This window comes from Lepus europaeus, chromosome 22 (assembly GCF_033115175.1).
Source record: "Lepus europaeus isolate LE1 chromosome 22, mLepTim1.pri, whole genome shotgun sequence".
Classification (NCBI taxonomy): domain Eukaryota; kingdom Metazoa; phylum Chordata; class Mammalia; order Lagomorpha; family Leporidae; genus Lepus; species Lepus europaeus.
Window position 1 is genome coordinate 244,047 of NC_084848.1, and position 141,492 is coordinate 385,538.

Consider the following 141,492-nt stretch of genomic DNA (forward strand, 5'->3'; position numbering starts at 1 on the left):
GAGGTGGCCCAAGCTATGGTTTTTCAGAAGAGGAGGAGGCAAAGATTTTGTGAAGGGCCGACCCACTGTGTAGCTACGATGACTATGGTGATTACCACAGTGGTGCACCCAGCACCAAAACCCTCAGGGACCTGCAGCCCACAGGCTCCTGGCTGACAGCAATGAAGGCCTGGGAGCAGCCAGTGTCCCCCTCAGCTGAGCTCAGCCCCTCACCCTGAGGCCGTCCCTTCACTGCCCCACGACCCCAGGGTCCCTGGCTAGGACAGGCCATAGGGTCAGGGCCTCGATCACTGTGCCTATGGGGTCCTGGTTCCCATGGTAATGTATTTCACACTCAAAACCAGTTGCCCCAACAGGGGCTGAGCCTGCCCCCTCCCACCAGACCTTCAGCAGCTCGAGGGGTTAGAGCAACCCCAATGGCTCAGGCTGAAGAGCCTACCCCACCAGTGTTTACCCTCCCGTCCTGCACCCCTCACACAGCCAGCAGCCCTGCCCCCCACAAACTTGGTGCCCACACCAGAGGGGCAGCCCTGCTCTGGGGTAGAATCTGAGCACCAACTCCAGAGGACGTGGAGGACGAAAAAGGCCTGTGTTGAGCCCCTGCTCATGGGTTCTGGCTCATGCCAGAGCCCTCGGCTTGCACAGGGAGAATGGCTCACCTCTAAGAACCAAGTCTCACCCTCGATGCTCTTCCCTCGTCAGCCCTCCATGGGGAAGCCCTGGAACCTAGGAGGGGGTGAGCACGGGGCAGGGCTGCTGGCGGATATGGTAGGAGCCTCCAACTGTCAGTGCTGACGTGTTACGGGTCCCACAGAGGAGGGCAGTTGCTGGAGCGAGTCTTGTGGGATCTTTCCCTAGCTAAGTATAGAAATAACAAGCCAGGAAATAATTTGCAAAGAGGCAGACACTTTCATTTGACTGGCAAGCGACAGAGAAATCATCTGATCCGAGGGGAGTCCAGCCACAGTGCCCGAGAGGACAGTAGCTCTGAGGGAGTGTCCTGTGTTTAGGGCATTTCTGTCTGTTCACTGGGTCATTTTTTGGGGTGCCCATTTCATGGGAGGTTTCTCTTTTTTTAATGTTTATTCATTTATTTGAAAGACAGAGTTACACAGAGAGAGGAGGGGCAGAAAGAGAGAGAGAGGCCTTCCATCCACTGGATCGTTCCCCAATCGGCTGCAATGGCCAGAGGTGGGCAGATCCAAAGCCAGGAGCCAGGAGCCTCCTTGGGTCTTCCCACACAGGTGCAGGGGCCATCTTCTGTTGCTTTCCCAGGCCTCAGAGAGAGTTGGATCAGGAGTGGAGCAGCCAGGACCCGAACTGGCACCCACATGGGATGCTGGATGGCAGATGGCAACTTCACCCACTGTGCCACAGCGCCGGCCCCAAGCATGGAGGTGTTTTACAAATGAACGTTGATTGACTTGGGGCTTGTGGAGATGGCAAGGGTCTCCTGGAGACTGTCTGTCTCCTAAGGAGCTCAGCCCCTTCCCTACCAGCTCTGGGTGGAAGACTGCACCCACCCTGAAGGTGTGATTTAAGCCTCAAGGTCACACACGCAGCACGAGAAGCTCTTAGTGGGGGAGATGACAGTTGGTCTGGAGACGGGCTTTCCAGCCACAGCCGGCAGCCTGCTGGTGAAGGACATTCTACCTATGACTGAGGGGCCCAAGACCCCAGCCCAACAGGCAGGCCTCATGTACGGTGCAGGACACACTTCATCGGCTGCCCCCGCGGCTGCCTGCTGAGCAAACACCCACGGAGGGGGCACCGCGCATGACCCACTGCCCCGCCTACCCAGCCTGGCCTGGCCGCTGGCCAAGCACACCCACCATCTGGCCTCTCTCATGTGCCCTGGAGCCACAGGGCAGGTGCAGAGAGACACAGGTGTGGAGAGCAGCCAGGGCAGCTGTGCACCCTGGAAAGGGGAGGGGGAGCTCAGCTCAGGATGCTCCCCGGGCCCCCCATCTTCATCTGGAACACACAGACCCTCCCTCAATGCTTGGGGAGGGAAATTCGGCAGGGACCCTCTCACTGTGGAAGACCCCCCACATCAACCCAGGCCAGCCTCCAAAGGCTCTTGGTGGGGCCTCTCTGTGGCCAGCTGCTGCCCCAGAGCCTGGGTAGAGGTCAACACTCTCCAAAGGATGAAGACTAGAGATTCAGTACTGCACCGGGCTGCAGGGGAATTTGTGCTGGTCTGTAGCACAGTGGTTATGCTGGTTATAGTACTGGTACCCACAGTGCCTCAGGCCGCACATAAAACTCAGCCACAGCCTACCAGTTCGAACCCATGAGCAGACCCCGCCCCTAGGCCCATCCTTTGAGGAGGCCCCGCCCCTGTAGCCCATCCTTGGAGGAGGCCCATCCTCTGACCAGATTCTCAGCAGTGCAGGATCACGGTGGGTACAACTGGAACTCCCACTGTGGGCAATACTGTGTCCAAAGCTGCCCCCACAGCCACTAGGCCCAGCCCAGCCCCACACCCTGCCCTGTCCCTGCGCATTTCCCACAGCCCGGACCCTCTGAGGGTTTGCATTTCCTGGTGAGGATGAGGTGGGTGCAGGAGCCTTGGGTCCCACAGTTGAGAGGGCCACCCCTACCCATTCCAGCCAGAGCTGACCCCTCAGGAGGGTGTCCCTCAGGGAGACAGCAGTGGCCAGGGGGATGCAGGCGTGACCACAGCCTTCCACCCCCTGACCCAAGCGCGTGCCCACCTGTGTCTGCAGCCTGCACATGGGGGTCACTCACCTCCCTTCCTGGGTGAAGAGGCCTTGAACCTCTGTCCCAGGGCCAGCGCCAGTCACAGTGGGGGCAGTGGGCCCAAGTCAGCCCTGACCTCCGCCCTAGACACCCAGGCCCCAGCTGCCCGCTGTCCTGGAGACCAGGACTCCGCATGTCCAGAGCTTCAGGGCAGGGCCCAGCCTCCAGGGCCACCCCCTCCGCCTCCCCTCCTCTCAGGCCAAGGTCAGGAAGAGCTAGGGAACAGCTCCGACACGAAACAGGCTTCCTGCCAGGGGCTTTGGCTCTCCCAGCCTGCAGTTTCTCCTTCCTTCCTTCGGGGTAACGGCCAGAGCGCCCCTCACGCACCCCTCCTCCACCCAGCTGCAGCCTCACGTGCCTGGCTCGGGCCCAGCGTTGTGCAGAGAGGAAGGGCAGGACGGACACGGCACAGGCAGCCGGGGCCCAGAACGAGCGCTCAGCAGCCTTCTAGGGGTCTCTCTGGATGCCCACAATTGCTCTGGGCACGGAATCTAATGTCTGCTGCAGGTCCTTGTCTCACCCAGAGATAAAATTCTAAGTGGACACATAGTAGCAAGTCCAGATAAGAGCAGCATTCATTTATTCCAAGTGAGGAAGAAAATATGGGAGAGAGGTCTGGACCCAGGAGATGAGTGTGGTCTGCCCAACTTAATGGGAAGAACTAAAAAAAAACTTCAGGAAGAGCAGTAGGAAAAAAAACAGAAGGAAAATTAAAAGTAAGACATCACAAAAGTCCAGTGGGGGGGTCGGCGCTGTGGCATATCTGATAGAGCTGCCGCCTGCAGTGCCAGCATCCCATACAGGCTCCAGTCCAAGATCCAACTGCTCCACTTCCGGTCCAGCTATCTGCTATGGCCTGGGAAAGCAGAAGATGGCCCAAGTCCTTGAGCCCCTGCCCCCACCTGGGGGACCTGAAGGAAGCTCCTGGCTCCTTCAAGGACCCCAAATCTGGGAATCCAACGCTCTTGGGTGGTCGCCCAAAAACCCAACCTCCAGACCAGAAGATGCAAGAGCAAGAGGATTTTTTATTAGGTTTGAGCAAATGGGCTCCCCAGCACCACAGGCAGTGGAGAGAGAGCAAGAGAGCCCTGAGCAGGGGTTACAGGCAGTTTTTAAAGACAATAGTCACCTGATTAACATATGTATGTAAGGCGTTTGGTGATTAGCTATTTGAAGGGCAAACTCTTGTTGCGATTTTAGCGAGGGCAGGGGTAAGTTTATACAATGGTCACAGAACCTTATTGCAACTCTTTTCTGGACTCCTGCAAGTGTTATCTCGTGAGACAGTTACACAGAGCAGTTTCCCAAGGTTATTCTGCAGGCAGATGGAGAAACAGTTATTTTAAGGGATGTCAACTGTCAGCAGCTAAACTTTTTAACCCTTTACTATAATAGTATTTTAATATTTACTTTTAGCAGGGGTCTTACATCCTGACTTAAGATCGGAGCAACTCCAGTCCTTGCAGCCAACTGGGGAGTGAACCAGAGGATGGAAGACCTCTCTCTCTCTCTCTCTCTCTAACTCTGACTTTCAAATAAATAAATAAATCTTTTTTTAAAAAAAAAAAGTGCAGGGGAGAGAGGAAGAATGTGATGGAATTGAAGAGATGAAACAGATACTGCCGGCCAGGAAGAGAGAAGCAACAAAGTGTGGCTCCGTCCTGGGCACTGGCAACCCATATACAGGTGCCGGTTGCAGTCCTGGCTGCTCCACTTCTGATCCAGTCCCTGGTGATGGCCTGGGAAAGCAGTGGAGGACGTCCCAACTGCTTGGGCCTCTGCATCCACATGGGAGACCCACAAGAATTTCCTGACCTCTGACTTCAGACCAGACTAGCTCTGGCCCGAAAGACCATTTGGGGAGTGAACCAGTAAATGGAAGATTTCCCTCTCTCTCTGTCTCTACCTCTCTCTGTCTGTAACCCTGTCACTCTAACAAATAAATCAAACATTTATAAAATTTAAAAAAATTTTTTTCCAAAAAAAAATATTGGGTTTCAAAAATTAGCAAAAGCTTGGGAGCCAAGAACCTCATGGACAGAGAAGCTGGAGCTGCCTATGTGGGGAACCCCAAACTGGAAGCAAACCAGACGTCTGCCCAAGGCAGAGCAGGTGCTACTAAGACTCACGGTGGCAGAGCAAACGTGATGGCAGCACAGGACAGTGTCACACGGAGTGGCATGGTGGCTGCACTTTCAGAGTTGGCTCAAAGAAGTAAAAAACAAGTCCAAACACAGACATTCACGTCGACTCCGTCCAGATCCAACTCGCTGAGGATCGCGTTCCCGGTTGGAGAGCTGCACGGAGGGCGCGGGAACAGTGAGCTGAGCTCGGGGGCTGTGGTCTTGGCAGAGGAGGAGGAGGCAGGGATTTGGTGAAGGGCCGACCCACTGTGTAGCTACGATGACTATGGTGATTACCACAGTGGTGCACCCAGCACCAAAACCCTCAGGGACCTGCAGCCCACAGGCTCCTGGCTGACAGCAATGAAGGCCTGGGAGCAGCCAGTGTCCCCCTCAGCTGAGCTCAGCCATGCACCCTGAGGCCGTCCCTTCACTGCCCCACACCCCCAAGGTCCCCGGCCAGGACAGCCCATAGTATCAAGACCTCTATCACTGTGCCTATGGGGTCCTGGTTCCCACGGCAATGCGGTCCACACTCAAAACCAGCTGCCTGAACAGCGGCTGAGCCCACCCCTCCCACCAGACCCTCAGCAGCTCGAGGGGCCAGCGCAGACTCCAATCACTCAGGCTTAGAGCCCACCCCGCCAGTGTCCACCTCTCCTGTCCTTCACCCCTCACACAGCCAGCAGCCCAGCCCCCACAAACATGATGCCCACACCAGAGGGGCAGCCCTGCCCTGGGGTGGCCTCTGAGCCCCCAACTCCAGAGGACATGGAGGATGAAGAAGGCCTATATTGAGCCCCTGCTCATGGGTTCCAGCTCATGCCTGGGCCCGTGGCTTGCACAGGGAGGATGGCTTACCTGGGTTGCCAGGGCCCAGTTCTCACTCTCCCTGCTCTTCCCTCATCAGCCCTCCATGGGGAAGCACCAGGAACCATCGGAGAGGGTGAGCACGGTGCAGGACTGCTGGGGATGTGGCAGGAGCCTCCAGCTGTCAGTGCTGACATGTAGGGTGCAAAACACACCTCATCGGCTGCCCCTGCGGCTGCCTGATGAGAAAACACCAGTGGAGAGGGCACCATGCTTGACCCACTGCCCCGCCTACCCAGCCTGGCCTGGCCACTGGTCAGACACACCCACCATCTGACCTCTCTCATGTCCGCGGGAGCGATAGTGCAGGTGCAGAGGGACACAGGTGTGGAGAGCAGCCAGGGCAGCTGTGCACCCTGGAAAGGGGAGGGGGAGCTCAGCTGTGGATGCCCCCAATTCCCCCATCCGCTACTGCAATCCACAGACCCCCACCCCAATGCTTGGGGAGGGACAGGAAGGAGGGAAATTCTACATGGACCCTCATTCCATTGAAGACCCCCCACAGCAGCCCAGGTCAGGCCCCAGTCGTCCTCGGTGAGGACTGTCTCTGGCCAGCTGCAGCCCCAGAGCCCTGGCAGAGGGCAACCCCCTCCAAAGCATGAAGACCAGAGACTCACAGCACTGCTCCGGGCTGCAGGGGAATTTGTGCTGGTCTGAGGCACCGTGGTTATGCTGGTAGTAGTTATTATACCCACAGTGCCTCAGGCCGCACATAAAACTCCTCCAGCTTGTGGCCGGGAGTTCAGAACAAAGGCTGCTGTGAAGCACATCGGAGCTGGGGCACCGGGTTTCCACAACCGCTCACGATGCAGCTGCAGGAAGCCCCTGGCCTCCCCGAGAGGCTTGGAGAAGCTGGGCCAAGACCCAGCAGCAAACATGAAGTGTGCTCCATGGTAACACAGATGACAGGCAACTGTTCACCTGCACAGAAAAGAAGCGCTGTGGCCCTAACAAAGCCGGCATTCGGCCACACTCAGCAGCCACAGGTGAGGACACGGGGTGGACAGCTGTTGTGTGTGTGGCTCCCTCCTGCAGCCCCAAGTTGAAGGTCACCAGGAAAGCCAAAGCAAGCCTCTGAATACAGCACCAGTAAACGCCAAATCTCTAGTGCCCGGCCACCGCCATGCTCCGGGGAGGCAGAGGGGGCACGGAGAGGAGGGAAGACAGCCAGTGTCACCCCTGCATGTAGTAAAAAGCAGCAGTGCGCTGTGTAAGGGGGTACAGCACGACGAAGTCTTTAGATCTCGAATTATAAAGGCAACCACTGCCCACGCAAACAGGGAAAAAAGAGCTAAAGACTTCACCAAAAGAGAAGTTTTCCTGGGACAGAGCCCTTGTGTGTGTGTGTGTGTGTGTTTATTTTGACAGGCAGAGCGGACAGTGAGAGAGAGAGACAGAGAGAAAGGTCTTCCTTTTTGTTGGTTCACCCTCCAATGGCCGCCGCGGCCGGTGCACCACGTTGATCCGAAGGCAGGAGCCAGGTGCTTCTCCTGGTCTCCCATGGGGTGCAGGGCCCAAGCACTTGGGCCATCCTCCACTGCACTCCCGGGCCACAGCGGAGAGCTGGTCTGGAAGAGGGGAAACCAGGACAGAATCCGGCGCCCCAACTGGGACTAGAACCCTGTGTGCCGGCGCCGCAAGGCAGAGGATTAGCCTATTGAGCCACGGCGCCGGCCAAGCCCCTGTGGTTTTTTTTTTTTTAACTTTTATTTAATGAATATAAATTTCCAGTGTACAGCTTATGGATTACAATGGCTTCCCCCTCCCATAACTTCCCTCCCACCCGCAACCCTCCCCTCTCCTGCTCCCTCTTCCCTTCCATTTGCATCAAGATTCATTTTTAATTCTCTTTATATACAGAAGATCAATTTAGTATAAAGATTTCAACAGTTTGCACCCACATAGAAACACAAAGTGAAACATACTGTTTGAGTACTAGTTATAGCATTAAATCAAAATGTACAGCACATTAAGGACAGAGATCCCACATGAGGAGCAAGTGCACAGTGGCTCCTGTTGTTGACCCAACAAATTGACACTCTAGTTTATGGCGCCAGTAACCACCCTAGGCTGTCGTCATGAGTTGCCAAGGCTATGGAAGCCTTCCAAGTTTGCCGACTCTGATCATATTTAGACAAGGTCATAAAAGACAGAGTGAGGATAGTAACCAAAGATCCTAAGAGTGGCATTTACCAGGTTTGAACAATTATACAGCATTAAGTGGGGAAGAGGACCATCAGTACACACAGGTTGGGAGTAGAGCCATTGGTGGTAGAGTAGAGGTTATGATTACAAAGGAATGAGGCCCAAGTGCACTAGACAGGGTCTAGAACAAAGGACAGAGTCATTATTAGAGGAGCTAAGAAAGGTGCTGTCTAAGCTACAATTAAGTTTTCTGATTGAGAGGCAAATAGAACCTGATAGAAGGGGCTTGATAATAATCTGGTGGGCTTTAGGCCTTGTAAGTTAAGAGGCCCAGACCTATCTATCTCTTCACATGGGGTATATCCTAAGGGAGGTGTGAACCTCCTAGGGGAAGGCACTCTGTTGACTTTCATTACTTGGCTGGCCTGGGAAGAGAGCTGGCCAGGTAAAGGCAGGTGGTATCTCTAACAAGAAATTTATAGTTCTGCCTGCAATGTTGCTGACCCTACTTGACCATACCCTCAGCTGCAGTGGTCACTTTGGAAGTTGGGCTGAGTGAAGGGCTTTTCAGCTTAGAGCCAATAAGATCTGTGGCTCTGACCTGGGCATCCTTCGACTCCAGGGCAGGTCCATTTCCAGTGATCCAACTCTTGGCAGAGCTGCCAGGGCTCTTCACAAGCTGACTTCTGCTGAAGCCCAGGCTTACCACATTGAAAGCCACTGCAGTGGACTGGCCTGTTGGGTCTCCTTGAGGGCAGATCACTGTACAGATCAGCCATTAATAGGCCTGCCACCCATTGCTTCTGATGCCTAGCTTTCTTTTCCTCCTGGTTTGTGTTAAAGCAGACCAGAGGATGCAAGTCATGGGAGTGCCCAAGTCCCATCTCTAATCTTCGGTGGCCTGAACTACAAGTCTATAGTCACAGGCATGTTCTGTAGTAGTTTTTCTAAGGTAGACAATGCCCATGAGGAAAATTATATTCTCACTTTAAAACTTTCTTTCCCTTTGGTCTGAAAGGGAGGTTTTTTTCTACTTACTGTATACTTGGCTGATGGTGAAGAGAATCTAGCTATGAGATTATTATTTAAGTTCTTATTTTGGCTATGCTATTACAGAAAAATGTTAGCCATCTCTTTTATAAGGTCGAAAGATTAAATTGTGCATCCTACAGATTCCTTTATAATAGAATTAGTTTCCTACCTTGAAGAGAATAGAGAAATGAAAGAACAAGTTGGGCTTAGAATAGAGAAATGAGGGAGCAAGTCCTAGATCGCTTGCTGACAGTAGCAATATTACATGAATACTTAGCAAACCGTTTCAACCATTAGATAACAACTTAAGAAAACATTTACCAGAAGGTCCAATGCCTTCTATAAATTTTAAGAATCATGTATTTGAAAACACCTCTTAAATATCTAACATGGTGTAGTTTGTTTAACCAGTAAACTTAAGCACAACCATATAAAATGTTTTTAGTTTCTTTCTACCAACAAGTTTAAAACATATGATACACAGATTCAGGTCACACAAATTAAAATGTATCTTTGATTGATTTTAGCAGCTTAAATTTATGGACAATCTTATCTATAAGCCATTTAAAATAAAACTCTTAATAAAATTTCCCCATGTGGACATACAATATGTACACACATATAACATAGCATAGTAGACCAATATAGCAATTTTAATAATAGCTTTTAAAATCTTTAACTCTTTTTGTAGATTGCCAATTGATTTGAATTGCTTTTTGTTTTTAGTAACCTCAGTTAACCATACTTTCTCTCAGTTGGTACTGTTAATACATTATTGGCTTCATCTGTTTACAGAGCCATCCCAAAGTACTGAATACAATAGAAGTGGCTGGAAAAAGTCCATAGGAACCTATAGGAGTACAGCTAAACACAGAACCAACAACGCTTTAGTTTTATGAGCAGCAAATCATATATAACTGTGGATGACAAAAGACTTTAAGTCGCCATGTTTAAAATTATAAACTCATCAACCAACAAGAGGCACTTGCTTACTTCACAGTATTTTTGAAAGCACCTGTAGGATTTTACAAGTATTTAACCCTTTAGGCCTCTGGGGCTTTCTCATTAAGATAACTATCATGTCTAGTAACACAAGATCATTAGACTTTTTAATTCTCAAACATTTGTATTAATAGCATTTTCCATTATAGAAACTTAAAGTTTGGTACCACATCACATCTTGACAGTACTTCTAATATAATCCAAATAGCCTGATTAGTTGGTGTCTCTATAAGATGAGAGACATAGGTCCTTCGATTTTTTCAGTTGGGCCCAAACTGGAAAAACCAAAGTCCAGGATTTACTGGAAATTTTAGAGACCAGATTGTTTGAAACTTTGATTTTTTGAATGCCTGTCAAGAATGCCAAGAAGGCTCAAAATCCAAAATATCTGGTTGAAATAAGATTCCTTAAAATCATGACATAACATAGACCAAATTTGATCATTGTTACAAGGCGATTATTCAAATCTTTGAAAATAAGCACATATTTAAATAACCCATAGCTCTTAATAAAAATTCAGCTGTTTTTGAACAATTAGAATTTAACAGACATCAAGAGAACATAATAGATTACTTTAACACATTGCTTTAACAGAGCATCAGAGTTTAATTCTATGTCAAAGAAAAATTGAGCTCCCTGTGATCTTTTGCTATGAGGTTTCCTTCCTTTACCTTCTTTCATATTGGTGACCATGTTTCTGTGTTCTGTGTGTAACACATCTTTAAGCATCTTTTGCAGGGCAGGATGAGTGGCAACAAATTCTTTCAGTTTCTGTTTGCTATGAAAAGTCTTAATTTCACCTTCATTCACAAATGAGAGCTTTGCAGGATATAGTATTCTGGGCTGGCAGTTTTTCTCTCTTAGTACCTGGGCTATGTCTCGCCATTCCCTTCTAGCTTGTAGGGTTTCTGATGAGAAGTCTGCTGTGAGTCTAATTGGAGATCCTCTAAGAGTAATCTGCCGTTTCTCTCTTGCACATTTTAGGATCTTTTCTTTATGTTTCACTGTGGTGAGTTTGATTACAACATGTCGTGGTGAGGATCTCGTTTGGTCATGTTTATTAGGGGTTCTATAAGCTTCCTGTACTAAGATGCCTCTGTCCTTCTCCAAACCTGGGAAATTTTCTGCTAGTATCTCACTGAAAATGCCTTCTAATCCTTTCTCCCTCTCCATGCCTTCAGGAACTCCTAGAACCCGAATGTTGGGTTTTTTAATAGTATCCTGTAGATTCCCGACAATATTTTTTAGATTTCTAATTTCTTCTTCTTTTCTTTGGTTTGCCTGTTTCCTTTCCTGTTCTCTGTCTTCTAAGTCTGATATTCTCTCTTCTGCTTTGCCCATTCTGTTTTTAAGGCTCTCTAATATGTTTGTCATTTGATCTATTGAGTTCTTCATTTCATTATGATTTCTCGTCACTATCACAGTTTCTTGTTCTACTAGTTGTTTCATTTCATTTTGATTCCTCCTTAATATTTCATTTTCACGAGAGAGATTTTCTATCTTGTCCAGTAAGGATTTCTGTAGTTCAAGAATTTGTTTTTGAGAACTTCTTAATGTTCTTATCAACTTTTTGAGATCCGCTTCTTGCATTGCTTCTATCTCATCATCTTCATAATCTTGAATTGGGGTGTCTTTTTCGTTTGGGGGCGTCACAGTGTCTTCCTTGTTCTTGTTACCTCGGTTTTTGCGTTTGTCGTTTGGCATGTTGGAGATATTTGGTTTCTTCAATGTGGTGTTTTTTCTTGTTACATTATGGCTCTATATTAAGTGTACTGTCTGCTTTCGGTGGAGCCTTAGAGGCTTGAGATGAGTGTGGACTGAGAGCTGTGTTTGTTTCCTCAGGGTTGAGGGTGTGTCAAAGATGACACTCCCAGGTTAGGTGTGGTAAATCTCTCTTTCTTTCTTTCTTTTTTTGATTCAAAAGGGAAGTAATTCCGCACAGCTGAACGTAATTGGAGGTAGTTAGGCAAATGATATAGCCACAGGAGCCAGAGATTGGAAGCTCTCTCCCAAGGACCACACAGGGAATCTCTGCTGCCCTCAGTGTGGGCTCCAATTCTCCTGCAGTCTCCCACTGGGTTGCCAAGTTAGATGCTAATCTCCTGTTATTTCACCCCTCCCCCCAGAGTCAGGTTTTTCTGCTAGGCTCAGGGCCAGTGCAGACCTGAGGTCGCCCTGCTTACGACGTATGTCCAAAATGGCGCCTGCTCTTTGTCTTGCTAGCCTTTGAGGGGTAAGCGGAGAGAGAGAAACTCGTGTCCGTATCGGTCACTTTTTTTTTTCCTCTCTCTCTTCTATTTAGCCTGGTGAACTTTTCCCCATGGAGTTTCAAGCCTCGTTTCCTCTAGTCTCCTCTTTCCACTTGCCCGCTGGTGTCTCGGGCTATTGAGGTTTGGCTCACCTTGCGTTCCAGCGCTAGTGTGTTGAGTCTGCTGCTGGTGTCCCGAACTTGGGCTCCCACGCTCTCCACGCAGGTCCACTGTGAATCACTAGTTCCGGAAGAGTTTCCTCTGCTGTTTCTTCCCCTACTCTTCCTTGACCCTGCAGTATCTCCACTTTTATTAACCTGTCTCTTCCCCCGGACTAATAGTGTACTCCCTTCCTATTCCGCCATCTTGCCGCTCTGCCCCTGTGTTTTAATTAGCCTTGTCTCTAATTGACATGACGAAAGATGTGGCAGAAACCTTCCCAAGTTCAGACAATGAAAACGGGAGGCCTGTGTTCCTGGAGCGAAAGTAGGTGCACCCGCCCGCCTGCGATGCTTCATGGCACTCACCGTCTGCCCAGACGTAGCCCTGTCAGGTTCTGCTCGCTGGTACAGAGCAGACAGCAGACGGCTCAGAGTGTGTGTGAGGTAGATAGATATATGCACACACACATACATAAAATGTCCAGTTAACTGTGTTCTGTGGACAGTGCTCTATCAACCCTGTGGCTGCCATGCAACATTAGCGTATCCAATCACATGTATGCAGGTAACCATATAAAGGAGATAAGGAGGCTAAAATCATACAGAAGGCAAAAGCCTACTTTGTTCCGGACTCAGGATTTCAGATAAGAAATTCCACCTGGGCCTTGTGCTGGCGTAATAAAAGACTACCTCCTGTTAAGAGGCCTTGGTGTCTTGTCTCAGTACAGGAATCCTGCCACATACCAAGGGGCCAGCACCATGGAACAGCAGGTAAAGCCATTGCCTGTGGTGCTGGCATCCCATGTGGGCACAGGTTCTAATACTGGCTGCTCCACTTCTGATCCAGCTCTCTGCTAATGGCCTGGGGAGGCAGTGGAGGATGGCCCAAGGGGGAGACCAGACCAAATGGCCTGGCCCCTGACTTCCAATCAGTCCAGCTGCTGCTGTTGCAGCCATCTGGGGAGTGAACCAACAGATGGAAAACCTTTCTCTCTCTCTGTCTCTGCATCTCTCTCTAACTCTACCTTTCAAATAAATAAGTAAATCTTAAAAAAAAAGTTTAACCTGAAAAAAGCAAAAAGACCTTAGTTTATTGGGAATATAGACAACGGCTATAAACAACAGTTTAATGGGAAAATGACCATTTCACCCATATACAGTGAATGTAAAAGCAATCACAGATCATTAAAACTATAGAAGTATAGCATTCCCAACCATTGGTTTGACAAAGGTATAAAACAAAGTTGACAAAAGTACTAAGCCCTGGGGTCAGCACTGTGGCAGGTAAAGCTGCCACTTCCAGTGCCAGCATCCCATAGGGGCTCTGGTTCGAGACATAGCTGCCTCTCTTCCGATCCAGCCCTCTGCCACAGCTTGGAAAAGCAGTGGAAGATGGCCCAAGTGCTTGGGCCCCTTCACCTGAGTGGGAGACCTGGAAGAAGCTCCTGGCTCCTGGCTTCAGATCTGCAGAGCTCCAGCCATTACAGCCATTTGGGTAGCAAACCAGCAGATGGAAGACCTCTTTCTCTCCTTCCCCCACTGCCTCCCGCCTCTGCCTCTCTGTAACTCTGTCTTTAGAATAAATAAATAAATCTTTTAAAAGTTACTTGCTAAACAAGTATTAGACAGAGATTACTTTCAGGAATTGGAACATATGATGTGGAATGGATATTTGGGGAGAAAACCTAGAAATCTCCTTTTGGGTTTGGCAGTGTGGAGGAACTTTGGAAACTGTTACATGCTCACATGTTGGCCATGTCTTGGAAAGCTACACCTTACCCATTTCCAGGAGGCACAGAGCAAATTATCAATAAAAGTAACAGACGACTTGCAGAAGTATGGATGGCTGAATTCAAGAACATTTTCTATACAATCTCTCCAGGAGTTACAAAGGTAGATTGTGGAGATATATCATCGAGACTTGGTCTAAGACACAAGCCATAGTGCAAACCTTTCTGTTGGTACCTAGAGAATATTGATCCTGATTCGCAAATTCCATGTCACTGTTTCCCATTGGGAGAGATCTGAAATGTGGAAACAAATCAGTGATGATAACATGGCTACAAAAGAGAATGAGAAGCCGGAATTTTTAATGGTCACAGTATGAGAGGTATTCAGGCTTTCTCGTACACTGCCAACAAAGAAATTAGAAGAGATGACCTTTGCTTGGATGTTTCCAAACTCCATGGCCCAGTCACAATGCTCAAATGCCACCACCTAGACGACAACCAACTCTGGGAGTATGACTCGCTGAAACCAACCTTACGGCGCCGGGACAGTAATCAGAGCCTGGACAAGCCGTCAAGGGGATAGCCAGGTGCCCTCCAGCCCAGGGGACTGCAGCGGAAGCAGCCACAGCAGGGGCTTCTTGGAAACGTCACACTTCCAGTCCTTGGGCCCCTGGACCCGCGTAGGAGCCCTGGAAGGAGCTCCTGGCTCCTGGCTTCGGATTGGTGCAGCTCCGGCCATTGTAGCCAACTGAGGAGTGAACCAGCGAATGGAAGACCTCTCTCTGTGTCTTTGTCTCTGTCTCTGTTTCTCTGTCTCTCTCTCACTCTCTCTCTCTCTCTCTCTGCCTCGCCTTCTCTCTGTGTGTAACTCTGACTTTCAAATAAATCTTTAAAAAAAAAAGAGTCATGGTAAAGAATATTCAGACAGTGAAACAGGCAACAAAATGGTTTCTGTCAAGTGCATATTTAGATCAGATTCTTCAGCTGTAATGTTGATCTGCTTTTTTTAAATAAATTTTTCCTGAAAATGTCCAGTTGGCATTTTTAGTGGGTTAGCAGAAGTGCAGCTGTTATTCCACATTATGGTCCTGCACTTCTTCCCTAAATTTCATGTGGGTTAAATTGATTTTTCTGATTTTAATACCACAAATCACCTGAGTAGCAATTAAAAGTTAATTTTTAATCTCACAGAAAACCTCTTTGTGACTTTTCTCCTGATATATAAAGCAATCCGTTGGCAACACTGCGTGTGATTTTTTCCCATTGCAGGCCTCTACTTCATGGCCTCTGTGTCTTTGATTATCAGAGTTTCCACTGCAGGCGGTGCTACTTCCTGTGTCTGAGGACGCTCCTGAAGTCCCGTCCCAGGGGGGTTTCAGGCCGAGTGCACAAGTTCTCTCCTCTCCTGTTCGAGCTACTCAACATCAAGCACACGCGGATGCTTCAGGGCAGAGCTCTGGGCCAGATGTGTAAACCGCGTCCCAGGAACTTGGAAGAGAAGTGGGTGCTGGGTGGAATCCTTTCCTCTTCCATGAGCTGTGTTGACTCCGTCTTCAGTGGGCCTGATGCCTGAGCAAACCAGATGTCTGATCAATCGTCTTCGTGCTCAGAATGGCAGGTCTTACTCCTTACTGTGAGAAAGCTCAAGAGCAACGTGGTTCAGGCCTGGTTTTGTTTTTTAAGTGGGGAATGTGAGTGAATTAATTAATGGGTACTTTTAGTGTCTGATAATCCAATTGCCTTTATTTTTCTAATTAAAGAACTCCTAAACACTTTGAAAAGATAAAATATTCCTAAATTTTAAAAAGTATTAAGCCCTTTTATTTAATGTAAATTTAAATGTTATCTCAAAAAAGAGAGGGAGAAGGAAGGAAAGTATGGAGGGGAGGGGGAGGGGTGGGGAGGAGGAGGGAAGGGGAATGAGGGGGAGGGAGGGAGAGGGAATATTATTATGTTCCTAGAATTTTATCCATATACCACATTGAAACTGTTAAAAACTAATTTAAAGTGCCTGGTAAAAATAATAGAATTAAAAAGGAAGGAAAGTCCAATATGGGAAGCAGTCCACACAGCAGACTCCTAGAACAACATTCGCCGTAAATAACACTCTGACCTCAGAATCAACCCTTAAGGGTTCCTGGTTGGGCTGAAAGGCCCGTGAGAGCATTTCAGGCATGGAAATCCAGGACTCTGGCAAAAAAACATCCTACACGGAGGATCTCTGTGAGCCTCAGAGGAAAGAAGGGGCCCTCAAGGGAGGACGTGCTCTTCTCTGAAGGGAGGAGAGAACTTCCACTTCGCTTATGGCCGTGTCCAAATACCGATGGAGTCTATGGTCACAAAAGGCATCCATAGCCTTGCCAGCCCATGGCAAGAGCCTCAGATGATCACTGACGTCATAAATAAGACTGTTAATTGTTAAAGGAACAACAGAAGTCACTGTGCACTTGCTCCCCATGTAGGACCTCCTAATGAATTGTACTATGAGAATAAACTGCAAATTTTGTTCCCAAATTGTGCTCTACATGTTGTGTGTGTGCGTGGGTGCAAACTGTTGAAATCTGTGCTAGCGAGAGAAGCAGGGTTTATTCCAGTGTACCGGGCCGTGCTGCTTATGGCAGCGCTGCAGAGGGGCACTGAGCTGTGGTACGAAGTGTAACAGAACAGACTTTACCACCTGAAACTGCTGCTTCAAGTCCAGATCAGGCAAAGAACAAACCTCGAAACAGCCAACAAGACCAAAGAAGACTACACTTAAGTTGAAGACACAACACTTGATCCGGAACAAGAAGTTTGTGTCTACTCAACAGCTTTGAACGAGCACTCCCCAACGCTGCTAGTAGTCTGTGAGACTGCCCGGGGCAGCAGCGGTCGTATTCTTTACCACCTGGGTAGATCATCTTCTCTCGCTCTTTAATACTAGCAGCTTTCATCCTTTGAAAGGTGTGCTGAAACGTAGAGTCAGCAAATGCTGCTGAAAGTGCCGTGTTGGATCACCACGGCGCGATGAGCTTCTGCACAATGGACACAACGGGTTCCCCCATGGCACTCAGCAGCACTGCGTGAGACCGTGAGACCGGGGCTACTGAAAAACTGTTAACCTCCTCTGGATTGATTCAGTGCTCAGAACGTCAAGCTAGACTCTTCTTCCACTGTTCACAGTATAATGGCAACCTGCAGGACTTAAAAGGAGGAGACAATGTTGAGTTTGAAGTATCATCTGACCAGCGGACTGGGAAACCCATTGCTGTTAAACTGGTGGAGATAAAATCAGAAATCCTCCCTGGGGCCGGTGCCGCGGCTCAGTAGGCTAATCCTCCGCCTAGCGGCGCCGGCACACCAGGTTCTAGTTCCGGTCTGGGCTCCGGATTCTGTCCCGGTTGCCCCTCTTCCAGGCCAGCTCTCTGCTGTGGCCCGGGAGGGCAGTGGAGGATAGCCCAAGTGCTTGGGCCCTGCACCCCATGGGAGACCAGGAGAAGCGCCTGGCTCCTGGCTTCGGATCGGCGCTGTGCACTGGCCACAGTGCGCCGGCCGTAGCGGCCATTGGAGGGTGAACCAACGGAAAAGGAAGACCTTTCTCTCTGTCTCTCTCTCTCATTGTCCACTCTGCCTGTAAAAAAAAAAAGAAGAAGAAGAAGAAAGAAATCCTCCCTGAAGAACCAATGAATGGACAAGAAGTGTTTTATCTGACTTACACCTTAAAGTAGCTAGAAACCAGAGATAAAATTAACTTTGTAATTGATGATAAACATACTGGTGCTGTACGTGCTCCCAACATTATGCTGTTTAAAAAGAAGCAAGCCCGCTGTCAGGAGTAGTGTGTGCCATGAAGGAGGTGTTGGTAGGAGGTGATACTGTAGAAGAAATATTCTTTCACTGTAGTGAATTCAAAGGCGACATAGAAGCCTTACAGCCTGGAGACGACGTGGATTCACAATCAAGGGTAGAAATGGTAAAGGAGTTGCAACAGACCTCAGAGTGTTGCCTCAAGGATCAGCCATTTTTGAAGATATCAGCACTGAACGTTTTGAAGGAACGTGGGAAGCACTTGGGCAATCTCGACTGTGTCCTCTGTGAGAGCCTTTCAGGCTGTGTGCCAGGGACAGCCAAGCCCACTCAGCTCTTTCCCCACGTCCTTCTGCAGGGAAGGGGAGGGGGGTGGAGGGCAGAAACGCAGCAAAGCAGGGCTCAGAGCTGCAGCAAGGTTGCTGCAGGAAAACAGGCGGGGCTGAGCTATGGCTCCGCAGACTCCAACGGCCCCATGCGTGACTCCAGGGCAGCAGAACGGGTCTGCAGGGGTGTCACCTGCCGACCAGCTGCTCAGCAAGTCTTGGGAGTGGGCTTCTTCCAGATCCAGGAGCCGAGGGAGCCCCAGGGTGGGTGGGGGCTCACCCACAGAATGCTGACCTCCCCTGACACGGCATGGTGTCCAGCCACGCACAGGGGCCTCTGGGATGGTCCAGGAACCCCAAGGGCGCTGCCTCAGGCAAGAAATCAAGGCCACCCTCAAAGGAAAGGCCGGAAGTCACCGCAGGGGCGTGGAGACTCCACCAACCGCGGTGGGAGAGTGGGGCCTGGGCCGCCTGTGCTGGACCTTTCTCGCCCAGGCTCCCTCCAGCCCAGGCCCTCCCCTGCTTGACCTAATCTACTCCAGCCTTCAGGCAAAGAAGCAGTGAGGTGAAAGACGTTGCTGGGGAATCTGAACTTACACTGAGAACTGCACAGGTCCCTTTTGTGGTCCTTGGGACAGAGTGGACCAATGTTATACCCACTGGGGCTAGCGCTCTGGCACTGGTGTCCATTGAGGAGAGGAGCTCAGCTGAGCAAAATAAACCTCCCTTCTGATTAAGAGGGAGAGAGAGAGAGAGAGAGAGAGAGAGAGAGAGAGATCATGCCAAACCTGGTGTGTCGCCTTAGGCATGCCCTAAACCCTGAAGAACTGAAGAGAGCTCTCTGGTTAAACCCACTACAAACCTCTAGAGATTCACTGAAAGCAGACATTCCGCTTATCTACAAAGTCATAGAACAATGATAAAAGCAGCCACAGGAAAAAAAAAAACACAAAGAAAAAAGGAAGAAAGAAAAAGAAGAAAAAAAGAAAAAGAAACCAACGAGTATCTCCACAAATGCCCAACAACAAACTCATCAATCCAAGAAACAAGAATAAGGAAGACAATATGACACCCCCCAAAGAGCATGACACTTGGATACTAGATTGTGAAGATGGGGAGATAGAAGAAATGCAAGAAATGGAACTCAAAAAATTGATCATAAGATTACATAGAAGTAATCAAAAGCAACAGCATGAACTACTGAAATCCATGCAGGACGTGAAAGAAAATTTCTCCCATGAAATTGAGATCCCAAAGAGAAATCAAAATGTAATGAAGAATTCAACAGAACAAATAAAAATGCAGTGGAAGGCCGGCGTTGCAGCTCACTAGGCTAATCCTCCGCCTTGCAATGCCAGCACCCCAGGTTCTAGTCCCTGTTGGGGTGCCAAATTCTGTCCCGGTTTCCCCTCTTCCAGGCCAGCTCTCTGCTATGGCCTGGGAGGGCAGTGGAGGATGGCCCAAGTCCATGGGCCCTGCACCCGCATGGGAGACCAGGAGAAGCACCTGGCTCCCCACTTTAGATCAGCGCGATGCACTGGCTGCAGCGTGCCAACCACGGCGGCCATTAGAGGGTGAACCAACGGAAAAGGAAGACTTCTCTCTCTCTCTCTCACTGTCCACTCTGCCTGTCAAAAAAAATTACAGTGGAGAGCTTTAAGAACAGAATCAGTGAGGCAGAAGAGATAATATTAGACTTAGAAGACAGAGCAGGAGTACACAGTCAAACCAAAGACAAGAAGATGAAATTAGAAAACTAAATACACTTTTGGGAATCTACAGGATACTATACAAAAACCCCAATAAACTGGTTCTAGGAGTTCCTGAAGATATGGGGAGAGAGAAGGGATTAGAATGCCTTTTTAGTGAGATAATAGCAGAAAACTTCCTAGATTTGGAGAAAGAGACCTCCAAGTGCAGGAAGCACACAGAACTCCCAGTAGACATGACCAGAAAAGATCCTCACCACAACACATCGTAATCAGACTCATCACAGTGAAGCAAAAAGAGTCTAAAATGTGCACCAGAGAAACGCCAGATTACTTTCAGGGGATCTCCAATTAGACTCTCAGCAGACTTCTCATCAGAAACCCTGCAGGCTAGGAGAGAATGGCAAGATATAGCCCAAGTCCTAAGAGGAAAAAAACTGTCATCCCAGAATATTATATCCTGCAAGCTCTCATTTGTGAATAAAGGTGAAGTAAAGACCATTTACAACAAACAGAAATTGAAAGAATTTGTCACCACCCACTCAGAGGCTTACGGATGTGTTGCACACAGGACCACGGTCATCACAAAGAAAGCAGGTAAAGGCAGACAGTCTCTCAGTAAAAGATGACAGGAAGTTCAAAGAATAAGTTAGGAATATCTTTGGGAAAATGGCAGAGCAAAGTCATTTCTTATCAACAGTCACCTTGAACGTAAATGTCCTCAACTCCCCAGGTAAAAGACACAGACTGGCTGAGTGGATTAAAAAACAAAACCCATCTATTTGCTGTCTACACGAAACACATCTCACCAACAAAGATGCATGCAGACTGAAAGTGAAAGGATGGAAAAAGATATTCCATGCCAACAGAAACCAAAAAAGAGCTGGTGTAGCCACCTGAATATCAGACAAAATGTACTTTAGCACAAAAACTGTTAAAAGAGACAAAGAAGCACACTATATAATGATTAAGGGTTCAATTCAACAGGAAGATGCAACTATTATAAATGTATATGCACCTAATTACAGGGCACCGGTTTATTTAAAATAAATGTTAAGGGATTTAAAGGAAGACATAGACTCAAGTACAACATTATTGGGGGACTTTAATACTCCACTTTCAGCAATAGACAGATCAACCAAACAGAAAATCAGCAAAGAAACAGCAGAATTAATTGACACTATAAACCAAATGGACCTAACAGAACTTTTCATCCTACAGTTGCAGAATACACATTCTTCTCAGCAGTGCATGGAACTTTCTCTAGGATTAACCACATACTAAGCTGTAAAGCAAGTTTCAGCAAATTCAAAAAAATCAAAATCATACCATGCATCTTCTCGGACTACAATGGAATGAAGCTGGAAATTAGAAACTCAGGAATCTCTAGAACATATGGAAACACATAGAGACTGAATAACATGCTCGTGAATGAACAGTGGGTCATAGAAAAAATCAAAAGAGAAATAAAAAACTTTCTCAAAGCAAATGAAGATAAAACATAAAATATCAAGACTTATAGGATACAACAAAAGCAGTGTGAAGAGGAAAGATTATAGAAATAGGTGCTTACATCAAGAAATTGGAAAAGCACCAAATAAATGAGCTATCAATGCATTTCAAGGATCTAGAAAAACTACAGCAAACCAAACCCAAAATTAGGAAGAGAAAAGAAATATTAAAATTAGAGAAGAAATCAACAAAATTGAATCAAAAAAAATTACAAAAGATCAGTGAAATTAACAGTTAGTTTTTTGAAAAAATAAACAAAATTGACACACTATTGGCCCAAACAAACAAACAAAAAGGAGAGAGAAGACCCAAATCAATAAAATTAGAAATGAAAAAGGAAATATAACAAGACACCACAGAAATAAAAAGAATCATCAGGAATTACTACATAAGCTGTATGCCAACAAACTGGGAAACCTAGAAGAACGGATAGATTTCTGGACACATACAACTTACCTAAATTGAGCGATGAAGACAAAAACCTAAACAGATCCATAAACAAGTCAGAAACTGAATCAGTATTAAAGGCCCTTCCCACAAAGAAAAGCCCAGGACCACATGGATTCACTACTGAATTCTACCAGACATTTAAAGAAGAAGTAACTCCAATTCTTCTCAAGCTATTCAGAGCAATTGAAAGAGAAGGGAATTCTCCCAAATTCTTTCTACGAAGCCAGAATCAGCTTAATTCCTAATCCTGAAAAAGATGCAACAGAGAAAGAGAATTACAGACCAATTTCCCTAATGAATATTGATGCAAAAATCCTCAAAAAATTCTAGCCAATCAAATCCAACAACATATCAGAAAGATCATCCACCCAGACCAAGTAGGATTTATCCCAGATATGCAGGGATGATTCAACATTCACAAATCATTCAATGTGATACATCACATTAACAAACTGCAGAAGAAAAACCATATGATTATTTCAATAGATGTATAAAAAGCATCTGATAAAATACAACACCCTTTCATGATGAAAACTCTAAGCAAATTGGGTATAGAAGGAACATTCCTCAACACAATCAAAGCAACTTGTGTAAAACCCATGGCCAGCATCATATTGAATGGAGAAAAGCTCGAAGCATTCCCAATGAAATCCGGTACCAAACAGGGATGCCCACTCTCATCATTGCTATTCAATATAGTACTGGAAGTTTTAGCCAGAGCCATTGGGCAAGAAAAAGAAATCAAAGGGATACAAATTGGGAAGGAGGAAGCCAAACTATCCCTATTTTCAGACAACATGATTCTTTATTTAGAAGATCCAAAGAACTCTACTAAGAGACTATTAGAACTCATAGAAGAGTTTGGTAAAGTAGAAGGATAAAAAGTCAATACAAACAAATCAGCAGCCTTTGTATACAGATACAATGCCACGGCTCAGAAAGAGCTTCTAAGATCAATGCCATTCACAATAGCTACTAAAAGAAATCAAATACCTTGGGATAAACTTAACCAAGGACGTCAAAGATCACTATGATGAGAATTACAAAACATTAAAGAAAGAAATAGAAGAAGATACAAAAAAATGGAAAGTCCTCCATGTTCATGGATTGGAAGAATCAATATCATCAAAATGTCCATTCTTACAAAAGCAATTTGCAAATTCAATGTGATACCAATCAAAATACCAAAGATGTTCTCCTCAGATATAGAAAAAAATTATGCTAAAGTTCATATGGAAGCACAGGAGACTTTTAATAGCTAAAGCAATCTTATATATCCAAAACGGAACCAGAGGCATCACAACACCAGGTTTCAGGACATGCAACAGGGCAATTATAATCAAAACAGCTGGGTACTGGTACAGAAACAGATGGATAGACCAATGGAACAGAAAAGAAATGCAGAAATCAATCCAAACATCTACAACCAACTTATATTTGATCAAGGAGCTAAAACCAATCCCTGGAGCAAGAACAGTCTATTCAACAAATGGTGCTCAGAAAACTGGATCTCCACATGCAGAACTATGAAGCAAGACCCCTACCTTACACCTTACACAAAAATCCACCCTACATGGATTAAAGATCTAAATCTATGACCTGATACCATCAAATTATTAGAGAATTATTATTAGATTATTATTAGAGAACAATTTATTAGAGAACATCAGAGAAACTCTGCAATATATAGGCACAGGCAAAGACTTCTTGGAAAAGACCCCAGAGGCACAGGCAGTCAAAGCCAAAATTAACAACTGGGATTGCATCAAATTGAGAAGTTTCTGGATGGCAAAGAAACAGGAAAGTGAAGAGGCAACCAAGAAAATGAGAGAAATTATTTGCAAACTATGCAACTGATAAAGGATTAATAACCAGAATCTACAAAGAGATCAAGAAATTCCACAACAACAAAACAAACAACCCACTTAAGAGATGAGCCAAGGACTTAAACAGACATTTTCAAAAGATGAAATCCAAATGGCCAACAGACACATGAGAAAATGCTCAGGATCTCTAGCCATCAGGGAAACGCAAATCAAAACCACAATGAGGTTTCACCTCACCAAAGTCAGAATGGCTCTCATACAGAAAACAACAAATAACAAATGCTGGTGAGGATCTCGGGAAAAAGGTGCCCTAATCCACTGTTGGTGGGAATGTAAACTGGTGAGCCACTTTGGAAGACGGTTTGGAGATACCTCAGAAATCTGAATATAGTTGTACCAGATGACCCAGCCATTCCACTCCTGGGAATTTACCCAAGGGAAGTGAAATCAGTAAATAAAAGAGCTAGCTGCACCTCCATGTTTATTATAGCTCAATTCACAATAGCTAAGACATAGAATCAACCTAAATGCCCATCAATATCAGATTGGATAAAGAAATTATGGAATATGTACTCTATGAAATATTACAAAGCGGTAAAAAAATGAAATCCAGTTATTGGCAACAAAATGGAGGACCAAAGGGACAAATATCATATATTCTCCCTGATCTGTGACAACTGAGCACCTAAAAGGAAACCTGTAGTAGTGAAATTAATACCACGAGAAGCAATGACTTGATCAGCCCTCGTCTTGTTAGGAAACAGTTTATTATTATTTTTTTTACTATTTTATTTTTCTACTTAATACCATTGGTTGAACTCTTAACACATAATTACTCACAAGTGTTTAGATCCAACTGAAAATTGTTCCCAGGAAAAAATAAGAGTGGGAATAAGAGAGGGAGGAGATGCACAGGTCAACACATGCTCCATCAGACTAACCCCTAAGGGTGAAGCTGAGAACTTGCCATGGGACTCCAAATCCCACTAAGTTGGATGGTACTAAAGCCATCTTACTAGTTAAAGTGACCACTTTAAATGTAACTGATCATATAGATAGAAATAAGTTCAAAGGGATCACATAACTAAAACCAAGTGTCTGCTAATAACAATAGATAGAATTAAAAAGGAGAGAATGAATCAACATGGGAAGGAGGTCACACAGCAGATGCATAGAATGGCAGATGCCCTAAACAGCATTCTGGCCTCAGAATCAGCCCTTAAGGCATTTGGCTCTGGCTAAAAAGCCCATGAGAGTTTCTCAGGTATGGAAAGCCAAGACACTGTGGAAAAAAATGACCTAAATGAAAGATCTCTGTGAATGATATCTCAGTGGAAAGGAAGAGCCGTCAAAGGAGGTACTTTTCTCTGAAGGGAGGAGAGAACTTCCACTTTGATTATACCCTGTCTAAATACTGACGGATTTTGTGGAATCAAAGGCTTCCATAGAATTGGCAGCTCATGACAAGAGCCTTGGGTGGTCACTGACATCATAAATAAGAATGTCAATTGTTAAATCAACAACAGGAGTCACTGTGCACTTGCTCTCCATGTAGGACCTCTGTCCTTAATATGTTGTACTATGAGAATTAATGGTCAAACTTGTCTTCAAACAGTACTTTATACTTTATGTGTCTGTGTGGGTGCAAATTGTTGAAATATTTACTTAGTATAGAGTTGGTCTTCTGTATATAAAGATAATTTAAAATGAATCTTACTAAAGTGATGACTTTAAATGTAACTGATCATATAGATAGAAATATGTTCGAAGGGATCACATAACTAAGACCATATGTCTGCTAATAACAATAGATAGAATTAAAAAGGAGAGAACTAGTAAAATAAAGAATGGTATGGGAGAGGGAGTAGGAGGTGGGACGGGAGTGGGGGTGGAAGGGCAGGTGTGGGAGGAAGAATCGCTATATCCCTAAAGCTGTCCCTATGAAATTCATATTCATTAAATAAATGCTTTCTAAAAAATGAATAAATCTGCTATAAATAAAAAAAAGCAGTGAGGGGTTTTCCGAGGTCGCAGGGAACTCAGGTAGAGAGCTTGTCACTCTGCCACCCTCTGCCAAGCCCACGGCACAGCCCATCCTCCGAAAAGCTCAGGGTTAGTGCAGTCATGGGCTTGTGGCCATGTTCTGGGCGAGGGGACGTGGGGCACAGCCAGACACTCATAGTGGAGTGCGTCTGCCCCTGCCCTTTCGCTCCGGGTGCTGCTGAGAGGCCACCAGCAGCTTCCGGCTGTACCCCTCCCCACCCACAGGAAAGGTCCAGGGCATTTGCACAGACGGCGCCCCTCTGCTGGAGCCAGGCCTCCAGGGCACTGCAGACTCAAAAGACATCTCGGGATTGGCAAACTCCTCGTTTCTTCTTTGGGCCACGGTGTGAGGACCAAGATCTGTCAGAGCCACATCTTTGACCATCGCGGCTTGGAAATAAGTTTGTGCCGCCTCTTGTCTCCTCTTTAGTCTTTCCTGCTCATGGCATTGGTAGTCGCACAGAGGAAGTCTGCCTCGTCATTCACTTTCCACTCCCTTTGGAACTTCCTCCCTTATGTGTTCCTTCCGATCTGAGCAGCGAGCAGCCTACTTCCTCCTCTCCTGTTCAAGACCAAGAGGCGCTGAGTGCCCCGGCGGCAGAGGCAGCGCCAGAGAGACAGCGCCCACCGCCCGGCACAGCCTCAGAATTTAGCCTCAGTTGCAGCACAAAGCAGAAGCATTTTGCTCCTCGCCAAGTGGCCCCCGCAGTGGAGCCTGCTGCACTCACAAGGCACGGAGGCGCCATTGCCCTTGGAGGCGGTGGAAACAGGAGCCCACCAGCAACGCCCTGTCCTTCCTTGGGAGCTAACACTGTGTCTGGTCACCAAGCAGACTCCTGCGTGAACTCTGATTGCTCTGCCTCTGGATGTCATGGTCCCAAAGCTGAGCAAATGTGGATCCCACCTCCCTCAAGCCTCTCTCTCCCAGCCAGGGAGCCCAGCCCAAGAGAGAACTGGGTGGCTGGAGCAGACCCTCCACTGGGGATCCAGCCCTCAGCTCAGCCGCAGGCCTCTCAGGGCAGCCAAGCCAAGAACCTTCCCCCACCACACAAGGTACTCGCTGGAGCCTGTGCCTGCCACAGCGATGTCCCCTCCCTGCAGTGTGGCTGTGTGTTCCCAAACTGGGCCCCTAGGTGTTGGAATAAAGCTGGCCCCACATGGAGGACCCTAGGCCAAGACATCCCACACAGTGTTGCTGGGACCCACGCTAGGAGGCTCAGAGGGCTATGCAAAGCCCCAGGGACCCAATAGGACCTGCTGGGCTCCGAGAGGGGAGCAGGACTCTGCACAGGCAGTGAGTGCAGAGGCAAGGCCAGGGCTGGGCAGGACGCGGAGGCACCTTCCCTCCCCACCCCCCACCCCCCGCGGGAGCCACAGCTCCAGCACAGGAGCAGGTGCTTCCTGAAGGGCCAGGGTGGCCCCTCCCCCTTGTTCCCCAGTGCGTAGACCACGGAGGAAGAGCCTTCTGGAAAGGATCCAGGAGCTCAGTGAGTCGCAAAGAGCAGCTGGACCCCAGCAGGGGAGATGGGAGTGTCTCCAGGTTGGAGGCAAGAGGCCCATGCCACCTGCTCTGTCCCCAGCCCCACTGTGTCCCCCAGGTCTCAGACCATCAAGCCACCTCCCTCCTCCTTCGTCCTCTCCCCACACCCATGCCTCTGCTCACCTTGAAGGGTCAGTCTGCCCTCAAGCAAGCCTGCAGCCTTCCCTCAGTGCCGGGGCCAGGACACGGCTCATACGCTCAGGCTGTCCAGCACTGTCCAGCCACATCCCAAGGGACCCCACTGTCCTAGCACTGCTCATTGTCTCTCTGTCCTTCCTGAACCCCATGGGCACTGTCACCCTACCTCCACATCAGGATTCCCTCCCAGATACCCCAGCCCCGCCCAGCCCTCACCATGCTGGAGGAAACCTTCCAGAGTGAAAGCGAACAAACCCACACTTCCTGCAGCCCCTCGCACGAGCACTCAGGCCACCGTGAACTCCCCACCTCCACTCCCTCTCCACTGCTCAGGAGCCGGCCTCGGAAGCTTCGCCACGGCTGTGTCTGCCTGCAGTTAGCCCCCGCTCCCTACCTCAGACGTCTCGGCCTGTGCCTGGGTCCCCTTGGCAGGACTAGAGAGCATTTTCCTGGCCCCAGCAGCCTCACATGTGGGCTCGCACCTTGCTAGGGGCCCACAGCTGAGCTTCAGCACAGGGACTGACAGGTGGTGAACGTCAGTGCCCATGGGCCACCTGGAGCCCTGTCCTGAAGACAGCCTTGCCCACCCCCAGGACCCAGCTCTGCAGTCAAGACAGCACTGAGACCCCTGGCCCGGGACCAGAAGCTCCAGGGCACCACAGTGAGAGCCCCAGCATTGCTGTGAGGACACTGAGAGGGAGGACAGGGAACGGGGAGAGGTGGGGGGCTGCAGGCCACCCCACAGAGGGGCCAGGGAGACGAGCAGTGGGCCAGCCACGTGGCTGACAGAGCTCTCAGGGGCCCAACCAGAGAGCTGCCCACCTCGTCGACTGGTGATGACCCAAGGTGTCCTCAGGCTGCCCCCACCTCAGTCCCCTCCACAGCAGAGGGAACAATTTCAGCCCCAGAGACAACGACGGTGCAGCACACACACCTCCTTCTCCAGCCCAGACAACGACGGTGCAGCACACACACCTCCTTCTCCAGCCCAGACAACGACAGTGCAGCACACACACCTCCTTCTCCAGCCCAGACAACGACAGTGCAGCACACACCTCCTTCTCCAGCCCAGACGACGGTGCAGCACACACACCTCCTTCTCCAGCCCAGACAACGACAGTGCAGCACACACACCTCCTTCTCCAGCCCAGACAACGACGGTGCAGCACACACACCTCCTTCTCCAGCCCAGACAACGACGGTGCAGCACACACCTCCTCCTTCTCCAGCCCAGACAACGACGGTGCAGCACACACCTCCTCCTTCTCCAGCCCAGACAACGACGGTGCAGCACACACACCTCCTTCTCCAGCCCCAGAGACAACGATGGTGCAGCACACACACCTCCTCCTCCTTCTCCAGCCCAGACAACGACGGTGCAGCACACACACCTCCTTCTCCAGCCCAGACAACGACGGTGCAGCACACACACCTCCTCCTTCTCCAGCCCAGACAACGACGGTGCAGCACACACACCTCCTTCTCCAGCCCAGACAACAACAGTGCAGCACACACACCTCCTTCTCCAGCCCAGACAACGACGGTGCAGCACACACACCTCCTTCTCCAGCCCAGAGAACGACGGTGCAGCACACACCTCCTCCTTCTCCAGCCCAGACAACGACGGTGCAGCACACACACCCCCTCCTTCTCCACCCCAGAGAGAACGACGGTGCAGCACACACCTCCTCCTTCTCCAGCCCAGACAACGACGGTGCAGCACACACACCTCCTCCTTCTCCACCCCAGAGAGAACAACGGTGCAGCACACACACCTCCTCCTTCTCCAGCCCAGACAACGACGGTGCAGCACACACACCTCCTCCTTCTCCACCCCAGAGACAACGACGGTGCAGCACACACCTCCTTCTCCAGCCCAGACAACGACGGTGCAGCACACACCTCCTCCTTCTCCACCCCAGAGAGAACGACGGTGCAGCACACACACCTCCTCCTTCTCCAGCCCAGAGAGAACGACGGTGCAGCACACACACCTCCTCCTTCTCCAGCCCCAGAGAGAAGAAGGTGCACTGGGCACCTACAGACTCAACGGCCACTGGCACAGGAAATCATGGCCACAGCCAGGACTGACAGCCGAGGTTATGGGTCCTAACGAGCTGTGTGGGGGTCTCTACTGGCCAGACCCCACACACACCCAGCCCCAGGGGTTTTAGCTGAGCTGGGAGCCTCTGTGCTAACTGGGACCACAGTGACTCAACACTGTGAAAACCCAGCCTCCCATCAGCAGCCCAGCCCAGGGCAGCAGTGTGGGCTCAGCTTCAGGGACCGAAGGAGGCTGGAAGGGAAGTGGCCTTTGGGCCCTGTGGAAAGCGAGGAGAACTTATAGGTGGGCAGGAGGTGAGTCCTGGGGCAGAAGTGGGTGCAGGGGTGTGGGCAGGGGTGGGGGAAGAGGTTGGAGGAGACAGGTGTGGGGCAGCGAGGAGGGGCAGAAGCAGGGTAGAAAAGTGGAGTAGAAGTGGCGGAGACAGGGGAGAGCAGAGGTGGGGGCAGAGGTGGAAGGGATAGAGGTTGGGGAAGCAGAGGTGGGGGAGCCGGAGGTAGGGAGCTAGAAGGGGGGGCAGAGATGAAGGCTGGACAGAGGTGGGGTGGGCAGAAGTGGGGAACGGGTGCTGTTGGACTGGGTGGAGGTGCAGCCCTGGCCAGTACCCAAGGGCTCAGCAGACACCTCCACTGAGCAGGGAGGCCCCACCCCGGGGGACCAATGAGAGGCCAACCTAGGAATCCCAGGCCCCAGACTGGCCAAGATGTCTAGGCCGTGGGTGCAGGCTCTCACGGAGCCTGCCTTTCCTGTGAGTCCTGGGTCAGGGCGCCTTGTCTGCGCTGCAGATGCAGGGACTGGGGCTGGGACCAGGGCTGGGGCCAGGGCTGGGGCCGGGGCTGGGGCTGGGGCCAGGGCCGGGGCTGGGGCAGGGGCAGGGGCAGGGGCCAGGGCAGGGGCCGGGGCCAGGCCAGGGTGGGAGCCAAGGCCAGGCCCAGGGCCGGGGCTGGGGCTGTGTTATAAAGGGAGACTGAGGGAGGCAGAGGCTGTGCTACTGGTACCTGGATCCCTGGGGCACAGGCACCCTGGTCACCATCTCTTCAGGTGAAGCCTCTCCAGGCCCCCTTAGTCTGCTTAGCCTGGGTCCAGGGTCTGCAGCTGGCTCGTGTCCAGCCCCAGAGGGTGCCCAGGCCTCTACCACCAGAGTTTGTACCCTTGGACACCTGCCAGGGCCCTGGGCCTGTGTGCTGTGCAGCCACAGGTGTGGTTTGTGTATGGGCAGCAGCAGGGGATGCGCCCCTGTGTGATGCTTTCGATCCCTGGGGCCAAGGCACCCTGGTCACCGTCTCCTCAGGTGAGTCCTTGCCAACTCTCTCTCCCACTCAGCTCTGAGGGTTTTTGCTGCATTTTGGGACAAATTGAGCGGGACGAGTCTCAGGCCAAGGACAAGTCAGGGCAGCCTGGGGGGCTCAGGATGGGGTCCTTGGGGGCCACGGCCCCTCTCCTCCTGTCTCTGTGACCGGGGCTCTCTCTGGAGTCCTCTGGTCTCCTCCAGGCCAGCCCTCATGCGGCTGACTCTGAGAGGGTCCCAGGCCTGGCCAGGCACCGGTTTTTGCCGGGGGTCCTGGCACGGTCGTCACAGTGTGACAATCGGTTGGATCCCTGGGGCCAGGGCACCCTGGTCACCGTCTCCTCAGGTGAGTCCTCCCTCTTTCTGCTCCGAGACTGGGCTGACCGTCTTGCTCTGGGCTTGGGGATGTGATGGTCAGCGACACAGGCTTTCTGGGGTGGCCGGCTGGACACAGTGGCTGGCAGGTGAGGTTTTTGCACGCCCCCTAAGGGTGTCTACAGCAATGTGACTACTTTAACATCTGGGGCCAAGGCACCCTGGTCACCGTCTCCTCAGGTGAGTCCTCGCCAACTCTCTCTCCTACTCAACTCTGAGGGATTTTTCTGCATTTTGGGGCAAACTGAGCGGGACGAGTCTCAGGCCAAGAATGACTCGGGGCAGCCTGGGGGGCTCAGGATGGGGTCCTCGGGGGCCACGGCCCCTCTCCTCCTGCCTCTGTGACCGGAGGTCTCTCTGGAGTCCTCTGGTCTCCACTATGCCAGCCCTCATGCGGCTCAGTCTGAGAGGGGACCCAGGCCTGGCCAGGCACCGGTTCTTGCCGGAGTCCTGGCATGGTCGTCACAATGTGATGACCGGTTGGATCTCTGGGGCCAGGGCACCCGGTCACGGTCTCCTCAGGTGAGTCCGCCCCATCTGACTTCTCTTAAGGGGGACTTCGGGTGTCAGCATCTCAGTGTCGGAGTGGCTGTAGAGTTTTGGGAGGTCAAGAAAGGGATCGGGGACAGGTTCCCCCACCAACAGGGGCTGGGGCTCCTGCTCCCCTGTTCCCTGAATTCAGCCACAGGAGTCAGGGCCAGGAGTCTTCTCTGGCTGTTCTGGGATATCGGCTATTTGCTCAACTTGAGGGTTTGTGGGGCCACTATGACTGCCGGCCCTGCCGCACCCACCTTCTGGGGTTGGTGCCCAAGCAAGGACTACTAGAGTCCCAAGGGGACTTGGGGGCCCCAGGCTGGCAGTGGTCTGGCTTCTGAGGGCCAGGCTGGACTGTGACGACCGGCAAGGGAGAGTTCAGAATCGTGACTTGGTTGGCGGCAAGTTGAGACCTGGACAGAGCAGACCTCTGGGCAGCCGGCAGCAATGCCGGGCCAGGAGACTGGGGTTTGTGTGGGGTGAAGATGGAGGCTCCACCATTGTGATTACTACGGCATGGACCTCTGGGGCCCAGGGACCCTCGTCACCGTCTCTTCAGGTAGGAACGGCCTCTCCGGGGCCTTCATTCTCTCCTCTTTTCTGTGGCCTTTTCTGACCATCACAGGTTGGTCTTCAGGATGTGTCCCGGAGGGGACCTGGGAGGGAGGCCAGGTAGAGACAAGGGCCAGGGGGGTTTCTGGTGCCTTTGGAAAAATGAAATAGCAGCGGCGCGTTTGTGGACTAGCTGAGCCACTGGAAGAGGGCCTGGATCTTGCTGGCTAAGACTGGGCAAGACACCAAAAAGACCAGGACCCCATGGCTTGGGTGGCGGTCGCGGAGCTCCCGTTGTGGGACTGCCGGTGTTGGCTGAGGAGCGTGCCCGGCCATGTTTCAGAACCACAGGAGTGCAGACTATAGCACACAGCGGGGCCTTTTCTTTAGAACTGTGAGGTGTTCTCTGTGCTGACTTGGAGTTAGAATTCTTTACTGGTTAGAAAGAGAATGGTTCTGAGCAAATCAAGGAAGGAGGGCCATGGAGCCCCGAAGGGCGGCTGCCCCTCTAACAGGGACCTAGCAAGGCCTAGGGAGCCCAACCGTGCCGGGACGGCGCCCACTAGGTGTTCAGAGACATGGTGTCCGAAGTGGCTTCTGAGAAAAGTGGCTGAGAAAATTGGGAGTTAAGACTTTTTGTTCATGTATATTCAGCTTTTTGTTTTTTTAATGTAAAGGAATTTTAAATTCTTACTGTTCAGTATCTGTCTGGGACTGGCAGTGCTACAAGACAGCAGAGAAATGGTGGAGTGGCACCGGCAGGCCCCAGTGCAGGACTGAGCTTTGACACAAATTATTTAAGTTTAATTTTTAATTAATTGAGCAATGCCAGACTAGTGCGTGAGCGACAGCCAAGATGGCCGCGCATCCGGCCGGACACCTGCAGCAGGTGGCAGGAAGCATGTCGCACTGAGAGTCTATTTTAGGAAGCCAAAAAGCACCCTGGGTGAATTTATAGCTCCTGTTTGTGAAGTGGTGGTTTTCAAGTGGTTTTCCCGGATCTGAAAGTGTTGCAGAGCAAAACAACACCTGGGTAGTTTGCATATCTAAAATAGGACAGGGGACTGCCAGGGTTCCTCTTGTCACTATTTGAATTTATTTTTTCAATCTGAACTTAGCAACTTCTAGTTTGCTCAAGCTTAGCTTATCAATTTCTAAATTGTATTCATTTTTAAAGTAAGATATTTAAGAAATTAAACTTACAGGTGGTTTATTAATGCGCCCATGAAACTTTTTAAAATTACTTTGTTATTTCTTCATACGGTAATTAACCTCAAACCTTCAGATACCTCAAAGCATTATTTTTACAACACCTGCTTCCGTCATTTTTAAGAGTCTGTTTTCTCTATGATTAGAAGAGACATTTTGAGGCTTCGTTTGGGTATTTTTCAAGATTGCTTTTCAAGTATTCATTTTCAGACCAGTTCTAGCTGAGGTGGACCTAAGTGTCCTGAGTGATTGGGTTAAACTTGTGACTTGGTGAATTGGAGAGCCATCAGACAGTGCAGAGACAGGAGTCGGGAGCGCTCCAGAGGCCGGGCCACCCACGCCTTGAGGTTTCCCAGGACCGCCGGGTCTGGGGGTGCAGCCGTGGCTTCTGGTTAGTCAGGAATTCCTGTTTGGAGTGGACTTGGAGGACCCTGCAGGACGTGCCAGTGACCAGCCACTGCACCTGGTGAGAGGGGCAGCTTCTCTGCCACAAATCTGCTTCTATGGAAAGTTTGTGTTTGATGTTTCTTTGCTTCTGAAGGGGAACCCACCTTTAACGGGTGCCTGAAAGCCAACCTGTCTTCCCTAGAGGGTGCTTCAAGGAAACGCAGGCAGGGGCTGTTCACTGAGCTTGTCTCTGCTCGGATCTAGTCGCGGCTTGCCGCCTGTCAGGTGCCCTTGGACTTGGGCTCAGCCGCCAGCTGAACTGTGAACGGCGACCTTGATCAGATGCAGACTTTGGGGTCATTTTTAGGGACAGTTTTTCTCTGGAGGAAACACAGAGTCCAGGCTTATTTAGAATTGGGGAGGAGGGGTTCACGCCAAGGGCTGCTCGGCGGGCTCTAGAGTTAGGGAACTTTTCTCCCAAGTTTTTACTCTAAATCTCAGGATGCTCAGTGAGTTCACAGTTCCAGAGAATTTTCAGCCAGGGTAGCCAGGTGGAGTGAGAGATGCGTCCTGCAGTGGAAGCGAGGAACAGGAGTTCCGGATGTCTGAAGGAGATGAGAACAGAGCAAGTCGTGCAGGGTCCTGGAATGGGACAGTTTTAGCTGAGACAAGCAGGGACGCTGGGACGACCATTTATGGCCACATTCTGCAATGGGCTTTCAAAACTGAACACAGATTCACCAAGGCAGGGGTGAGCGAGCTAGGCTGGCTGGAGCTGAGCTGATCCGGGCTGAGCTGAGACGGGCTGAGCTGGGCTGAGCTGGGCTGAGCTGGGCAGAGCTGGGCTGGGCTGGGCTGGGCTGGGCTGAGCTGGGCTGAGCTGAGCTGGGCAGAGCTGGGCTGGGCTGGGCCGAGCCGAGCTGAGCTGAGCTGGGCTGAGCTGAGCTGGGCCGAGCTGGACTGAGCTGGGTTTAGCTGGGCTGGGCTGAGCTGGGCTGAGCTGGGCTGAGCTGGGTTGAGCTGGGCCGAGCTGGGCCGAGCTGTGCCGAGCTGGGCTGAGCTGGGTTGAGCTGGGCTAAGCTGAGCTGGGCTAAGCTGAGCTGGGCTGAGCTGGGCCGAGCTGGGCTGAGCTGGGCTGAGCTGAGCTGGGCTGAGCTGCGCCAAGCTGAGCTGGGCCGAGCTGGGATGGGCTTGGCTGTGCTAAGCTGGGCTAAGCTGAGCTGGGCTGAGCTGGGCTGAGCTGGGCTGAGCTGCCCTGGGTCTAGCTGGGCTGGGCTGGGTTGAGCTGAGCTGGGCTGAGCTGGACTGAGCTGGGCTTGGCTGGGCTGGTCTGAGCTGGGCTGAGCCGGGCCGAGCCGGGCCGAGCTGGGCAGAGCTGAGCTGAGCTGGGCTGAGCTGGGCTGAGCTGGGCTGAGCCGAGCTGGGCTGAGGTGGGCTGAGCTGAGCTGAGCTGGGCTGAGCTGGGCTGAGCTGACCTGGGTTGAGCTGGGCTGGGCTGGGCCGGTCTGAGCTGGGCTGAGCTGGGCCGAGCTGGGCTGAGCCGGGCCGAGCCGGGCCGAGCTGGGCAGAGCTGAGCTGAGCTGGGCTGAGCCGAGCTGGGCTGATCTGGGCTGGGCTGAGCCGAGCTGGGCTGAGCTGGGCTGAGCAGGGCTGAGCTGAGCTGAGCTGAGCTGGGCTGGGCTGGGCTGGCTGGGCTGAGCTGGGCTGAGCTGGGCTGAGCTGACCTGGGTCAAGCTGGGCTGGGCTGGGTTGAGCTGAGCTGGGCCAAGCTCGACTGAGCTGGGCTTGGCTGGGCCGGGCTGAGCTGGGCTGAGCTGACCTGGGTTGAGCTGGGCTGAGCTGGGTTGAGCTGAGCTGGGCCGAGCTAGACTGAGCTGGCCTTGGCTGGGCTGGGCTGAGCTGGGCTGAGCTGAGCTGGGCTGAGCCGGGTTGAGCTGGGTTGAGCTGAGCTGAGCTGAGCTGGGCTGAGCTGGGCTGGGCTGGGCTGAGCTAAGCTGGGCTGAGCTGAGCTGGGCTGAGCTGGGCTGAGCTGGGCTGAGCTGGGCTGAGCTGACCTGGGTCGAGCTGGGCTGGGCTGGGTTGAGCTGAGCTGGGCTGAGCTGGACTGAGCTGGGCTTGGCTGGGCCGGTCTGAGCTGGGCTGAGCCGGGCCGAGCCGGGCCGAGCTGGGCAGAGCTGAGCTGAGCTGGGCTGAGCTGGGCTGAGCTGGGCTGAGCTGGGCAGAGCTGGGCTGAGCCGGGCCGAGCTGGGCAGAGCTGAGCTGAGCTGGGCTGAGCTGGGCTGAGCTGGGCTGAGCTGGGTTGAGCTGAGCTGGACTGAGCTGGGCTGAGCTGGGCTGAGCTGACCTGGGTCGAGCTGGGCTGGGCTGGGCCGGTCTGAGCTGGGCTGAGCTGGGCCGAGCTGGGCTGAGCCGGGCCGAGCCGGGCTGAGCCGGGCCGAGCCGGGCTGAGCCGGGCCGAGCCGGGCCGAGCTGGGCAGAGCTGAGCTGGGCTGAGCCGGGCTGAGCTGGGCTGGGCTGAGCCGGGCTGAGCTGGGCTGGGCTGGGCTGAGCTAAGCTGGGCTGAGCTGAGCTGGGCTGAGCTGGGCTGAGCTGGGCTGAGCTGGGCTGAGCTGGGCTGAGCTGACCTGGGTCGAGCTGGGCTGGGCTGGGTTGAGCTGAGCTGGGCCAAGCTCGACTGAGCTGGGCTTGGCTGGGCCGGGCTGAGCTGGGCTGAGCTGACCTGGGTTGAGCTGGGCTGAGCTGGGTTGAGCTGAGCTGGGCCGAGCTAGACTGAGCTGGCCTTGGCTGGGCTGGGCTGAGCTGGGCTGAGCTGAGCTGGGCTGAGCCGGGTTGAGCTGGGTTGAGCTGGGCTGAGCTGACCTGGGTTGAGCTGGGCTGAGCTGGGCTGAGCTGACCTGGGTCGAGCTGGGCTGGGCTGGGTTGAGCTGAGCTGGGCTGAGCTGGACTGAGCTGGGCTTGGCTGGGCTGGTCTGAGCTGTGCTGAGCTGGGCAGAGCTGGGCTGAGCCGGGCTGAGCTGGGCAGAGCTGAGCTGAGCTGGGCTGAGCCGAGCTGGGCTGATCTGGGCTGGGCTGAGCCGAGCTGGGCTGAGCTGGGCTGAGCTGAGCCAAGCTGGCCTGGGCTGGGCTGAGCTGGGCTGAGCTGGGCTGAGCTGTGCTGAGCTGGGCTGGGTTGAGCTGACCTGGGTCGAGCTGGGCTGGGCTGGGCTTGGCTGGGCCGGGCAGAGCTAAGCTGAGCTGACCTGGGTTGAGCTGGGCTGAGCTGGGCTGAGTTGACCTGGGTTGAGCTGGGCTGAGCTGACCTGGGCTGAGCTGGGCTGAACTGGGTTGAGCTGAGCTGAGCTGGGCTGGGCTGGGCTTGGCTGTGCTAAGCTGGGCTGAGCTGAGCTGGGCTGAGCTGGGCTGAGCTGGGCTGAGCTGACCTGGGTCGAGCTGGGCTGGGCTGGGTTGAGCTGAGCTGGGCTGAGCTGGACTGAGCTGGGCTGAGCTGGGCCGGTCTGAGCTAAGCTGAGCTGGGCTGAGCCGGGCTGAGCTGGGTTGAGCTGAGCTGGGCTGAGCTGGGCTGAGCTGGGCTGAGCTGGGCCAAGCTGGGCTGAGCTGACCTGGGTCGAGCTGGGCTGGGCTGGGTTGAGCTGAGCTGGGCTGAGCTGGGCTGAGCTGGGCTGAGCTGGGCCGGTCTGAGCTGAGCTGAGCTGGGCTGAGCCGGGCTGAGCCGGGCTGAGCTGGGTTGAGCTGGGCTGAGCTGGGCCGAGCTGAGCCGGGCTGAGCCGGGCTGAGCTGGGTTGAGCTGGGCTGAGCTGGGCAGAGCTGAGCTGAGCTGACCTGGGTTGAGCTGGGCTGAGCTGGGCTGAGTTGACCTGGGTTGAGCTGGGCTGAGCTGAGTTGAGCTGAGCTGAGCTGAGCTGACCTGGGCTGAGCTGGGCTTGGCTGGGCCAGGCTGCGTTGGGCAGGTCATAGCTCGGCTGTACTGAGCTGGACAGAGTTGGGCTAGGCTGAGCTGGGCTGAGCTTGGCAGAGCTGGGCAGAGCTGGGCAGAGCTGGGCCAACCCAGGCCACGCCGGGCTGGGCTGAGCCAGGCTGAGCTGGGCTGAGCTGGGCAGAGCTGAGCTGGGCTGAGCTGGGCTGAGCTGGGTTGAGCTGAGCTGGGCCGAGCTGGACTGAGCTGGCCTTGGCTGGGCTGAGCCGAGCTGGGCTGAGCTGGGCTGAGCTGGGCTTGGCTGGGCCAGGCTGTGTTGGGCAGGGCATAGCTCAGCTGTACTGAGCTGGACAGTGTTGGGCTGGGCTGAGCTGAGCTGAGCTGGGCTGAGCTGACCTTGACTAGACATAGCTGAGCTGGACTGAGCTGGGCTGGGCTGGGCTGGGCAGGGCATAGCTGGGCTGGGCTGAGCTGTACAGAGGTGAACTGGGCTGGTCTTAGCTTAGCTTGGCTAGGTTGGAATGGGCTGGGCTTGGCATAACTCGACTGGACTGGGCTGGGCTGGGCTGAGCTTGGTTGAGCTGAGCTGGGCTTGGCTGGGCACAGTTAAGCTTGGGTGAGCTGGGCTGGCCAGGGCTGGACTGAGCTGATTGGGCTGGGCAGAGGGGACAGGGCGGGGCTGAGCTTTGTGAGGCACATCTGGGCTGAGCTGAACTGACCTTGGCTGGACTGAGCTGGGCTGGACGGGGAGGGGCTAGGCAGGTTTATGCTGAGTTAGGCTGAGCTGTACTGAGCTGTGCTACACTGGGCTGGGCTAACTGAGCTTAGCTCGTCTGGACTGGACTGGCTGAGAGGTCAGTGAACAGCTTTCTGCCAGGGTGACCTATTCTGGACCACCGTAGCCCGACGAGGCTGAGCTAGCTGTGCTGTGCACTACTGGACTTAGCTGGGCTGGGCTGGGCTGGCCCAACCTGAGCCACCACGCTGAAGCCCTCCCTGTCAGCGGTGATGCATGGTGTACATAGTTGGTTGGCCTGTGGGGCATGAACACTGGCTCGCACATCAGTCTCACACTCACTCTCGCTCTGTGGCTCCCACATCAGCCTGAGTTGTCTGTCCAGGGTGACTTCAAGGGGAGGGGCTCCTGTCCCTGCTGGATGCCGTCCTTTGTGTGGCTACAGGCATCCCAGACCTCCGATTCCCTGGGTTCAAGGCTGAGGTGCCAGTCCCACAGCCCCCACGTCTAGAGGGAAGGAGAGTTGATTAAGCCTGAGCCAGATCCTTCTGAGCAGGGGAGCCTGGACACAATGTTCCCAAGTTCAGGGTGAGCTGCAGTCAGAACAACACCGACAGCAGGAGCACCAGACCTGCTCCCACAGTGCAGAAGCCCAGGGTGGCCTCCTCTGCCCTGTTGGCCATGTCCAGCCAGGCCATGGAGGCTGTAGGAGGGCTCAGCCCTGGGGGAGCATGTCACAGTGCCATGAGGGTAGATGGAGACCCCTCAGAGCTCTGTTTGCCCCGAACTGGCAGGGACACAGGAAAACGGCTTTTCACACCTCCCCTTTCTCTCTTTGCTCCCCTGGGCCCTCAGTGAGCACGTCATCTCCAACTCTGTACCCCCTCGTCTCCTGCGAGGGCGCCCTGACCGATGGGAACCTGGTGGCCATGGGCTGCCTGGCGCGGGACTTCCTGCCCAGCTCTGTCACCTTCTCCTGGAGCTTCAAGAACAACTCTGAGATCAGCAGGCAGACCGTCAGGACCTTCCCGGTGGTGAAGACAGGGGACAAGTACATGGCCACCTCACAGGTGCTGGTGCCCTCCAAGGATGTCCTCCAGGGCACAGAAGAGTACCTGGTGTGCAAAGTCCAGCACGGCAGCAGCAACAAAGACCTGCACGTGTCCTTTCCCGGTGAGCCGCGAGGCCTCCCGCGCCGTGGAGAAGGTCCGGTGTGGCTGGGAGGGAGCGGTGGGGACCTGGGCCGGGCCGGGCTGACATCTCGGCCCCACACTGCAGTGGACTCAGAGCTGCCCCCCAACGTGAGCGTGTTCATCCCACCTCGAGACTCCTTCAGCGGCTCTGGCACACGCAAGTCCAGGCTCATCTGCCAGGCCACAGGTTTCAGCCCCAAACAGATCAGCGTGTCCTGGCTGCGTGATGGGAAGAAGGTAGAGTCTGGCATCCTCACCAAGCCGGTGGAGGCTGAAACCAAAGGGGCTGGGCCTGCGACCTTCAGCATCAGCAGCATGCTGACGATCACCGAGAGCGACTGGCTGAGCCAGAACCTGTACACCTGTCGCGTGGACCACAGGGGCATCTTCTTCGATAAGAACGTGTCCATGTCCTCCGAGTGCAGCACGAGTGAGTGACCAGTCCCCAGGCCAGGACAGGCGTCCTCATGGGTTTGCAGACCCTGAGCCTCGGCTTCGCGGCACATGGAAGCCAGGGGCGGGAGCGGGGTGGGGAAGCATCTGGCACGGCAGGGCCAGGTGGGGTCTTAGGGTCCCCCTGCTGCAGGACCTGTGGGGCTCCCCCTGCTGCCCTCTGGATGAAACCACCCCTCCCCCCGACCGCACATCCGCCCACCTCCTGAGACCAGCTTCCCCTCCACCCCAGGCCAGTCCTCAGGCATCCAGGTCTTCCCCATCGCCCCTTCGTTCGCCGACACCTTCCTCAGCAAGTCAGCCAGGCTGGTCTGCCTGGTCACAGACCTGACCACCTACGGCAGCCTCAACATCTCCTGGGCAAACCATAACGGCAAAGCCCTGGACACCCACATGAACATCTCCGAGAGCCACCCCAACGCCACCTTCAGCGCCACGGGCGAGGCCAGCGTGTGCGCGGAGGATTGGGAGTCTGGGGAGCAGTTCACGTGCACCGTGACCCACGCCGACCTGCCCTTCCCGCTGAAGCACACCATCTCCAAGTCCAGGGGTAGGCTCAGCCACCTGCTGCCCTGCCCGCCTCCACTCCCTACTGGCCTCCCCCGGCCTGGGCTCACCACCTTCTCTCTGCCCACAGAGGTGGCCAAGCACCCCCCAGCGGTGTACGTGCTGCCGCCAGCCCGGGAGCAGCTGGTCCTGCGAGAGTCGGCCACCGTGACCTGCCTGGTCAAGGGCTTCTCACCTGCAGACGTGTTCGTGCAGTGGCAGCAGAGGGGGCAGCCCTTGTCCTCGGACAAGTACGTGACCAGCGCCCCAGCGCCCGAGCCCCAGGCCCCGGGCCTGTACTTCACCCACAGCACCCTGACCGTGACCGAGGAGGACTGGAACTCCGGGGAGACGTTCACCTGCATCGTGGGCCACGAGGCCCTGCCACACATGGTGACCGAGAGGACCGTGGACAAGTCCAGTGGTAAACCCACCTTGTACAATGTGTCCCTGATCATGTCTGACACGGCCAGCACCTGCTACTGACCACGCTGGGTGACCAGGCGCTGTGTGTTGTGTGCATGCAAACTAACCCTGTCAGTGGGGGCTGAGATGTTGCATTTTTAAAACTTAGAAATAAAAAGATCCGTTCAAAAGATGCTGGTCCTGAGTGTGCGATGCTCTTGCCTGCTGGGCCCGTGACTGTGCTGTGCCTGCCCTGCCCCCACCCACCTGCCCACCTCTGAGTGGCCTGGAGAAGCCACTGTGCTCCTTGGCTCATGGTGGGAAGAGCCTGTGCACAGCTCTCCTCCAGCTGCTCCGGCAAAACAGCCACGTGGGCACAGGCAACACATGGACACACACGTGCACATAAGAACATGGACACACATGTATGCAGATGCAGACACACAGGAGGGGTACACATGGATGGACACGTGCAAACATACAGATGGACAGATGCAGACAAGGGTATACACATGTGCACACACACACACAAAGACACACACACGGATACCCACCTGCATGGACATGCCCAGAAATACACACGGACACACTTAAGGACATAAGCAGACCCATGTACAGATGACACACATAATATGGGCAGGAACACGCATGGCCATGCAGTCATGGACACACATAGCACATTCACATGGATGCATGCGGAATCATACACGTGCACAAAGACACGGGCAGACACAGGCCCACACACCCACAGATGTGAACACGGTCTCCTGTGCAGGCGGACACGTGCACATGTGCACACATGCACCAGGGGCCTTGGTGCCTCTGCAGCCACTCCCTGTGCCAAGCTGGCACCAGGACTTCCTGCCCAAGGCTCTGTTTGTCCTGTTTCTGCTTGGAAGTGCTTCCTCAGCTGGGCTCAGCCTAGACTCTGACCAAGGCAATGGTCCCCAGGCCAAGTGCACAGGGCTCAGAATGTCACATTGGGCTTGGCCACTACAACAGCTAAAGGCCCAGGCATGGGGCAGAGCGTCCCCTCCTCATTCAGCACCCCCGTGGAGGCAGCAGACCCCTGGCACCCACCTGTGAGACCAGAGCCTAGCCATCAGCACAGAGCAGGCAGTGTCTGAACATGCCCAAGGCCAGGAAGCTGCCTTAGGGGCTCGTCCACTGGCTGGAAGCCTCAAGCACTGACCCCCACAGACTTGCCCTGCAGATGCCTGCCCTGCCCTCAGCCCAGCGATCAGAGGGCAGAAGGCAGCTGTCCAGAGAAGGGAGGACAGGAGCCCCGTGGTAAGGGGCCTCCAGGCTCCCCGGGCTGCCTGCTGGACCCTCCCACATTCACACCTTTTGGGGCCTGAGCTCCAAGGGCTCATATATGCGGAGATCACAGGCCTTAAAATGCCCCCATCCCTCTGTCACCCTCAGGGGTCCATCCGAGCCCAGAGCCGTGAGTCAGAAAGACCTGGTCAGCCAGGGTGTCCCTCACGGGCCCTGCTGAGGACCCAGGGAGGGGGCAGCTTCAGGCCCAGACCTACCATGGTCCTCCCCAAGCCACAGAGGACGGGAAGCCCCCCTCCTGTCTCTCAGCCCTAGGGGCCCTGGTTGTCCTCAAAGAGAGCCCTGGGCACAAGCAGCCAGGAGTCCTGCCGCTGACGTACCCTCCTTTCAGGTGTCTGTGCACTGCTTCTGCTGTGTTCTCTCTGCCACTCGGGGCTCCTGGGACAAGGGTCAGGGCAGCCCCACCCCTGCCTTCAGACCACCCCAGGAGTCCTCAGCCTGCAAGACGGGTGTTCTGCGCACCGCCTCCTCCTCGGGAGCACAGCACAGCCTGGGCCAAGGGTGGCTTTGATGACTGGGATGGGGTCCTAGGCCCCAGCCCACGTGGGTGTGACTGAGCCTGACCCCCTGCCTCCACCTGTGCCCTTGCAGAAGGGGAGGTGGGCGCCGAGGAGGAGGGCTTCGAGAACCTGTGGACCACCGCCTCCACCTTCATCGTCCTGTTCCTGCTGAGCCTCTTCTACAGCACCACGGTCACTCTGTTCAAGGTAGCCGGCCTCAGGCAGAGCTGGAGGGCAGGGCAAGCCACTCAGGCGGACGTCCGTTCTAGGGGTGCCCCCACGTCCATTCCCAACACATGAACAGCATCTCACGCCATCTCTGTTGCCTGCAGGTGAAATGACCTGAGAAGGATGTCGGAGGCCAAGAGACAAGCCCGCCGTGGTCCTGCTCGCGTGGCCTGCACTCTGGGGCCTGCGTCTTCCCCATATCGCCAGCCAGCTTTGAGCCCTAAAGCACAGGCCTTGTTCCAGACCAGCCCAGGACCCTCTGCCCTGTGGAGTGACAGTGAGGTTGTGCTCCATGCGCTGTGTGCTCCATGCGCTGTGTGCTGTGTGCAGCTGTCAGTCACCCTGAAATAAACGCGGGTGGCCCAGCTCGCAAAACTGCTCCTTGTGAGGCTTTTTGTCTCTGCACAAAACTGTGTGGATGTCTGCAGGGAACCCCAAGTACAAATACGAAAATCATGGCGTGAGGCCCGCTTAGGAGGGGGCAGGTGGAGCCCAGGCCTGAGGTCCACAGGGGGAAGAGGCTACTTGGGCTCAGGCCTAGGAGGCCATGGTGTGCCCAGCAGGGGCTCTGCACCGCTCCCCAGCAGCCGTCACCGCGCAGTCTTGTCCGGACCCTTGTGGAGCACTGAGTATGCAGGAACTAACTGGGTGCTCGCAGCATGGCACAGGGCATGTTCGTCCCCCGCCAGCAGGCCCCCAACCCCACGGAGCTTCAGCACTGGCAGTGCCCCTGGTTCCCGAGACAGGTGAGCCTGCGGCCAGCAGGCTGGGGCCCACTGAGGGCTGTGCAGGTTCACAGGTGGAGGCTCCCGGTGTACTCTGGTGGCGAGAGGGCTGAGAGGGTGAGTGACCATCACTTCCCAAAGGTCTACCTTGAGCACCTCCATTGGAGGGGACGGTCAAAGGGTGAAGCAGCCCAAAACAATGGTTAGGTGGACACATGAGATGGGGCGGAGGGGCAGAAGTCCCAACTGTCAGGCAGAGCGGCCAGGAAACAAAGCCTGAGGGGTGGAAGCGGGGACGCTGGCTGGGTTCAGCTCAGAGACAGGAGCCCCAGAGACAGAAGCTGGGGGCTCCCTGGATCACAGCACAAACCACAGAGGTGGCTCATAGGCCTAGGGAGATCCTGGCCAGCAGAAGGGTTGAGAGCCTTGGAGGAGGCAGGAGGCGGGGAGGAGAGAAGGCAAAGAGTGACCTGGTGAGCCCAGAGCCCCAAGGAGGCACGGTGGGGAGCACATCTGGGAAGGTGCCCACCAGGGGTTCCGGAGCGGCAAGCCCAGGGTGCAAGGGGCAGCCTGGAGCCTCCTCGGGCCCCAGTGCCACGGTCAGGCTCAGAGGCCTCCCAGTAAACGAGTCGGGGCGGGTCGGTGAGTCCCTGCTGCATCCTGCGCTGGCCCTGAGCAGCGAGTGTGAGCCGCACAGGAAACGCCCTGTGGGCCCTGGTGCGCTGCCGGGCTCTCGCCTGTGTGGTGGAAATGGAGCTCATGGCAGGCACCACCTGGCCTGCTGCTGGAGGGTGGGTGAGAGCTCAGGGAGCGGCCAGTTCAGCCAGGAGCCCACGGTGGCGTGGGCTGGGGAGGAAGCTGCAGGCCGTGGGGCCGATGGCCTGGCCCGCCCCGCGTCAGTCGGCTTAGCCCGCCGAGCAAAACCCAGGACGGGGCGGCTTCCACCGCAGAGACGTGTTCTCAGCCAGCTCTGCAAGTGGGGCCCGGGCTCTGGATGCCAGCAGGGAGACTGTCCCAGGCCTCTCTTGTGGCCTCTGGTTCTCTCCTGGCTGTCTTTGGTGCACCTGGGCTTGTAGAAGCATCCCCCAGTCCTTGCCTGACGTTGTCTGGTGTCTCCTGTGGACGCATCCATGGGGGCTATGTCAGGCTGGACGCCTGCCCTCACCCAGTGTGGACTCCCAGAGCCTGAACATCTGCTAAGCCTGTGCTTTCCAAGTTCTGAGGTCCTGGCAGGTAGAGTTCCACATGTGAGCCTGCAGGGTACACGATTCCTCCCCTAGCAAGCCTCTTCCTGGTGTCTGTGAAGGGGTCTGGCAGAGCAGAGCCCCTGAACCCTGGGCGGGGCAGGACAGCTCAGAGAGGAGGCAGAAAAGGCTTGAGGAAGGGAGCTGGGGCGGCCGTGTGCAGCAGGTGCTTCTGAGCAGGACACGTGGCGGGCTGATCAGGGGTGGGCAAAGGCAGGTTTCCCCAATGTCTGGAATAGCAGGAGGCAGGTTTGCATTCTGGATACCAGGCAGAGGGACAGATCACCCCCAGACAGCCCCACGTACAAGGCATGGTGATGGGAGCAGCAATGATCAGTGTGGTGGGCGGGGCCCACAGTAGTGGAGGGAGGGGGCAGGGAAAAGGCCCCATTGAGATGGAAATGGAGCGGGGCCACCAGAGACATCCAGCTGCCCTCACACCAGGACCCTAGCAACACGAGACTGAGCCAAGCCCAGGAGGAAGCCTCTTGTGTGGGAACTCACCATCTTCCTGCCTGAAGCTGTGGGCAACCCCTCCAGGGACCAGGCCTGCTCACAGGCTGATCCCAAGCAGTAGAGCTGCCAAGATCAGGCATCGGGGAGAGGAGGGTCCATCCAGAATCACACAGAGGGTCCTAGGCTTCCATTGCAGCAGCCGGGATCAGGGGCTGCAGGCCTGGTGTAGGAGTCCCACAGCCTATCCCTCCATGACCTGGGGTGTCCCTCATCCTCAAGGACTCAAAGTGAGATGGGGGGAGGGTCCCCAGGGACTGGCCAGAGGGCATTGCAGTCACTGGAGGAAGACCAGCGGACAGAGCCACTCCCACCCCAGCCACTCCCCAGTGCCCTCCTCACCAGGACTCGCCCCTTTCCCCTCCACCCAGGACCCCCTCCTGTTCCCTGCCCCTCACCCTCAGGACCCTGGAGCCTCTGTCTTCTGAGATCCTGTGGGCCCCAGACATGTTCCCATCATCTCAGAGTAGGCCTGGTGTGGCTGGGACTGGCTGCATCCAGAGCTGGTGCAAGACCTGGAGAAGCTTGTGCTGTATGGTGAAGGGTTCTACACCCCGAGCTCCCTGCTCAGTAAGACCCTAAACAGACCAAGTTTATGATGTGCTGTATGGTGAAGGGTTCTACACCCCGAGCTCCCTGCTCAGTAACAGACCCTAAACAGACCAAGTTTATGATGTGCTGTATGGTGAAGGGTTCTACACCCCGAGCTCCCTGCTCAGTAACAGACCCTAAACAGACCAAGTTTATGATGTGCTGTATGGTGAAGGGTTCTACACCCCGAGCTCCCTGCTCAGTAACAGACCCTAAACAGACCAAGTTTATGAAATGCCTGAAAAGGAATTCAAAATAATTCTCTTATATAAACTTGGTGAGAAACAAGAGAATACAGCTTAAAAAAATTCAGTGAAATTAGGAAAACAATTCATGGTCTGGAAAGAAATTCAATAGAAATAGATACTTTCTTTTTTGAAGATTTATTTATTTACTTGAAAGAGTTACACAAAGAGAGAAGGAGAGGCAGAAGCAGAGAGAGAGGTCTTCTACCTGCTGGTTTACTCCCGAGTTGGCTGCAACGGCTGGAGCTGTGCCAATCCGAAGCCAGGAGCCAGGAGCCAGGAGCTGCTTCTGGGTCTCCCACGTGGGTGTAGGGCCCAAGGACTTGGGCCATCCTCCACTGCTTCCCAAGGTGCCTTAGCAGGGAGCTGGATCGAAACTGGAGAAGCTGGGACTCAAACTGGTGCCCATATGAGATACCTGCATTGCAGGCAGCAGCTTTGCCTGCTATGCCACAGCGCCGGTGTGAGAATTTTTGGTGTTAAGAATCATGACACAGACACACACAATCCATGAATTGTCATTGTTTTTTAGTTATTCCAATGACTGCAACTTCAAATTTGGAGGACAGTCTTCCTTATGAGGATACTAACTACCAGTACCTTCAAATGTTGCTGTTTCATAAACACACCAATGCACAATCTCAAATGCACATACACTCGAATCCCTAGTCTTTCACAGCACATTAGCAAAATCATTAGGAAAACTGGGAACTGCAGGGTCTTAGTCCACCCGAACGAGGATGGACTGGGTCCGAGGAAAGGTAAGTGCGCCCTCGCCCGTTCCCCAGCCTCCCTCGATCCCAGAGACAATCAGACACGCGGGCAGAAACTCGTTTATTACTAAGCCTCTTTTAAAGCAAAAACCCACAACGCTATAGGAGAGGGAAGAGAAACCAACCAATCGTTTTAAAGGGTACCCTATCCTGCGCTCGGTTTCCATAGAGTCCACCCGCTGATGCCATCGCTCCTGATGCCTGCGCCCAATCAAGTTTCCTTGCCAACAACTCGGACTCCGCCGTCTAACTTCCCTCGGCGCCATCTTCTTGTCCAGTGCTGCGTAGATCGTCCCTGAGCAGCCGGGGCAGGAGCTTCTCCTCCAGGGGAAGGCAGCTGGGCTGGCAGGGCCAGATGGTCTCGTGCTGCCGCCCGGTGTGGATCTGGTAGCGGCGGCTGAGCAGCGTGCACAGGGCTGCGGTGTAGTTGTCGAGCAGCTCGTCGCCGGCCGCCAGCAGCAGGAGGAGCAGCAGCAGCAGCAGCAGCGGCTGCCCGGCCCATCCTGCCCCACCCGCCCATCCTGCCCCACCCGGCCCATCCTGCCCCACCCGGCCATCCTGCCCCACCCGGCCATCCTGCCCCACCCGGCCCATCCTGCCCCACCCGGCCATCCTGCCCCACCCGCCGCCCCGCTTATCGACGCGGCAGGGGCCCAGGGGGCGGGCGCCGGGGGCCCCCTCCAGCGCCAGCTCCAGGCCCTGGCCCAGCGCGCACGGTCCATCTGGAGCCTTGAGCGTGCACTGGCCCATGAGGGCAACAGCGCGATGCAGGCGCGGCACCGTCGCCGGGCCATGGCCGCGCCGCCCTCCCCAGGGCCAGTCCTGCTACCTCCCCGCGAGCCGCACCGTGGCCGCCCTCGTGCCCTGCTGGCAACCGCAACCAGAGACGTTACAAAGTACACATGGCTTTTTCTGTAGGAAACAGGTCTACGGAACAACATGGGAGAAGTAATTGAAGGTATTCAAGACAGATTAAATGCACAATTGTGACTTGACATTGCCATTTTGTATTGTGAGATATAAAATTCGCCGCTAACTACAGAGTGTGTTAATCTGACACACAAGACAATCGAAGCCTCCACAAGTCAATATTCACTGTTTTCTGGCTGTACCGAAAAAAATAAAAAACCAGCAAATAATTTCAACTCTTAAAAATCATTTACATTTGAAAAATGAGATTAGGTGGGTGTTCTCCCTTCTTAAAAGTATTTCTAGAAATCAACAGAATTGAATCCAAAAAAAAAAAAAAAACTACAAAAGATCAGCAAAATGAAGAGCCAGTTTTTGAAAAATAAACAAATTGACACACTATTGGCCCAAATAACAAAAAAAAAAAAAAAAAAAAAGGAGAGAGAAGACTCAAATCAATAAAATTAGAGATGAAAAAGGAAATGTAACAACAGACACCACAGAAACAAAAAGAGTCATCAGAAATTATTACCAAGAGTTGTATGCCAACAAACTGGGAAATGTATCAGAAATGGATAGATTCCTGGATACATACAACCTACCTAATTGGAACCATGAAGATATAGAAAACCTAAACAGACCCATAACCAAGTCAGAAATTGAATCAGTAATAAAGGTCCTCCCAACCAGACCACGTGGGATTTATCCTGGATATCAGGGATGATTCAACATTTGCAAATCAGTCAATGTGATACACCACATTAACAAATTGAAGAACAAAAACCATATGGTTATCTCAATAGATGTATAGAAAGCATTTGATAAAATACAACACCCTTTCATGATGAAAACTCTAAACAAATTGGGTATAGAAGGAACATTCCTCAACACAATCAAGGCAATTTATGACAAGCCCATGGCCAGCATCATAGTGAATGGGGGAAAGCTGGAAGCATTCCCACTGAGATCCAGTACCAGACAGGGATGCCCACTCTCACCATTGCCATTCAATATAGTCCTGGAACTTTTAGCCAGAGCCATTAGTCAAGAAAAAGAAATAAAAGCGATACAAATTGGGAAGGAGGAAGTCAAACTATCCCTGCTTGCAGACAACATGATTCTTTATTTAGGAGATCCAAAGAACTCTACTAAGAAACTATTGAAACTCATAGAAGAGTTTGATAATGTAGTAGGATATAAAATCAATACACACAAATCAGCAGCCTTTGTATACAGATACAATGCCACAGCTGAGAAAGAACTTCTAAGATCAATCCCATTCACAATGGCTATTTAAAAAAAAAAATCAAATACCTTGGAATAAACTTGACCAAGGATGTCAAAGATCACTACGATGAGAATTACAAAACATTAAAGAAAGAAATAGAAGAAGATACAAAAAAAAGGAAAAATCTTCCATGTTTATGAATTGGAAAAATCAATATCATCAGGGGCTGGCGCTGTGGCACAGTGGGTTAACGCCCTGGCCTGAAGCACCGTCATCCCATATGGGCACTGGTTCTAGTCCCAGCTGCTCCACTTCCCATCCAGCTCTCTGCTATGGCTTGGGAAAGCAGTAGAAGATGGCCCAAGTCCTTAGGCCCCTGCACCCACATGGGAGATCCAGAAGAAGTTCCTGGCTCTTGGCTTCAGATCAACACAGCTCCAGCCATTCGGCCAATTGGGGAGTGAACCATTGGATGGAAGACCTCTCTCTCTCTCTCTCTCTCTCTCTCTCTCTCTCTCTCTCTCTGCCTCTCCTCTCTCTGTGTAACTCTGACTTTCAAATAAATAAAACAATAAATAAATAAAAATAATCAATATCATGAAAATGTCCATTCTTAAAAAAGCAATTTGCAAATTCAATGTGATACCAATCAAAATACCAAAGACATTCTTCTCAGAACTGGAAAAAATGATGCTGAAATTCATGCGCAGGCACAGGAGACCTTGAATAGCTAAAGCAATCTTGTACAACAAAAACAAAGCCAGAGGCATCACAATACCAGATTTCAAGACATGCTACAGGGCAGTTATAATCAAAACAGCATGGTACTGGTACAGAAACAGATGGATAGACTGATGGAACAGAATAGAGACACTAGTAATCCAAACATCTACAACCAACTTATATTTGATCAAGGAGCTAAAACCAATTTCTGGAGCAAGGACAGTCTATTCAAAATGGTGATGGGAAAACTGGATTTCCACATGCAGAAGTATGAAGCAAGACCCCTACCTTACACCTTACCTAAAAATCCACTCAACATGGATTAAAGATCTAAATCTATGACCTGACACCATCAAATGATTAGGTAACATCAGAGAAACCCTGCAAGATATAGGCACAGGCAAAGATTTCTTAGAAAAGACCCCAGAGGCACAGACAGTCAAAGCCAGAATTAACAATCGGGATTACATAAAATTGAGAAGTTTCTGTACTGCGAAATTAAGAGTCAAGAAATGGAATAGGCAACTGACAGAATGGGAGAAATTATTTGCAAACTATGCAACTGATAAAGGATTAATAACCAGAATCTACAAAGAGATCAAGAAACTCCACAACAACAAAACAAACAACCCACTTAAAAGAGGGGCCAAGGACCTAAAAAGAGGTTTTTCAAAAGAGGAAATCCAAATGGCCAAAAGACATGAGAAAATGTTCAGGATCACTAGCAATGAGGGAAATGCAAATCAAAACCACAAGGAGGTTTCACCTCACCCCGGATAGAATGCCTCACATACAGAAATCTACCAACAGCAGATGCTGGAGAGGATGTGGGGGAAAAGGCACACTAATCTACTGTTGATGGGAATGCAACCTGGTAAAGCCACTATGGAAGTCAGTTTAGAGATTCCTCAGAAACCTGAATATTACCCTACCATACAACCCAGCCATCCCACTCCTGGGAATTTACCCAAGGGAAATGAAATCAATAAATAAAAGAGCTATCTGCACCTCAATGTTTACTGCAGCTCAATTCACAATAGCTAAGACATGGAATCAACCTAAATGCCCATCATAGAAGGCTGGATAAAGAAATTATGGGATATGTACTCTATGAAATACTACAAAGTGGTAAAAAAAAAAAAATGAAATCCAGTTATTTGCAACAAAATGGAGGAATCTGGAAAACATCATGCTGAGTGAAGTAAGCCAGACCCAAAGGGACAAACATCATGTTCTCCCTGACCTGTGACAACTAACTGAGCACCTAAAAGGAAACCTGTAGAAGTAAAACTGACACTATGAGAAACAGTGACTTGATCAGCCCTTGTCCTGTCGAGGAACAGCTTACTATTTTATTCTTTTTAGTATTTTCTTGTTCTACTTAATACCATGTGTTGAACTCTTTACTTAACACAGAATTAATATTAGGTGTTTAAATTTAGCTGAAAAGTGATCCCTGTTAACTATAAGAGTGGGAATAAGAGAGGAAGGAGATGTACAGTTCGGTACATGCTCACTCAAACTTACCCCTAATGGTAGAGCTAGAAACGTGCCATGGGACTCCAAATCCCATTAAGTTGGCAGGTACCAATGCCACCTTACTAGTTAAAGTGATCAGTTTAAGTTCATAATTGATCATAAAGATAAGATTAAGTGTCAAAGGGATCACATAAACAAGACCAGTGTTTGATAATAACAATTGATATAATTAAAAAGGAGCAAATGCTCCAACATGGGAAGAGGGATACACAGCAGATTCATAGGATGGTAGATGCCCTAAACAGCACTCTGGCCTCAGAATCAGCCCTTAAGGCATTCGGATCCAGGTAAAAAGCCCATAGAGTTTCTCAGGCATGGAAAGTCAAGACACTGTGGCAAAAAAAAAAAAAAAAACTAAATGAAAGATCTCTGTGAGTGAGATCCCAGCAGAAAGAATGGACCATCAAGGAAGGAGGTACCTCTCTCTGAAGGGAGGAGAGAACTTCCACTTTGATTATGGCCTTGTATAAATAAGGTCAGAATTTGTGAACTCAAGAGGGTTCCATAGCCTTGGCAGCTCATGACAAGAGCCTCGGGTGATTACTGACATTATAAATAAGAGTGTCAATTGTTAAATCAACAACAGGAGTCACTGTGCACTTACTCCCCATGTAGTATCTCTGCCCTTAATGTATTGTACTATATGAACTAATGGTAAAACTAGTATTCAAACAGTACTTTATATTTTGTGTGTCTGTGTGGGTGCAAACTGTTGAACTCTTTACTTAGTATATACTATGTTGATCTTTCTGTATATAAAGATAATTTTAAAAGAATCTTAATGAAGAATGGAATGGGAGAGGGACTAGGAGATGGGATGGTTTACGAGTGGGAGGATGGTTATATGGGGAAAAACCGCTATAATCCAAAAGTTGTACTTTCAAAATTTATATTTTTTAAATAAAAGTTTTTTAAAAATGGGCACCAGTTCTAGTCCTGGCTGCTCCTCTTCCATCCAGCTCTCTGCTATGGCCTGGGATAGCAATGGAAGATGGCCCAAGTCCTTGGGGCCCTGCACCCACGTGGGAGACCCGGAGGAAGCTCCTGGCTCCTGGCTTCGGATCGGTGCAGCTCCGGCCATTGCGGCAATTTGGGAGTGAACCAGTGGATGGAAGACCTCTCTCTCTGTCTCTACCTCTCTCTGTAACTCTGTCTTTCAAATAAGTAAAATAAATCTTTATAAATAAAAAATAAATAAAGTGTTTCTAGAGCTACTGAAAAGCTTGCATTTACAAAATGAACAAAAAACATTCCTCTGGACTGCACGAGAAGGGAGACAGGGAGCTCTGACCACGCGTGGTGCGCGGCGTTCATGACTGGCTTCTCTCTCGGCTGCGTCACCAGGGAGCTCTGACCACGCGTGGTGCGCGGCGTTCGTGACTGGCTTCTCTCCCGGCTGCGTCACCAGAGGTGCACTCATTCCCGTGTCTCTGCATTCTGCAGACCAATCCTGTTTCTCTGTGAGTCACTGCGCCTTGGCTGCTTTCTTCTCTTTCATCCGTGCCGTGTTTGTCTGAAGACTTAGCCTTTCCCATTGCATTTGGGGGCTTCGGTTTTCCACATAGAACATCAATGTATTAAATTTATTAGAGAATGTTCCTGTTTGTAAACTTCTGCAGAATTCCCGTGCATGACAGTGGGGAGAGCACCTGCAGGCACCTGCAGGCATCTGCAGGCCACAGCACCCCAAGAGCCTTCAAAGCTGGGTTGTTTGATCACTGTTGCTCCTCCTGCCACTGGGCTCCCAGGAGCAACAAATGGAACCCAATCGGGAGCCCCTGCAGAAATAGATGTCACTTTAAAATGAACCAAACTGAGTAACAGCAATGATGCAGAGAAAGGATTTTTAAAATTATTGGCTTACTAGATTTACCTGGCAAGAAAGGTTCTGCATTATTTATTTTGGTACATCTCATGTACAGAAAGCACCGGTTTAAGTAAGATTATCAAACCCCTCCAGCCATCTTTTGCTCAGCCTGAAAATTCATTTCTTACCCCATTTCCATGTCACCAACCTTAAAATCAAGGCTAAAATTACATTGCTGTTACTTAGTTGCTATGGACTAAGTGAATCTCGTGGGAAGATTGGTTTGAAATCTGTACCTTTGTGATTTTCTGATACCTTTCCCATGGTGCTACAAATAGTCCAGACCCCTAGTCTGGTAGACGTTGAAGCTGGGTATTCAGAAATGGCCATTTGCATTGACTCCTACTCACTCCTGAATACTCCAGTTCCGTACATACCCAGGGAGCATGCTCATGTTCAATATGAAATATTTACAAGGTTCCTCTTTCCCCCGAGAGGTGGTATGTCTTGTTCTTCTCTTTGTAATAAGAGAAACAAATTCTTGTGACTCTTAGTATGCTTTTTAGCTGTGGTAATGATGGTTTTATTTTTCCTGAAGTCTAGGTCAAGCTGTGTGGAAGTCATTCGTGTTATTTAATGATGTACTGTACTGCTGTTTACACGGCCGTCGTCTGCGGGTGCTCTGAAGTGCCTTGCATCAGGGATTAGGAGCAATGGAATTATTTTTTCATGGGACTATGTAAAACATGTAACTAGGTATGGCTGTAGGAAATAACTATTGTAGCTTTACAATAGATTTTTTTATTTGACTGGAGAAAATACCTTTTAAATTATGACAGATGCCCACTAGATAATGGGTGTGAAGATTTTCCAAGCCTACAATAATGGTGTTTTACATTGAATTTGACAGATACATAATAAATGTTGGTATATGCTGTAAAAAAAATAAAAATTAAAAATAAATAAAATGAACCAAACTGAAATCTTAGAGCTGAAAATTTCAACAAATGAAACTAAAAATACAACTGTTTCAACAGATTAGATCAAGCAGGAAAAAATATTTCAGAATTTAAAAAGATAGATCTTTGGAAACAGCACAGTGTGAAGAGGGGATAAGAATTAAAAGAACGAGGAAGCCTATGGAGCCTATGCATCACCATCAACAAAACTCACATTATTGGGGCGGCAGAGGGAGAAGGGATGCACTAAGGCACAGAAGACGAAACTCATCAGGTAACAATCAAAAATGTGCCGTGTCCTGGGGAGATATGTGCATCCAGATCCCAGAAGCTCAAAATCACAAACGGGCCCAACCTAGGGAGGTCCTATCCGGGCACACTGTGGTCAGATTGTCAGGTCAAAGACAATGAGAATTCCAAATGCAGCAAGACAAAGGCTTTGACTGAGGTCCTTTTCACTATCAGTTTTCTTAGTTTTGATTCCCAAGGGATCAGCTCAGCTTATAAACACTGGGGATCCTTTCCATCCCAGACCCCAGCCCCTATGGTTAGGTGGAAAGACCCAGGGACAGGAGAATGGAAGGGACCACACTCTCTGCTAACCAGAGGTCGAGGATATGCTGTGTCTTTCCAGGGAATGTGGAACAGCCCATTTGGGTACCAGCCAGAAACATCAAGCCTGCAACTGACAGCCAACCAGAACCAGCTGAATGAAACAGAGTCCGCCTTGTTAGCGGACGCACCTGCCCTATCATCCTACCCTGAGGAACTGCCCATAGCCACATCCGTTACTGCTTTATACCCCACTAGCTCTGGTCAGCCACTCAAATGGCCCACAGCCTGTGTGTGGTCATGCCATTCCTGATTACCATTGTTCCTCATTCCTACCCCCATCTGAGCAAGCACTCCTGTGGTCTCCCGTTTTGAGCACTGGTTAGTCAACGACGGGTAAGATCCCCTGGGGGACAGCCTAAGACAGGCACAGCCACGTACGGAGACCACATGGAAACGGGCTGAAAAATGGTATTGCCAAGAATCATGCCTCCCATTGCTCAAAAATAAACAAAAAGGGGGAAATATGGTGGAATGAGAAGGCCATGCCAAGATGGCCACTGGCAACAGAAACTGTCTGGCAACAGGGTGTGATTGGTTAGGGCATAGACCGCCTCTTGACCTGATTGGCTGCCTCAGCTATATAAGCTGCTATACCAACTGAAATAAACGAGTTTGCAGGCTGCTCACCTCAGGCCTGCTTTCACCCGACTCCTGGGGTCTGTGTGGTAACTCCGGGCCTCTTGCCCCCACCATGCTCCTCCTCTCAGAACAAATCCACAGCAACAGTGTCCTGGGGGAGATTTGTGTATCCAGATTCCAGAAGCTCAAAATCACAAATGGGCCCAACCTAGAGAGGTCCTATCCGGGCACACTGTGGTCAGATTGTCAGGTCAAAGACAATGAGAATTCCAAGTGCAGCAAGACAAAGGTGTCAGGTCACAGGTAAGGGAGTCTTCATAAGTCTCAGGAGATTTCTCAGCAGAAACCTTGCAGTCTGGAGGACAATGAATGATAAACTCAAGGTCCTGAATGCAAAAAACAAAAACAAAAAAACTTCCCACTAAGACTGCTGTACCCAGCTAAACTGTGGTGGAGAAAAATGCCCTTCCCTGACATGCAGAAGCTATGGGAATTCACCACAGTGGAACCACCTTATGAGAATATGCGAGGGAGTGCTGCAAATGGAAACAAAGGGCAATAATCAGTAAAATTAAAACACATGAAGCACCCGGTTGCCCCTCTTCCAGGCCAGCTCTCTGCTGTGGCCCGGGAGTGCAGTGGAGGATGGCCCAAGTGCTTGGGCCCTGCACCCCATGGGAGACCAGGAGAAGCACCTGGCTCCTGCCTTTGGATCAGCGCGGTGCGCCAGCCGCAGCGCACCAGCTGCAGCGGCCATTGGAGGGTGAACCAATGGCAAAGGAAGACCTTTCTCTCTGTCTCTCTCTCTCTCTCTCACTGTCCACTCTGCCTGTCAAAAAAAAAAAAAATGAAGCAGCCAGTGTTGTGGCAGCTACTGCTTGCAACACCAGTGTCCCATATCTGAGTGTTGGCTCAAGTCCCAGCAGCTCTATTTCCAGTGCAGCTTCCTGCTAATGCATCTGGGAAACCAGCAGATGACCCATGTACTTGGGCCCTAGTCACCCATGTGGAAGACCCACATGGAGTGCCAGGCTCCTGGCTTCTGCCTGGCCCAGCCCTGGCCATTATGGCCATTTCAGGGAGTGAACCAGCATATGGAAGATCTCTGTGTCTCTCCCTCTCTGTGTCACTCTTTCAAATAAGTAAATAAATAAATAAATCTTTTTTAAAAGTTGAAGTCTAAAAATCACTAACAGATGCAAACATATAAAGGCTCAGATACCCCCATACTGTACTGGTGCTATGCAGAGCTTTCACACCTATGGAATGAAGGTGCAAGTCCATCAGTTGTTGAAGAATGTACAAGATACAAATATAAAAGTGAAAGCAACAGAAGTATAAATTATTGGGTTAGGATAAAAGTCTACTCTTTCTAATTTGTGTCAAGATCCTGAAGTGTTTCTTCCAAGAACTGGAACAGGAAATGAAACGTGGCTTTACCCTTACAATCCTGAACACAAGACACAATCAAACCAATGGTTTCCAAGGGGCAAGTGGCCCAGTCACAGCAAAGGTAGGCGAGTCAGCAGCAGAGGTCACGGCAACATCATCTGGGGATGCTCCAGGTGTTGTGCTTGTCGGCTCGCTGGAGAATGCAGGAATGGGAACGGCTGCTTACTAGGAGAGTGCTCTGAGGAAGTCGGCCAGAATCCAGCAGAGAAAGGCTGGCAAACGTCCCCCCAGCACCGTGCCCCCCCCCCCCGGTGCTCTTGCTGGGCACAGGCAGCCCTGGGGGCCCTGCGAGTGGAGGTAGAGGGCACACACCTTGCTTTTGCCTCCTCTGACTTCTTTTTGCTTCCTAACCTTACAAATATCTTTAAAGGGCACCTATTTTTCTTTGGTTAAGAATGCAAAGACCGTGCTGACCTGGTTGTCTCCCCAGGGCCCTCAGGTGGTCAGGGGTGGACACACTGGTTGGCACCATCACTTACAATGATGTCTTTTTTTTCTTAAGATTTATTTATTTACTTTAAAGGCAGAGTTACAGAGATGCAGAGGCAGAGAGAGAGAGAGACAGAGAGAGAGGTCTTCCATCTGCTGGTTCACTCTCCAGATGGCCACAATGGCAGGAGCTGTGCCAATCCAAATCCAGAGTCAGGGGCTTCTTCTGGGTCTCCCACATGGATGCAGGGCCTTGGGCTATTGCTGTGGATTTGTTCTGAGAGGAGGAGTGCAGTGGGAGCAAAAGGTGTGGAGTCACCACACAGACCCCGGGAGTCAGGTGAAAACGGTCCAGAGGCGAGCAGCCTGCAGACTTGTTTATTTCAGTTGGTACAGCAGCTTATATAGCTGAAGCAGCCAATCCGGTCAAGGGGCAGTTTATGCCCTAACTAATCACAGCCTGTTGCCTGGCAGGCTCTGTTGCCAGTGGCCATCTTGGTATGGCCTTCTCATTCCACATTTCCCCCTTTTTGTTTATTTTTGAGCAATGGGAGGCATGATTCTTGGCCATACCATTTTTTAACCCATTTCCATGTGGTCTCCAAACATGGCTGTGCCTGTCTTAGGTTGTCCTCCAGGCGATCTTACCTGCACTCAAGACTGGAGACCACAGGAGTGCTTGCTCAGATGGGGGTAGGAATGAGGAACAATGGTAATCAGGAATGGCATGACCACACACAGGCTGTGGGCCATTTGAGTGGCTGACCAGAGCTAGTGGGGTATAAAGCAGTAACGGATGTGGCTATGGCAGTTCCTCAGGGCAGGATGATAGGGCAGCAGCTTGACAATCAGTACCAGGTGTGTCCGTTAACAAGGCGGACTCTGTCTTGTTCAGCTGGTTCTGCTTGGCTGTCAGTTGCAGGCTTGATGTTTCCGGCTGGTACCCAAATGGGCTGTCCCGCATCCTCTGGAAAGACACAAGCATTTCCTCGGCCCTAGTTAGCAGAAGCCTTGTTAAGGGCGTTGGAATCCAGGGCCTGAATTCTGCATCCGCTCCTATATTAACAGCAAACATGTGGGTGGGATGGGGTCTAGCAGCTGCCCTGAGAGCCTGGGGTGCCTGGGGACTGTCACAAACGTGCGGATCCTCACTGGGTGTGGATGGGATGACCTCACATGGGTTATTGCATCGAGGTCATCTAAGTTCATCCCACGGGTATCTGGGGGTGGCTGACCAGGCATTGCTGCGTTGTCTGCTGTCATGTCATTTTCACTGTCGGAGCTCTCTCTCCCTAAGTCATCCACTGTTGTCTGTGAGGCAGCGGCCTGGAGTGACAGGCTCTTACCATTCACAGATTCATTATGTTTGGTAATTTGTGTGTGCTTCTGAGAGGGGGGTATCTTTCCCATGTTTGAGTGCTTAAGAGCGGCACGCCACGCCAACTCTAACCAAAGGAAAGACACGCACCGCACTGCTGCCATAACAAAGCAAATTCCTAGCACCTCAGCAGCTGATGGCATTCTGCAGGGGGTTCCCTATGTTAGACGAACAGACAGTGATGTATCAGATCGTACGTATGTCCTGTGCTTAGTGGGGGACTTCCTTGATTCGTTAGGTTAAGGCCGTATGCCCACACGGTGTCTCTGGAGCGTCACCTCTCTCAAGTGAGGGAAGATGACTTGGTTCCAAATTCTGGGATGATCAGTCCCTTATGTGAATTCACCAGGCAAACCTAAAGTAAAAGGAGGAGCCGAGAAGCGGCGTACACTTCTGGGAGATGTGTGCCTAACCTGGGGTCACTTAGACCGAGGACAAGGACAAGGAAAGGTGCGTAGGAGGGGGTTCTGTGCTCACCCTCACAGACCCGAACAGCACACAAAACACTGAGGGGCCTACTTGCTGAAATCAAGGGGGACCTCGCTGAGTCTGACACGCTGTCTCTCTCAGTCACGTTGGTGCCAGATGTTGCTGTGGATTCGTTCTGAGAGGAGTGCAGTGGGGGCAAGAGGCACGGAGTCACCACACAGACCCCGGGAGTCAGGTGAAAGTGGTCCAGAGGCGAGCAGCCTGCAGACTCGTTTATTTCAGTTGCTACAGCAGCTTATATAGCCAAGGCAGCCAATCCGGTCAAGGGGCAGTTTATGCCCTTACCAATCACAGCCTGTTGCCAGGCAGACTCCGTTGCCAGCAGCCATCTTGGCATGGCCTTCTCATTCCACCACATTGGGCCATCTTCTACTGCTTTTCCAGGCCACAACAGTTCTGAAGTGAAGCAGCTGGGACTCAAGCCGGCACCCACATGGGATGGCGGCACCCAGGCGGTGGCTGTACCCACCATGCCACACCGCCGGCCCCCATTCCTTTGTGAAGACCCTTTACCTCAGGTCCTTCATACACATAGGCTGACTTCTGTCTTCCCACCTTTTATTTTTCTTTTATTTTTTGAGATTTAATTATTTGAAAGGCAGAGTTACAGAGAGACAGAGAGATCTTCCATCTGCTGGTTCACTCCCAAATGGCTGCAACATCCAGAGCTGGGCTGGATGAACCCAGGAGCCAGGAGTTTCTTCTGGTCCCCACGTGGGTGCAGGGCCCAAGCACTGGGCCGTCCTCCGCTGCTTCCCCAGGTGCATTAGCAGGGAGCTGGATGAGAAGTAGAGCAGCCAGAACCCACGTCTATATGGAACTTTACTGCTATGCCACAGCACTGGCCCTCTAACTTCCTACCTGACAAAGGCAAGGAGCAGCAAGCAGTCCCTGCCGCCCAACCTACCTGGTTTCTCTCCTCAGTGCCACTGCTGGTCACTCCCTATCCGAAGTGAGGAAGACAGAGCCCAGCAGGACAGAACCCTGCAGTGACCTCAGTGAGTGCCTGCCAGTGCCCAGCCAGGCTCTGCTCAGGGGAGGCTGGTCCTGTCGGAAACAAGGGTAGCACTGCCCACACTATGAGGCAACTTTGCTAGCCAAGTCCCAATACTCCTGGGGCAGGGTCTGCTCCTAGCTGGAAGCAGGTGGGCCACAGCCCCCTGACTTCTGGCCATTGCACTTCTGCTACTGCTCTCATCACAGCACTTCTGAGTCCACACTCACGCCCTCCCTGCAGGGCCTGTGGGTCCAGGGGGAGGCCGCCTGCACCTGCTTGGTGCTGGGGCATGACCTGCAGGAAGGCCACCTGCCCTGGGAGGGGCTGGAGCGCCCCTCACCCAGGCGGTGGAGGACCGGCTGCTTAAGCAGATCATCTACACTGGGGCAAAGCTGCTGGAGGTGCTGAAAGCAAGATGAGAGGCCGCTACCCAGGGCAGAGCTCACGCCCACCTCAGGACTGGCCAGGATGGCTCCCGTGCCCTCAGGACTAGCCAGGATGGCTCCCGTGCCCTCAGGACTGGCCAGGATGGCTCCCATGCCCTCAGGACTGGCCAGGATGGCTCCCGTGCCCTCAGGACTAGCCAGGATGGCTCCCGTGCCCTCAGGACTGGCCAGGATGGCTCCCATGCCCTCAGGACTAGCCAGGATGGCTCCCATGCCCTCAGGACTAGCCAGGATGGCTCCCGTGCCCTCAGGACTGGCCAGGATGGCTCCCGTGCCCTCAGGACTGGCCAGGATGGCTCCCATGCCCTCAGGACTAGCCAGGATGGCTCCCGTGCCCTCAGGACTAGCCAGGATGGCTCCCGTGCCCTCAGGACTGGCCAGGATGGCTCCTGTGCCCTCAGGACTGGCCAGGATGGCTCCTGTGCCACTTCAGGGACCCCAGGGGCCCACCCACACCCATCTGAAGGCAGCCCAGGGCCCTGCGCAGGCCCACCCCAGGACTGTGACCACCTCCAGGTCACTCAGGGCCAGTGCACAAAGACCACAGGTCCTCCCAGGACTATGCCCACCTCAGGACTGCCCAGAGCCACACCCATGCCCACCTCAACTCTGCCCGGAGTCGTGTGGGGCTGCACCCACGCCCACTTTAGGGCCACCCAGAGCCAGGCCCTTGTTCACCTCAGGGCTGTGTCCACAACGCCTCAAGGAACCCAGGGTGCCACCGCGCCACCTTAAGTCTACCCAGGGCCACCCCATCGCCCACCTCAGGGTCGCCAAGGGACAAGCCCACCTAAAGGCCGTACAGGGCTCTGTGCAAAATGGTCTCAGGGCCGCCCTGGGCTGCGCCTGCCCGCGCACACCTCAGAGACCCCAGGGTTCCTCACATGCCCACCTCAGCCCCGCCCAGGGCCACTCCCAAGCCCACCCGCCCACGACCACGCCTGCGCCCACCTGAGGGCCGCCCAGAGCCCCGCCCACCCCCCCCCAGGGCCCCACTTCTGCCCACCTCATGGCCACTCAGGACAGCGCTGGCGCCAAGGGTGAGACCCCGGGGTCCCACCCTCAGGGACTCCTGTGCCCACCTCAGCCCCATCGCAAGGCTGCCAAAGTCCACAAACGCCCACCTCAGGGCCTCTCAGGGCCAGGCCCACCCCAAAGCTACCCAGGGCGCACCTGCGCCCACCTCAGGGATGCCCATGGCCCAGTGCACAATGACCTCTAACCTTCGGGCCGCCCCAGGCTGCGGCTGCATCTGCGCCCACCTCTGAGCTCCCAGAGTCTCACCGGCGCCCCGCCCAAATCTGACCAGGACCCCACCCAGGGCCGCCAGTTGCTGCCCAGGGCTGCACCCACCCACCTCAGGCCACCCAGCGACACGCTGCCCGCCTCGGTGCGGCCGTACCTGTGCGCGGGATTGCTCGGGTGACTTTCCACAGGGGCCTGAGGGGCAGGGCCCTGGGCTCCCGCATCCCTGGACGGCACTGCGGCAGGAGCCTGCCAGGTTTGCCATCACAGCCCATGGCAGATCCCGGGAACACTGCTCCAGGTGGAGCGGCCTGAGCACCCTGGTCTCCGTGAGCCCTCAGCCGGCCGCCCAGCAAGAGGCCTCACGGAAACTGCTGGAGGTCAGCGGGAGCCTGGGCACTGCTGGGGGGTCCTGGGTAGGCTCAAGGGCTGGTAAGGAGCTGACCCCAGAGGCGGTTTCCCTCCACTGGGGCCTGAGGAGGGCCCAGTGCCTTCTCCACTGGCGACCCTGAGCAAGCTCCCGGTGGCCCTGGGCTCAGGTCGACTGGTACTGTCAGGTGGCAGGTGGGTGTTGGCCTTTGCTTGTCACTGGGTTTGCTTGGGTCCTGTCAGGATTCTCTTTTAAAAAATATTTATTTTGGCCAGCGCCGTGGCTCACTAGGCTAACTTCTGCCTGCGGCGCCGGCATTCCAGGTTCTAGTCCTGGTTGGGGCACTGGTTCTGTCCCGGTTGCTCTTCTTCCAGTCCAGCTCTCTGCTGTGGCCCAGGAAGGCAGTGGAGGATGGCCCAAGTGCTTGGGCCCTGCACCTGCATGGGAGACCAGGAGGAAGCTCCTGGCTCCTGGCTCCTTTCTCTCTGTCTCTCTCTCACACTGTCTAACTCTGCCTGTCCAAAAAAAATATTATTTTATTTATTTGAAAGAGAGCTAGAGAGAGAGAGAAAGAGAGAGAGAGGTGTCTTCCATCCACTGGTTCGCTCCCCAATTGGCCACAACGTCGGAACTGAGCCGATCCAAAGAGCCAAGAGCCAGAAGCTTCTTCCGGGTCTCCCACATGGGTGCAGGGGCCCAAGCACTTGGGCCATCTTCCTCTGCCTTCCCAGGCCACAGCAGAGAGCTGGAAGGGAAGTGGAGCAGCCAGGACTCAGACGACACCCGTAATGGATGCTCGCACTACAGACGGCAGCTTTACTGGCTGTGCCACAGCGCCAGCCCCCTACTCAGGGTTCTCTCCTAGGGTGAGTGTGGGTGTGGCCGCTACACAGCTGCCCTCTCAGGGGTGTCTGACCATCTGGAAGCACGGCAGGAAGCTCTGGAAGTCAGAAAGTTCTCCGGAGAGCCCCAGAGATGAGGACCTGAGCTCTCGTCCTGCCCCGGCTTGGCCTGGGCCCTGTTCCTGCATGGCCCCCGTACCCAGCTGCATAGTCAGGAGGCAATGTGGGGGCTAACCCAGCGTGATCCTGGAATTCAGACCCCAGGCCGACCAGCCCCAGCCAGAGGAGAAAGCTTCAGCGGCCAGGGAGCAGGGGGCTGGCCCTGTGGGTCACCACTGCCTGCGACACCAGCACCCACGTGAGCACCAGTTCAAGTCCCAGCAGCTCTGCTTTCACTAATCTGCCTTGGAAGCAGCAGACGGCTTGGGCCCCTGCCACCGTGAGAAACCTGCATGTAGCTGCAGGCTCCTGGCGTCAGCCTGGCTCAGCCTTGGCCATGGCAACCACTGGGGGAATGAACCAATGGGCGAAAGATTGTGTGTGTGTGTGTGTGTCTCCCTCTGTCTCTCTCTGCCTTTCAAATAAATTTTTAAAAATCCCCTTTTAAAAGCTTTCTGAAAGCTATGCCAGCTTCTCCCAGCCCAAAGGCCTCAGGCCCAGACCTGCCGGCAGCCCCAAACCCAGTATGGGCTTCTGTCCAAGGTGGCCCTGGGAGGTGGCCTCACAAATCCTCAGGGGACCTCCCTGCAGGGAGCCCCTAGACTGGCAGCCACTCTTCACTCCTCCAACGCACCTGTTTCTCTCCCAGAGGGTCTGCAGCCCTGGCCTCAGCCTCTAGCTACCCCACTGACCATCAGGACTGGGATATCCCCTCCCCCACCCTCCTTTTCAGGCCTCATCCACACTAGGCCATCAGCTGTGGCGTCCTCCCTCTCTGGGTCTGTCTGTCCCCTGCTATTGACATGACCTCTTGGCCTTGTTCCTCCCTGGCCCATTGGGTAGACAGAAAGGCATCCCCTGCCCAAGGGCTCCATGCTGGCCGTCTCCCTGGTCTCTCTTCTCCCGTGCCCAGCCAACCAGCCACCCCCAGGCATAGATGGTCTAGAGGTCACCGGTGGCCTGGGAAACCCACCTGGACAGGCCTGGGTGAGGTTGGAGGCTGTTCCACACCAGGCATCAGGGCGTCAAGTCTCAGTACTACGGGGCACATGTATGTGACAACCTGCAGTGACCAAGTGCCAGACACAACACGAGAGCACCTGGCTGCCTCTGTGGTCAAGAGCCCTGGCACCTTTATTTTATTTTATTTTATTTTTTAAAGATTTATTTATTTATTTGAAAGGCAGAGTTACAGAGAGGCAGAGGCGGGGAGGGGGGGGTGGTCTTCCATCCTCGCAACAGCTGGAGCTGAGCCGATTGGAAGCCAGGAGCCAAGAGCCAGGAGCTTCTTCCAGGTCTCCCATGTGGGTGCAGGGGCCCAAGGCCTTGGGCCATCTTCTACTGCCTTCCCAGGCCATAGCAGAGAGCTGGATCGGAAGAGGAGCAGCCGGGACTAGAACTGGTGCCCATATGGGATTCTGGTGCCACAGGCAGAGGATTAACCTACTGCGCCACAGTGCCGGCCCCCCTGGGACTTTTAGACCTGGACTTTCTCCTCCCATCTTGGGGAACCAGGAGCACCTACATCCTGGGGCTCCTGTGAGGATTAAATGAGTTGATGCTGGAGGTGCCCAGCCCCTGTGTGTAGAATGAGGCCAGGTGTACAGGAGTCTGCAGGCCTACAGGTGCTTCCTACTGCCCGGTGCACCTCACCCTTTTGCGTGCATGGGGTTGCAGGGTGAATCCTGATGTCTAGGAGGCAGTCCTGACCCCAGAGTGGAGCTGAAGTCTCCAGAGCCTTGGCCCAGCCCAGTCATGCCTCCCTATGGGGTCCTGGCAGAGCCAGTGTCTGTTCATCTCCTAGAACCAGGTACTCTGGGGATAGGAGGGCTGCAGCAGCCACAGGAGGCCAGGCCCAGCCAGGCCAGCCTCCTACCAGCCCTGACTCCAAGCTGCAAGCCCTGGCCTGTTACCAGGGCCCTTCTGGGGATGCCCAGGGATCCTGGCAGTGAGTGGGGGCAAGGCCTCCTCTGGGAGCCAAGCTGTGGTGCTCACTCAGAAACACAGCTGCAGGCCCTGCCTGCTCTCATAGACCCTGCTCTGGCCAGGCAGAGGGCGGCTGGAACTGCACCCCTGGTTGAGGTAGTTGCAGCCCCCCTGGAATAAACCTGCTGCCTGCAAGCCCCCATCTGCCTACTGGTGGGATCACAGCCTGATGCCCCACAGCCCACCCTGGCCCCACCAACCCTCCCTATTCAGCTGTGGCTTTGCTTTCTCCACAGGACACAGGGTGGTCTTCTCACTGCCCCGCTCTGGGCTTCCTCCCACGGCCTCCATGGGTCACACCCTCTTGGATCTAGAGTCGGCCACCACGACCCCCCCTCCCCAGACAAGGAGACATTGCAATGCTGTCAGTGCCAGCGCTGGAGGCCACGACCACCACACACGAATGACCCCACGAAGCCTGCCCCTCCTCACGGTGCTCCTGGCTTCATGGGATGGCCTCAGCTGCCCTCGTCCCACAGAAAGAAGTCGTACCCTACTGTCACTGTCACCCTTGCAGCCGAGGGGCCCTCCAGTCCTGCTCCTCCCTCACTGAGCCCGGCCCGTCCCTCCCCGGGATATCACAACGCCCTGCTGGCCCCTCCACGGCCGCTCTCACTCCATCCTTTGCACAGCGGCCAAGGTCATCTTTTGAAGTGTACATTTGAGCTCTTCCAGTTAAAGATGGTGTCCAGGACGGTGGCAGGCAGTCGCTCTAGGAGGAAGGGGAGTACCAGGGAAACATTCATTCACCCACACCTTCCTTCACGCATACTTTAGCTGAGTCCTCAGAGAATCCAGCCGAGGCAAATTTCTGCACCAGAGGAGACCGGTGGCTCTCCCTGTCCTGGGCCCAGGTGGACAGGGCAATGGGCTCAGGGAAGAAGAGATCAGACAGGGTGCTGATGTCCGGATGGGCGGCCATGAAGAGGCCCTGAGGGCAGTGCGGGCCGGCCCCCAGCAGGTTCCCCACAGGCCCTGCCGATGTCCAGGTGGGCGCCCGTGAAGAGGCCCTGAGGGCAGTGCCGGCCGGCCCCCAGCAGGTTCCCCACAGGCCCTGCCGATGTCCGGATGGGCGGCCGTGAAGAGGCCCTGAGGGCAGTGCGGGCCGGCTCCCAGCAGGTTCCCCACAGGCCCTGCCGATGTCCAGGTGGGCGCCCGTGAAGAGGCCCTGAGGGCAGTGCCGGCCGGCCCCCAGCAGGTTCCCCACAGGCCCCAGGCCAAGTGCACAGCGGCTGGAAGCCTCCAGCCTTGCACAGACCCCACAGCTTGCTGGAGGGAAGGGCCCAGACATCAGAGCCAGAGGACAGGTGTGCTGCTCTCAGCCCCCGCCAAGCTCACACAGGATTGGAGTGGAGAGATCAGCCCCATAGGAAACAGAAACAGCAGCGAGAATGAGGCCCACAGGGACGGGACCCAGATGTTGGAATTAAGAACAATGCAGCACGGCGCCGCAGCTCAACAGGCTAATCCTCCGCCTAGTGGCGCTGGCACACCGGGTTCTAGTCCCGGTCGGGGTGCCAGATTCTGTCCTGGTTGCCCCTCTTCCAGGCCAGCTCTCTGCTGTGGCCCGGAAGTGCAGTGGAGGATGGCCCAAGTGCTTGGGCCCTGCACCCCATGGGAGACCAGGAGAAGCACCTGGCTCCTGGCTTCGGATCAGCGCAGTGCGCCGGCCGCGGCGGCCATTGGAGGGTGAACCAACGGCAAAAGGAAGACCTTTCTCTCTGTCTCTCTCTCTCTCACTGTCCACTCTGCCTGTCAAAAAAAAAAAAAGAAGAAGAACAATGCAGACTGTGTCACCTCCAGTTCAGACTCCTCCAGGACCTGCCACTCCCCAGTCCCGAGTGAGGGAGCCAGGCTGCTCTCCAGAGCCATTGTCCTCCACCCTGCGTCTCCTGCCTAAGGAGCTCCCACCCCACTGTCTGCCCAGTGGCTGCCTCCTGTGCCCCCGGGGAGGTGTGACCCCTTACTTCTACCTGGCTGGAGCCCATGGTGCTGAGCCGCCTGACCGCACCCTGGGTCACTTGCCATTGCATTCCAAGGGTTTCCAGCTATCTGCAGCAAAGGACTAGCACCTTCTACATTTCCAACCATGGAACAGTCTAAGAATCAGTTATTACGAAAGCTAAAGGGACAGAAACAGACACACTGATTCATTTTTTACTGGGCTCCTCTGGCTGGTACAAAGCCTCCTGTGTTCACACGTCTGTCCTTACTCCCACGACCCAGGATGCCGTCCCTGGACCTGCCCCTGCCAGACCCCACTTGCAGCAGCTCTGAGCACGCAGCACAGTCAGTCCACCTTGTTGGGTGAATCCCAGGGAGTCCTGGTGTAGTGGTGCTCCCTGTCTAGACTTCCTACCTGCCTGGGGCTTTCCTGCCATGGACCTGGGTGTGCTTTCTGTGCAAGCGCAGCCCAAACTGTTCTGCGTATACATTTGGTTGTGACACACCCTTGCTTCAAGTCCTCCAGTGGCTCCCCATTCCTGTCAAGAACCTACCACGGGCGTGGCCTGGACACAGCCCAGATTGCCCTCCCTGCTGCTAGGGAACTGGCGCAGTGTTATCTATGGTGCGATCTACTCCCTGATTTACATCCCAAGCTCTAGCCCCCGCCGCCATTGCTGGAAGCCAGGTGGCCACATGGCCCAACCTCTGTGGTCAAGCTCCACCCCCATCCTAATGGGATTCGCTGCTCCTGCTTCCGTGCCCGCCCTCCAGCAAAGTTTTAAAAGGATCTGTTCCTGAACACGTGCTCTCTTGGCTCTCTCTCTTGGCTCCTCTCCTCCTCTCGTCTCTCTCCTCTCTGTCTCTCTCTCTTACAGTCTCCTTCTCTCTTTTTCCTTCGCCGCCCCACCCCTCTGGTCTGCTGGGTGTTCCCCAATAAACCTTTTCCCTTACTCCGGTGTTCGGTGTGTTTTGTGACAGCTAACACCTGCAGCCTCACACCCGGCCCTGGCTCTCTCTGCCCTCCTGGCTGCTCCTTCTGCTTGGATCACTGTTTTGCCCATCTGCCTGGGTCCCACTGGCTGTGTTCCCCCTCCCCACAACAGCCACTCTCCCAGGAGGCCCTGGCTGCCCAGTGCCCCTTGTCTGGGCTGGCCTGACCCCGCCACATAGGAGTTCGGCTCCAGGAGTTCGGCTCTGCCCTGGCGCAGGTGGGGAGTCTCAGGCTCTTCTCACCCGGCTCCAATTCTTTCCCAGGTCTGGCCACAGCCCCGCGGGGATGACAAAGGTGACGGCTACATAGAGCTGGCCAGTGCGGGTAGCCAGTGGCCAGCAATCTTCCTCCTCATGCTGCTGCTCTGCACCTTCATCATCTTCATCAAGGTGGGAGTCCTCTGTCAGGGGAGGCAGGAGAGGCGCCCTCCCAGGGGACGTGCAGGGCTGCTCCACTAACTCTGGGACTGGCAAGGGTTTGGGGTGTCGTGTACGCAGCCTGGGCCCCACAGACTTCCCCCCACTGCTCTGCACCCCCAGGCTGTAGCCCCTGTCTGGTCCCAGGGCTCTCTGGCAGCTGAGGGAGCCCCAAAGTCACAGAGAAGAGAAGCTCAGCCTCCATGCCCCACCCATGGCTGCCAGCGAGGGGAGAGACCCGTTCTGTACCCTCTGTGCGGGAAGCTGCCTAGTGTCCACCGCAGAGACTAACCTCCCAGACCTGGAGATGGGTACCCTCGGCTGCAGGTGAAGACAGATGCCATCTGCCTTGGCCCTGTGCCTCTGCAGAGCCCCCGGCCCCACCCAGTAAACAAACTGGCTCAGTGCGCCTGGCTCCTGCTTCTTGGTCCCAGCAATCAAGGCTCACCTTTGCCCAAAGGACACAAGGCCCAGGGCAAGCAGCAGGAGGACACACTTGGGGTGGGTCCTGGCCACCACCCGAGAGGATGAATGGAGCCCTTCTGCTCTGAAGGTCCTCCTCTGCACAGCAGGTGCATGTGCAGCCACACACCTCAGACAACACGCACACATGTGCACATGCATGGGCTCACATGTGTGCAGCCACACACCTCTACATGTGGCACACATGTGCACATGCATGGGCTCACACATGTGCAGCCACACACCTCTACATGTGGCACACATGTGCACATGCATGGGCTCACACATGTGCAGCCACACACTTCTACATGTGGCACACATGTGCACATGCATGGGCTCACACGTGTTCAGCCACACACCTCAGACAACACGCACACATGTGCACATGCATGGGCTCACACGTGTGCAGCCACACACCTCAGACAACACGCACATGTGCACATGCATGGGCTCACATGTGTGCAGCCACACACCTCTACATGTGGCACACATGTGCACATGCATGGGCTCACACATGTGCAGCCACACACTTCTACATGTGGCACACATGTGCACATGCATGGGCTCACACATGTGCAGCCACACACTTCTACATGTGGCACACATGTGCACATGCATGGGCTCACACGTGTTCAGCCACACACCTCAGACAACACGCACACATGTGCACATGCATGGGCTCACACATGTGTAGCCACACACCTCAGACAATACGCACACATGTGCATATGCATGGGCTCATACGTGTGCAGTCATACATATGTCTACATATGGCACACATGCACGGGCACACACCCCATGGAAATGGGAGCAAGTGCAGGTGGAGCCCCTTGTGTGTGTGTCTGCCTCAATCCCTGCTGTCTGCGTGACCTTGGGCAGAGCTCTGAGCCCCTACACCTCCGCTTCCTCCACTGGAAGTGCCTTTCACCAGGAGAGGGGATGGGGGAGACCTCTGAGGGGCTCAGGAAGACTGTGCCCCTGGACATCTGCTGTGGGCTCTGAGTCCTCTCGAGCTTTCTCCATGGAAGCCTCACTCCAAGGGGCTGCAACCTTTGTGAGGTCCTCAGTTATGGGGAACACCTTTCAGTGTGCGAGGACCAGGACGATGAAGCTACTGCCTCTGCCTCCATCACGGCGAGGGACACGTTCCTGCCACCGTGCGCCTCCCAGTCTGTGGCACCAACGACAGCAGGCAGAACAGGCAAGAGACACCATCGTCCAGTCTTCAGGCTGCCCATGCGAGAGCCAGCACTGGACCCTGTTCAGCCGGACATGGTCTCCTCGCTGCACCAGCTAAGGGCAGGGTCAGGGGGTGGGGCTTGCAGCTGGCACCTGGCATCGGCGCCACGGCTCTTCCATGCCCTGCCTCTCTGCTGACCAGCCACAACACGGGTGCTGTTCCAGTCCTGGCCTCACACAGCTTCTGCATGAAGTCTCAGCTCAAGTCCCTGGTGCTCGATTGCGTGGCCGCCAGTGGTTGCCCACCACCTCTCACATGTAGGACACCAAACCTGGGGGTCAGTGGTCATTGGACAGGGTCCCATAGGGGTCCTCCTGTTGATTTCTGGAGCAGCAAACAGCAAAATGGAGCTGAAATCCTTAGAGGGAGGATCTGAAGACGGGGATGGGCCCAGAGAATCTGGGATCTGACTGTAGTATCGAGTGCCATGCACTCAAGCTCCATGCCACACAGACGTGTCAGCTCCTGCACACAGCATGTGCCACAGGCGTGTGTCAGCTCCTGCACAAAGCATGTGCCAGACGTGTATCAGCTCCTGCACATAGCGTGTGCCACAGACATGTGTCAGCTCCTGCACACAGCGTGTGCCACAGGCGTGTGTCAGCTCCTGCACAAAGCATGTGCCAGACGTGTGTCAGCTCCTGCACACAGCGTGTGCCACAGACGTGTGTCAGCTCCTGCACACAGCGTGTGCCACAGGCGTGTGTCAGCTCCTGCACACAGCGTGTGCCACAGACGTGTGTCAGCTCCTGCACACAGCGTGTGCCACAGACGTGTGTCAGCTCCTGCACACAGCGTGTGCCACAGACGTGTGTCAGCTCCTGCACACAGCGTGTGCCACAGACGTGTGTCAGCTCCTGCACACAGCGTGTGCCACAGATGTGTGTCAGCTCCTGCACACAGCGTGTGCCACAGATGTGTGTCAGCTCCTGCACATAGTGTGTGCCACAGACGTGTGTCAGCTCCTGCACATAGCGTGTGCCACAGACGTGTGTCAGCTCTTGCACATAGCGTGTGCCACAGACATGTGTCAGCTCCTGCACATAGCGTGTGCCACAGACGTGTCAGCTCCTGCACATAGCGTGTGCCACAGACGTCTGTCAGCTCCTGCACATAGCGTGTGCCACACAGACGTGTCAGCTCCTGCACACAGCGTGTGCCACAGATGTGTGTCAGCTCCTGCACATAGTGTGTGCCACAGACGTGTGCCAACTCCCTGTACATAGCGTGTGCCACAGACATGTGTCAGCTCCTGCACACAGCATGTGCCACAGATGTGTGACAGCTCCTGCACATAGCATGTGCCACAGACGTGTGTCAGCTCCTGTACATAGCGTGCGCCACAGACGTGTGCCAACTCCCTGTACATAGCGTGTGCCACAGATGTGTGTCAGCTCCTGCACATAGCCTGTGCCACAGATGTGTGCCAACTCCCTGTACATAGCCTGTGCCACAGATGTGTGCCAACTCCCTGTACATAGCCTGTGCCACAGATGTGTGCCAACTCCCTGTACATAGCATGTGCCACAGACGTGTGTCAGCTCCTGCACACAGCATGTGCCACAGACGTGTGGCAGGCCATGTCAGTGACAGGCTTCTGCATCACAGTCATGCTGGTCTTCCTGGTGCTATTGCCTGAACCTGAAGATTCAGTTCCCCCAAGTGGTTCTCTGGTTCCTCCCCTGCACCATCTTTGCCACCCCAGAGAGGGACCACGCTGCCTGGCTGTCCCAGCATCCTCCATCCCAGGACCCACCCACTCCCACCTCACACACCTCCCATCCCATCAGGCTGTCTTTGTAGCTGCCACTGTCACCCCCGGTGCTCCTGCCAGCTCTCGGCCTCCACACCTGTCTCACCCACAGCCGTGGCCTCCGTGCAGCCCAGTCCACAGAGAACAAACTGCAGCCTGGAATGCTGGGCCCTCGAGCGCAGGGCCTCGGGCTCACCCCAGCCCCTGTCCTGCTCGGAAGCCAGCACCGCTGCCTTTCACACGGCTTCAGCCCTGGCCACTGTCCCCTCTCGCACTTCTGTCCTTGTCACTGTCCACTTGCTTCCCACTCTGGGTTCTGCCCCCAGGGAGAGTAGAGAGCACACAGGGCTGGCACCCAGCGGTCAGAGCAGCTGCTCTGCTGGCCTCAGAGCTGCTGTCCCGAAGAGAAGACCGGCTTGGTCTTCTGGCCAAACCTGTGCGCGTGCTGAGGAGACCCTGGTGCCTCCCGGCTGTCATCCTGCCCTTCCTGCAGAGGGACTGCTGGCCTTCCCGGTTCCCACTTGTGCTGTGCCATTCAGAGGCCCGGGAGGACGGAGGAGATGTCCACCCACGGCCCGTGGCCCACGGTCCTCCCTGAGGACAGGGTACCTTCCTCGGACCAGACCTGTGTGTGAGCGCCCTGACCATCTAGGGAACACAGTACGTCGTCCTCAACAGCCTTCTCCCAGCGTCCTCCTTTCTAAAGCCAGGGCTCGTGGGACTTGGCCAGAAGCTCGGCCCAGACCTGCAAACCCGCCACTCCCAGCCAGCCGCGCTCACTCGCACCCAGCCCCACAGCAGGCTGCGGGGACGGACCTGTCTTCCCACACACTTCTCCTTTCCCCACTGCGTCAGTGTCCGTTGGTGCTGACCACAGAGATCCCTGCCGGAGGCATGTGACAGGGCCAGGTGGCCTGGCGCCCTGCAAGGCTGTGGTCTGCGCCCTTCCTGGCACCCAAGCACAGACATCACTCAGCCCCGTGACATGTGGCCACGCTTCACAGCCCATCTGTGTCTCCGCAGCCTGGCCTGCCTGGCGCCAGCAGTGCAGGCAGCACCTCAGAGCAAAACCCCCTGTCTGCAGCTGCGATAACAAACAGGACACACGGCCTCCCGCAGCTAAATCAAGAGCTTGGTGGGCCTGATCCGCCCCTGCGGAACTCACCCCCCACCACCTGCGGCCCAGCAGAGCTGCCTCGCCGTCAGTGCTCTGGGGGAAAGGTCCAGCCCGTCCTGCCCTCCCAGACTGTAGACTGGTGTCTCCCAGACCTGAGCAGAAGCCAGGCTGTGATCTCCAGCCCCAAAGAGCCTCCCCGTGCTGGGACCGTGGCTGGGTCTGCACCCACCAAGTTTTCCCTGGAGGACATGTTACTTGAGAGAAGGCCTGGAAAGAAAATTAAGGGGAGAAAGAGAAAAGAGACAGGATTTCTGCTCCCACTGTAAGGACAAAAAGACACTAATGTGCAGCAAAGCCACAAATCAGTATTCAGATCAGAAGAAGTTGAGGAAACAGTTACATTCTCTTGGGGATAAATAAGTGTTTTCTCAAATTAAAAAACAACTGACAGATTTTTGTCCCCCAAAGGAAGGAAATGAAATCTATGCAAGGACAAAGCCGTCATAAAGAAAGCAGATGCTACAGGAAAGAAAATGACCAAACCATCCAGTATCACACTGCCTGCATCTTCCCAAAGCCTGAGGGATGTGGCTACAGACAGACAGGGACAGGGACGGAGACAACAGCAAGACAGACAGTGCAGCGGTGGGGATGAGGCGACAGGCAGAGATGATGCTAGAGAGAAAGACAAAAGACGGACTTGGAAACGACAGAGGGTGAGGCAGAGATAATAGAGACACAAGCAGAAAACGTAAGGAATTGGCTCAAGAACTTGCGGAGCTGAAGGCCAGGATCTGAAGGCAGCCTGGCAGGCGGGACACCAGGCGAGAGCTGGCTCTGCAGCTCGAGCTCCAAGCTCAGCTCGTTGGCAGTATTCCCTCCTCCGCAGAGGACCTGTCTGTTTTGTCCTAAATCTTCAGTGGATTGAATGAGGTCTGCCTGCATTGTGGAGGGTGATGGGTCGTACTCAAATCTCCAAATACCCTCACCATCTAGACTGCTTAGTATTTGGGCAAGAATGGAGTCCTATGGCCTCGCCACGCTAGCAACTAAAATTGACCGTCACAGAGTCTACATAGATGAAGGCTGGAAAAACGTGATGAGTGAGACCAACCTGGCCTTGAAGTAGAAGATGTAAGTGGAACACTGGGGTGGGGGCAAGGTCGCATCTGGCAAGCCGAAGCGTGAATGCAAGGGGAGGCTGCTGGTGCAGAGCCTCCCTAGCCAGAGTGCCTGGGTTCAAGTCCCATGTCTGCCACCCCCTCCGGGCTCCTGCTAATGTACATGTTGGAAGAGAGCAGTGGTGGCTGAGATACGTGGGAGACATGAATTGAGTTTCAGGCTTCTGGTCCAGCCTTGGCTATTGTGGATATTTAGGACCTTTCAAATAAATAATTTCAAAGATTTTTATGTGACTAACAAATAAAGCACATGAAAGTTGTTGAAAGTCATAAATCACCGAATACAAGGGACTTCACACAGCTGATCATTGCCTTAAATGATGCACACTGGATGCACAGACGTGAGATGTTCTGTAAAGGACCAGGAGCCAGAAGAGGTCACAGACACCAGCACCGGGCACCCAGGCCCTTTCCTCGAGGGGCTCTGCTTGGGGTGAGGGAGGTGCATCCCAGGCGGGGACAGGAGGCAGCAATGCCCTGGGCAGAGCTGTGTGTCACCAGCTCCCAGGCAGCAGGAGGTCAGAGGGCATGGAAAGCAGGGCTCAGAAGGATAGGCGGGGGCAGACCAGCCTTGTCCGGGCTCCCGACCCCTTCTGGGAATAGAGGAAGCTCCTGGGGGGACTTGGGGGGGTCCTCTGTGTCCAAACCTTGTGCCAAGGCCACAGATGGGAACTGTGCCAGGACAAAGGGAGCCCCCTGGATATGTGCAGACATACCAGGCCTGCAGGCTGGACATTCCACAACCCTGATGTAGAGAAGAAAGATGGCCCATTCACAGGAAAAGAGAAACTAACAGAAGCTGTCCCTGAGGAAGCTCAGACAGCAGACTTACTGGACAAAGACTTTAGATTAAGAGTCTCAAATATTCTCAACAAGCTCGAGGAAAACGGTAGAATACTGTCCCTGCAAATAGAAGACAGCAACAGAGACACGGATTGTTAAAAGGGAGCAAAGAAAATTGTTGAGATACAAAATAAAGGAAAATGATAAAGGAAATGAAAACCTCACAAATCAACAGCAGGTTTGAGCAGGCAAAAGAATCAGTGAGCTGAAAGTAGTTTCACTGGTGATCTCCAGGGGCGTGGGTGGAGGGAGCGGTGGTGCACCATCGAGCACACCAGCAGGGGCGTGGGTGGAGGGAGCGGTGGTGCACCATCGAGCACACCAGCAGGGGTGTGGGTGGAGGGAGCTGTGTGCACCATCGAGCACACCAGCCTGAGCATGGCAGCAGTCTCAGACAGCGCAGAGAGAAAGGATGCAACAGAATGAACATCTGAATATGCAATGGCAACAGCTTGTCAAAACTGATAAAAAAAATTTCATGAACCTATACACAACTAAACAATAAAAGCTCATTGAACTCTGATAGAATACACTAAAATATGAAGGAACCAAAGGTTCCAGTTATGTGCCAAGGGTTGACAACTTTATTAATAAAGCGTATTAAAATGATGTTTACAAAAGAGAAAGATAAAATGTGAGGCTACAGAAAACTTGAGCGTAACGGATAATAAAAGACGTGCCATGGGGCCAGCTCTGTGGCACAGTGGGTTAGCTGCTTGCCTGCAGTGCTGGCGTCCCATACAACCACAAGTTCAAGACCTGGCTTCTCCACTTCTGATCCAGCTCCCTGCAAATGTGCCTGGGAAATCAGTGGAGGATGGCCCAAGTCCTTGGGCCCCTGCACCCGCGTGGGAGACCAGGAAGAAGCTCCTGGCTCCTGGCTTTGGCCTGGCCCAGCCCTGGTCATTGCAGCCATTTGGAGAGTGAATCACAAGATGCAAGATCTCCTCCTCCGTCTCCCTCCTTCCCTCTCTCTCTCCCTCCCTCTCTCTCTCTCTCTCCCTCTCTGTAACTCTGACTTCCAAATAAATAAATAAATCATAAAAAAGACATGCCATGCAGGTGTTAACCAAAGAAAGTTGCTGCAGCTCTACTTACTAAATTCATACAGAGTAGACTCTAAGGCAAAAATTATCACTGGGACTAAATAGAGATGATAAAAGACTCAGGGAATATCTATCTAAAATCCGACTCCAGGAAATATACAACAGAAATTGAAAGAACTACAGGAAGAATTAGATAGTCCATAATTATAGTAGGAGACGTTAACATTCGCCCAACTTTAGCTACAGAAGTAGCAGCGCATTGACAAGCATGCCCTTCACTTGAACATTATAACCAGGAAATCGGATGTGGTAGGCGCGTACGGACTTGGATGGAGCAGCTACAGAATGTCCCTTCACCCCACGCCATGTGGAATACCCACACATTATTCCACTTGGTGGCCATAAAGAAGATTTCACACATTTTCAAAGCCCAGAAATGTTTGCTTGTGATGTGGCCACAGTGAAATTAAGCCAGAAATCAATAGCAAAAACACATATATGTAGAAATTAAGAAGTAAACCACTAGGCAACTTTTCAGTTAAAGGATAAATCACGACAGGACAGTTAACATGTTTTAAACCAAATAGTACTGGACATTCTGCCTTTCAAAAATACTGTGGGTGCAGCCCCAGTAGTGCCTGGAGGAACGTATACAGCCTCAAGCACATACAACAGGAAGGAGAAAGGCCTAAGAACCAGGGAGCTGGGGGCCGTTTCAAGAAGTCAAAAAAGAATGTTGAAAGTGAAGGGAAAATCAGTTAAATAGTGTAAGAAAATCACTACAATTTACTTTAGACAAAAGTAGACAATAAAATGAGTGAAATTAATAATTTTATCGCCCCTCTTTAGCCCCAGTAATGCTTTTGGCCTTAAATTCTGTTCTTAGAGTCTGTTTTTGTCTGCTGAAAGTAGAAAGAAAGAAATCTTTTAAATAATAAAAGAAAATGATTAAATTGAGTAAAAGAAAACAAAATGATGATTGATTAAGCCAATTAGTAAAACGGATGAACTCCTCATGGCAGAGTCAGGGTGGGCAGGAAGAAAAAGAAAGAACGCTTCTTCCAAAGAGGAGACGGAGTCCAGCTCTGTAGGTGGTGTCAACCCTGAATCTCCTGCAGCGTAAGTGCTGAGACGCACGGTAAATCAACACTGTGGCATCTGAAGTTGAAGAGCAGGAAAAGGCAGGGTGGCATCAAGAAAAGTAAACTTTGACAAAAGTAAACTTCTTGTCAAAGAAGGGGCCTTATGGGAATTCCAGCCCCTGCCACCTGCACCCACCCAGCCTACCTTGAGACACACGTGGTTGATGCCCGCACAAAATGTGACCCCAGGATCTTGTGCCAGGTGCTTGGTGACAAAGACCGACATAGTCCCAGATGCCAGGGCCCCTGTGTGAGTCTACTTTGCCAAGCATGATGCTGCCTTTACTCCACTGGACCCCAGCTGTCCATGTGTGTCTCTTAAGAGCCAGAGGCCCCAGCCGCTGTCCATGGTGCTGCCTCAGACCGACACAACGTGCCGTGTTTGAGCTTCTGTCCACAGTTCTGCTTTCATTTTTCTGTGTAACCTAATGATTATTTCTCCTGGAGATAGATTTTCCTTTAAAAAACAAATCAGGATTTCAAGATGGCAGAATAGGTATCAGCGTACTGTGCTAGGCTAGGGATAAATAGTTAAAAAAAAAAAAAAAAAAGAGTGGGAAATACATTCTCAAGGGAGAGTTAAAGAGAAAACCACAGTGGAAATTTGATGGAAGGAAGGAAGAGGAAGACCATGGATCTGTGTGCAAGATGCGGACGCGCAGCACGAACACGGACACACACGTGAATCTGTGTGCAAGGTGCAGAGGCGCAGCACAAACACGGACACGCGTGACGCCAGCAGCCGCGAGCCAGAGAAAGCGCAGCTTTGGAAACTGAGATGAAATCAGACTGCAGCAAGCCTGCCACTGCTGGTGTAGCTGGAGGGAGCACGTGGGTGTGTCTGGCCTGGAGCCCCCAGGGGGAGAGGGCACCTACTGACCCAGTAAAAACAGGGGGACACACTTCTCTTAGCCAGTCCCCCCACGACACCAGCCAGCAGCCAGCTGAGAGAGGACGAGTGCCAATCTGGGCATAAGCGGCAGCAGCAGAGCCCTTGTGCATGCACCAACAACTGGCTGAGACACGATGCCACCTTCCCAGCGGTATTGGCGGCAGCAGCTCGGGGAGAAGCTGCTGTGTGTACACCTGCTCCAGAGATTCTAGCAGAGGGAGAAAGCCGAGTTCCCCTCCGACTTTGAGTCTGACTGAGAGGATTGACAGGGGCTGGGCACCCAGGTAGTACCATGAGGGTCCCCCAACCTCCCAACATACCACAGGCGATGGGGATCCCACTGCCTAGGAGGAGCACCCACATGCAGCTGGCTCTAGGGACATCTGTCTCTCTGGACCAGACAGGCTAGCAGAGCAGAGTGGATCCTCTGTGCCCCAGGACTGAGGGAGCCTGTGTGACTGAATGAGGGGTGCAGGGCTTTTAGCTGGGTCTCTGGGAAATCACTGTGTGCAGCCCCACATGCTCAGGGCTCCCTGATTGCCTGGGGTGGACCATGGCCGCGGGACCTGTGCTCACAGGGAGGACTGCACAGATCCTTTGGACAGTTCATACAGTTGCACAGATAAACATTAACCCAGGCTAACACCTGGCCATTGATCACCTTGCAAGAGAGGAGGTGAGGGTGAGGTCATACCAACAGAAGCGACCCTATCCCTCCTTCTGTTACCAAGAGATCCACCATGACCAACATGGGTGTCACCCTGGATACTTGCCACACCCTGGAGCACTGACCAGAGCTCCTTGCCACACCCAGAACACACCTCTGAGTATTCACTGAAAGCCAGATATTCCACGAAGCCACACAGGCATAGTTCAAAGATAAAAGCCATCAGAGGAAAAATGAACACTTATCTCCATAAATGCCTAAAAGTAAACGCATAAATTCAAGAAAAAGAATAAGGAGGACAACATGACCTCCCAAAGGAACACAAAAACACTTCAATATTAGAATGTGAACATGAAGAGATTGATGAAATGCCTGAAATTGAATTCAAAAGATTAATCATAGGATTATCAGAAGCAATGAGAAGCAAATCCATGAATTAAAGAAATCCATACTTGACATGATTAAAAAATGTTCCCATGAAATTCAGATCTTAAAGAGAAATCAAAATGAAATATTAGAAATGAATAATTCAGTAGTTCAAGTAAAAAATGCATGCGAAGCCTTAAAGACAGACTTAGTGAGGCAGAAGGAGGAATATCCAGGCCAGAAGACAAATTTTTGGAATTTTTTTCAGCAGACAGAAAAAAAAAAGAAGAAATTAGAAAAATTAAAAATAGTGTTGGAGATTTATGGGATGCTATAAATGACTCAACATGTGGGTCTTAGGAGTTCCTGAAGGGGTGGAAAGAGAGAGGATTAGAAGGCCTATTCAGTGAGATAATTACAGAAAAATTCCCCAACTTGGAGAAAGAAAGGGATGTACAAGTATAGGAAGCACATAGAACCCCTCATAGACAGGACCAGAGAAGATCTTCACCGCGACACATTGTAGTCAAACTGTCAACAGTAAAACAAAAGATTCTAAAATGTGCACTAGAGAAACACCAGATTACTTTCAGAGGATCCCCAGTTGGACTCACAGCAGACTTCTCATCAGAAACTCTACAGGCTAGGAGAGAATGGAAAGACATAGTCAAAGTCCTAAGAGAAAAAAAAAAAAAACCTGTCAACCTAGAATACTGTACCCAGCAAAGTTCTCATTTATGAATGAAGGTGAAATAAACACCTTTCACAACAAACAGATATTGAAAGAATTTGCCACCACTCATCCAGCCTTATAAAAGATGCCTAAGGATGTGTTGCACACAGAAACAGAGAAAGACAGTCATCATTATGATCAAATGTGAAGGCAGAAAATCCCCCAGTAAAAGTATAAAGGAAATCCAAAGTAAACAATAGGAATATCTATGGGAAAATGGCAGGACCAAGTCGTTACTTATCAATAGTAACCTTGAATGTAAACAGCCTAAATGCTCCAATTAAAAGATAACACATTGGCTGAGTAGATTAAAAAATAAGACCCATCTATTTGCTGCCTATAAGAAACACACTTCACCAACAAAGATACACGCAGGCTGAAAATGAAAGGATGGGAAAAGTTACCCCATGCTAATGGAAAGCAAAAAAGGGTAAGTGTGGCCGTCCTAATATCAGACAAAATAGACTGTAACACGAAAACTGCCAGAAGAGATGAGGAAGGGCGCTGTGCAGTGATCAGGGGATCTATTCAGCAGGGAGATGTGGCTATACTAAGTTTATATGCATCTGATTCCAGGGAGCTGGGCTATCTGAAAGAACAGTGGAATAACACTGGAAATCAGCAACTCAAGAATCTCTAGAGGGGCCGGCACTGTGGCGCAGTAGGTTAATGCTCTGCCCTCAGTGCAGGCATCCCATATGAGCACCGGTTCTAGTCCCAGCTGCTCCTCTTCCAATCCAGCTCTCTGCTGTGGCCTGGGAAAGCAGTAGAGGATGGCCCAAGTGCTTGGCCCCTGTATCCATGTGGGAGACTAGGAAGAAGCACCTGGCTTCTGGCTTCAGATCAGCACAGCTCTGGCTGTTGCAACCATTTGGGGAGTGAACAAATGGAAGGAAGACCTTTCTCTCTGTCTCTCCCTCTCACTGCCTGTAACTCTGCCTCTCAAATAAATAAATTAATAAATATTTTTAAAAAAGAGAATCTCTAGAGAATATGCAAACACATGGAGACTGAACAATGTGTTCTTGAATGAACTGTGGGCCATAGAACAAATCAAAAGAGAAATAAAAATTTTCTGGAAATGAACAAAGGTGACAATACATAATATTAAAACTTATGGCCGGCGCTGTGGTTTAACAGGCTAATTCTCCACCTTGCGGCGCTGGCACACCGAGTTCTAGTCCCAGTTGGGGCACCAGATTCTATCCCGGTTGCCCCTCTTCCAGGCCAGCTCTTTGCTATGGCCTGGGAAGGCGGTGGAGGATAGCCCAAGTCCTTGGGCCCGGCACCCACATGGGAGACCAGGAGAAGCACCTGGCTCCTGGCTTCGAATCAGCGATATGTGCTGGCCGCAGCAGCCATTGGAGGGTGAACCAACGGCAAAGGAAGACCTTTCTCTCAGTCTCTCTCTCTCACTATCCACTCCGCCTGTAAAAAAAAAAAAAAAAAAAAAAAAAAAAAAACCTTATGGGATACGGCAAAAGCAGTGTTAAGAGGAAAGTTTTTAGCAATTGGTTCCTACATAAAGAAATTGGGAAGGCACCAAATAAATGAGCTATCAATGCATCTCAAGGACCTAGAAAAACAAAAAACAAAACCCCAAATTAGGAGAAGAAAAAAAAATAATTAAAATTCGGGAAGAAATAAACAAAACTGAAACCAAAAAGCAGTACAAAAGATCAGTGAAATGAACAGCTGGTTTTTTTGAAAAAATAAACAAAATTGATAAACCATTGGCCCAGCTAACCAAAAAAAAAGGGAGAAGACCAAGTCAATAAAATCAGAGATGAAAAAGGAAATTTAATTGCATATACCACAGAAATAAAAAAAGAATAATCAGGAATTGCTTCAAAGAGCTGTATGTCAACAAGTTGGGAAACCTTGAAGAAATGGATGGATTCCTGGACACATACACTCTACCACAACTGAGTCATGAAGACATAGAAAACCTCGACACACCAATAAGCAAGATGGAGATTAAATCAGTAATAAAGACCCTCCCAACAAAGAAAAGCCCAGGACCAGTTGGATTCACTGCTGACTTCCAGACGTTTAAAGAAGAACTAATTCTAATTATTCTCAACCTATTCAAAACAATGCAAATGGAGGGAATCCTCCCCAGTTCCTTCTATGAAGCCAGCATCACCTTAATTCCTTAATCAGAAAAAGATACAATGGAGAAAGGAAACTATAGACCAATCTCTCTGATGAACATAGATGCAAAAATTCTCAACAAAATTCTAGCCAATCAAATCAACAACATATCAGAAAGATCATTCACCAAGACCACGTGGGATTTATCCCTGGTATGCAGGGATGGTTCAACATTTGCAAATCAATCAATGTGATATATCACATTAACAAGTTGAAGAACAAGAAACCATATGGTTATCTCAATAGATGCATAGAAAGCATTTGATAAAATACAACACCCTTTCATGATGAAAACTCTAAACAAATTGAGTATAGAAGGAACATTCCTCAACACAATCAAGGCAATTAATGACAAACCCATGGCCAGCATCATATTGAATGGGGAAAAGTTGGAAGCATTCCCACTGAGATCCAGTACCAGACAGGGATGCCCACTCTCACCATTGCTATTCAATATAGTCCTGGAAGTTTTAGCCAGAGCCATTAGTCAAGAAAAAGAAATCAAAGGGATACAAGTTGGAAAGGAGGAATCGAATTATCCCTATTTACAGACAACATGATTCTATATATAGGGGATCCAAAAGACACAGCACTGAGAGGCTATGGAAACTCATAAACGAGTTTGGTAAAGTGGCAGGATATAAAGTCAACACAGAAATCAACAGCCTTTGTATACAGATACAACGCCATGGCTAAGAAAGAGCTTCTAAGATCAACCCCATTCACAATGGTGCTTCTGAACCATCTTTGTCTTCTTTGGTGGGATGTCTGTTCAAATCTTTCACCCACTTTAATAGGATTTTTTATTGCTGAGTTTTAAGAGTTCTTCAAGTATTTTGGATACTGGTAGTTTATCAAATATGTGTTTATAGCACACATTCTCCCCGCCTGTGGTCTACCTTTTTCATTCTCTTAACAGTGCCTTCCAGGGGCCAGTGTTGTGGTGCAGCAGAGATTAAGCTGTTGCCTGTTACACCAGCATCCTATTTGGGCACCAGTTCAAGTCTCAGGTGCTCCGTTTCTGATCCAGCTCCCCACTAATGTGCCTGGGAATGCAGCAAAAGATGGCCCAAGTGCTTGGGCCCCTGTCCCCACATGGGAGACCTGGATGAAGCTCCTGGCTCCTGGCTTCAACTTGACCCAGTCCTGACCATTTGGAGAGTGAAATGGCAGATGGAAGATTCATTCTCTCTCTCCCTCTCCTCTCTCTCTCTCCTCTCTGTAACTCTGTCTTCCAAATAAATCAATCTTTAAAAAACAAACAATGTCTTCCTCAGAGAACATATTTCTCATTTCAATAAAGTTCAACTACTGATTTTACCTTTTCCATAAATTATGCTTTTGGTGTTTTATCTAAAGCTCCTTGACAAACCTCAAAGGTCACCTGGATTTTCTCCAATGGTTTCTTCTAGAAGTTTCATAGTTTTGTGGTTTACTCTTGGGTCTGTGGCCCACTCTGAGTTAATCCTTGTGCAGGCTCCACATCTGTGCCTGAGTCCACTTCTTTGAGAGTGGACGGTCAGTTGTTTCAGAGCCATTTGGTGAAGAGACTGCCTCTTTCTCCATCAAATTGGGGGTGCTCCTCTGTTATGATCGGTTGACTGTATTTATGTTGGCATGTCTGGGGACTTTATTTTTGTCCTGTTGATCTTTTGTCAGTTCTTTCATCAGTTTCTCACTGTCTTGGTTACCATAGTGCTTATAGTAAGTGTTGGAGTTGCGCAGGGCCATTCTTCTGTTTTCTGCTTCTTTGGTATTGTGTAGTCTTTTCTCTTTCCATGTACATTTGAGGATTATTTTGTTGGAATCTACAGAATAATGTGCTTGGATTTTTATTGATATTATGTTAAATTTAAAAAACTGGAGTCTTAGCAATATTGAATCTTGCTCTCCATGAACATGGGATAGCTTTCATTTATTTAAATCTTCTTTGGTTTCTTTCATCAGTTTTAAAAAAAAAACTTTTTCTCATACAGATTATCTATCTTGTGCATGCTTTGTTATATTCACAGACCCTTAGCTAGGCTAACTACAGAAAAAAAATCACTCGTACAAATAAAGTCAGAGACGAAAAGAGAGCTAGTGCATCGACGCCATGGAAACGAAGACTCATCACACAACACACACTGGGTGGGCACCAAAGGCACAGGCAGCAAAAGAAAAATTTCTATGGAAATTTTGCAGTTACGTCTGTTGAAAGTACCAACAGAGTAAAAGGCAACTAATAGAATGGGAGGAAACGTTTGCAGTTCATATACTTAATAACATATCAATACCAAGAAGGTATCAAAAACTCCTAAAACTCAACAAGAACACCAACAAAACAGACAATCCAATGCAAATAAGGGCAATGGAATGGATAGACATTTCTCCAAAGGGGCTATGGAAGTGACCAGTGGCACACAGCAAGATGACATCTCACTACTCACTGGGCAAATGCAGGTAAAAACTATCCTGAATGACCAACGCACACCTGTCAGCACTGCTGTGGGTTTAAAGACAGAAGTAAATGGGGATATTCAGAGACTGGAACCTCGCACCCTATGGATGGGAATGAAAATGGGGTCTGCTATGGAGAATAGCCTCCAGTGTTCTCAAAAGCTAGAAACAGGACCACTGTACAGTGCATACCTCCTCCTGCTGTCTGCCTGCTCCCCGAGTCCGCCAGAGCCTGTGGCTGCGCACCTGGGAGCCTCTGGTGCTCCAGACCCAGGCCTCGCCAGTGCTGCCACCACGTCCAAGAGGAGCTGTGCTGCTTCCAGCTCAGGGCAGCCTCTGCCACGGAGCCGTGGCCCCCACATGGGACACAAAGTGCCGCAGACTCCCAAAGCTGCTCCTTCATCGGGAGCTGCCCTCCAGTAAGATTCCAGCTCTGCCTGGGCTGGAGGGGTGGGCCTGAGTGTGCACCCGTGGCAGCCTTGCCGTCAAACTGGTCTCCATGGAAATGCACATGAACTCACCGTGAGACCCCACCTTGCAATATCAAGGAGGCCCTGTCCAAAAGAGCAAAGGTAAGCGTTAGGGAGGAGGTGGAGCAAGGGGACTCCTTGCACGTGGCTGGCAGGAGTGTCAATCAGACTGGCCGCGTGCAGAGCATATGGAGGTCTCGCAAACAACTGGTCCTGACCCAGGTCCTTACCCGAAGGAAACGAGGTCAGAGGTCAGGGAGAGGCGCTGTCCCTGCTCTTGGCAGCACTGGCCCCAGTAGCAAAACCCAGGACTCGACCTGGGTGTGCACGGACAGAAGACTGGACAAAGAACATGTGCTTGCTGGGCACCATGAACTACCACACACACACACACACACACACATGAACTACCACACACAAGTAAACCACAAATACAGCCCACATGTACCACGAAATACCATACACATGCGTACCATGAAATACCACACACATACATCATGAAATACCACATATATACCATGAAATACCACACACATGTACACCATGAAATACAGCCCATATATGCTATGGAATACCACACACATACACTGTAAAACACAGCCCACATGGACACCATGAAATACCACAGACATGTTATACAATGAAATACCAGACACATATACACTGTGTAATAGCATACATAGACACATTATGAAATACAGCTTACGTGTACACTGTGAAATATAGCCTATATGTAAAAGGTGAAGCATTATAACCATGACATCCTAAAGTAGCATCCTATGTACAACAGGAATATCTACATGTACACCTGAAAATTCATCCACATGTCCACTGTGAAATCCACATGTACACCCTGAATTTTCATCCACGTGTGCACCCTGAAATATCATCTTCATATACACCATGAAGCACCCACGTGTGCACCCTGAGGCACCCACGTGTGCACCCTGAGGCGTCGTGGACCCCGTGAAGAGCCCTTAGCCTTTCAGAGAGAGGGAAATTCAGTCTTGGCCGCAGATGCATGAGCCTGGCGGCCACCGTGCCATGAACTACACCTGGCCCAGAGGAACACACGCTCCATGGTTCTTTGTGACGTACAATCTGAGAGTGCAGGGTGGTGTCGCGGGAGCCTGAGGAGAGGAGGGGTGGGGAACACCCAGGGCGAGAACACAGTGGGACAGGAGCCCGGGCGCTCAGGCCAGGCACGGCTCAGGGGTCAGTGCACTGCAGTGCCCTTGAGCGCACCAGCCCCCACGTCAGAGCCAGCTCAGCCCCGGCTGCTCCGCTTCCGCCCCAGCTCCCTGCTGCTGCGCCTGGGAAGGCGGTGGGTGGTGGCTCAGTGCTCAGGCCCTGCACCCACGCTGGGGACCAGAGGAAGTTCTGGGATCCCGGCGTTGGCCTGGCCTCGCCCCAGCTTTGCACCCATTTGGGGAATGAACTAATGGATGGAAGATCTTCTTCCTCTCCATCTCTCTGTCTCTCTCTCTCTTTCTCTCTCTCTCTCTCTGTAACTCTGCCTTTCAAATAAATAAATAAATAAATCTTTCAACAAAAAAAGGATGCCCCACCCCTGCTCAACAAGCACAGCCCCCCCAGGGCCCCACAGTCAAAGCCCCGCTCTGCTCAGAGCGCCAGATCGAGGCTCCTGGAAGGATCTCCCGGGGACAACATTGTGGGCTGCGGGTCAGGGGTCCCGGGACCCCGTGGGCCCCAGAGCTGCAACCAGCAGGGGAAGGGCAGCAGCACAGCACCCCCTCAAACTACATACTTTGATGGAAGAGTGACCTTGAACGGAGGCCACTAAACAGAGCCGATCTGGAAAAAATCTGTGTCTCCCAACCAGACTTGCTCCCCACTCCCTCCCACCACCATGCACAGGCAGTGCTGAGACCCCCAGGACAGGGGCCCAGGGACCCAGCAGGGAGACAACAAGGGCCACTCCTGCCTCAGGGTCCCACCTGGCAGCCAGGGAGAGCCCTGCCCGGGGCCAGTCAAGCACAGGGCCGGTGGGCAGGGGTAGCTGGCTGGAGGACTTTGGTGTGAGGTTCCAAGTACAGGCACTAAGAAGGCACGGGGACTGCGGGCTTTCTGTGAGAGAAAGAACAGCATGGTGACGTGAGGTAGGATTCCAGCCCCTAGCTGGGGACAACGTCCCCTGTGCTTCCTGCCTGGGACAGGGCCTTGGGTTCCCACAGAGACCCACATCCCCAGGACAGTGTGGGCCTGGACAAGCAGGGGGTTGGGGTTAGCCCAGGAGCCTCTGCAGTAGCTGTGGAAGTCTACACTGGCGAATCTCAGGCAATGAAATGCCACAGGGCTGTCCTCAGGGTCACTCTGCTGGGGCCGAACTTTACCAGGGGCAGAGTTAACAATTGCTGCCCCAATGGCCTTGCCGGCCCTAACAGACAACAGAGCTGGGGGTCCTGGGCGTCACAGCTGCTGACCTGGACACAGGTCTGTCCCCGGGGACATCCAGGGCTGCGGGAAAGCTTGAGCAGACTGCCCCGGGTCTCTCCATCCTGGGTCACCCACGTACTTCTAGAACATTCTGAGCCAGGGACAGTGGAATCAGACAGGCTACTCTCAGTGTGGCTGGGTGGTGATATTCACTGACACCTCCGGGGGGACGCACGTGGCCAGGAGGACACCAGGCATGGCGCTCCCAGTGGCACCCGTGCACCCACCTGTGGCACCTCAGGGGCTATGCAGAGCTGGGAGGCCCAGCCAGACTGACTGAGCCTTGAAGGCCGGCGCTGGCTGAGACTACGCTGGCGACAGAAGCAGGCCGGGAGAGACTTGCCACTTAGGACAGGTTGTGGAGAGACATAGAGTCAGCTGTGGGAAGGGCGTGCTCACTGTACCCGGGAGCCACTGGGTCGATTACAGGCTTTCTTGTAGGATGATGGGTAGAACCTGGACAGTGAATGTGGCTGGGGAGCAGCTGGGGGCAGGTCTGTTGGCTCAGAGGACCCCCATGCCAGCAGTGGCTGGAAATAAGAACAGGGTCGGGGGGCTGTCGTTCTGGCATAGCGGGTAAACCTGCCGTGCCGACATCCCTTACAAGCACCAGCTGGAGTCCCGGCTGTTCCACTTCTGATCCAGCTCCCTGCTGATCAGGGAAGGGGGAAACATCAGAGGACGTCCAAGTGCTTGGGTCCCCGCACTCACGTGGGAGACCCAGAAGAAGCTCCTGGCTTCAGCCTGGCCCAGCCCTGGCCATTGCGGCCATTTGGGGAGTGAACCAGCGGATGGAAGGGCTCTCTTTCTGTCTCTTCCTCTCTCTCAATCTCTCTATAATTCTGTTTTCAAATAAATAAAATAAATCTTTAGAAAAAGTACACAAGAACGGGAAGCCCAGCTGGAACAAGGACCACGTCCCTGGACACTGGCCGGGACGGTCCCTGCAACCAGTGGCAGAGGACCTGGCTGGGCCGCGTTTCGCTATTTTGTTGAAAGTAAATGTGGAGACCATGCCTCGGATCCAGAGCTGAGCTTTCTAAGCCAGGTGTGGAAGGCACGGCCTGGCTCCTGCTTGCCGCTAATAGCAAGACGTGAGAGGAGGGAGACAAATTAACTAGAAAACTGCTAGGCAAAGAGGCACCACGCGTGAGGAGTGGGGAAATTCTCAGCCTGTCTGGGGGCAGAGCCACTGGGATGGCTGCACGGCCATTGGCAAAGACACGGCACGGGGGACACTGGCTCCAGCCTGGCATTTTGGCAAAGCCAGGACAGAGAGGGGCAGGGGCTGCCTGGGAGACATCTGGGGGCTGTGCCGGGAGGCATGTGGGTGGGTTGAGGGCGCTCATGGGTTACGTGGGAGCCTGATGGTGGAGGCTTGCAGGGAAGAACAAATGAAGGAGGGAGGACTTTGAGGCCAGAGCCAAGATGCAGAGGCTGCCACTGCCCTGCGGGGGCCAAGGTCAGGACAACAAGACTGAGGTGCCCTCCAGCCTCAGGACCTGCCGGGTGTTGGACGCCTCGGGACCCGGATGCCTGTCTCCCCCCACCCTGACCTCTCCCCCTGGCACTGGGAACAGCCCCCACTGCAGCTGTCACAGGAGGAGGAATTCGCTTCAGCATGAACCACGCCCTCTCTCTGAGTCTCGCACTCCCGGTGCAGGCGGTCCGGCCCAATCTGGAAGGCGCACTGACTGAAGACACTCAAGGGGTGAGAGCATTGCTCAGGAAAGAGCCCTGAGTTTGGAAGGCCAGAGAGCAGAGGGCTGAGGGCTGCCTTGCGCTGCAACCCCTGGAAACACAGGCTTAGCAGACGACCAGGCTCCCAGGAGCCCACACTGGGTGAGGGCAGGCGTCCAGCCTGATATGGCCCCCACAGACACGTCCACGGGGACACCAGATGAGGACGGGCAAGAACTAGGGGATGCTTCTACAAGCCCAGGTGCACCAAAGACAGCCAGGAGAGAACCAGAGGCCACAAGAGAGGCCTGGGACAGTCTCCCTGCTGGCATCCAGAGCCCGGGCCCCACTTGCAGAGCTGGCTGAGAACACGTCTCTGCGGTGGAAGCCGCCCTGTCCTGGGTTTTGCTCGGCAGGCTAAGCCGACTGACGCGGGGCGGGCCAGGCCATCGGCCCCACGGCCTGCAGCTTCCTCCCCAGCCCACGCCACCGTGGGCTCCTGGCTGAACTGGCCGCTCCCTGAGCTCTCACCCACCCTCCAGCAGCAGGCCAGGTGGTGCCTGCCATGAGCTCCATTTCCACCACACAGGCGAGAGCCCGGCAGCGCACCAGGGCCCACAGGGCGTTTCCTGTGCGGCTCACACTCGCTGCTCAGGGCCAGCGCAGGATGCAGCAGGGACTCACCGACCCGCCCCAACTCGTTTACTGGGAGGCCTCTGAGCCTGACCGTGGCAGTGGGGCCCGAGCAGGCTCCAGGCCGCCCCCTGCACCCTGGGCTTGCCGCTCCGGAACCCCTGGTGGGCACCTTCCCAGATGTGCTCCCCACCGTGCCTCCTTGGGGCTCTGGTCACTCTCCGCCAGGTCACTCTCTGCCTTCTCTCCTCCCCACCTCCTGCCTCCTCCCAGCCCTTTCCTGCCTCCCTCTGGCCCCATCGAGCTCTGCTCTCTCTAGAGCCTCTACCTGGAAGGAATCTGCTGTCGGACCAAGACACCACCCCCAGCACAGGTGGGCGCCCACCTGTGCTAGGCCCTCCCCTCACAGCATCAGGGCCCTAGGCCCTGGAGGCTGCTGCTGTCTCTGGGGCTGGCATCGGGCACACCCTGCGCCCTGAGGAAACTCAGGCCTGCCCACTCCAGGCCTGTCCCTTCAGCCCCTGGGCCCTGCCAGCTGCCCCTCTCCCCCACTTGGACCCCAGCCCTTGGCAGCCCCCACTCAGGCCCCGAGTAGACCCCTGCCGCCCCAGATCGCCACAAGCTCCAGGTACAGAACAGGACCCTGGACCTGAGAGCCGCAGCCCATCGGGTTCCCCAGAGTGGCCACCCCAGGGGCCTCCCTTGTCCAGGATCTCCTCTCCCGGTAGCCACCCATGCCCCTCGCCTGTGAGCTGGGCAGGGCTCCCAGCCCCAGGGGAGGTCACCTGGGCTGACCTGAGGGCGAGCAGCCTGGAGAGAGGGCTGCCAGGGCTCAGGGGAGAGGCTCAGGCACAGCGAGGTCTGAGTCCTCAGAGAAGGAGGTAGGGCAGAGGGACCCCTGGCAGAGCAACAGTGACGGTGGGTCGGGCACCTGCCTCACCCAGCCCCCACCAGCACCTTCTCCTGCCTGGGGCCTGCACCCCCACACCCAGAAACCCCCAGCAGAAAAGGGAACTTGAGCAGGCCCCATGCCACCCAGTTTCAATCCCGTTCTTAGTGTATGTGGAGGGGTGACCAGAACTGCCTCTCCTGGGAGGGCAGCTGCGGTGGCAGAGCCTGGGGCCACCCTGGGAAGGGCTCAGAGCACAAACACCAGGGCTCTGGGGGAGGGCCGGATGGTGTTGGGGCACCCAACAGGCACAGGTAGGGGGAGGGGCTTGAGAGAGACCACCCCTCCCGGAAGGCCCAGGCCTGGGCATGGACAACAGACACACACAGGCCAGTAGAGCAGACCGAGAGTGCCTCCAGGATCAGGAAGAAGCCTGAGGCCAGGCTGACCCACACCCGACACAGCACAGAGCCTGCTAGGGCTGGGACCGGCAGAGTGTAGGTGTTGCCGTGGATAGCCTGGGCTGAGATGAGGACAATACAGGGGCAGGGAGGGAGACCCACAGGCCAAGGCTCCTACCCAGGCCAAGGTGGCGCCCTCAGCCCAGGGTAGCATCAGAGGTGGTGGCCGAAGGGCCCTGGTCCCAGCTGGGCCAGGGCAGCAGGTGAGCTGGGAGCAGAGCAGGCGAGGCAGGCCACACAGAGCCAGCTGACAGAGAAAGGGGTGCCAGCTTGGTGGGGGTGGAGTCCGGGACTGACGGGGAGGGAAAGGGAAAAAGGCAGGAGGTCAAGGGGGACAGAGAGCTCAGGGAGTTCTTTCCGGAGGCATCCGGGGATTCTATCTGCCCTCACTGGGGCCAGCAGAGCGCAGGTGGGATCGGGGCATGGGGCAGGAGATCCAGCAGAGTGGGGGGGCGTCTGGTAGAACCCCCAGACCTGGAAGAATGGGAGGGGGTGCGTAGAGAGCCCTGAGCTTATCTGAGAAGGCACAGGCCGGAGTGGTGCTCTGGTGAGTGGACCTGGCTGCACACCGGCCAAATGCCACAAGACAGAACGAGACCGCTTGGCAGAGAGGGTAGCACCAGAGGGACAGTGCCAAAAGGTCAGAGACCAAGTGAGCAGGGCCTATGACAGGGCTGGACGGGCAGGAGCAAGCATCCCTCGTGAGTGCAGAAACCAGGCACAGAGCAGCTACAGGTGAGCAGGGGCAGGAGGGAGGGCTGGGAGGGCAGGAGCAGCTCCAGGAGTCCACAGCCAGCAGCCACCAGCGAGCAGGGGCAGCTGGGAGGGCAGGGGCAGCTCCAGGAGCCCAGGGGCCATAAGAGAGCAGCTACCAGTGAGCAGAGACAGCTGGGAGGGCTGGATGGGCAGAGGCGGCTCCAGGAGCCCAGGGGCCAGGAACAGAGCAGCTACTGGTGAGCAGGGGCAGCTGGGAGGGCTGGATGGGCAGGGGCAGCTCCAGGGGCCCAAGGGCCAGGAACAGAGCAGCTATAGGTGAGCAGGGGCAGCTGGGAGGGCTGGATGGGCAGGGGCAGCTCCAGGAGCCCAAGGGCCAGGAACAGAGCAGCTACCGGTGAGCAGGGACAGCTGGGAGGGCTGGATGGGCAGGGGCAGCTCCAGGGGCCCAGAGGCCAGAGACAGAGCAGCTACCAGTGAACAGGCACAGGTGGGAGGGCTGGACGGTCAAGGGCAGCTCCAGGAGCCCAGGGGTCATAGGAGAGCAGCTACCAGTTATCTGGAGCAGCTGGGAGGGCTTTACGGACAGGGGCAGCTCCAGGGGCCCAGAGGCCAGAGACAGAGCAGCTACAGGTGAGCAGGGGCAGTTGGGAGGGCTGGACACACAGGGACAGCCCTAGGAGCCTAGGGGCCAGGGCCAGGGTAGCTACTGGTGAGCAGGCACAGGTGGGAGGGCTGGATGGGCAGGGGCAGCTCCAGGGGCCCAGAAACCAGGCACAGAGCAGCTACCAGTGAGCAGGGGCAGCTGGGAGGGCAGGGGCAGCTCCAGGAGCCCAGGGGCCAGGAACAGAGCAGCTACTGGTGAGTAGGGGCAGGTGGGAGGGCTGGACGGTCAAGGGCAGCTCCAGAAGCCCAGGGGTCATAGGAGAGCAGCTACCAGTGATCAGGAGCAGCTGGGAGGGCTGGACAGACAGGGACAGCCCTAGGAGCCTAGGGGCCAGGCACAGAGCAGCTATAGGTGAGCAGGGGCAGCTGGGAGGGCTGGACACACAGGGACAGCCCTAGGAGCCTAGGGGCCAGGGACAGGGTAGCTACTGGTGAGCAGGCACAGGTGGGAGGGCTGGATGGGCAAGGCAGATCCAGGAGCCCAGAAACCAGGTACAGAGCAGCTACCGGTGATCAGGAGCAGCTGGGAGGGCTGGATGGGCAGGGGCAGCTCCAGGGGCCCAGAGGCCAGAGACAGAGCAGCTACCAGTGAGCAGGGACAGCTGGGAGGGCTACACAGACAGAGACAGCCCTAGGAGCCTAGGGGCCAGGCACAGAGCAGCTATAGGTGAGCAGGGGCAGGAGGGAGGGCTGGGAGGGCAGGGGCAGCTCCAGGAGTCCACAGCCAGGGGAGAGAAGCCACCAGCGAGCAGGGGCAGCTGGGAGGGCAGGGGCAGCTCCAGGAGCCCAGGGGCCAGGAACAGAGCAGCTACTGGTGAGTAGGGGCAGGTGGGAGGGCTGGACGGTCAAGGGCAGCTCCAGAAGCCCAGGGGTCATAGGAGAGCAGCTACCAGTGATCAGGAGCAGCTGGGAGGGCTGGACAGACAGGGACAGCCCTAGGAGCCCAGGGGCCAGGCACAGAGCAGCTATAGGTGAGCAGGGGCAGCTGGGAGGGCTGGACAGACAGGGACAGCCCTAGGAGCCTAGGGGCCAGGCACAGAGCAGCTACCAGTGAGCAGGGGCAGCTGGGAGGGCTGGATGGGCAGGGGCAGCTCCAGGGGCCCAGAGGCCAGAGACAGAGCAGCTACCAGTGAGCAGGCACAGGTGGGAGGGCTGGACGGTCAAGGGCAGCTCCAGGAGCCCAGGGGTCATAGGAGAGCAGCTACCAGTTATCTGGAGCAGCTGGGAGGGCTTTACGGACAGGGGCAGCTCCAGGGGCCCAGAGGCCAGGCACACAGCAGCTACAGGTGAGCAGGGGCAGCTGGGAGGGCTGGACAGACAGGGACAGCCCTAGGAGCCCAGGGGCCAGGCACAGAGCAGCTATAGGTGAGCAGGGGCAGCTGGGAGGGCAGGGGCAGCTCCAGGAGCCCAGGGGCCAGGAATAGAGCAGCTACTGGTGAGTAGGGGCAGGTGGGAGGGCTGGACGGTCAAGGGCAGCTCCAGAAGCCCAGGGGTCATAGGAGAGCAGCTACCAGTGATCTGGAGCAGCTGGGAGGGCTGGACAGACAGGGACAGCCCTAGGAGCCTAGGGGCCAGGCACAGAGCAGCTACCAGTGAGCAGGGGCAGCTGGGAGGGCTGGATGGGCAGGGACAGCCCTAGAAGCCTAGGGGCCAGGCACAGAGCAGCTACCAGTGAGCAGGGGCAGGTGGGCAGGGGCAGCTCCAGGAGTCCAGAGGCCAGAGACAGAGCATACAGGTGAGCAGAGGCAGCTGGGAGGCAGCAGGGTCAGGGCAGCCCTGGGAGACGCTGAGTGAGGGTGGGTGTCCAGACGTCCTAGGCTGGAGCAGGAGCTGAGCAGCTGCTCAGAAGGGGCAGCTGAGGCTCAGGCAGCCCAAGTAGCCTCTCCCTTGGGAGCAGTGGCGACCAGTGGGGGACAGCTGGATGGAGCTCAGGGAGCCAGGCCCTGCTCACAGGTGGGGCTGGAAGTTTCCAAGAGAGAGAGCAGGAACTGCAATGGAGAGAGACCCAGAGCTGCTCCAAGAGGCGACCCTGGGCAGGAAAGGGCCCGAGGGACGCCGCTCACCGAGGACCTCAGTGAGCTGCAGTTCACGGGTCTGGGTGTGGCAGTGTCGGTGGCTCTTGGGACCACAGCATAGGAGGGCACACGCTGAAGCAGCTGCAGGTTCAGGGGCAGCTGTCCGGGGCCTGGAGCCAGCAGATCAGCACCCAAGTGAAGTGTACTTGTTGGGGGCGGGCAGGGCTGAGGGCACCTGCCAGGGGTGGGAGCTGGGCTGACTCGGCAGCAGCTTCTAGAAGGAAAGCTCTGGTGAACGTGGGGGCAGAGGGGCAGGTTGGGAAAGGCCTGTGAGGAGGCGGGTGGTGGACAGGGCCACTGGGGAGGGAGGGCTGGGGGTGACCCTCAGGTTGGCACTGGGGAGGACCTGAGGAGGCAGGTGCCAGGCACAGAGCTGAACCTGCGCAGGGTAGGACAGGAGCAGGCAATGAGAAGGATTCTCCTTGGAGCCTGGTCCAGGGTGGTCCAGGGCGGTCCAGGACCTGGGACTTGCAAGGTGGGCTGTGGCAGGGCCTCTCTCCCCAGGGGCAAGCAGCAGGGCCTGGGCACAGAGCCCGAAGCCCCCACACAGAGGAGAAGCTCCCCAGGGCAGGGCCTGCGGGGCTTGGGGGGCCTTCTTGGAGCAGACAGAGGACAGAGGCCTGAGGTCAGGCCGACACCTCCCAGAGGCTGGAATGATAGGTCCAGCAGGAGGGGCCCACATGGGCTCTGGTGAGCAGGAGCAAATGGGCCCCAGGTCCCCGTGGCCGCCACACACCAACTGCTGGTGAAGCCTTGGGTGGCAGACAGAGAGCCACATGGGCAGCTGCTCCTGTCACTTTCTGGGAGCATATCAGAGGGGCAAGACCGGCCAGGTGGCCTCCTGACTCCCTCAGGCCCAGACTGTAGACCTGCCTGGCCCCTGCCGAGGTCAGGGGTCCTCCAGGGCAGGGGTCACGTTGCGCCCCTTCTCTTGCAGGGCAACCTAAGGCTCCATCAGTCTTCCCACTGGCCCCCTGCTGCGGGGACACACCCAGCTCCACAGTGACCCTGGGCTGCCTGGTCAAAGGCTACCTCCCCGAGCCAGTGACCGTGACTTGGAACTCGGGCACCCTCACCAGTGGGGTACGCACCTTCCCGTCTGTCCGGCAGTCCTCAGGCCTCTACTCGCTGAGCAGCATGGTGACCGTGCCCTCGAGCAGCCGGCCCGTCACCTGCAACGTGGCCCACCCAGCCACCAACACCAAAGTGGACAAGACTGTTGGTGAGAGCACGGGAGGTGGGTCCACGGGACACGAGGCCAGGGCAGGTGTTCCCAGCTCAGGGCAGGTGCTCCTGCCTGTACTGCACCTGAAGGCCGCTGTGCACTCCGAGGCACACAGCGGGGCTCTTGGCCCCCTGGCCCAGAGGAGCCTGGCCCTGACCTGAGTCCACCCCAAGAGTAAGCCTCTCCAGGCCCCAGTAACCCCAGTCTTCTTTCTCTGCAGCGCCCTCGACATGCAGCAAGTCTCCATGCCCACGTGAGTCCCATTAGCCTCACCCTCTAGCCTCAGCCCGGGGAGCCCCATCCCAGGGTGCCCCCCAGGTGTTGACCCTTCCCCGTCTCTCCCGCTGCAGCCCCTGAACTCCTGGGGGGACCGTCTGTCTTCATCTTCCCCCCGAAACCCAAGGACACCCTCATGATCTCACTCACCCCTGAGGTCACATGTGTGGTGGTGGACGTGAGCCAGGATGACCCCGAGGTGCAGTTCACATGGTACATAAACAACGAGCAGGTGCACACTGCCCGGCCGCCACTACGGGAACAGCAGTTCAACAGCACGATCCGCGTGGTCAGCACCCTCCCCATCGCGCACCAGGACTGGCTGAGGGGCAAGGAGTTCAAGTGCAAAGTCCACAACAAGGCACTCCCGTCCCCCATCGAGAAAACCATCTCCAAAGCCAAAGGTGGGAGCCGCAGGGCTGGGAGCAGGGCAGGCAGCTCCCACGGCCCGAGGCCTCCACCTGGGAGTGACCCCTGTGCTGTCCGCTGTCCCCACAGGGCAGGCCCTGGAGCCGAAGGTCTACACCATGGGCCCTCCCCGAGAGGAGCTGAACAGCAGGTTGGTCAGCCTGACCTGCATGATCAACGGCTTCTACCCTTCCGACATCTCAGTGGAGTGGGAGAAGAATGGGAAGCCAGAGGACAACTACAAGACCACGCCAGCCGTGCTGGACAGAGACGGCTCCTACTTCCTCTACAGCAAGCTCTCAGTGCCCACGAGCGAGTGGCAGCGGGGCGAGCAATACGCCTGCACCGTGATGCACGAGGCCTTGCACAACCACTACACGCAGAAGTCCGTCTCCCACTCTCTGGGTAAATGAGCGCTGTGCCGGCGAGCTGCCCCCACCCCTCCCCACGCTGCAGCTGTGCACCCCGCACACAAATAAAGCACCCAGCTCTGCCCCAAGAGGCTGTCCTGATTCCTTCTGAGGCAGAGGCCTCTACTCGGGCTGGACAGGGTTGGGCGGGCGCCGTGGGCTCTGCTGTGGCCAGCAGCCGGAGCGGTCAACAGTGGGGCAGGGGCAGACCCGCAGCACAGGGGCCTGCCAAGAACTGGGCTCAGCCAGGGTGCTGTGGCAGGTTCCCCCTTGCAGCTAGCATGTGTGTGGGCTGGGCAGGCAGAGGCTCCCAGGGGAGGAGCACACAGCTCCCACCTCTGCAAAACTTGGCCTGGCGCCCAGGTCCCGGTCCACAGGGTGTGTGTACACAGAGCCTCATCTGACCACAGATGTAGGGACAGGCCCACCACGCCCCTGCACCCCGCCCAGCCTCGCCCCTTGTGGGACCCACTCCACCCCCTGCCCAGAGCAGCAGAAGCAGGTGGCATCCTCAGGAGAGGGACAGTCTCACATCCCTCCATGGCACTGAGCCCTGACCCAATCAAACAAGCCCCTCCTGCTGCACAGCACCTGTGTACACATCACACACACACGTGCCTCATACACTGGCGCCTAGAAGAGGCCCCTGCACATGCACACACCTCACACACCTCACACACGGGCCCCCTACACACGAATCTCACACACACACACACTGTGGCCTTGCAAGGGGCCCCTTGCACACACATCACACATGCGCACACATGCACACACCTCACTCATGGGCCCCCTAAACATTCATCACACACACTCATGCACACCCCTCACACATGGCCCTCCTGCACATACATCGCACACACGCATGCACACACCTCACAATGGGCCCCTGCACACACATTGTACACATCCATGTGCACACACTTCACACATGGGCCCCTGCACACACATTGTACACACCCATGTGCACACACTTCACACATGGGCCCCTGCACACACATTGTACACACCCATGTGCACACACCTCACACATGGGCCCCTGCACACACATTGTACACACCCATGTGCACACTTCACACATGGGTCCCTGCACACACATTGTACACACCCATGTGCACACACTTCACACATGGGCCCCCTGCACATGCATTTCACACACACACATGTGCACTCCTCACACACTGGGGCCCTGCAAGGGACGCCCTGCATACACATTGCACATGCTCACATGTGCACATACCCCACACTGGGAGCTGGGTGGCTGAGGTGGCTTCCCTGCAGGTGGCTGGGGCCTTGCATAGGGCCCCCTGTACAACACCATGCATACACACACACCTCACACAAGGGGCCCCCTACAAACGCAAAACACACACACATATGCACACACCTCATACACGGGCCCCCTACACACATCACACACACACACACACATGTATGCATGCCTCACACACTGGGACCTTGCAAGGGGCCCCCTGCACATGCATCAAACACACATGCACATGTTTCACACACATGGTCCCCTACACACACTGCACACGCACACATGTGTACATGCCTCACACACTGGGGCCTTGCATGGAGTCCCCTGCATAGCATAGCACCCAGAGCCAAGCTAGGTGCCTGGGCACATGGACACTGGTGCACACACAGCACCCCAAGCCCAGCTCTCCCATCCAAGGGGCACCAGCACCCCCCACTCACAAGCACCCCGAATGCCTGCTCCCCACAAGAGAACGTGCACCCTACCTCTCCAGATGTCCCTTTCCTGTGGCCACTCCCATAGGCATTGGTGAGACTGTCCCTTGACCCTTGGGCCTGGTCACCCAGGGGACAGGAGAGGGCCAAGCTGGGCACAGTGCCACTGCCCAGCAGGGGTGAGGCAAGCAGAGGGTGGGTCTGTGAGGCGTCTGGCCAGCCATGCTGGGGCCCAGGTGGGGAGGAGCTGGGTGGCTGAGGTGGCTTCCCTGCAGGTGGCTGGGGGAGCTGGCCCCACAAGTGCCACTGCCCAGCACTGTCCAGTGCTTCCCCCTGAACCTCCCGGCCACCCATCCCCAGCTGCAGCCGCAGAGAGAGTGCCCCTCGGCCTCCGCGGCAAGACGCACGCTGACTGCCCCTCCCCATCCAGAGCTACAGCTGGACGAGAACTGTGCCGAGGCCCAGGACGGGGAGCTGGACGGGCTGTGGACCACCATCACCATCTTCATCTCCCTCTTCCTGCTCAGCGTGTGCTACAGCGCCACAGTCACCCTCTTCAAGGTGGGTGCTGCCCGCCCCCACAGGCCCGGCACAGGTGGGCTGGGGGCAGGGGTGGGGGCCAGGGGCCAGGCCCTCCTCACCCCGCGCCACCTCCACTGCAGGTGAAGTGGATCTTCTCGTCCGTGGTGGAGCTGAAACACACCATCGCCCCCGACTACAGGAACATGATCGGACAGGGGGCCTAGGCCCTTCGTTCTCACAGCCTGCCTCCCTGGCCAGCAGGAGCCCCCACCTGCGCCTCGGACCCCATGGCTCTCTGCTCTGGCCGCCCCGGACCCCTCCGCCTCGGGGGGAAGCGCGCAGCTGATGCCCGCCGGCCCCTCCACAGCAGCAGTGGGGACAGCACGCATCTGTTCACCCAGCAGGACCCCACCCAGGGCCAGCCCTGACCGCCACCTCCTGGACTCAGGGCTCCTCTGAGAAAAGGCCCACTTGTCGGGTCCTTGAGTCAGAACACCTGCTGCTCCGCTCAGCCCACACCCGGGCAGCCTCCAGTGGGTGCATGGTTCCCTGGACCCCAGCCTGAGGCCTGCGCTCGTTCTCCTGTGGCTCTTACTCAGAGGCCCGTGCTGGACTCCCACCCACAGGGACAGCGCCCTGCTCCAACCCTCACTGCACTGGGGGTCATGGGGTCCAGGGTGTGCCACCTTCTGTGCAGGGGTCCTGGCTCCAAGGAGACCACTCGGAGAAGGGCCTGCTTGGCCACCTGGCACCACGGGAGCCCCGCTGGGTAGCTTGGCAGGGACCCCTAAGTAGAGGTGGGTGCGCCCAGCCAGAGAGCCTGCTGGATGGACAGGAGCCTGGCATTCGGGCCCCAGGCAGGCAGACATGGCTTCATGGACAGGAGAGGCCAAGGAACATCGGCAAAGAGAGACAGCTGGGCCGGGCGTTCCAGCCAGACCCATCCTGCAGCCCAGCGTCGGGCCCTGTGTCACTCACAACAGGGACAGCCAGTCTGACTCGATGACCGTGAGGCCCTGCTGCCCAGGGAGCCAGGACAGGCTGGCCGCCCTCACTGGACAGAGGCCCGGCTCTCTCTCGCCCACCCCTGTTTTGGACAGACACCAGAGCAGTCTCCAGACAAGAGGGAGACCCCATAGGAGAGGCACATGGACGCCTGCCTGGACCACTGGGGAAACCACGCAGAAATTGTTCCTGTGGCCCCAGCTGCGGTGGCTTTCTGCTGTCTTTGTTGTCTGCAGCCCCAGAGCTGTCCCAGATGTCTCTTCCTGAGTGAGAATAAAGCGTCCTCAGGGAATCCTGCACTGCCGCCCCGTCCCCGTGGCCACGCCAGGGCAGCTTCCACCACCCACCTGCCGCCCCGTCCCTGTGGCCACACCAGGGCAGCTTCCACCGTCCACCATCCACCATGCTCCAGCCCCTGTGCAGGCCTCCCTACCCCACACTGCGTGCCCCTGGCCACTCTGGTGGGCACTGTGTGCCCCTGGCCAATCTAGTGGGTACCATATGCCCCTGGTCACTCTGGTGGACACTGTGCATCACTGGTCACTCTGGTGGACACTGTGTGTCTCTGGTTACTCGTGGACACTGTGCCTCTGGTCACTCGTGGACACCGTGTGTCCCTGGTCACTCTGGTGGACATTGTGTGCTCCTGGTCAGTCTAGTGGACACTGTGTACCCCTGGTCACTCTGGTGGACACTGTGTCTCTGGTCACTCGTGGACACCATGTGTCCCTGGTCACTCTGGTGGACACTTTATGCCCCTGGTCACTCTGGTGGACACTTTATGCCCCTGGTCACTCAGTGGACACGTTGTGCCCCTGTTCATTCTGGTGGACAACATGTGCCTCTGGTCACTCTGGTGGACACTGTGTGCCCCTGGTCACTCTGGTGGACACCGTGCATCCCTGGTCATTCTGGTGGACACTGTGTGCCCCTGGTTACTCTGGAGGACACCATGCACCCCTGGTCACTCTGGTGGACACTTTATGCCCTTGGTCACTCTGGTGGACACTGTACACCCCGGCCACTCTGGTAGACACAATGTGCCCCGGTCACTTTGGTGGATACCATGCGTCCCTGTTCATTCCAGTAGACACCGTGTATCCCTGGTCACTCTGGTGGACATTGTGTGCTGCTGGTCAGTCTGGTGGACACTATGAGTCCCTGGTCACTCTGGTGGGCACCATATGCCCCTGGTCACTCTGGTGGATACCATGTGCCCCTGGTTACTCTGGTGGACACCATGTGCCCCTGGCCAGTATGGTGGACACTGTGTGACCCTGGTCACTCTGTGGACACCGTGAGTCCCTGGTCACTCTGGTGGACACTGTGTGCTCCTGGTCACTCCTGGGGGACAAAGTCAATGGATCTGAGGGCCCCACTGGCCTCAGGGGCAAGGCTGGGACTGACCTCAGGCTGCCCTGCAAGGCCACATGGAGGCCTCCAGCATCCTTGCAAGCAGGAGCAAGAAGCATGTTGGGTCTGTGTGCATCAGACTGCCGTGAAGACCGCAGACCTTGGTTCAAACCATGGAAATCATCTCGTGGTCCTGAGGCCAGAAGTCCAAGTCCACGTGTCCAGGGCTGGAAAACCCAGGAGGGCTGCTCTGCCCAGTGTGCAGACACCGCCTGCTCTCTCTCGGGCCATCACATGACACACACACCTGCCATAGCACAACGATGTCCCATGAAGCACACACATGGTCACACAGCCTCACACAAGGACTCGCGTGCCTGCAGCTCCCGTGTGCATCCCAAGGCTGTCACGCTGCCCCACACCTCCAGCCTCCGCGCTCGCAGTCCCTCAGCCCCGTCCCTTCTGTGCCCACTGCCCACTCCTCAGCCTCGGTGCCCAGTCCCTGGCATCGGTCCCCAGCAGCCAGCACAGTGGCCCGCCTCTTCCACTCAGAGCACGGGGGCCTCTCCCATGAAACCCAGGCACTGTGGGCAGGGCAGGCCCCTCCCCTCTTCTGGAGCCATCTGGTTCCTTCCTCTTCCCCAGGCCTGGAGACCCCTGTGAAGTCACACTGTCCTACGCTCCACCCACAGCCAGCCCCACTGCATGTTCCCGCCCAGAGCCTGGCACCCATGTGGGCTGGGGGCTGGGTCGGGGGCAAAGGTCGGTGAGGGGCCAAAGTCACACTGCGGGCATGAGCTCCCCTTGCCTGCTGTCCCAGAGCTCCTTCCACGCCTAAACTGCAGAGAGCCAGGCCGTGGGAAGGAGACGGAGAGGGACAATAGGGCAGGTGCAGAGTCAGGAAGGCAAGGGGACCAGGAGGACAGGGAGGCCGGGGCTCATGCTGGGCCTCAGGACGCAGCTCCCAGGCTCTTTCCTCCTGTGGGGAACCAGACAGAGCCCCTCCTTGTTGCCTGCACCCCTGCCTCCACGCAGCAGGCCCTCTGATCCAGCAAGGGGCGTCCCACCACCGACGAACCAGCCTCAGCTGAGGAATGGGTGCAGGAGCACCCAGGGCCTGGATCCACCTGTGTACTCTCCTGTTCTGAGAAGGGAACATTCCGGAAGGGCCTGCTCCTTTAGCTTCGGTCCCAGGACACCGTGGCCCCACAAACCGCAGCCCACACATGTGTGTAAGCAATGGACTTGTGGTCCTCTCAGCCTCCTCACCTAGTAGTAGGAGTGGGGCTGCGGCTGGGCCTGGGGCTGGGGTTGTCACCACTCCACACCAGGCAAAGCCAGGGGACACGGCCCCACCTCACGCCAATCCCACTGCAGTGAGGATGAAGCAACACCGAGACCACGCACGGCGTCCAGCTTTCACGGGGTTCCCAGAGCTGTTACTCAGGGTCCTCCAGAGAAGCAAAGCCAGGAACAGACGGTAGATAACACAGATGGATAACGGACGAGAGACAATGCACAATACTTAGATGCGTGGATAGATACATGATAGCTGGACAGATGATATGCAGAGGTAGATGGCAGATACATGGAGACACGGGTGACGTATGAGATGCCGCTCGGGACAGCACATCCCAGATCAGACTGTGAGTCCAGGTCCCTGCTCCTCTTCCGATTCCAGCTTTCCGGGAGGCAGCAGTGACGGCTCCAGTGGCCGGGTCCCTGTCACGCACATGGCAGACCTGGAGCTCCTGGTTCCTGCCCGCAGTCTGGGCCAGTGCCAGCTGTTGCAGGCATTTGAGTGAGCCAATGGAAGATCTCTCACTACCTCTCTCTCTCTCTCTCTCTCTCTGCCTTTCAAATAAAAATGGATGGGTGGGTGGATGGATGGACGGACGAATGGATGGGTGGGTGGATGGGTGGGTGGGTGGATGGGTGGGGGGGTGGATGGATGGGTGGGTGGATGGGTGGGTGGGTGGATGGATGGATTGATGGATGAAATTTTAATGTAAATAAAAATAACTTGGAGGCACTGGGACAATGCTGAAAGCCAGCTCTGGCAATGATTCTTCTCTGGGAGTGTTTGTCCAAAGGCACACCCCAGGCCCTGCAGCAGATGCAACTGGAATTCAGACAGAAAACCGAAGCCTTGCTGGCTGAGGAGCAGGGTCCAGAGCAGCTGAAGTTCAGGGGAGACGTCCCGAAGAGGAGGGAGAGCAGAAAGCTGCGGCAGCTCTGCATGCGTCTCGGCTGAAAGGCTCAGCATGGGAATGGAGGGAAAACGACCAAGGGCCCCGCACACAGCGGCGCTGCTGAACATGGAGAACTCGGACGCAGCCGCCTCCCCCAGGGCAGGACAGGCTCGGGAGGCGGAGTCCGGCCGTGGGAGAACTCGGACGCAGCCGCCTCCCCCAGGGCAGGACAGGCTCGGGAGGTGGAGTCCGGCCGTGGGAGAACTCGGACGCAGCCGCCTCCCCCAGGGCAGGACAGGCTCGGGAGGTGGAGTCCGGCCGTGGGAGAACTCGGACGCAGCCGCCTCCCCCAGGGCAGGACAGGCTCGGGAGGCGGAGTCCGGCCGTGGGAGAACTCGGACGCAGCCACCTCCCCCAGGGCAGGACAGGCTCGGGAGGTGGAGTCCGGCCGTGGGAGAACTCGGACGCAGCCACCTCCCCCAGGGCAGGACAGGCTCGGGAGGTGGAGTCCGGCCGTGGGAGAACTCGGACGCAGCCACCTCCCCCAGGGCAGGACAGGCTCGGGAGGTGGAGTCCGGCCGTGGGAGAACTCGGACGCAGCCGCCTCCCCACAGGGAAGAGTCGGGGCAATCCCTGGAGACCTGGCAGGGGTGCCCCTCCAGGTGGGAGTGGCAGAGGTGAGGCAGAGACTCGGATGGAGCCTGCTGTAGGCCCCCGAGGGGACAGACAGCCTGGTCCCCTCTAATGCTGGGACCCTGGGGCAGCAGAGGCTGTGGGTGGGCTGAGACTGCAGCAGCTGTCGTGTCCACGAGCCTCCTTCCCAGGGACACACGGCGTCTCCAGACACTGCGCTCCTGCACGTGCCAGGCCCTGCCCTGAATGCCCACAGCCTGCAGAGAGCAAGCAGGAAGGCACCAGGGCCTGGTGGCTCCCGCCCGCTACTCAGCGCAGCACAGCCATGCACCTCCGGGCCTGGGCCTCTGCTCCCACTCACCTCTGGGGTTTCCTCAGAATCGTGGTCCTTCTAAGGACTCTCTGCCTCCCACGGCCGGAGGGAGGGGCCGTGGGCTCGGACACTGCCTGGGAACAAGGGGGTCAGCTGGGCCCAGGCCCTGCAGGCTTCAATTCAAGGCCCTCAGGCCCCTGGCCCCGGGGCCGGGTTCAGCCCGTCCATGCTGCAGCCCTCCAGGGACTTCCAACTGTGTCTGAGCCCCCACCTTGGCCACAGGCCTCTCAGCCCTGACTTCCTCAGCCCTGACTCAGAGGCTGGGGCCGGGTATCCGGGGGGACAACATGACTTCTCCAAGGTGGCCAAACTCAGGCTCAGGACCCCAGGCTCAGGAGCCAAGCTGGCAGTGTCCACAGCTTCCCACTGTGCACTTGGGCCTCCAGGGACAGCCAGGGACACCTGGCCACACATAGGATGGAAAGGAACCAAGGAGCCAAGAGGCAACGTCCGCCAGCCCACGGCCTTAACTGTGCCTCTGCAGCCCAGTGGGCACTGCGGCCATGCCTGACACTCGAGCGCCCACTGGCCAGCCCCTGCTGGCCTCCCATAGTCCTCTCTGGCCGGGCAGCCCAGTGTGAGCCCAAGGTGCCCTGGCCTCCCTGCCCTCTCAGCTGCACCTGCGGGCACCACCTCAGCTGCCAGCGCCAAGGCCCAGGCACAAGACGGGGGCTCCTTCCCCTGCCCTGGGCACACTGGCTCCAGGCCAGCTCCCTGAAGAACCACAAAGTGGCCACTCCCCTCTCCTGGCAAGGCTGCTGTGGGCACAGATGGAGGTGACCAGTGCCCCCCCACCGAGGCTGATGGGGTGCCCACCCATCTGCTCGCAGGTCAGGGTGAGTTTGTACACTGGGCAGGGGCCTGCAGCAAGGACAGAACCCGCATGAGCCTGTGGCACAGGGGCCTCCCTCACCTGAAACCCTGCAGCCCTCAACCAGCTTCCCAAGAACAGAACAATGGCAACATCCGGGGCTGCCAGGGCCGGGGGTTCCCGCCCCATTTTTAGCCCAGGGCACTGAGGCAGAGCTCCCCTGCCTCCAGACCAACCGCTCAGGTGTAAAAACAGCAACAAAGATTACTAACGCGCCGCACACCCCGAGCCTTCCAGGGACCAGCAGCTGCCGCACATGGGGACAGCCACGCCGGCCGCAGCCAGTGCACGGAGGACCTGGCCCTCAGGTATCCAAGCCCACAGGGAGCCTACACAGGGCTGCCCGGGCCGCAGCCCAGAGTGCACACTGAGCTGCCCTCCCCGTGTGGACCACACCTGTTGGTCACTAAGCGTCCATCAGTTGTCCCCAGCATGGAGCTAGAAGCAGCCTCAAGCTGCCCTGGGAAAGGCGGGCGGTTGTGGACGTCCATGGGGACAAGACAGGGCTGGAGCAGGCCCATGATGAAGACAAGCAGGGTCAGCTCAGAGGCCCCAGGCTGGGCATGAACCTGCCTGCAACCAGTCAGGATGGGACGGTCACCCAGGATGGGACACAGGTGGCAGCAGGTGGCTTCCCTGTGCTGGGTGGCACAACAGGTAGCCACAGTCACAACAGCTGGGCTGTCCTGCCTAGGCTGGGCTGGAATGAGCTGAGTTAGGCATTCCTGCTGGACTGGGCTCAGCTATCTGGGCTGGGCTGGGCTGGGCTGAGCTGGGCTGGGCTGAGCTGCACTGGGCTGGGCTGGGCTGAGCTGGGCTGGGCTGAGCTGGGCTGGGCTGAGCTGCACTGGGCTGGGCTGGGCTGGGCTGAGCAGGACTAGGCTGGACTGGGCTGGGCTGAGCTGAGCAGGACTAGGCTGGACTGGGCTGGGCTGAGCTGGGCTGGGCTGGGCTGAGCTGACCTGGGTTGAGCTGAGCTGAGCTGGGCTGGGCTGAGCAGGACTAGGCTGGACTGGGCTGGGCTGAGCTGGGCTGGGCTGAGCTGGGCTGAGCTGAGCTGGGCTGGGCTGGGCTGGGCTGAAATGGGCTGGGCTGAGCTGACCTGGGTTGAGCTGAGCTGAGCTGGGCTGAGCTGCACTGGGCTGGGCTGGGCTGGGCTGAGCTGGGCTGGGCTGAGCAGGACTAGGCTGGACTGGGCTGGGCTGAGCTGGACTAGGCTGGACTGGGCTGGGCTGAGCTGAGCAGGACTAGGCTGGACTGGGCTGAGCTGACCTGGGTTGAGCTGGGCTGGGCTGAGCTGGGCTGGGCTGGGCTGAGCTGGGCTGCGCTGGGCTGGCTGAGCTGGGCTGGGCTGAGCTGAGCTGAAATGAGCTGGGCTGGGCTGGGCTGAGCTGGGCTGGGCTAGGCTGAGCTGGGCTGGGCTGAGCTGAGCTGGGCTGGGCTGGGCTGGGCTGGGCTGAGCTGACCTGGGTTGAGCTGAGCTGAGCTGGGCTGGGCTGGACTGGGCTGGGCTGAGCTGGGCTGGGCTGGGCTGAGCTGACCTGGGTTGAGCTGAGCTGAGCTGGGCTGGGCTGAGCAGGACTAGGCTGGACTGGGCTGGGCTGAGCTGAGCTGGGCTGAGCTGGGCTGAGCTGAGCTGGGCTGGGCTGGGCTGGGCTGAAATGGGCTGGGCTGGGCTGAGCTGGGCTGGGCTGGGCTGGGCTGGGCTGAGCTGGGCTGCGCTGGGCTGGCTGAGCTGGGCTGGGCTGAGCTGAGCTGAAATGAGCTGGGCTGGGCTGGGCTGAGCTGGGCTGGGCTGGGCTGAGCTAGGCTGAGCTGGGCTGGGCTGGGCTGAGCTGAGCTGGGCTGGGCTGGGCTGGGCTGAGCTGACCTGGGTTGAGCTGAGCTGAGCTGGGCTGAGCTGCACTGGGCTGGGCTGGGCTGGGCTGAGCTGGGCTGGGCTGAGCAGGACTAGGCTGGACTGGGCTGGGCTGAGCTGAGCAGGACTAGGCTGGACTGGGCTGAGCTGACCTGGGTTGAGCTGGGCTGGGCTGAGCTGGGCTGGGCTGGGCTGAGCTGGGCTGCGCTGGGCTGGCTGAGCTGGGCTGGGCTGAGCTGAGCTGAAATGAGCTGGGCTGGGCTGGGCTGAGCTGGGCTGGGCTGAGCTGAGCTGGGCTGGGCTGGGCTGGGCTGAGCTGACCTGGGTTGAGCTGAGCTGAGCTGGGCTGGGCTGGGCTGGGCTGACCTAGGCTGAGCTGAGCTGAGCTGGGCTGGGATGAGCTGGGGTGAGCTGAGCTGATCTGGGCTGAGCTGGGCTGAACTGGGCTGAGCTGGACTGAGCTGGGCTGGGCTGAGTTGGCCTGAGCTGGACTGTCCTGGACTAACTGGGTATACTGAAGAGCTCAGTGGGCGGACTGAGGTTGCCTGGGCTGGGCTAGGCTGGGCTGGGCTGGTCTGGTGGACTAAGCTGGGCTGCCCTTGCCTTTGATAGGCTAGGATTGACCAAGCTGTCTGGAGCCATGGGAATATGGGCAGAGCTGGGCAGAGAGTAGCTGAGATGAGTGAGTGGACTGCACTAGCATGAGCCATACAGATAGCAGGGTTCCCCTAAGCCCTTGGTGTGTGGGTGGACTAAGCTTGGCAGATGGAGTAAGGTCCAGCATCCAGCTAAGGTTAAAAAAAAAAAAAAAGCTGAGTGAATCTAAAGTAACCTGGACTGGATGGCTCTGGCTGTATTCAGCAGGGCTGAATTCGACTGGCCTGAACTTGACTGGGGGTGGCCGAAGGGAGCTGGGCTGACTGGAGCAGCTGACTCAACTGAGGTGGACCCAGCTTTAGTCCCATTTCTGGACTGGTTGAGCAGGGCTGGGCTAGCTTGGACTGTGCTGGACTGGGCTGATCTGGGCTTGGCTGAGTTTGGCTGCACTGGACTGGGCTGGGCTGAGCAGGACTGGGCTGGGCTCAGCCTTGTTGAATGGGTTCCCATGAGTCCATTCGTCTCCACTGCCCCTCACCAACCTGACTGGGGCCACGTAGGCTGTGGCAGAGCAGAGCAATGAGGACAGAGCTGCGCTGGGTACTGTGGCGTTTTAAGAGCCTAGAGTAGATCCAAGATCATGTGCACTGGGCACCAGGACCAGAACAGGCTGGGCATCTGGGCCGTCAGCTGGGAGCAAGCAGACCGCCATGCACACTGGAGCAGCTGGGGTGTCAAGGACTGAGGGGGTCTCTGATGGGGCCTCTGTCCTCCCTCCCCTGAGAGAGCACCCTGGATGCCCAGCAGGTCCAGTGAGGGCTGAGCTCAGGAGACAAAGCCTCAGGGAGCAGGGCCCCCCAGAGATTGCTGAGGGCAGGAGGGGGTGGACTAGTGGTTCCTGGGGTGCCTGGGCTCTGAACCGGGCAAGCGGGCAGCCGGGTGCCTCCACTCCTCAGGAGCGGCCAGGGCTGTCCTGGGAGCCCGGTCTGAGTCAGCAACAGCTCGCAGAGGGCTCGTGAGCTCATCGGGAAAGAGGTGGAAGCCAGGGTGAGGACAGGGCCCCCTCAGCCAGTGGCGTCCTGGGTCTGATGCAGGCCCTGTCCCCTCAGTCTCTATCCAGGCCCCCTCCGTCTTCCCCTTGGCCTCCTGCTGCAGAGGGGCGACTGCCAGGGCAGCCTCTGTGACGCTGGGCTGCCTGGTGAAGGGCTACTTCCCGGAGCCGGTGAGCGTGACCTGGGACTCCGGCGCCCTGAACAGCAGCACCGTGACCTTGCCTGCTGTCACCCTCGACACGGGGCTGTCCACCACCGTCAGCCAGGTGACTGTTTCGGGCGCATGGGCTAAGCAGCGGTTCACCTGCAGCGTGGCGCACACTCCGTCTGCAACACACACCAACAAGACCTTCCAAGGTGAGCAGGACAGCCCAGCGGTCAGCACATGGCGGGTGTCCAGATCACGTCTGGCTGAGGGGAGGGGAGCTACAGGGTACACCCAATATGCTCTGGCCCTGAGCAGGGCCGTGGAGGGGGCAGAGGGCGGACCAGGCACGGAGGCCACTCACACCCCTGCCTCTGCCTAGCGTGCTCTGTGAGCTTCACCCCGCCGGCTGTGAGGCTCTTCCACTCCTCCTGTGACCCCAGAGAGGACGACACCTACACCGTCCAGCTTTTGTGCCTCATCTCCGGCTACACCCCAGGGGACATCGAGGTCACCTGGCTGGTGGACGGGCAGAAGGACCCCAACATGTTCTCAACCACGGCGCAGCCCAGGCAGGAGGGCAAGCTGGCGTCCACCCACAGTGAACTCAACATCACTCAGGGAGAGTGGGCGTCCAAGCGCACCTACACCTGCAGGGTCGCCTACCAAGGCGAGCTCTTTGAGGCCCATGCCCGGGAGTGCACAGGTGTGGACCCCATCTACCCTGACACCCAGAAAGACGGGGCTCAGGGAGGAGGGGAGGATGCGGTCTCACACAGCCCCCTCCCCACACTGCAGATTACGAACCGCGAGGCGTGAGCACCTACCTGAGCTCCCCTAGCCCCCTCGACCTATATGTCCACAAGTCACCCAAGCTCACCTGCCTGGTGGTGGACCTGGCCAGTGAAGAGGGCGTGAGCCTGGTCTGGTCCCGGGACAGTGGGAAGCCCGTCGACCCCGACCCCTGGAAGTCCGAGAAGCAGTTCAACGCTACGGTCAGCATCAGGTCCACCCTGCCAGTGGACGCCCAGGACTGGATTGATGGCGAGATATACAAGTGCACCGTGACCCACCCCGACCTGCCCACAGCCATCGTGCGCTCCATCTCCAAGGCCCAGGGTGAGCCCCAGGCTGGGGGAGGGGTGGAGACCGGGGGCGGGGGCAGGGAGCAGCCTGGGCTGACCCAGACTGTCCACAGGCAAGCGTGCCGCCCCTGAGGTCCACCTGTACACACCGCCCGAGGAGGATCAGGGGAGCAGGGACCAGCTCACCCTCACCTGCCTGGTCCAGAACTTCTTCCCAGCAGACATCTTCGTGGACTGGCTGCGCAACGGCCAGCACATGCCCAGCGGCCAGCACAGCACCACCGAGCCTCGCCTGGCTGGCGGCTCCAACCAAACCTACTTTGTCTTCAGCCGCCTGGAGGTCAGCCGGGCTGACTGGGAGCAGAACATCCCATTCACCTGCCGCGTGGTCCACGAGGCAGTGACCGGCACCAGGACCCTGCAGAAAACCGTGTCCAAGAGGCCCGGTAAATGACGCCCACTCCCGCCAGGGCTCCATCCAGTTGGGGCAGGGGAGGAGGGCTGGCCAGCCCTGCCTGCTGCAGGGATGACACTGGCGAGCAGCCCAATAAACACTGCAGTGTCACTCGGAGCCCTGGGTGCCCGTTCTTGGGGTGAGCGTCTCAGTACCGAAGTGTGGACCCGGCAAGAGGGCAGGAGGCAGCCAGACAGAGCCCGCTCCTCCACCAGCCTTCACGTCCCAGGCCTTTGTCCAAAAGCACAAATGGGGGCTCACACAGCCTCCCCGGGCCCGCCCACAGGCGTGCACAGAGCCAGGCCAGAGACAGCCAAGCCGGCCCGGCCCAGAGGTCCAGGCCTCCATCCTCTGGGCAGGTGGTCCTGGCGCCCCCAGGTGCAGAAGCAGGTTCCTGTCCATGCAGAGGTTTGCTGGCCGCACCTGTCTGCACATGGGCAGGCAGAGTACAGGGCCAGCAGGGCTGAGCCCACTCACCCCACACAGCCACACTGCAGGCTGGGCTGGTGGCCAGGGTCCCCCATCTTGCTGCCCTGCCTCCCTCCAGCCCGAGGCCCCTGGAGCAGTCAGCACCCGGCCCCAAAGCCCCTAACAACACTGCACACACTCAGGGCCCGCACATGCAGCCACTTAGGACCGCTCTAGCCCAGGTCACTCCACGCCTCACACCTGACTGGGAGCCCAGTGTTCCCCACATGACCTCCTCCTGTGGCCCCAGCCCCAGTTGTGATCCATGGGCAGTCAGACGTGGACACATGTGCACAGAGACACCCATTGCCCAGCGCAGATGCGTGTGCACACACACACATGTGCACCCACAGGCACCCATTCCACACTTCACTGAGCACAAGTCTAGAGCCAGCTGCTTGGAGAGGCTCACCCTGGGCCTGGAGGCTGGGGACTCAGGGCCAGGCTGCACACGTACACACATCCGACTCCCAGCCACACCTCCGCGCACAGGAGCCAGCACGCCCCGCACATCCCACATACAAGGAAAGCACAGGCCTCGGGCTCCAGGCTGCACACACACATCCAACGAGAGGAGAAGCGGCACACACCACGTCCAGCCAGCACTTCCACCCTGAGCCAGGCTAACCCTCACCTCCCAGCCAGCACTGGCCCTGGCCCTGGGCTGGGGACACAGAGGAGGGCCATAGCCAGCCTGAGCCACTGGGGACCAAGAAGGCAGCCAGCACCAGGCGTGAGTGCAGACTCCAGGGAAGGAGGAGCAGGATGCCGGGACAGTGTGGGAGGCCAGCTCCAACAGAAGGCCAGCTCTGGGCCCCAAGTGCACAAGGCCACGGATGGCCCCTCAGAGGCCCACAATCACTGGGCAAAGCCTCCTGTCCTGTGGCAGGGTGGTCTCTGTGTGCACTTGGAAGGGCCCAGAACTGGTAGGACCAGGCTGGGCAGGGTGGGCCAGGTCCTGGACGGAGGGCACCCTGATGAGGTACTGTGAACAGGTATATTGGCCAGGGCCGAGGCAAGACGGGTCTGTAAAGGGACCTTCAGGGCTGAGGGGAGGTGACCAGCAGTCAGGAAAGGAATTGTGAGAAATGTAAAGGAAAGAAAATGCTGGGGCCAGCGCCATGGCTCACTAGGCCAATCCTCCACCTGTGGCACTGGTACACCGGGTTCTAGTCCCGGTTGGGGTGCCGGATTCTGTCCAGGTTGCTCGTCTTCCAGTCCAGCTCTCTGCTGTGGCCCGGGAAAGCAGTGGAGGATGGCCCAAGTGCTTGGGACATGCACCCACATGGAAGACCAAGAGGAAGCACCTGGCTCCTGGCTTCAGATCGGAGCAGTGCCGGCCGTAGCAGCCATTTGGTGGTGAACCAACGGAAGGAAGACCTCTCTCTCTGTCTGTCTCTCTCTCTCTCTCTCTCTCATTGTCTAACTCTGCCTGTCAAAAAAAGGAAGGAAGGAAGGAAGGAAGGAAGGAAGGAAGGAAGGAAGGAAGGAAGGAAGGAAGGAAGGAAGGAAGGAAGGAAGGGAGGAAGAAAATAGAAAATGCTGGACCCCAAGGCCACGAGCAGTCAGCCTGGCCCTGCCCACCCAGGGGCAGGAGAAAGCAGAGGACCAGGACTTCTCCCCCCAAGCCACTGGCGACTTGGAGCATCCTTCTCTGGCTGGCCTGTGGCTCTGGCTGGCCCCCGGGAGGGCCACACGGGGGGGGTGATGGGCAGGGCTGACTGACCGCAGAGTCCCCCAGAGCTGGACCTCCAGGACCTGTGCACAGAGGGGGCTGAGCACGAGGAGCTAGACGGACTGTGGACCAGCACCTGCATCTTCGCCGGCCTCTTCCTGCTCAGCACAAGCTGCAGCGCCACCGTCCTGCTCCTCAAGGTGGGCGTGGACTTGAGGCCCACAGCCCGGGCCAGGGGGCAGCGGGGAGCCGGGCTGGGCCACAGAGCTGGTCTCATGCCACCCTCCCCACAGGTGAAGTGGGTCTTCACGGCGGTGCTGCGGGAGTCACCCCCAGCCTCCCACGACTACACCAACGTCCTCCAGCTGCGGGCCTAGGCCAGAACCACAGCCTGCCGGGCAGGCCTGGCCTCGGCTCCCACGGCTGCCCGGCAACAGGAGGAAGCAGAGAGACCCCATCCACAGATGGCAAGTGGCACAGAGCCCACCCGTCAGCTGCAGCCCAGCGCCAGGACCGAGGCACAGGAGGGAAGCGCCAGCCCCAGCCCCAGCCCAGTGTAGCCTCTGTCCCTTCACAGCAGGACCGGGGCTCCCCACAGGCCTGTGGGCTCAGGGGCACCCCTGCCCAACCCATCGCCTGCCTGCCCCGGGTCCAGCGCCTTGCAGTCTGCCCCGTGCCTGGCCCCCACCCGCTCTGGCAGCCCCCTGGGCCTCCCTGCTCCCAGCCTTCACCATCCTGTCTTGGTAAAGCTCCTCCTCCCCACAGCCCCAAGTCTCCTGAGTGTGTTTGAGGGTGTCTGTGGCTGCAGCGGGGTGGAGGGTGTGGGCAAGGACCCCGTGAGGGCCTCCAGCTCAGCCCCCACCACACCGGCTGGTCTCCAGCCCAGCGCCACACCCCCTTCTGAACTGTGGGCAAAACCAGGGGGCACAGGAAGTCTCAGGCTACAAATCACCAGGTGAGGGCTGCCAAGCAGTCCCCCCAGGCCACCAGTCTCCCGTCCACCTCTGAACACAGCTGGACAACCCCTGCCCCAGCAGCCAGCCCAGACTGTCAGATAAGCGCCCACAGGTACCTAGAGGCACTGACCAGCCCAGACACTGGCGGGCTCCCCAGGGTGCTTCCCTGGAGGCTCTAGGAAGCCCAGTAAACACGGGAAAAACAGGTGAGCAGGCGTGATAGGCCTGGGGCCCCCCGGGAGCCTACAGGAAGGAGAGGTGGGCAGTGAGTCCTGGGCGGCTAGGACCAGGCCAAGTTCCAGTGGCCACCGCCCAAGTACTCGTCACCACAAAGCCCACTGGTGCCATGGCCCTGGGGGACAGTTGTACACTGCCAGGGCCCCTGATGTGCTATCACACAGACTGGGGTCCCCAGTGTGCCAGGCCCTGTCCTCCCACCAGGGCCAAAGTCCAGGAGTGACTTCTTTCTGCCCACTGGGGACAGAAAACCCAGAAGTGAGCACTTTGGAGGCCAGACCAAGGATGCCAGGAGTTTGGACTACACACAGCTTCAGGGGATGTGCAACCCTCTCAGGACAGGCCCAGCTCCCACACAGGCCCTCACACACTCAGATGATCAGAAACACACATGCACTCTCACAGACAAGGGCACACTCAAGTGCAAGGATACACACACAGTTACACACTCACACCCACACACGCAGTCAGAAGCACACAGGTGGCCTAGTGGGTTAAATCGCCACCTGCAGTGCCAACCTCCCATATGGGCTCCAGTTCCATCCCTGGCTGCTCCACTGCTTATCCAGCTCCCTGCTAATGAGCCTAGGAAAGCATCAGAAAATGGCCCACGTGCTTGGGTCCCTGCAACACACTGGAGACCCGGGAGAAGCTCCTGGCTCCTGGCTTTGGTCTGGTCCAGCTCCGACCACTTCAGCCATCTGGGCAGTTAGCCAGCAGATGGAAGACCTCTCTCTCTCTGTAATTCTGCCTCTCAAATGAAACAAATAAATATTTTTTAAAAAGTCGTACTCTCAGACATGCTCATACACACACAGACACACACATACACTTTGACACACCCAACCAACAGTCAGCAGCACACAGTCACACTGTTGGACACACACACACGCACACACAAACACACACAGGGACACACATAGTGAGAAACACACACTCTCAGACACACACACGTGCCAGGATGCACACTCACAGACACGCTGTCAGACACACACATGCACACAGAAACAGTCACACACACGGACACACACAGTGAGAAACACACACTCTCAGACACACACACGCTGTCAGACACACACTTGTACACAGAAACAGACACACACAAGGATACACTGTGAGAAACACGCGGACACTCTCACACACACACACACACACACAGTCACACGGTTGGACCTGCTCACTCCCACTTTGCAGCCGAGGCCCAGGCTCCTCCTGCCATCTCCTGCAGGCAGAGCTGGGGCTTCTTGCTGTGACCCACAGGGACCAGCAGCCCTCCTCACACGGCCTGGGCACCACGCTGAGGGGCAGCAGAGCCACGCCATGCTGGAGAGCACAGCAAGGACACTCCGGCCGCCGCTCAAGGGCCCTGGCCCGGGGCGAGAGGACAGCGTCAGGAGCCCTACCCCTGCTGTCTGCTCTTATTAATGTGCCACAGGGTCCCTGGCAGCCCCCAAGGGCACGTCCACATCCTGGACCCTGAGGCCCGCAGGCTCGCAGGGTCATCAAGTAGACGCCGAGAGGGTGGTAGCCAAGAGCCAGCTGGCCTGCTGCACCCAGCCTGGGGTTTCAGCAGAGGGGCCACGAGAACCGAGACCCGACCTCCGCTGACAACCAGGGACACTGGGCTCGGGCCACTGCACAGACAGGCCAGCCCTGCACGGTCAAGGAACGGTAGCGCAGGACCCAGCCCAGTCAGAGCTGAGTACACAGCGTGGTGCTGAGCCTCCAGCCCCACCTCCTAAACCCAGCCCCTCCCCCAGTGCAGCTGCAGGAGGCCAGCCCACTGCTTCCCAGGGAGGCTATTGCTGAGGGCTCCTCCGGACGTGGACCCCGCCCTCCACACACAGGAATGAGCTCAGGATGCCCACTGCAGCTGACGACTCAGCGACACCCTCACAGCCCGACCCCTTGCTCCCACAGATGCCCACGGAGCACAGAGGCCGTCTGGGCTGACCGCTGCCCGCCCCATCCCCACTCCGGGGTTCTGGGATCCATAGGAGGGGTCTCGGGCACAGGTGTCCAGGAACCCAGCCTGCGAGGAGTTAGCACGGAGCCCCCCACAGGAGGTGGGCCCACGTCTCCAGGGTCACGGCCCTGACAGACCCCGAGCAGATGACACTTCCTTTGTTCTCCACTGGGCTGCTTCGGTCCCAGAGCACAAGGCCACCGGACGAGGCCCGGGGACCAGTGTCCAGCCTCGGGCTGCGGCCGCCCCAGATCACTCCCGCCCTCTGTCCTGGGTCTTGGCACAGCCCAGGCTGGGGGCAGGTGTGCGGCACAGCAGGTGAAGCTGCCTCGGGACACCCGCAGCCCACATGGGAGCACCTGGGTCACGGCCTGGCTCCGCCTCCGATTCCAGCTTCCCGCTACCTGCACCTGGGAGGCAGCAGTGACGACTCCAGTCCTGGGCCCTGCCACCCACAAGCCAGGCCCAGGTCCTGGCTTCAGCCTGCCCAGTCCCGGCTCTTGTGGGCCTCAGGGAGCCAACAGCAGGTGGAAGATCTTCCTCTCTCTCCTCCTCCCTCTCTGCCGCCCTCCCCTGAGGACAGACGAGAACAAACAAGGCCAGCAGCTTGTGGGAGAGCCCCTGTCACCCCCAGGGCCGGCGCGTGTGCTCCCGTGGCAGTGCTGGCCGCCGAGGAGCTGTTCCCTGTGGGGGACGGCCCAACTCTGCCACTCGGCAAACCCTGATCCCACCGGGCGGTGTCGGGGGTCACCAGGGTGGAGCCCACAGTGGGATCCCTGCCTTGAGGAGAAGCACCCAGAGGGACCTGGCACCTCTCCCTGCCCAGGGGACGACACCTGCAGTGATCTCCCTCTGTCCACATGAGGACACCCAGGGTGTGCTCTCTCTCTCTCTCCCTCTCTCTCTCTCCCTCTCTCTCTCTCTCCACCCCCTCGCCAAGGTGTGCACACTGGGAGAGCCCCGCCCTGACGCTGGCTCCAGCCTGCAGAGCTGGGGAAATCAGTGCCTTCTTTGAAGCCCGCCCCTCTGCGCCGTGTTTGCTGCAGCAGTCAGCAATGTCTGAGACGCACGCCACGCTGAGAGTGCAGGGCATCACAACACCTGCCGCGGTCCCTGTGGCCAGGCCAGGGCACATCTGCCGGGACCTCGGGCCATGCCAATCCTAGCCTGGAGCTCTCACTGCCCACTGCAGCTCCCAGGCTCGCCGTGCTGCCTCTTGTGACCAGGGGGCTTCAGGCCACCCACACTTCACAAGACACTGCCGGGCCTGCCTCTGGGTAGGCCCCAGGACTCAGCCCAGCCAACCCAGGTCCTGTGGAGCCTGGGTAGGTGTGTGCAGCCCTGCTGGCTCTCCTGTTACTCCCAGCTCCCCTCCCGACTGGGTGCTCCCTGGCCTAGGACAGGCAGGTACCTGTGTATGGCTGCAGAACCTGGTTTACAGCAATGCTGACCGGCAGCCTGGAGAGAGATGGGTGAGGGACTGGGGTGGATGCAGGGAGCCCGGGCCAGGAAGAGCATCGCCCTCTGCCTGCCACAGCCCGAGACCCCGAGTGGGAGAAGGCAGAGCTGGAACTGCAGGGGGCTTCAGCCAGAGTCCCCAGCTGTCTGTGGGACTAGACAGGGGCAGGGTGCCTGGCCCATGGCACAATGGCTGTCCCCACCCTGACATCAGCCCTGTGGCCCCAAAGGCAGCCCTGTTCTCTGAGCCCTGGCCCTCCCATGAACGGGGCATTCTCTCGGTCTGGACTAGCACTCCCTGCTCTCCGTCTCCCTCCCTGTACAGTGTCTCTGAACCTCTGTGTCCATTTCGGTCTCCCCTTCCTGAATCTCAGCCCCCAGCCCTGTCCTGTGGCTGGCCACATGGAGCCTTCATCTCCATGGCCCCTGGGTCACAGGGCCCAGACCACACACACCTGTCCCCACCACAGACAGACCACAGACCAGACATGACGTGGAGATGAGCTGCACTGTCGGCTGGGACAGGAAGTGGTGAGTGACCCCGACGTGGGGCCAGACCCATAGTCACGCAGCCCTCCCCAGCCTGCACTCAGCAGCCAGCTCCAGCCCAGCCATGGACAAAGAGCCAGAGCAGGTGCACTGCTCTCCAGGAGGGGCCCGGACCAGGCCTGGCTCCCACTCCACTCGGCCCCTCTGGGCCAGCAGCAGAGGGTGCAGATGGGGAGCTCTGGCCCAGGCGTGGACCCGCTGTGCAGGGCAGCCTGGCCAGGGAGACCTGACCCTCCATGGTGCTCCTCCAGCATCCCAGACAGGTGGGTCCCCGGGGCTCTGCATCTCTGCACAGGGGCAGTCGCAGCCAGGCTGGTCCTGAGGCTCCTGGGGGCAGAGGGAGAACAGGCATCAGCACAGAGGGCAGGGAGAGGGAGACCACAGCCAGGAGCCCAGCCGGCGTTAGCTCTGTGGGCTGAATCCGGCAGAGACCAACTCAGGATGAGCCAAGTCCCTGGGAAGCAATGCCAACAGCCCTGCCTGCTGATCTAGACGTGGGCTGGGCTAGGCTGGGACAGAGACCTGCAGAGGAGGATGTGGGGAACCTGATAGACGCCCACCCCACGGTGAACTAGGCTGAGTTGGGCTGAGCTAGGACAACCTGGCCTGGGCTGGGCTGAGCTGGGCTTGGCTGAGCTGGGCTGGCCTGGGCTGGGCAGAGCTGGGCTGGGCTGAGCTGGGCTGGGCTGGGCTGTGCTAGGCTATGCTGGGATGGGCTGGGCAGAGCTGTCTGGGCTGGGCTGAGCTGGGCTAAGCTGGGCTGAGCTGGGCAGAGCTGGGCAGAGCTGGGCTGGGCTAGGCTAAGCTGGGCTAAGCTGGGCAGAGCTGGGCAGAGCTGTGCTAAGGTTGAGCTGGGATTATTGGGCTGGCATGGGCTGGGCAGAGCTGGGCTGGGCTGAGATGAGCTGAGCTGGGCTGGGCTGAGCTGGGAAGAGATGGGCTGGGCTGAGCTGGGCTTGCAGTGCTGGGCTAGCTGGGCTGGGCTTAGCCGGGCTGAGCTGTGCTGGGCTGGGCTGGGCTGGACTGGACTGGGCTGGGCTGGGCGGGGCTGGGCTGAGCTGTGCTGAGCTGGGCTGAGCTGGGCTGAGCTGAGCTAATCTAGGCTGAGCTGGGCTGAGCTAGCCTGGGCTGAGCCGGGCTGAGCCGGGCTGAGCCGAGCTGGGCTGAGCTGGGCTGAGCTGGGCTGAGCTGAGCTGAGCTGGGCTGAGCTGGACTGGGCTGGGCTGGGCTAGGCTAAGCTGGGCTAAGCTGGGCAGAGCTGGGCTAAGGTTGAGCTGGGATTGCTGGGCTGAGCTGGGCTGAGCTGGGCTGAGCTGGGCTGAGCTGGGCTGGGCAGAGCTGGGCTGAGCTGGGCTGAGCTAGCCTGGGCTGAGCCGGGCTGAGCTGGGCTGAGCTAGCCTGGGCTGAGCCGGGCTGAGCTGGGCTAGGCTGAGCTGGGCTGAGCTGGGCTGAGCTAGCCTGGGCTGAGCCGGGCTGAGCTGGGCTGAGCTAGCCTGGGCTGAGCCGGGCTGAGCTGGGCTAGGCTGAGCTGGGCTGAGCTGGGCTGAGCTAGCCTGGGCTGAGCCAGGCTGAGCTGGGCTGAGCTAGCCTGGGCTGAGCCGGGCTGAGCTGGGCTAGGCTGAGCTGGGCTGAGCTGGGCTGAGCTGGGCTGATCTGGGCTGAACTGGGCTGAGCTGGGCTGAGCTAGCCTGGGCTGAGCTGGGCTGAGCTGGGCTAGGCTGAGCTGGACTGGGCTGGACTGGGCTGAGCTGGGAAGAGATGGGCTGGGCTGAGCTGGCTGGGCTGAGCTGAGCTGTGCTGAGCTGGCTGACCTGGGCAGGGCTGAGCTGGGCAGTGCTGGGCTGAGCTGGGCTGGGTTGGGCTGGGCTGGGCTGGGCTGAGCTGAGCTGGGCTGAGCTGGACTGGGCTGGGCTGGGCTAGGCTAAGCTGGGCTAAGCTGGGCAGAGCTGGGCTAAGGTTGAGCTGGGATTGCTGGGCTGAGCTGGGCTGAGCTGGGCTGAGCTGGGCTGGGCAGAGCTGGGTTGGGCTGAGCTGGCTGGGCTGAGCTGAGCTGGGCTGAGCTGGACTGGGCTGGGCTGGGCTAGGCTAAGCTGGGCTAAGCTGGGCAGAGCTGGGCTAAGGTTGAGCTGGGATTGCTGGGCTGAGCTGGGCTGAGCTGGGCTGAGCTGGGCTGAGCTGGGCTGGGCAGAGCTGGGCTGAGCTGGGCTGAGCTAGCCTGGGCTGAGCCGGGCTGAGCTGGGCTGAGCTAGCCTGGGCTGAGCCGGGCTGAGCTGGGCTAGGCTGAGCTGGGCTGAGCTGGGCTGAGCTAGCCTGGGCTGAGCCGGGCTGAGCCGGGCTGAGCTAGCCTGGGCTGAGCCGGGCTGAGCTGGGCTGAGCCGGGCTAAGCTGGGCTAGGCTGAGCTGGGCTGAGCTGGGCTGAGCTGGGCTGGGCTGAGCTGGGCTGAGCTGGGCTGAGCTGGGCTGAGCTGGGCTGAGCTGAGCTGATCTGGGCTGAACTGGGCTGAGCTGGGCTGAGCTAGCCTGGGCTGAGCCGGGCTGAGCTGGGCTAGGCTGAGCTGGACTGGGCTGGACTGGGCTGAGCTGGGAAGAGATGGGCTGGGCTGAGCTGGCTGGGCTGAGCTGAGCTGTGCTGAGCTGGCTGACCTGGGCAGGGCTGAGCTGGGCAGTGCTGGGCTGAGCTGGGCTGAGCTGGGCTGGGTTGGGCTGGGCTGGGCTGAACTGGGCAGAGCTAGGCTGGGCTGAGCTGGGCCAAGCTGGGCTGGACTGGGCTGAGCTGGGCTGGGCTGGGCTGGGCTGGGCTGAGCTGGGCTGCGCTGGCTTGGGTTGAGCTGAGCTGGGCTGGGCTGAGCTGGACATGGCTGGGTTGAACTGGGCTGAGCTGAGCTGAGCTGAGCTGAGCTGGGCTGGGCTGGTCTGAGCTGAGCTGGGCTGAGCTGGGTTGAGCTGAGCTGGGCTGAACTGGGCTGAGCTGGGCTGAGCTGGACTGGGCTGAGTTGGGCTGTGCTGAGCTGGCTGACCTGGGCAGGGCTGAGCTGGGCAGTGCTGGGCTGAGCTGGGCTGGGTTGGGCTGGGCTGGGCTGGACTGGGCTGAACTGGGCAGAGCTAGGCTGGGCTGAGCTGGGCCAAGCTGGGCTGGACTGGGCTGAGCTGGCTGGGCTGGGCTGGGCTGGGCTGAGCTGGGCTGCGCTGGCCTGGGTTGAGCTGAGCTGGGCTGAGCTGGGCTGGGCTGAGCTGACCTGGGCTGAGCTGTGCTGTGCTGGCCTGGGTTGAGCTGGGCTGGGCTGAGCTGAGCTGGGCTGGGCTGAGCTGGGCAGTGTTTGGCAGAGCTGGGCTGGGCTGAGCTGGGCTGAGCTGGGCTGGACTGGGCTGAGCTGGCTGAGCTGGGCTGAGCTGTGCTGTGCTGGCCTGGGTTGAGCTGGGCTGGGCTGAGCTGAGCTGGGCTGGGCTGAGCTGGGCAGTGTTTGGCAGAGCTGGGCTGGGCTGAGCTGGGCTGAGCTGGGCTGGACTGGGCTGAGCTGGCTGAGCTGGGCTGGGCTGAGCTGACCTGGGCTGAGCTGTGCTGTGCTGGCCTGGGTTGAGCTGGGCTGGGCTGGGCTGAGCTGACCTGGGCTGAGCTGGACTGAGCTGGGCTGAGCTAGGCTGGGCTGAGCTGGGCTGAGCTGGGCTGGGCTGGATTGAGCTGGACTGGGCTGGGCTGGACTGAGCTGGACTGGGCTGAGCTGGCTGGGCTGGGCTGGGCTGGGCTGGGCTGAGCTGGGCTGAGCTGGGCAGAGCTGGGCTGAACAGGCAGAGCTGGGCTGAGCTTGTCCAGGCTGAGCTGGGCAGAGCTAGGCTGTGCTGAGCTGGCTGACCTGGGCAGGGCTGAACTGGGCAGAGCTAGGCTGGGCTGAGCTGGGCCAAGCTGGGCTGGACTGGGCTGAGCTGGCTGGGCTGGGCTGGGCTGGGCTGTGCTGAGCTGGCTGAGCTGGGCTGGGCTGAGCAGGGCCTGGCTGAGCTGGGCTGAGCTGGGCTGAGCTGGGCCAAGCTGGGCTGGACTGGGCTGAGCTGGGCTGGGCTGAGCTGATCTGGGCTGAGCTGGGCTGCGCTGGCCTGGGTTGAGCTGAGCTGGGCTGGGCTGAGCTGGGCTGGGCTGGGCTGAGCTGAGCTGAGCTGGGCTTGCATGGGGTGCCTTGAGCTGGGCAGAGCTGAGCAGAGCTGGGCTGAGCTGGGCTGGGCTGAGCTGGGCTGGGCTGGGCCGAGCTGGGCTGAGCTGAGCTGAGCTGGACTGAGCTGGGCTGGGCTGAGCTGGGCTGGCATGGGGTGCCTTGAGCTGGGCAGAGCTGAGCAGAGCTGGGCTGAGCTGGGCAGTGTTTGGCAGAGCTGGGCTGGGCTTGGCTCGGCTGGGCTGAGCTGGGCAGAGCTGTGCTGAGCTGAGCTGAGCTGATCAGGGCTGGGCTGGGCTGAGCTGGGCTGGGCTGAGCTGAGCTGGGCAAAGCTGTGCTGGGCTGAGTGGGCCGAGCTGGGCTGAACTGGGCAGAGCTGGGCTGAACTGGGTTGAGCTAAGCTGGGCTGGGCTGAGCTGCGATTGGACTGAGCTGAGCTTGGCTGCGCGGAGCTGGGCTGGGCTGAGCTGGGCCGTGATGACCTGGGCTGAGACACCTGTCTTGTCTGTGTTGAGCTGACCTGGCCTGACCTGGGCTGACCTGGGCAGGGCTGAGCTGGGCAGAGCTGGGCAGAGCTGTGTTAGCTGACCTTTGCTGGGCTGGGCTGAGCTGGCCTGGGCTTGGCTGGGCTGAGCTGGGCTGAGCTGGGTAGAGCTAGGCAGAGCTGAGCTGACCTGAACTTAGCTGACCTGGGCTAAGCTGAACTAACCTGGGATGTGCTGGGCTTTATTGACTTTTACTGACCTGGGATGGGCTTCGCTGGGCATGGCTGGGTTGAACTGGACTGAGCTGAGCTGAGCTGATTTGAGCTGAACTAGGCTGAGCAGAGCTAGCCTAGGCTGAACAATCCTGGACTTGGCTAAGCTGGGCTGGGCTGAGCTGACCTGGGCTAGACTGAACTGAGCTGATGTAGACTGAGCTGACCTGGGTTGGACTGGGCTGAGCTGGGCTGAGCTGGACTAAGCTGACCTGGGCAGAGCAGAGGTGACCTGGGCTAGGCTGAACTGACCTGGGCTGTGCTGTGCTGGGCAGAGCTGAGCTGAACTGGGCTGAGCTGGGCTGAGCTGGGCTGACCTGGGCTAGACTAAGCTGATCAGAGCTGAGTTGAGCTGGGCTGGGCTGGGCTGGACTGGACTGGTTGAGATGAACAGTGTCTTCTGGACTCTCTGGAAACTTCCAGATATGTGTCTGAGGTTGAGCTACTTTCTGAGGTACTGGGATTTCTGAAAAGACTTAGGTCAAGCCCAGAGCCCACGGTGCAGCCAGGCAGGGCCTGTGTTCCTAGGGCGGAGCCTGTGCCTCTGGGCACTGTCGGTCACCTCTGTCCTGCAGGACTCAGAGATGTCCTGGGCAGGAGGCGGCCGTGTGGTCAGAGCTCCAGGAACAAGCGCTCCTTGGCATTGGAGCCCTGGTGGCCATGAGGACTGTGGACTGCTGCTTCATGGGGGGATTGGTATGAGTGTGGGGGCCGTGGGGCGGGGGCAAGGGTCTAGGATCCTGACAAAGAAAGTGCAAGGAGGGGACAGAGCTGGGTGGACCCTCTGCCTCCCCACAGCCTTCACCAAGCCCAGATTGCTCCGGCCTGGCCAGCCCCGTCCTCTACACCCACCCTTCAGCACCCTCAACCTGTGCACACTGCCCTAATCAGCCTAAGGCCCTGGGAGCCTGGGGCCCTTGACGGCTCCATGCCAGCCAAGCTTGACCAGCTCAGCCCCGAGGAGCCTGGGAGACACAGGGCAGCAGGAGCCAGCTGGACACTTCTGGCCCCAGTCCTGCCAGCTGCTGTGTGACCCTGGGCTGGTCTCCTCCCCTCTCTGGGCCAGGTTCTGGCTGTGACGATGCAGGCGGGTCCTGTGCTCCAAAGGTGCTATGGGTAGCAGTCTCATGACTGCAAAAGTCTCACTATGTGTCCTGTATTGCAGTGCCTGCAACCACCCCCAGCATCTTCCCGCTGACCCTCCCCGGATATGTATTAAAAGACACTTCAGCGACCATTGTCGCCGGCTGCCTGATCCGGGGCTTCTTCCCCCTGGGCCCTCTGAGTGTGAGCTGGGATGGCAACGAAGGCAGGGAGAACGTGACCTTCCCACCCGTCCAGTCTGCCCCCTCGAACCTGTACACCGCGTGCAGCGTGCTGAGCCTGCCAGCTGAGCAGTGTCCGGAAGGAAACAGTGTGGCCTGCCGCGTGGAGCACAACAACCAGAGAAAGGACCTGTCCGTGCCCTGCCCCCCAGGTCAGAGGGCGGCTGGGGCAGCGGGCCTGAGGCTGCAGAGTGGGCTGCGGGGCTGGACCACTAACTGGAGCAGAGGGCAGCCTACACAGGGATTAAGGAATGGGACACTGACACTCCATCTTCTCTGTTTCATCAGGGTGCAAAGGGCAAACTACTACTCCTCCTACAACTACAACCACCATCCCCTGCCCCTCCCCCTCCTGCGGGGAGCCCAACCTGTCCCTGCAGCGGCCAGACCTCGGGGACCTGCTCCTGAACTCGAACGCCAGCCTCACCTGCACCCTGAGAGGCCTGTTGAACCCCGGGGACGCCGTCTTCACCTGGGAGCCCACAAACGGGAACGAACCCGTCCAGCAAAGTCCCAAGCTTGACCACTGCGGCTGCTACAGTGTGTCCAGCGTGCTGCCCGGCTGTGCAGAGCCCTGGAATGCGGGGAAGGTCTTCACCTGCACAGTCACCCACCCTGAGATAGAGGGCGGCTCCCTGACAGCCACCATCAGCAAAGACACAGGTGGGCCTGACCCCACCCCCGGGCAATGGGCTGCTCTCCTCTCCCCTGGTCTGACTCCTCACTCCCCTCCTGGGCTCTGAGGCTCCCTATAAGGCTCAGAGACAGAAACTGAAGCTAGCTGGCAGGAAAAGGGGCTCGGTCCTCCCCGCCACCCTGATCACGCTCTCCCCATTCCAGGCACCACCATCCCGCCCCAGGTCCACCTGCTGCCGCCGCCAACCGAGGAGCTGGCCCTCAACGCGCTGGTGACGCTGACCTGCCTGGTGCGGGGCTTCAGCCCCAAGGACGTGCTGGTGTCCTGGACACACAATGGCACCCCGGTGGTCCCCAAAGACAGCTACCTGGTGTGGAAGCCCCTGCCCGAGCCCGGCCAGGAACCCACCACCTACGCCGTCACCAGCCTGCTGCGCGTGTTGGCCGAGGACTGGAACCAGGGGGACAGCTACTCCTGCGTGGTGGGCCATGAGGGCCTGGCCGAGCACTTCACCCAGAAGACCATCGACCGGCAGGCGGGTAAACCCACCCACGTCAACGTGTCTGTGGTCGTGGCAGACGTGGAAGGCGTGTGCTACTGAGCCCCTGGCCGTGCCCTGAATAAACTCCGTGCTCGCCCCCAGCAGCCCTGCGGGTTCATTGTGCCTGTCTGTCTCCTCGGGGGCTGCAGCCACAGGGAGGGGGAGCACCCCCAGACCTAGGCAGCTGGGGCCTCAGTCCTGGAGGGGACATCATGCATGGTGCTCGTGAGTGTGCATGTGAGCGTGAGTGTGAGCAAAGGTGCCTGTGGGAGTGAGTGTGTCAGGGAGTGAGCGTGTCTGGGAGTGAGCGTGTCTGGGAGTGAGTTGTGTCTGGGTGTGAGCATGTCTGGAGTGAGCGTGTCTGGGAGTGAGCGTGTCTGGGAGTGAGTGTGTCTGGGTGTGAGCATGTCTGGAGTGAGCGTGTCTGGGAGTGAGTGTGTCTGGAGTGAGCATGTCTGGAGTGAGCGTGTCTGGAGTGAGCGTGTCTGGAGGCAGCAGTGAGAGGTGAGGCTGAGCCGGGGTGGATTCTGAGGCAGTGCAGGCACAGCTCAGGTCGGGGCCCAGAGCCGTGGACACCACCAGGAGGTCCTGGGCGGCTGGGATGCAGCCATTGCCCTGGTGCAGAGGACGAGGGAGGGAGGGGGAGGAACAGGGGCTGGGTGCAGGGACCCCGGGAAGAGGGGACCCGACAGGAGGCCCCCCAGACCAGCAGAGCTCAGCCGCAGGCAGAAAACGCCCAGCAGTGCAGGACAGCACTGACACACACAGGGCACACAGCAGGCTCCACCCCGCACCACGCTCTCTGGGGCCTGCACACGGCACACGTGCTCACAGGGCACACACGCTCACACACGTCCCCCTCAGCTGCAGGAGAGCTCACAGCCCAGACCCAGCTCCAGGAAGGCAAGGGGCGTCCCTGCCCAAGGCCCAGAGGGTTTCCCCAGGCCCAGCCCTGCTGCCCAGGGCCCTGCTGGCCCTCTCTGGGCCTCCCTGAATGTCCAGCCATGTACAGCTCAGAGACCAGTTCCAGAGCCCACCCCAAGCAGGCCTTACTGCTGCTGGGTCCCAGAAGTAAAACTCCAGGCCCAAGTCTGAGCCAAACCACAGGCGGAGAGAGGCAAGCAAGAGACCATGCACAATGGCCCCTCCTCAGGCCTTGGGCTTCTGGTTCACACCCCCAGGAGCTCCAGAACACTCCCAGACCAAAGTAGGCACACCAGGCACCAGGACTCCCACAGGCACCGGGCACGTGCTCTTGCCTCAGATGCCCTTGGAGCCTCCCAAGGGCTCAGGCTCTGGTCGTCTCCCTGACAGTGCCCAAGTGTAGAGGAGCCCCACCCACAGCCACTTCTCTCCCCAGAGGGTCCTGGCCCTTAGTGCTGCAGGGGGAGGGACAGACCAGGTGGGGAAATGGTACCCACACAAGTGCCCCAGCCACCCCATGGGGCCCAGGAACGGAGCCAAAGGAGCAGCTTCCTAAGAAAGAGGGAAAGGGGGAACTTAACACAGAGAGCAGACAGATAAGCCCATGACCCTAAGACATAGAAGACCATGAACAGATGGCTGGATGCATAGAAGCAAGGACAGTAGATGGAGTGATCAGTGGATGGTTGGACGATAGCTACATAGGTGGGTCAAGCCGTGTATGGATAAATAATTGATAGATGACAGATAGATGAAATATAGACTTGATTGATGTACCCGTACAGGACAAACAAGATCAACTCCAATTTAAGATGAGAGCTCAGTGACCCAGGACCTGAGGACGTCTGGTCCACTCTGCTGGCCTCCACTGGCCGTCCCTCAGCCACATTCCCTCGGGAAGAACAGAGGCTCTGCTCACACCATGGGCCCTGGTCATGCCCTGGGCACACTGATCCTCACACTCAGACCCTTGAGGGTGTGCCTGGTCCTCTCTGGACCCAGGTCCCTGCTAACACCAGCCCAAGAGCAGGGCTTACTCAAAAACCTCTGATACATGGCTGCAGCTCAGGACAGCAGGGCTCCGGCCACACCTTCCCCGGACCAGCAAGGAGACTGCCCAGCCTCCTGTCCTGCCTGCTGGGCTAAGACACTTGCAAGGGGCCAACCCCTATGGGCCCTGCTCTCATCCTCAGACCCCATAGAGACCACACCACTGCACCCCCAGCCCCTGAGGAGGCGTGGGAGGGAAGGGCTTGGGCCAGGCCCCACCCACACAGTCCAGGTCCTGGCAGGCCTTCTGTGTCTTGCAGGTTGTCAGGAGCCCCTGCCCTGTGTGGCTCTGGATCTGACACAGGACAGCCTGGAGGAGGAGGCCCCCGGCGCCAACCTGTGGCCCACCACCGTCACCCTCCTCACTCTCTTCCTGCTGAGCCTGTTCTACAGCACAGCTCTCACCATGACAAACATCCGGGGCCCACCTGGCAGCAAAGAGGGACCCCAGTACTGAGGCACAGGTGTGGGGATGCCCTGGGAGGGGGAACCAGGCCCAAGGAGAGGTGACTGCTCCTGCCATAGAGGGGCACACGGGTCCCTGCAGGAACTGGGACATGGGTGCCCTGGGGTCAGGGTGGGGGCGTCCCCAGGTGCAGGAGCTGAGGATTCCACCAAGGCTCCCGGGAGCCAGGCCCGGGCTGGGACAGGGGAGAGCGGTGAGGACACCGCCCACCCTCAGCTGCCCCTGTCTCTGCAGGAGGGAAGCGTGCAAGAGCCCCTGGGAAGCCAGCTCTGCATGCCAGAGCCCAGCCCTCCATGAAGCAGCTGAGCCCCCATCCACCTGCCAGGTGCACTCAACCCTTCCCAGACGAATGTTCTCGCTCTGCTCGACGATGGCTCAGGGAAGCCATGGTGGCTGCAGACTGGGAGACGCCTGCCACTCCACCACAGGGACTTCAGCATGGACTGGACGCGGTGCCCCAGACACGGCCTGACTCTGCAGGAGGCTCAAGTCCAAGACCAGTGCCTCACCTGGGAGGGCTCAGGAGGATGCCTCCCTGGAGTGGCCACGAACCTGGTCTTGGGCACTGGGCCCTGGTCCTGATGACTGAGCTCTGGTCCTGAGCCCTATGGCCTGGTCCTGAACACTGGGTCTTGGTCCTGATTTCTGAGCCCTGGGCCTGAGCACGGAGCCCTAGTGGTCCTGACTGAGCTCTGGTCCTGGTCATCCATCCTTGGTTCTGCTCACAGGGCCCTGGTTCTGGTCACTCAGCCCTGGTCCTGGGTCCTGCACCTGTCCTGACCCTGTCACTGGTTACAGCTCCCCGCCCCTGAGTTCTGGACCCGGCGTTTGCCCACTGCTCCCTGGGGCTACTGCTGAGCCCTGCTTCAGGTACTGAGTTGGGTCCTGAACACAGGCGGTGGCCCTGGTCAATAACCCAAGCTCCAGGTCACTGCCCCTGTAACTCGTCAGCGAGCGGAGGTCGGGTTATTCAGTCCTGGTCCAGAGCTTGGGGCCACTCCTGAGCACTGATTCCTGGTGCCATCCCTGATCCATAGCCCTGAGCCCAGATCCTGGGAACCGTACCCTGGCAGTGATCACTGGTCAGTACTCAGATAACTCAGCACTGGTCCTGACCAGATGATGACCTGGCTCCTGCTTTGCTTAGGCCCAGTCCCAGTCAAGTAGCTTATAGGGAGTGAATCAATGGACATATGATCATTCTCTAACTCTCTCTCTCTCTCTCTCTCTCTCTCATCTGCTCTCTCACTGCAATTGAATTTCAAATAAATACATCATTAAAAATTCAACACCCAGGGGCCAGCATTGTGGCACAGTGTTTAACTCTGCTGCCTGGGATGCCAGCATCCCGTATGTGCACCAGTTCATGTCGTGGTTCCAACCCAGCTCCCTGCTATGCAGCTGGGAGACCCAAGACGAGGGCCCAAATGTCTGGGTCCCTGCCACACACGTGGGAGACCCGGATGAAGCCCCTGGTTCTTGGCTTCAGCCTGACCCAGCCCTGGCCATTGTGTCCATCTGGGGAGTGAACCAACCACAGTCTCTCTGGTCTCCCTCTCTCTGTCTCTGTAACTTCTCCAACAATTCAGCGAGAGAAAGGGCACAGGTGCGCACACAGGAAGGAGAGTTAAGTGAGCCCTGCATGGAGGAGGCGCTGACTCCACACGGAGCGAAGCTGCACCACGAGGCCTCAGGGCCACAGCCAGGAGGCCATTACGCGAGATCAGCACCTGTGTGCACCGCTGACCACCTGGCTGAGGAAAACACAGATAGAGCCACCCCATCACAACATCTGCCTAGAACTGGTCCCGGCCCCAGGTCCCTCCCCGAAGGAAACGAGGTCAGAGGTCAGCGAGAGGCGCTGTTCCTGCTCTTGGCAGCACTGCCCCCAACAGCAAAACCCAGGACTCGACCTAGGTGTGCACGGACAGAAGACTGGACAAAGAACATGTGCTTGCTGGGCACCACGAACTACCACACACACACAGCACGAACCACACACAGACACACCAGGAAATACAGCCCGAATGTACCATGAAATACCACATCACACATACATCACGATGTACAGCCCACACAAACACCATGAAATACCACACTCAGTTATGCACCATAAATACAGCCCACATCAACAGGAAGAGCTGGAAACTAGTATACCCTAAAGAACCACCTGCTATGCTCAGAAATATCATCTCCACGTACCCCTGAAAATTCACACTAAATTATCATCCAATTGTGCACCCTGAGGCACCCACGTGCGCACCCTGAGGCGTCGTGGACGCCGTGAAGAGCCTTCAGCCTTTCAGAGAGAGGGAAATTCAGTCTTGGCTGTAGATGCATGAGCCTGGCAGCCACCGTGCCATACACTGCACCTGGCCCAGGGGAGCACGCGCTCCATGGCTCTTTGTCACGTGCAATCTGAGCAGAGAGTGCAGGGCGGTGTCGCGGGAGCCTGAGGAGAGGAGGGGTGGGGAACACCCAGGGCGAGAGCACAGTGGAGCCTAGGCGCTCAGGCTCGGCTCAGGGGGACAGCACACTGCAGGGCCTCGAGCGCACGAGCCCCCACGCCAGCACTCCAGCTGCACCCAGCTGATCCGCTTCCGCCCCAGCTCCCTGCTGCTGGGCCTGGGAAGGCGGTGGGTGGTGGCTCAGTGCACGGGCCCTGCACCCATGCTGGGGACCAGAGGGTGTTCTGGGTGGAGCCTGTGCCTCTGGGGTTCTGTCAATCACCCCTGTCCTGCAGGACTCAGAGATGTCCTGGACAGGAGGCGGCCGTGTGGTCAGAGCTCCAGGAACAAGTGCTCCTTGGCATTGGAGCCCTGGTGGCCATGAGGGCTGTTGACTGCTGCTTATGGAGGGTGGGGGAGCTGAGTGTGGGTTTGTGGGGCCGGGAGGAGGGTCTGGGACCCTGACAAAGAAAGTGCAAGGTGGGGACAGAGCTGGGTGGACCCTCTGCCTCCCCACGGCCCTCACCAAGCCCAGGCTGGTCCAGCCTGGCCAGCCCTGTCCTCTACACCCACCCTTCAGCACCCTCAACCTGTGCACACTTCCCAGAGGAGCCTAAGGCCCTGGAAGCCTGGGGCCCTCGACAGCTCTGTGCCAGCCAAGCACAGATTAGAGGAGCCTGGGAGACACAGGGCAGCAGGAGCCAGCTGGACACTTCCGGACCCGGGTCCTGGCCCAGCTGCTGTGTGACCCTGGGCTAGTCTCTTCCCCTCTCTGGGCCAGGTTCTGGCTGGGATGAGGCAGGCGGGGTCCTGTGCTCCTAGAGCGCTCTGTGGTTGCAGCCACGTGCCTGCGGTGGTCTCACAGCGTGCCCAGTGTTGCAGAGACCACGGCCCCTCCCGGCCGCGTGCCTGCGGTGGTCTCACAGCGTGCCCTGTGTTGCAGAGACCACGGCCCCTCCCAGCCGCGGTCCCACTGAGCCTCCCCCTGCTTGTGAAAAAGAGAATTCACAGACGGGGGTCTTCGCTGCCTGATCCGGGGCTTCTTCCCCCGGGCCCTCTGAGTGTGAGCCGGAGGTCAGCGGGGAGAACGTGAGCGTCTGTAACTCCCCGCCTGCCCAGTCTGGCACTTCAGGCCTGTACACCACATGCAGCGAGCTGACCCTACCAGACACGCAGTGTCTTGAATATGACAGCGCAGTCTGCCACGTGGTGCACAACGATGAGGGCCAGCTTTATAGACGTGTGCAATGATAGATGGATAGATACACAATATACTGATAGACAGGATTCATTGGCCAGTATATGAAGAAAGGTTCCACTCCAATTTAAGATGAGAGCTCAGTGACGCAGGACCTGAGGCCGTCTGGTCCACTCTGCTGGCTGCTGTGCTGCTGGCCTTCGCTGGCCGTCACTCAGCCACATTCCCTCGGGAAGAACAGAGGCTCTGCTCACACCATGGGCCCTGGTCATGCCCTGGGCACACTGATCCTCAGGCTCAGACCCTTGAGGGTGTGCCTGGTCCTCTCTGGACCCAGGTCCCTGCTAACACCAGCCCAAGAGCAGGGCTTAGGCAAGAGCCACTGAGTATGTGGCTCAGCTCAGGCCAGCAGGGCTCCGGCCACACCTTCCCTGGACCAGCAAGGAGACTGCCCAGCCTCCTGTCCTGCCTGCTGGGCTAAGACACTTGCAAGGGGACAACCCCCTATGGGCCCTGCTCTCGCCCTCAGACCCCATAGAGACCACACCACTGCACCCCCAGCCCCTGAGGAGGCATGGGAGGGAAGGGCTTAGGCCCAGGCCCCACCCACACAGTCCAGGTCCTGGCAGGCCTTCTGTGTCTTGCAGGTTGTCAGGAGCCCCTGCCCTGTGTGGCTCTGGATCTGACACAGGACAGCCTGGAGGAGGAGGCCCCCGGCGACAGCCTGTGGCCCACCACCGTCACCCTCCTCACTCTCTTCCTGCTGAGCCTGTTCTACAGCACAGCTCTCACCATGACAAACATCCAGGGCCCACCTGGTAGCAAAGAGGGACCCCAGTACTGAGGCACAGGTGTGGGGATGCCCTGAGAAGGGGGAACCGGGCCCAAGGAGAGATAACTGCTCCTGCCATAGAGGGGCACACGGGTCCCTGCAGGAACTGGGACATGGGTGCCCTGGGGTCAGGGTGGGGGCGTCCCCGGGTGCAGGAGCTGAGGATTCCAACAAGGCTCCCGGGAGCCAGGCCCGGGCTGGGACAGGGGAGAGCGGTGAGGACACCGCCCACCCTCAGCTGCCCCTGTCTCTGCAGGAGGGAAGCGTGCAAGAGCCCCTGGGAAGCCAGCTCTGCATGCCAGAGCCCAGCCCTCCATGAAGCAGCTGAGCCCCCATCCACCTGCCAGGTGCACTCAACCCTTCCCAGACGAATGTTCTCGCTCTGCTCGACGATGGCTCAGGGAGTCACGGTGGCTGCAGACTGGGAGACGCCTGCCACTCCACCACAGGGATTTCAGCATGGACTGGACGTGGTGCCCCAGACACGGCCTGACTCTGCAGGAGGCTCAAGTCCAAGACCAGTGCTTCCCCTGGGAGGGCTCAGGAGGACGCCTCCCTGGATGTGGCCATGGACCTAGTCATGAGCACTGGGCCCTGTTCCTGAGTACTGAATCCTGGAACTAAGCACTGAGCCCTGGTTCTTGTGGTTGAGGCGTGGACCTGGTCACTGATCCATGGTCCTGCTCACTGGGCCCTGGTCCAGATATCCTGAGCACTGGGCCCTGGTCCTGAGCCTGAGCCCTGGTCCTGAGCCTGGGGCCTGGTCCTGAGCCTGGGGCTTGGCCCCATCGCGCACACCAGGACTCCTCTGGATCTGCACCCTCTGAGGCGCTGACTCCTTCGCACACATCCTGAGCCCCGAGTGTTGACCGTTCTAGGACGTGGCCTGCAGGAAGGCCGCAGCCCTTAGGGAGTCCCCGGCGGGCACCACTGCAGGGAGCAGTAACGGCCGCGCTCCTCACTCCTCACTCCGTCCTCTCAGGCCCTGAGGGGTTGTAGGGGTGGAGAGGGGACAAGCCCAGGCCCGGGCTGCCTGAGGTGGACTCAGTGCCTGCGGGCCCCGGGTCAGGGGTGCAGCGCAGGTGGACCAGGGGGACGGGCGGTCGTGTTGTTTTCCCCTGTGTTTCTCTCTCTCAGCTTCCTGTGCCCGGGCACCTGCTGAAACCCTGAAATAGCCCTGGGCCGGCTGAGTCATCCCAGGCACAGCCCAGGTGTCCCCGCTGAGCCCCTGCTCTCAGGCCCTCCACGGAGGCCTGGCCAGATTGCCCCGAGGCCTGGGCAAGGACGGACAGCACCGTGGGGGCCGTGGGGCCCTCGCACCTCAGGCCAGGGTCTCACGGACGCCACCACCAGCCCCAGCCAGGCCTCAGGAAGGCCAAGAGCTCAGGTTAGCCGGGACCAGCCTGGCTTCTGCCAGGGTCAGCCCAGGCCCCGCTGCCATCCACCAGGTCAGGCCGTCTCAGCCAGGCCGTGTCCCTGGGGCACTGACCCACAGCACAGCAGACCCACGGGGACCCGGGCTAGCACTGCCACCGCACCCCAGCACGCCCCTGCCCGTGTCAGGGCACAGTGAAGGGCACAGCCTGGCCCAGCCCCAGCCTCTGCGGCCTCTGGGAGGGAATCAGCACACAGGATCTCGTTCTCTCTCTGCAAATCTGCCTTCAGATAAATCAATCTTTAAGGAGAAAAACAAAAGCTGTGCTGGAGCAAGGGCGCCTCACCCCTGCTGAGCGAGCCTGACCCCCCCCCAAGGCCCCACAGCCAAAGCCCCGCTCTGCTCAGAGCGCCAGATCGAGGCTCCTGGAAGGATCTCCCGGGGACAACATTGTGGGCTGCAGGTCAGGGGTCCAGGGACCCCGTGGGCTCCAGAGCTGCAACCAGCAGGGGAAGGGAAGCAGCACAGCACCCCCCCACCCAGCCAAACTACTGGCTTGGATGGAAGAGCGACCTTGAGCCATCTGGAAAAATCTCTGCCCCCCCACCAGACTCACTCCCCACTCCCTCCCACCTCCATGCACAGGCAGTGCTGAGACCCCCAGGACAGGGGCCCAGTGACCCAGCAGGGAGACAACAAGGGCCACTCCTGCCTCAGGGTCCCACCTGGCAGCCAGGGACTGAGGCCTGCCCGGGTCCACCACGAGGACATGGGGCCAAGCGAGGTCAGCAGGACCCACCTTCAGACCTACCTCCTGTCCCGGGCCCAGCCCCCACCAGGGCTGCAGGGGGCCAGCCCACAGCTTCCCAGGGAGGCTGTTTCCTGAGGGCTCCTCGCGCCCATGGACCCCGTCCTCCACACACAGGAATGAGCTCAGGGCCGCCCACTGCGGCTGACGACTCAGCGACACCGGTCATAGCCCGGCCCCTTGCTCCCACGGACGCCCACGGAGCACAGAGGCCGTCCGGGCTGACCGGGTGCCCTGCAACAGCCGCTCAGTGGAGCTTGGGAGCCTGGAGGAGGGGTCTCGGGCACAGGTGTCCATGAAGTGCAGCTTCTGCAGCTGAGACCCGGCCTGCGAGGAGTTAGCACGGAGCCCCCCACAGGAGGTGGGCCCACGTCTCCAGGGTCACGGCCCTGACAGACCCCGAGCAGATGACACTTCCTTTGTTCTCCACTGGGCTGCTTCGGTCCCAGAGCACAAGGCCACCGGACGAGGCCCGGGGACCAGTGTCCAGCCTCGGGCTGCGGCCGCCCCAGATCACTCCCGCCCTCCGTCCTGGGTCTTGGCACAGCCCAGGCTGGGGGCAGGTGTGCGGCACAGCAGGTGAAGCTGCCTCGGGACACCCGCAGCCCACATGGGAGCACCTGGGGTCACGGCCTGGCTCCGCCTCCGATTCCAGGTTCCTGCTGACCTCCACCTGGGAGGCAGCAGTGACGACTCCAGTCCTGGGCCCTGCCACCCACAAGCCAGGCCCAGGTCCTGGCTTCAGCCTGCCCAGTCCCGGCTCTTGTGGGCCTCAGGGAGCCAACAGCAGGTGGAAGATCTTCCTCTCTCTCCTCCTCCCTCTCTGCCGCCCTCCCCTGAGGACAGACGAGAACAAACAAGGCCAGCAGCTTGTGGGAGAGCCCCTGTCGCCCCCAGGGCCGGCACGGGTGCTCCCGTGGCAGTGCTGGCTGCCGAGGAGCTGTTCCCTGTGGGGGACGGCCCAACTGTGCCACTCGGCAAACCCTGATCCCACCGGGCGGGATCGGGGGTCACCAGGGTGGAGCCCACAGTGGGATCCCTGCCTTGAGGAGAAGCACCCAGAGGGACCTGGCACCTCTCCCTGCCCAGGGGACGACACCTGCAGTGATCTCCCTCTGTCCAGATGAGGACACCCAGAGTGAGCTCTCTCTCCCTGTCATCTTTCCTCTTTCCTCTCTCTTCCTCCCTCTCCCTACCACCCAAGGTGTGGACACTGGGAGAAGTCCCCGCCCTGACGCTGGCTCCAGCCTGCCGAACTGGGGAAATCAGTGCCTTCTTTGAAGCCTGCCCGTCTGCACCGTGTTTGCTGCAGCAGTCAGCAATGTCTAAGACACACGGCCTCGAGGTCCCCTTACTGACACCTACCGAGGTCCTGTGGCCAAGCCAGGGCACATCTGCCAGGGACCCAGGCCACACCACAACCTAGCCTGCTGACCTGGCCCCTGCATCCCCCAGGCTCGCTGTGCTGCCTCTTGTGACCCGGGGGCATCAGGTCACCCCACACTTCACAAGAAACTGCCAGGCCCACCTCTGGGAAGTCCCCAGGCCCCCAGCCCAGCCAACCCAGGTCCTGTGGAGCCTGGGCAGGTGTGTACAGCACCTACCGGCTCACCTGCCACTCCCAGCTCCCTGCCCGATCAGCCCTCCCTGGGTGAGGACCAGTGGGTACCTGAGTGTGGCTGTGGAACCCTAAGGACAGAGGACCTAGGACAGCAATGCTGATGGGGCAGCCTGGAGAGAGATGGGTGGGGGACTGGGTGGATGCAGGGAGCCTGGGCCAGGAACAGCATCGCCCTCTGCCTGCCATGGGCCAGAGACCCCGAGTGGGAGAAGGCAGAGCTGAAACTGCAGGGGGCTTCAGTAGGGATCCCAGCTGTCTATGGGGCTGGATTGGCAGGGGCGCTAGGCCCACGGCACAATGGCTGTCCCCACCCTGACATCAGCCCTGTGGTCCCAAAGGCAGGCCTGTTCTCTGAACCCTGGCCCTCCCCTGGACCTGGGCGGGCACTCCCTGCACTCTGTCTCCCTCCCTGTCCCAGTGTCTCTGAGCCTCTGTGTCCATTTGGGCCTCTCCTTCCTGAATCTCAGCCCCCAACCCCGTCCTGCCACATAGAGCGCTGGTCCCACCATGGTCCCTGGGGTACAGGACCCAGGCTACACACACCTGTCCCCACCACAGACAGACCACAGACCAGACATGACGTGGAGATGAGCTGCACTGTCAGCTGAGACAGGAAATGGACAGCTGAGTGACCCCAACCTGAAGCCAGACCCACAGTCACGCAACTCTCCCCAGCCTGCACTCAGCAGCCAGCTCCAGCCCAGCCATGGACAAAGAGCCAGAGCAGGTGCACAGATCTCCAGGAGGGGCCCGGACCAGGCCTGGCTCCCACTCCACTCAGCCCCTCTGGGCCAGCAGCAAAGGGTGCAGATGGGGAGCTCTGGCCCAGGCGTGGACCACAGTGCAGGGCAGCCTGGCCAGGGAGACCTGACCCTCCATGGTGCTCCTCCAGCAGCCCAGACAGGTAGGTCCACGGGACTCTGTGCCTCCGCACAGGGGCAGTCGCAGCCAGGTTGGTCCTGAGGCTCCTGGGGGCAGAGGGAGAACAGGCATCAGCACAGATGGCAGGGAGAGGGAGACCACGGCCAGGAGCCCAGCCGGCCACAGGCAGAACACAGCCACTGTCTGGGAGAGGCTGGGCTCAGGGGGCTGATCCCAGCAGAGCCCAACTCAGAATGAGCCAAGTCCCTGGAGGGAGTGCCAAGAGGCCTGCCGGCTGATCTAGACATGGGCTGTGCTGGGACAGAGAGGAGCAGAGGAGGACATGGGGAACCTGATAGACGCCCACCCCCTGCTGAACTGGGCTGGGCTGGAACAAAAGGGTAGGGTTGGGCTGAGCTGGTATGAGCTGGGCTGGACTGATTTGAGCACTGCCAAACTGGACTGCGATAAATGGGCTGGGTTGGGCTGGGCTGAGCTGAGCTGAGCTGGGTGAAGGTGCCCTGTGCTGACCTGGGCTGGGGTAGGCTGGGCTGAGCTGACCTTGGCTTTGATGGGCTGAGCTGGGCTGGGCCTGGCTGGGCTGGGCTGGGTTGAGCTGAGCTGAGCTAAGAAGGGCTAAGCTGACCTTGGCTGTAGAGGCATGAGCTACTTAGACTTGGATGGGCTGAACGGGGCAAAGTTAAGTTGGACTGAGATGAGATGAGCTGGGCGGTGGTGACCTGTGCTAACCTGGGCTGGGTTTGGGCTCTGCTGAGCTGGGCTGAGCTGGGCTGGGCTGAGCTGAGCTGTGCTGTGCTGGGCTGACCTGGGCTGGGCTGACCTTGGCTTTGATGGGCTGAGCCGGGCTGAGCTGGGCTGAGCTGGGGTAGCTGGGCTGAGCAGGGCTGAGCTGGGCTGGGCTGGGCTGAGCCGGGCTGAGCTGGGTTGAGCTGGGCTGAGCTGACCTGGGCTGGGCTGATCTTGGCTTTGATGGGCTGAGCTGGACTCAACTGGGCTGAGCTGGGCTGAGCTGAGCTGAGCTGAGCTGATCTGGGCTGAGCTGGGCTGAGCAGGGCTGGGCTGAGCTGGGCTGAGCTGGGCTGAGCTGAGCTGGGCTGAGCTGAGCTGGGCTGAGCTGGGCCGAGCTGGACTGGGCTGAGCTGGGCTGAGATGAGCTGGGCTGAGCTGGGCTGAGCTGGGCTGGGCTGAGCTGGGCTGAGCTGGGCTGAGCTGAGCTGGGCTGAGCTGGGCTGAGCTGAGCTGGGCTGAGCTGGGCCGAGATGAGCTGGGCTGAGCTGGGCTGAGCTGGGCTGGGCTGAGCTGGGCTGAGCTGGGCTGGGCTGGGCTGAGCTGGGCTGGGCTGGGCTGGGCTGAGCTGGGCTGAGCTGGGCTGGGCTGGGCTGGGCTGGACTGGGCCGAGCTGGACTGGGCTGAGCTGGGCTGAGCTGGGCTGAGCTGAGCTGGGCTGAGCTGAGCTGGGCTGGGCTGGGCCGAGCTGGGCTGAGCTGAGCTGAGCTGGGCTGAGCTGGGCTGAGCTGAGCTGGGCTGAGCTGGGCTGAGCTGGGCTGGGCTGAGCTGGCCTAGCTGGGCTGAGCTGGGCTGGGCTGGGCTGAGCTGGGCTGATCTGGGCTGGGCTGGGCTGAGCTGGACTGGGCTGAGCTGGGCTGAGCTGACCTTGGCTTTGATGGGCTCAGCTGGGCTGGGCTGGCCTGGGCTGTGCTGAGCTGAGCTTTGCTGGGCTGAGCTGACTTGGGCTTAGCTGAGCTGTGCTGGGCTGAGCTGTGTTGAGCTTGGTTGAGCTGAGTGAGCTGGGCTGGGCTGACCTGGGATGAGCTGGATTGAACTGGGCAGTACTGGATTGAACTGAGCTGACCTCACCTGACCTGGGCTGAGCAGAGATGAGCTGGTGTAGATTGGGCTGACCTAGGCTGGACTGGGCTGGGCAAAGCTTACCTTGGGTTTGATGGGCTGAGGTGACCTGGGCTGAGCTGGATCGAACTGGGCAGAACTAGAATTAACTGAGATGAGCTGACTTGATCTGAGCTGAACTGGTGTAGACTAAGCTGAGCTGGGCTGAGCTGAGCTGAGCTGGGCAAGCCTGCATTGAGCTGGGCTGGAATGGGCTGGGTGGAGCTGACGTTGACTTTGATGGGCTGGGCTGAGCTGAGCTGACTTCGGCTGGACTGGACTGGGCTGGACTGGGCTGAGCAGAGCTGACCTGGGCTGGGCTGAAGTGACCTGGGCTAGACGGGGCTGAGCTGGTGTAGACCGAGACTTAGCTGGGCTGGACTGGGCTGAGCAGAGCTGACCTTGACTTGTATGGACTAAGCTGGGCCAAGCTTAGCTTGCTGAGCTGTGCTAGGGTGACGTGACCTGGGCTGGGCTGAGCTGTGCTAGGGAGACGTGACCTGGGCTGGGCTGAGCTGAGCAGGGATGAGTTGTGCTGGGCTGAGCTGGGCTGAGCTGGGCTGAGCTGGACTAAGCAGGACTTGAGCTGGGCTGGACTGGTTGATGTGAACAGTGTCTTCTGGACTCTCTGGGAACTGCCAAATATGTATCTGAGGCTGAGCTACTTTCTGAGGTACCCATCCAGGGGTTTCTGGAGTGACAGTGGTCAAGCCCAGAGCCCACGGTGCAGCCAGGCAGGGCCTGTGCGCCTAGGGCGGAGCCTGTGGCTCTGGGCGCTGTCGGTCACCTCTGTCCTGCAGGACTCAGAGATGTCCTGGGCAGGAGGCGGCCGTGTGGTCAGAGCTCCAGGAACAAGCGCTCCTTGGCATTGGAGCCCCTGGTGGCCATGAGAACTGTCGACTGCTGCTTATGGGGGGAGGGGTGCCAGTGTGGGAACCATGGGGTCAGGGCAAGGGTCTGGGACCCTGACAAAAAAAGTGCAAGGTAGGCACAGAGCTGGGTGGACCCTCTGCCTCCCCATTGCCCTCACCAAGCCCAGGCTGCTCCTGCCCGGCAAACCCAGTCCTCTACACCCACCCTTCATCATCCCCAACCTGTGCACACTGCCCAGGGGAGCCTGAGGGCTGGGAGCCTGGGGTCCTCAATGGCTCAGTGCCAGCCAAGCTTGAGCAGCTCAGCCCTGAGGAGCCTGGGAGACACAGGGCAGCAGGAGCCAGCTGGACACTTCCGGCCCTGGTCCTGGCCCAGCTGCTGCGTGACCCTGGGCTGGTCTCCTCCCCTCTCTGGACCAGGTTCCGGCAACGAAGAGGCAGATGGGGCCCTGTGCTCCCAGGGTGCTCTGGGGTTGCAGCCACGTGACTTCGATGGTCTCACAGCATGCTCTGTGTTGTAGATCCCGCAACCTCCCCCAGCCTCTTCCCGCTGACCTGCCCCAGATGTGCATTAAAAGACACTTCAGCAACTGTGATCGCCGGCTGCCTGATCCGGGGCTTCTTCCCCCTGGGCCCTCTGAGTGTGAGCTGGGATGGCTACGAAGGCGTGGAGAACGTGACCTTCCCGCCTGTCCCGTCTGCCCCCTCGAGTCTCTACACCACGAGCAGCCTGCTGAGCCTGACACCTGACGAGTGTCCTGAAGGAAGTAGTGTGACCTTCCACATAAAGCACAACAACAAGGCCGAGGATCTGACTGTGCTCTGCCGAGGTCAGAGGGCGCTGGGGGCCCTGGGTGCAGAGTGGGCTGCAGGGCAGGACCACTGAGCTGGGGCAGAGGGCAGCCTACACAGGGATAAGGAAGGGGCACTGACACTCCATCTCCTCTGTTTCATCAGAATGCGAAGAGCCAACTACTACTCCTCCTACAACCACCCCCACCCCCTGCACCTGCCCCACCTGCCCCACCTGCCCCACCTGCCCCATCTGCCCCCCCACCTCCTGCGAGGAGCCCAGCCTGTCCCTGCAGCGGCCAGACCTCGGGGACCTGCTCCTGAACTCAAACGCCAGCCTCACCTGCACCCTGAGAGGCCTGAAGGACCCCGAGGGCGCCGTCTTCACCTGGGAGCCCACAAACGGGAACGAACCCGTCCAGCAGAGTGCCCAGCGTGACCCCTGCGGCTGCTACAGTGTGTCCAGCGTGCTGCCCGGCTGTGCGGAGCCCTGGAATGCGGGGAAGGTCTTCACCTGCACAGTCACCCACCCTGAGATAGAGGGCTCCCTGAAAGCCACCATCAGCGATGACACAGGTGGGCCTGACTCCACCACTGGGTGCTGGGCTGCTCTCCTCTCCCTGGCCTAACTCTTCCCTCCCCTCCTGGACTCCAAGGCTCCCTCCCCGGCAAACA

The 141,492-nt window shown here is 56.7% G+C and overlaps 1 pseudogene and 4 gene segments (V, D, J or C); all 5 read left to right on the top strand.

Moving 5' to 3' along the window:
* The first annotated feature begins 12,606 nt into the window (after nucleotides 1-12,606).
* LOC133751712 (polypeptide N-acetylgalactosaminyltransferase 1-like) lies at nucleotides 12,607-14,658 on the top strand (annotated as a pseudogene).
* A 15,512-nt stretch (nucleotides 14,659-30,170) lies between these two features.
* LOC133751713 (Ig gamma chain C region-like) lies at nucleotides 30,171-97,209 on the top strand. The segment is given in 6 exon segments: nucleotides 30,171-30,215; nucleotides 30,960-31,101; nucleotides 95,739-96,023; nucleotides 96,247-96,279; nucleotides 96,377-96,706; nucleotides 96,801-97,209. Coding segments are annotated over 6 exon segments (1,158 nt in total).
* LOC133751348 (Ig mu chain C region membrane-bound form-like) lies at nucleotides 32,097-43,374 on the top strand. The segment is given in 7 exon segments: nucleotides 32,097-32,223; nucleotides 39,317-39,634; nucleotides 39,740-40,084; nucleotides 40,340-40,657; nucleotides 40,745-41,077; nucleotides 42,988-43,103; nucleotides 43,229-43,374. Coding segments are annotated over 7 exon segments (1,482 nt in total).
* A 6,801-nt stretch (nucleotides 97,210-104,010) lies between the features above and the next one.
* LOC133751714 (immunoglobulin heavy constant epsilon-like) lies at nucleotides 104,011-110,952 on the top strand. The segment is given in 5 exon segments: nucleotides 104,011-104,074; nucleotides 109,326-109,625; nucleotides 109,796-110,119; nucleotides 110,212-110,532; nucleotides 110,612-110,952. Coding segments are annotated over 5 exon segments (1,350 nt in total).
* A 13,289-nt stretch (nucleotides 110,953-124,241) lies between these two features.
* Nucleotides 124,242-125,723, top strand: LOC133751715 (Ig alpha chain C region-like). The segment is given in 4 exon segments: nucleotides 124,242-124,251; nucleotides 124,326-124,637; nucleotides 124,774-125,148; nucleotides 125,326-125,723. Coding segments are annotated over 4 exon segments (1,095 nt in total).
* The last annotated feature ends 15,769 nt before the right edge of the window (nucleotides 125,724-141,492 follow it).